The sequence below is a fragment of the Tachypleus tridentatus genome, chromosome 7 (genome assembly GCF_004210375.1).
Source record: "Tachypleus tridentatus isolate NWPU-2018 chromosome 7, ASM421037v1, whole genome shotgun sequence".
Taxonomy (NCBI): domain Eukaryota; kingdom Metazoa; phylum Arthropoda; class Merostomata; order Xiphosura; family Limulidae; genus Tachypleus; species Tachypleus tridentatus.
The window spans coordinates 157,066,010-157,192,244 of record NC_134831.1 but is presented as its reverse complement, the minus strand read 5'-3'; the positions used below and the strand labels follow the sequence as shown (position 1 = coordinate 157,192,244).

Genomic DNA, 126,235 nt, shown 5'->3' with positions numbered 1-126,235 from the left:
CTTTAAATCTTAAAACAATGGGTTGACCAACTTTTGTCCACCGATGGGACCAGTACCCCTAATTTTAGCGTTCTAAGTCAAAAACTTAACATTGACAGTAGTTCTGGAAGATTGATTTTAATGAATCTGATTAGAGTTTTGTGTATCTTGTTTGTAACTAATGTAAAATACTTTCTGAGTGAAGTGATCGATTAATATTATTTTGTTTATAATTATTTTATCACTTTTTAAAAATAATACAGGAACCAAACTGTGCTTACTATTCTACATATTCAATTTACACATTCTTACCTTGTAAGATATTTTATCCTGAATTAAGCTTACAGCCATCCGGCTGGCGGCATGAACAGCTCCAGCTACAGAACCAGTGATGGATAAAAATTTGTATAAATGTCTGTCCGTATGTCTGAAAAACAGTCAAAAATTAATTTGCAAGTATAAAAGAACTTTCTTTCACTATTCCACTTGGAGTGTGTGCCTCAATATATTCTTGGTGTTAGTACTTGGTTTGTAATTACAAGTTCTAATTTTCTATTAGGTTTTAATACCATAATCAATGTTTTCATATATAAGATTTTGGTTCTTGTTATATCTAAAAATGACTTAAAACGAGAACAGTACTCATTTATTATGTAAATCGTACTTTCGGAAATTAAAACGTTTCATGGTTATGACTTCACAATACCAAATATTTGCACTTACCTTATAAAAAACATTCACAAATATGAATGGGTAATATGAACAAATAAAAACTATTGATAAAAAGTAAAATTCTTTCATTTTCAGAACCTCTTTTGGTGACACATGAAGTTCAACATGATTATTACTGTACGGTTCTTTGTCATCAGCTTTCAAATTAACTGGACATTCTTCCAATGATGCAAATAATTTTTCTTTTTTTATTCTTCTTGCACAGTCCACGTCTTTCGTAAGTGATTTATTGAGTTCTGTAGTACAAGATTGTCTTAACGTTTCGTTCACATTAGTTAATTCACTGGATATTGTTTGTTCCTATGTTAGAATTGTGGATACAATTGTTTCCTATGTATAGAAATAGCCAATATAATACAATACAAGGAAAAATAGACGTACCAACTTTTCTGATTTTCTTCAATTACCTGACAAAGCATCATTTAAACAACGCTATTTTATTAATTGATGAGCTGCTTTAGGTGAAATGTGTATAATTTCATCAAAGTTTATAGTTATTAATATAAATATCTGTCTTCACACCTCTGGCTCACTTTCTTTCAGTGTATATCCTGCGATGTCAAGATTTCTACTGCAAATAATATAACTTTACATTTGTTACTAAAGAAAACAGTAATCTTAAAGAAAACACGAAATCAGTATTGTTTAAAACTGTATTTGGAACACACTTTTCGTACTTACCACTGTCTCACAGAATTCCTACGTTTGTTCGAAAAAGTATTCATAGGAATAGTTAGTTTTCTTTAGGTTAAAATATACTTCCATAAACAAAATCACTGAAACTATGATCTTTATTTATTCATAATATGTTAGTTATCTTGCAGTTTTCAATGTTTATGTATTTATCAAACTTCTAGGTTTGTACTTATTGTGCAACTGCCTTGTGCACCACCAGATGTTAAATGGCCAAGTTTTAGAACATGCTAGTACTAAGAAAATATATTTCTACAGGTTTAATACACGTTGTTGTAACTGACTTATTTGTTAAATGTTGTTCAGTTGTTATTCAACACATGTCCACATACACATCTATTATTATTAAGATTCAAAGAACCACAGGTCTCATTACCGAAAACTGGCACTATTAAATACATCGCACTTAGTAAAATGACATGATACGAATCTACTTTGTAGTCTAAAATATCATAGTAAACATTCTATATCCAATTTCTCTAACCTGGTTTGATCCTCTTGGTAATTTCTGGTAAATAAGGAGCCCAATCAGTAGAATTACACCAGTAACAAAGCAGGAACACGTTCTATAATTACATCGTTGTAAAAAAAACTGAAAAAATATTAGGAGTTTACTCGTTAAAGAAAAATCAAATCTGTTTGTGAATTAATTTAATACTATATTGATGGCGTGACTTAAGTTATTAAACGGCGTTTTCTAAGAATTTTAGCTAACATAATGAACAATATTATTTTATATACGTTCTAAAACATTTAGTATTGATTTCAAACAACAATGTACAGGATTTCGTGGGTTATATATGATGACAAAATCTAGACTCTTTTCTTACAAGATATTCTAAACATTTGTAAAAAATACAATGACAAAATATAATAGTTTTAAGAGAAAGATGCAAGTAATTTCATGATTTATTGAAGTAAAAGTTAATCTTAAGGTATTTGAAAGCAGTTTTACTTCAAGAAAACTGTAACTTACCCATCAGAAGCAGGTTGGAGATTACTAGAATTAACGAAGAATATTTGCACACTATTCATAAAGAGAGGGTTTAAAGCTAACCCTGATCCCAATATTCCTGTCAGAAGGCCTTTTTCGTTTGGAAACCACTGTGAAAATATTTGTTAATTTATTTTCTGGCGTTTTATTTTTAAATACATAATTTAAAAGTTATATCATATTATAACCTCAAAGTATATTATATGAGCTATGTAGTGTGTGGTCAATAGTAGAAAGATCGGTATTTATTATGAGCAGCACATCCAAATGTACATCAACTATATTAAATTTAGATGAAAATAAACCACATCTACCTACTAGTTATACAAGGGGAATAACGACTAGATCACTTTAATAAAAGTTTGTAGACGTATAGTCCAATTCAAAAACTATAAAAGTTTCCTCAGATTAAAAAAAAAAGTTATATATTAAATATCAGTTTAGATTATTAACGTTGACACACACACACATATATATATATGCTTTCAGTAGCTAAGACAGTTTTCATATTTTTTTTATATTTGTATATATATGTACAAGTGATATTTTTAATTCTTTAAATAAAATAGCTAAGTGACACATTTTACATTTTTGAAAAGTGAAATTAAACATCTTTTGTGAACTTTTATTTCTCGTAAGTATATTTCTATAATCAGATGTTTTATAAACAATTATAATTACCTCTATAGCAATGACTACAGGGTGACCAAGACAACAGACAAAGCCCAAGAAAGCAATGACTCCATACGTGATTTTGGTAACTACAAGACCATGTTGTATACTCCAGTACGTCACTGCTATGCCAAAACTACTGGATAAAAAATGCTTATTTTCTCTCGTTTTATAACATGAATAAATATTTTACGACGTTTGATCAAGAACTAAGAAACCTACAAACACATTACCCGAACATTAAAATAAAATATATTAGGTATAGAGCTGTCATTGGGAGTTCAAAAAACAAACAAAAAAAAAACAACAACTGAAAAGTCAACATTACCGTATCTATTGTTCCTTTAGGTCACAATAAAATTTGTTTTACCAACACAGCACTGTTATTTTAAACATCATTAATATAGTGTTTCCTTTGTCCTCCAATTGTAGCATCGTTATCTTTATTCAGCACCTACATCTTTGATAACACCATATTGCAAAATTATCTATGTTTTTAATGTTTATAGGTGTTGTAACTTCTTCAATTGTTGAGTAAGTTGTTTTGAACTATTTAAAAAGTATAACTCCAAGTCCATTGCACGTAACAATAAGGTTGGTTGTTTATATTATTTTGCACTTTTCTCTTTTCACAAAGTTTGCATTGTTTATTCACATAAATCATCATCATTTTCAAAATTCCATGCAGGACAATAAGCAATGTTACTTAAATAATCTGAAGGCTAATGAGCAAGTTTGGGCCCGGCATGGACAAGCGTGTTAAGGCGTGCGACTCGTAATCTGAAGGTCGCGGGTTCGCATCCCCGTCGCGCCAAACATGCTCGCCCTCCCAGCCGTGGGGACGTTATAATTTGACAGTCAATCTCACTATTTGTTGGTAAAAGAGTAGCCCAAGAGTTGGCGGTGGGTGGTGATGACTAGCTGCCTTCCCTCTAGTTTTACACTGCTAAATTAGGGACGGCTAGCACAGATAGCCCTTGAGTAGCTTTGTGCGAAATTCAAAAACAAACAAACAAACAATAATGAGCAAGTTAGCTATCGCACAAAACCAAACAAATAAACAAAAAACACGTGGCTGGTCCAAAATAGTCCAAAATTTGCAAAAAAATTCAAAGGAATTGGTTTAAGTTCCATTAGCCCTTAGAATAATGGGTGTATGATTCATAGAAAATATAGATCAAATTTTCAGAAGGTAATAACAAAGTAGTTCTTACAATTTTCTAAAACTTTGTTGCTGTTGGAAAAAAAATATCCAAACTATTACTTGAAAATCAAGTTTTGTTTTTGTGCCTAACATATGGCATATTGTTTTTGTTGTTTATTTACGTACGCACACGGACCCTGACATACATACACTATATAAATAAGGGCGTATAAGATTATGTTTAAGAACAAATACATTTACGTTGTGACTGACTAAAACAAACAACCGCTGCAATTAGTGTCGAACAAAAAAAACAAATTTATTAAAGTTTTAGAACCAGAAAAATCCATAACGAAATTGAAGACGAAACGCGAAAGACATTCGAAACGTCGTCTTCTACACTTGTGTTTCAAAAAAGAGAGTTACTGTCCTTTGAAATAAATTTCAAAACTTTCAAATATTATGAACATAAAATCTATTACATAACCAAAACATAGTTAATAAATAAGTTCCTAATTAGTACTTCTTACTAATGTTAACGTACAATATCAATAAACATCAGGAAATAAAGGAATCGGGATTTCCTTGGTAATTAAGCACAAAGCCACAGAGAGTATTTTATGTGCTCTACTTACCCTGTTTCTAACAGTATACATTCGGAGATATTCCTCCGTTAGGTTTAGTTTGTTTTGAATTTCGCGCAAAGCTACACGAGGGCTATTTGCGCTAATTTTGCAGTGTAAGGCGAGAAGAGAGACAGCTAGTCATCATCACCCACTGTTATGTCTTGGGCTACTCTTTTACCAACGAATAGTGGGATTGACCGTCACATTATAATGCCCTCACAACTGAAAGGGCGAGCATGTATGGAGTTATGAAGATTCGAACCTGCGACCCCCAGATTACGAGTCGAATGCCTTAACCACCTGGTCACCCTGGGTCTCTCTGTTAGGAATCAGGAAAAACTACCAGAAGAAGAATAAAAACACCTAATTTCCCAAAATCCACAATACCCCGAATTTACATAATTTCTAGATCAAGAACAATATCAAGCAACAATGATAATTTTTTTTTAAACTTCACCTTGTGAACTAAGTTGTTTCAGCTTATGGCATGGTTTTCGTTTAGTGAATAGATCATGAAGTTACGTCTTAGGTGACTAGCTAACTTACATAATCTTTCACAACATTAATATATATAAGTCACTGTTAGAAAGAGATCACATCAGTTTATGTTACTGAAATTTATTGTGCTTTAGCCAGGGAAGTATCACCTTAATATCACTAAAACTTGATTGTTGAATTATATGATGAAAGAATAATAAATGAACGGAAATAAAACCATAGTGAAACGGAGTAGAACGTACTATCTCAAATCATATATAAACTACATAAATAGATGTGTATAAGATTATATTTTCATCAACATACTGATACTAATATACATAAACTACAAACAAAGTGATGACTTTTTGTTTTTAATTTTTACTTGATTAACTTTAAGAGCTCTTGTACATGCTTTAAAATGTGAACTTTCCAAATAAATCTCAAATGACATCTCTCTGTGCCAATATAATTCAACTGTGACTTTGGTTATTTACAGGTATACTGTCATTGTTTATTGTATTTATTTATTTAATTAACTTAACAGCTATATTGGAATTGTTTTATTCGTTTTTATTAGCAAATCAAACATAAGTCTAAATCTTACCTAAAAACACAAGCACCGATAACCATGCTCCAGCGACGCCCAATAAGAAAATCTAGTTTGCCTCTGAAGTAAAGTAGTGAACATGTAGAGATAAATGCATAGCAAATCCAGCTAGTTTCTCCATATGTTATGTCTTTCTTAACTTTTTGTTTGAGGTAGGATGTTAAGTAAAAAGTGAGGTTTCCAAACGTTAGTAGTGTACCGATTGCCAGATAAATCAGGAAACATTTAGCAACTGATATCAGGGATCGAGCTTCCATTCTGCTACATTTCTATACAAATAATTCAAATGCTTTATAATTTTAATAAACGAGGAAAAACAGTAATACATATCATATAATAGCCTAGATTGTAGATAATTCATTTAATCGTACCATAGAATCACAATTGTAAAATGTACATTTGATGTTCACTGCACTTTCATTATTTTGCTTCTGTTCTTCTACAATATAGAACTATAGGTATGAAACGAAGAGTAAAGATGATGTCAAAATATACTTTATAACGCATAAAGCAAATAATAAAAAAACATATTTTAAAAAAAATATTAGATAACAATATTTTATCCAGCATCAGTCAATTTAAAGTGATATTTTTTCTTGTAAATAATATATGATGTCTACACTATAAACATTAGATCTGGGTTTATTACAGTTTGTAAGAACGTTCTGCTCATACTAATGATGTAAAGTATAGCCACATATGCGAATTATAATGAACAGGCATATGTTTACCATGATTGTTACAGGTTGTAGGAAAGCAGGACACTTTCAAATAATGTAACCTTTAATGTTTTCTATGGAAGTGAAAAATTTTCCATCGCATCGCATTCTGGATTTCAAGTAATCACGAAACAACACACACTACTTATCGCGTCATACTTTTAAAAGTAGAAGATGTGAGGACAGTTTTATTAAGACAAGTTGTGTAAAGGTTACATCACTTTGCTTTGCAGAAGTTTGTTACAACAAAAGTCGAGATCAGAAATGGCGTAGTTGTAATATAATATCTCATAATAGAAAGCGAGGCAATACATGATATATCTGGTTTTTTGAGCATAAGTAGATATTTAGTGAATGAAATGTTCAGCATGAACAGAAACCTGCATCAGGCATAGAAAGAAAGAACTGCTGCTACGAAGAGCTTTGGCTTAAACGAAGATCTTAAACATATTTTCCACCGTATAGTTTGTTTAAAAGCGAAATTTAGAATTTACAGGAAAACTGCAAGACAAAATGTTATAGTTCTTAGATTAAAGTATACAATATAATAGGATTAGACTCAATCATTGGCATTTTAAAAATTGATAGAATAATAGGCTCAATTTGAATAAACTACAAGATATAAAAAAATGTAGCATATAAAACTAGAAATAACTTAGAAGCTGAAATTTGACACAAGGTAGCAAAAAAAACAAGATGCCTAAACGAGAACCTGGTTATCATATAAAGAACGATTATTCAGCTGATAAACAATGAACATCAAATAATAGAGCGTTCCTAACAAAACTAAAACCTGGATGGTTAGGTTAAATTATTGTAAGCGATAGATATTTATTAACTTTTTGAAATTAGTAAATCAGAAATGATCATCGAATGAGTTGAAAGTTATAAGCTGTGAATTGTTACAGTTCTTTATTACTTTTCATCACTGCTATAAATTTGACAAAAATATCTACTTACAACGGAGTCCGGTTTAATTAATTGACTAATTATTTTCTAAAAATGAAGTAAGGTGAAAAATTAGAAATTATTTTAAAACTAAACTTTAACCATCGCACAACTTAGCACAATTAAGAAACTGTTATTTCACTAAGGTGCAAAAACATTTTTAGTCATATTACATTTTTACATTTATTCTTTCTGTACGCATGCTGACTATTTAATAAGCTTACATGTACAATTATACAAAAGTAAAACTTGTGATCAAAACATATGGCTTCAGTGATTAATTCAAGTAAAATATTGTCGTATACCTTTTGTGTAAGTTACGTAAGCTCCGTTACATATTAGAACACAAATAAAAGTCAATGGCGTAACCATTTTTGATAAAACAGAACCATGAAAAGATATTGAAAACATGCGAAAGGGTCGATTGTTTTTTTGTTTATTTTTTAATTTCGCACAAAGCTACTCGAGAGCTACCTGTGCTAGCTGTCCCTAATTTAGCAGTGTAAGACTAGAGGGAAGGCAGTTAGTCATCACCACCCACCGCCAACTCTTGGGCTACTCTTTTACCAACGAATAGTTATACATTATAACGCTTCCACAGCTGAAAGGGCCAGCATGTATGGTGCGACGGGGATTCGAACTCGCGACCCTCAGATTACAACTCGTACGCCTTAACACGCTTGCCCATGCCGGGCTACCCGAAAAGGATTATAAAAAAATAAAAATAGTTGATAATTATGATCATAATAGGGTCTTTAGTTATAGACCCTATGATTTTAAATCATATTTAACTCCCACATTACTTCTTCCCAACAACATAAAGTTGTCGAATTTCACTTTACCCAAACCCTAACATATAACTGTTATGTAATATTACACCACATAGAATTATGCAACTCTTACATAATAGACAAAGTATGCGAACATTTGGAGGTTACATGACTGATGTATTAATTCGAATGTACGGCAATTGTTGTCACCCCAATACCTTATGTTAAATAAAGCTCAAATAAGTGCCTATCTGTTTTTCTATTTGTTTTTCATTTTGATATATATACACATAATGCTTTTTAGATTTAAAGTTTATAATCTTGTAGTTGATTCCTCAGTGCAAGGCACTAAATAATTATTTGATTCGCTTGTTTTCAACGCGAGTGGTGATTATGCAGGATGATATTTCAGTGAATCTCTATTTTAATCATTACATGGTTTAAACATGAACTAATGTGTGAAATATTTATTCCTATATCAACAAAGAATGAAAAGTGTATATTTATAATTAACTACAATATGTTATATGTTTATCAAGTACATTCAGTCAAGGATCATACTACATTAATATCACTATTGCTTCTTACTTCATAGTCTATGAGATATTTCTTTCATAAACATCTCCAATCTCCTAAAGTGTCAACTAACTTAAATATTTCTGTATCTGTGTAACGATGATTTTCTTTGCAATCCAGACAAACAAGTGGTTGAGAGATAAACAGGGAATTTCTTACAAGAGGTGGTTCCTATGGAATCACTACCACCCGGCCGTTTCTTCTGTAGTATTATTTTACTTTAGGAGAGCTGGCAAATTGGAAAACAAATTATAAGACTGTTTTTCTCCTGTAAAAAAGTTCTCAAAATATCAATTAGATGTTCAAGAACTGATATATTCTTTGATTAGAGCCAAAACGAGATAGCATGAAATCTTCGGAACAATATACACTAGTCAACGCTAATTTTAGGGTTGTTAAATTACAGGGAACTGGATCTCATCGCACTGTCAGAATGTATACTTTATGGACCTCTGTTGTCTAAACGTGACATCCCTAACTCTCTTCACTGAATGGCTTAAGGTTGTTTTTGTATTGTTAATTGTGTTTGTGTATCCTAGTGGTGGATGTAGCAATGGGAGGTGCATTAGGTTATCAATTAGCAACCGAGAAAATAAGTTTCATCTCCTATCCAATGTATAAGGAACTGATTATTGATGTTTCATGTTTATTACGCAGTTGCAGCAAGAGAAAATAGAGAGTATCATTCTAAAATATGTTATCATCAAACACTGTATATAATAGTAGAACTGAACTATCTTCCATTGTCGAAGCGTGATACAGTTTTGAACTTTGTGAGTTTTTCTAACATTTATGTAACTAAACATTCTGTATGTATTATTTGTGTTTATGAACTTGATATTTACAAAATTTTGGAACACGGTAAAGCCCGAAAATGTGAACACAATAATTAAAGTTCATCCCTTGTAACGTTGTCAAAATAGGTCGTGTTCAGCCTCAAGGATATTCAGCATCATAGATATTGTAGGCCTGTCCAAGAAGTACTGGAAATGTTCTTTCCTTGCTTTTGTGTTCTCATTCTTATTTCATATACATTTTCCATATGCTGTTCACAGAGATGACTGACTTCCATTCAGCATCTTAGTGATTCAATAGAGAGCCTCTCGATGTTGGTCATAGATTGTGTTGTTTTTCTTTTTATATGTGAAGTCGTGGTAATTTAATATTCGTGAAACGTTTATTTAGCTATTTTCTGTCTGCTATTTTGTTCCAGACCTAGTATGAGATCCATTCTTTTTTCTTTTTTCCCCTAGTGACACTTATGACGCCAGAAACCGAGTTTCGATACCTGCGTAAGACAGAGTACAAATAGCCTATTGTGTAGCGTTGTGCTTAATTACAAACGATCTTTCTGTACCCAAGAGCCCTTTTCTAGTTTCTTCCACAGCTTAGACGAAATCATGGATGATGATTTATTTTTGCGAAAATTTTCCTAATTTCAGTTTGGAGACATTATAAGTAGTGTCTCTTTCTTGTCTCCCTGTCTTGCTCATTTTATTTTTAGCGTCATTTTCCAGAGTACATCCTATTAACGTAGTGTGATCACGTGAACCTCCTGTGTGCATTCTTACACTAGCTGAGGTTCGACAATGTTATCACCTGAAACGTTGGTTGCACGAAATCTTTCTGTGTAGTATTTTAGTTATAATAGCATCAGAAAGACGTGCCAGTAAAAATGAAAGTTTCCGCATTTAATTAATTAAAATAAACAAAACAATACCTTAATTTTAAATTTCTACACATCATAAATTTAATTTAAATACCTGAATCGATATCATAAACACGCGTATATTTAGGTCATGCTCGGCTACAACATATTTTAAACGGTAACAGTATCTTTCTTCTGAACATTTGTATATTTTTTCACCTGAGCAGCACTCTGTGCGTATCATAAAAATGATCCTCATTAATTTTAAGGAATGGAATGTATATTAAGGTTGATACCCAAAACCAAATATTGTAGCTGTTTTGCTCTTATAATGCAACACCAGATTAAAATGTAAAAAGTGTTCGGTGGTACCACCTCTCAGATTTGAGATCTTCACTAGAAGGTACTAAAGTCTTATTTGACCCTATTGTATTAGGTTGAGGAATAATTCGTAAGCGTTTTTAAATAATTTCATTCAAGCATTACATGCAAGACTATACAATACTTCAATGCATGAACACATGACACCCAAAACATTTATTATGATACTTTATTTCATGTAATACCTAGGTATATAGTATGCATTGTTTTAAACGAAATTGCAAGAAATTAAATGCGAAAAGCAGATAGTGTCGAAAATGCTCGATTTTGTCCACTTGACATTCCATTTAATGAGCTGAAAATGAAAGCAAAAATTAAAGACATATGAAAATCAAACACCCCATCTATTAGAGCAAAAAAATATCTACCAAATGACATGAAATATTTTGCGAAAGCGTTTCATTTATGAATATATTTTTTTAACTTGAAAAAATGCTCACGAATTATTCCTCAACCAATATTATTTTTTTCCTATTTTTCCTGCCATGTTTTTTAAATGTATTTTTAAATTATTTTCTTAAGTAAAATATGACGAAAACGTCGATCTACACTTGAAAACAATGCCAGAAGAACCATATATGAAAAATGTACTAAATCATATAATCAAAATTTTATGGCTCGGCATGGCCAGATGGTTAAGGCGCTCGACTCGTAATCTGAGTGTCGCGGGTTTGAATCTCCATCACATTAAACATACTCGCTATTTCAGCGGTGGGAGCGTTATAATGTGGCACTAAATCCCACTAATTGTTGTTAAAAGAGTAGCCCAAGAGATGGCGATGGATGGTGATGACTAGCTGCCTTCTCTCTAGTCTTACACTGCTAAATTAGGGACGGCTAACGCAGATAGTCCTCGTGTAGCTTTGAGCGAAATTCGAAAACAAACCAAACCAAGTCACTATCAAATTGAAAAATGGTTGCATAATTTCCTTTTTTGCACCATATGAACAAATCTAGTACATTGCCACTCGTCACAATTCTGTTTTATTTCAGTTGGTTTTGTTAGCAACCTAATATCTGGTATATTGCTAAATTAAATTAAATATAATTAAACTGTTTCTCAGGTTAGCTGTGTTACACTGTGAGACTTGCTGATCAAAATCAATTTTAATTTTTCGACGAAATGGTTTTTTTTTCTATAGAAACATGGAATAAGATTTAGATCGTATAAATATATATGTTTTTCATGTTTATATTAGTGCCATAGAGTAATTCAGAAGAGTAAAAATCTGAACCTTACAGATTTTGCTTTTTAAACTCATTTATTAATTCTTTCTACTTTATTAATTTCTTAAAGTTAATAAACAGGTAATCTAAACAGTAGAATAACATATACTTATTCTAAATTTCGATTGTATGGTGCTACTTTATTATATTTTGTGCCGACTGTTTATGAATCAAACAATTTTCTTTCAGATGCTAACTGACATGTTCTTTGGCATCAAAACTGTTAACATGGAGAAAGAGTTTGTAAGGTACTAAGTTGGATTATTTAACTTGGGTGATGTAACGTATGATATACTTCTTATTGACTCTTCAGGTTATGTATTTTACAAAATTAAGTTTTTGAACAGCTTGTACGTAAGGTATTATTTTGATGTGTTTAGTATCAATTTTCAAACAAAGTTTCAATTAAACAGCTATACCAATGAGTTATGTTAGTAAAAAATATGCAGTAGATGCTATATTAGGGTAAGGTTGAAAAAAACTTCCATTTTTTATTACTATAGGAATGGTGTACGTGTTGTGTATTTCTTCCAGCTATAATTTGAACTTGGTTGCAGCTTGGTATGACCTGTTCAATAACACTATGTAACACAAATTTTGTTCCTGAGTAGTATGTGTTATTTTTTAACTGCTTATGTTGTGAAAGTACAGAAAATGACTATTATTCCCTTAAAACTTTGCTTTTGTGACCTAGATAATGAAATTTAGAAATTATCCTATTTTCTCTGTAAAAACAGGCAAATTTGCACATTTTCATTTATATAAGATCTGAATAAAACAACATATGAATCAAGATTTACATGTATTTATACTAAAGGTTTACAAAAATATTTAGAAGCAAATAGTTTTTTTGAGATTTGTCGCTGTAATGTAGATCAATTTCACATATCAGCCCCCATATTTAGTCTCCCATTATGTTTTTGTTATACGCTCCTTGGTAGCGACGTTCAAAGTCCAGTATATCTTTGTGAAAATCCTCACCTTGCTCCTCTGAGTATGCTCCCATGTTCTCTTTGAACTTATCAAGATGAGTGTCAAGAATACGGACTTTCAGGAACATCCTACAGCCCATTTTATCATAGTTCTTCACCAGAGCCACAACCAGTTCCACATAATTTTTGGCCTTGTGATCGCCCAAGAAGCTCCAAATTACTGCGACAAAGCTACCGCAAGCTTTTTTCCTTCCTACTGAGCTTTTTAGGCAATTCTGTGCACTATAGGATCTACTTTATTTTTAATCCAGTGAAGACACCAGCTTTGACCTTTGCCTCAGACAGCTTAGAGAAGAAGTCTTGAAGGTATTTGAAGGCTGCAGACTCCTTATCAAGAGCTGTGACAAATTGTTTCATGAGACCCAATTTTATGTGCAATGGTGGGAACAACACCTTCTGGAGGTCCACTGGTGGCTCACACTTGACATTGTGCCTCCTCACAGAGAACTCAGTTCGTTGTGGTTAGCGCTACTTGTTGTAGTGCGTTGCGGTGTCCCTGCTGTCCCAAAGGCAATATCTACAGGGAAACTTGGTAAAGCCTCCTTGGAGACCCATCAGGAATGCTACTACTTTGCAATTTCCGATAACCTCCTAGCCATACTCATCATACTTCAAGGCTTCTAGCTAGGTCTTGACGCTGTTGTATTCCTCTTTGAGGTTTACCAAATGAGCCATTGGAAGAGACGTATACTTATTCCCGTTATGAAGCAGCACAGCTTTGGGGCTTCTGGAAGAGCTATCAATGAAGAAACGCCACTCGTTCGGGTTACAGGTAATTCCAATTGCTTAGCACAGACAGGATACATTGTGGAAGAAGCAGAGCCCATCTTGACAAATGAAATTCTACAACATTATAGAAAATTCTTGTAAGTTCGAGAAAATTCTCCATCAGCTCCTCAGCACTGAATCTACGTGTAATATTCTGGAGTATGGGTAAATTTGAAAATTTCATTACCCAGGTCACAAAAGCAAAGTTTGAAGAGAAAAATAGGTCTTTTCCATTTACTTTAGGCATAAGCAATTGGGAAATAACACTTTCTACCCAGGAACAAGTAAAAGTAAAAATGTTTGTTACATAGTGTTATTGACTCATTGCAGATCTCTATAGTGCGAACTTCGTGTATGTTCTAACACCTTGAGGCTAATCTTAGTAATAACTTGAATTGCCACTTGTTCTAATATTACCCCATTTAAAGACTCCTAGAATCTGATCTTAGTAATACTTCTATAGGATATCCCAAAAAATGTATACACAAATTTAATGATTATAAATACAATGTTTATTAAAATATATCAAGGTTTTATGAGCCAAGTTTTAGAAGACAAGTGTAAAGTCTTTTGAGTTATCGCAGGTGTTCGAACTGATGAACGTTCTGATCCGGGCACTGCTGATAACGCAGCCAAATGGAATTGCAAACTACTCAAATCATTTCATTTGATATTTGGGTACATTCTCTTTCATTTGCTGCCCTCATCTCAGTGACTGTTGCAGATTTTCTGCTATAAACCTTATCTTTGACGTATCCCCATAAAAAAAAAGTCCAGAGGTGTGAGGTCTGGTGAACGTGGGGAAAATTCAGTGCTATCTCTTCGCCCAATCAATCGGTTCGGCAATTTTTCGTCAAGATAAACACTCACATTACGATGGTAGTGGGGAGGTGCTCCATCTTGTTGGAAATAAAACTACTCATCTCCAAATTGCTCTCGAATGCGTGGCAAATTCTTGCAGCAAGTTCAAATAAATGAGACCAGTGACTATGTTTTCGAAAAAGAATGGTCTAATTACACCCAACACTGATAATCCACACGACACTGTAACCCCTGGTAACTTTACGTGGTGTTCAACCGTAACATGCAGGTTCTGAGGTGTCCAGTAGGTGCAATTGTGGAGATTAACTTAGCCATTTAACTAAATGTGGCCTCATCGTTCCAGATGATCTTGTTTGGAAACTGTGCATCCTCTATAGATTTTGCCAGATACTACTCACAAAATTCAACACTCCCGCCAGGATCATCTTTTTTTGAGGGCGTGGACTAGTGTCGAAATAAAAACTTTCCAATGAATACGTTTCAATATGAGATGGACGCTCGATTTTGGTATTCCCGTTTCATGGGCTGTTTGCCGAACAGATTTTCTTGGAGATCGGTGGAGACTTTCCAACAGCTTTGTTTCTCGCATGGGACAGGTGGACGACTCGCGGTCTTCCAGAACGCCCTTTATGCATGTCTTGAACAATTCTATTTGTTTCAAACTTATCTCTGATGCGAGTAATGGTGAGTCGCGTTGGTGGATCTGTTTGAAACTCCCTTTTAAACAGTCTTTGCAATAAAGCTACGTTCTCGCACTTGTTGGTTTGGTGTGATACTTTTCAGGAAGTACCAGTGACGCAAGAAAAAACATTTAAAAAATAAAATAGATAATGTTACACAACTAAACAACAAAGTAATTATGTTTTCTTTGAAGAGAAATGTGCTAGGTTTCAATATACAATTACTGTACCTAGAGATATGTAATTAATGTGGTAAAAAATAATTTATTTTTACAAGATCTCGTTAGGTGTTGAAAGACGTACCTGTGATGTCACAGTTGGACAATTGAGGGATCGAAAACTTATCTAGTAGTTTACAAGCAAAATAAATATAACTAGAAGTTCCAAAACTGAAATATTACAATATTGTAAAATAGTAATAAAAACAGTATTTTAAAGTTAACTAAAGATAATGTATGTTGGTGAAAGATAAGAATCATATTCAAACGCCATACTTTCGATAGACAAAGTAGAAAAGCCACTAATGCTTTAGACGGTTAGAGCGTGTGTGTGTATGTTATATGTCCACTTCTCCCCTATATTGTTTTGCTCCGTTTTACATGTTCAGTAGACAGCACTACATAACTTCTTTTTTCTTTTCTTTTTTACATTTAACAACAGTGCTACAGTCTTCCTGAATACTGTTTTTCTCTATGATATGATAAAATTATAGTTACTGCTAGAATTAATAGAGCTAGCACACTATCCGATAATGTTGGCGTAACAGAAAAAAAAGTTACATATAAGTCTTATGGCTTGTTCTCTACTAAAAAACCCACAAAATCGTACTAATTAAATACTGCTGCAAAATAGGTTATTCCATAAATCATAGCAGTGTACTTCTTTCCAAACACTTCAGCAAAGTGGCAGTAAATACAGTTTATAAACGTCACTTTTCCACCGTAAAACAGCATTATTGTCTTCAATCCGATCAAAATCAGGTTTGTTCACTATATATAGCGAGGATGTTGTTCAGCAGAGGTTGCATATCAATATTGTGGGACTAGTATGAATGGTGTACAATGTATATCATTGAAGTTAACAATGTTTGCATAATAATCACTGATGGAGCAAATATAGTGTAAATGTTATTTATCAGTGAAGTAAATATGAAATATATGGTGTAATATTAATGGAGTAGAAATGATGTGAATTGTAATATGTTTAATCTCAAGAAGAATAACACAATTCATGAACAGCTTTTGATGTGGTTGATATTCAAATACGAAAACGAACGACAATGCTTCTAATTACAACAGATCAGTTTTCTCTTTATTAGAGAATTTTTTCTAATTATGTTGTTACAGTTTTCTGATTGGCACAGATCGTTTTCTAAATATATTCAAACATGCTCGCCCTTCCAGCGGTGGGGGCGTTATAATGTGACGCTCAATCTCACTATTCTTTGGTAAAACAGTAGCCCAAGAGTTGGCAGTGGGTGGTAATGACTAGCTGCTTTCCCTCTAGTCTTACACTACTAAATTAGGGACAGCTGGCGCAGATAACCATCATGTAGCTTTGCACGAAATTCAAAAACAAACAAACCAAACAAACTAAATATATTTTACATTTTTTTATTATAAGAGACAGTTATAATATTTTTACACTAAAGTTCTCTGGTTATTGAAGTTATAGTTTCATGATTATCAAGAGGTGGCTTTTTGATCACCACATTACAATTTTCATCTTATTAAAATTACAGTTTTCTGATTAATACGTTCCACATTTCTTGTTATTAACTTATTGTCTTCTGATTGTTACACATTTTTGGCTATTAAAAACAGTGTTCAGACAATTACACTCCAGTTTACTGCTAAAACAATACAGTATTTTGTTATTACATCCGATTTTCCCGATTACTAGATTATTTTCTGATTGTTGCATAAAACTGTCTGATTGTTAGTGATGTCAAGAAACCCACTTGTTGAGAAATTTATATGCAAAAACGGCTCGTTTGGGTTGAGAAATCCGAGCGTCGCGGGTTCGCGCCCGCGTCGCGCTAAACATGCTCGCCCTCCCAGCCGTGGGGGCGTATAATGTGACGGTCAATCCCACTATTCGTTGGTAAAAGAGTAGCCCAAGAGTTGGCGGTGGGTGGTGATGACTAGCTGCCTTCCCTCTAGTCTTACACTGCTAAATTAGGGACGGCTAGCACAGATAGCCCTCGAGTAGCTTTGTGCGAAATTCCAAAACAAACAAACAAACAAACAAACAAACAAACAAAGTTTTGTGAGAAAATTCTTTGAAAAAATCGTTTAAGATGTTGTTTTTAGGTGTTTCTGGAAAATATAAATTTGTAATTTTACTTGGGAAGTTTGGAAGTTGGACTATACTTTCCTTGGGACTCAGCACATGAAACAAAACAAAAACTCAACATACTAAGAAACCAAATAAACACAGCCATAAAACTATGCTCACCAGATAAAATTAACGATGAATTAGACAAAATAAAACAATACTTCATCAACATCAATAAGTTTCCTCCACAAACCGTAGAAAACATTATACGCACACACCTAGACAAAAAGCAAAATCGACCACCAAATACAGCTCACGAATCAAAAAACCACGAAACCATATACTGCTGCATACCATATATTCCCGACATCAGCAGACAAATAACCAACATTTGGCAAAAAACTAATAGCAAAATATGACATTCCAGTTAATACCAAATTTATTCAAAAACCAGGCACAAAACTGAGGTCTATACTATGTAAAAACTACACTGACAAACACCACACCAACATTATTTATAAAATACAATGTGATAACTGCCACGACTTCTATATTGGCGAAACAAGTAGAAAAATGGAAACCAGATTCAAATAACATAAAAAGTCACCTTCACACGTTTTCGAACACTGCAAGTCAAATAAACACAACATAACCATAGAAAACACTCAAATACTAAATAAAGAAACAAACATAAACAAACGCAAAATTAAAGAAGCCTTACTTATACAACAACTTAAACCCAAATTAAACCAATATAAAGGAACGCCTTTATACCTATATTAATAAAATAAATAAAATTATATATTCAAACATCTAATACCGCCCTCTACATTTCGACACACAGTTACACAACCCCTTTCAAACATGTGGTCAGCTTCCGGTCAGTTACCTCTTTCTTTGTGAACCTGACGATGACCGAAGAAGTTCGAAACGTTGTTCGCTCTTCTATGTAAAATATTTTCTCAACCCAAACGAGCCGTTTTTGCATATAAATGTCTGATTGTTAGATTACTGTGTAGTGAATATCCAAAATGCTGTACTGATCATTTTCTTCATAGATTTTTTTTACTGTTACATATAATTTTTATATTTAATACATTTTTCTGACTATTGTATTACAGTTTTTAATTATTATAGATACAATTATCTTGTTACTAGAGGTACTTTTTTATTATTACCTGTAATGTCGGAGGTGAAATTGTACTAGAAATTGGAAAACAACTTATGCCATATATTTACTTATATATGTGTTAAGGTCAAACTTGTATAACAGGATGTTTTCTCAGCCAGAGTAGGAATTGTACATGTATATATACATGTATGGAAAATAGAGTACATTTCAGATCCATGTCTCTGCTTAATTTACATATAAAAGCAGTAATTATATAGCTATTAAAATACAAACTGGAATTTATTTGATGTCAGTGATTCGTAAATAAAACAAATGGTTACGTTTTAGTGTGTTATGTCGTCGTGACTAAATCTAAATGATGTTTAGGAATGTGTCAGTATTAATTAGGATTAAAATGTTTATGAAATAATTTTTAAAATAGCTTTTTAATGTTTGTGTGCTCCAGTCTTGTGAACTGCCGAAACTGTTACGTTAGATTAAATCTTTTTGAAAAGGGAAACATTACACATGTATTTTTTAACATGGGATAGGCATGCTCTGGTGCAACAAACTTCATACCTCACAATACTGTAATTACCAGTTCAACCTTTTCTTTGCGCTAAAAAGCGTGCAATAGCTTCGTGAATTCTAAATTTGGTTATTTTAATCATATGTTTTTTTCACTCAAGTATGTTTTTATATAAATAGAGCAAAGTTTTTCGGAATTACTTTCTATATTTTGTTTTAAAAAAAAAAAAAGAGATAATTATTAGGCAATGTTGGCAAACACGATCAGTAGCAGAAATCTTAATAGATTTTGTCTCTATCTTATTAATAGTGATTTCGATTGTTCAAATTCGCAGGAAACGTTATAAACATAAATCAATAGCACCTTACATTTTGTTACCCAAAAATAAAATAAAAACAGTCTTATACTCTGTGAAAGTCATTAACTCATTTCTCTTTATCCAATATTATTTCGTTTCCCAAACATCAAATTAAAATATATTCATAATTGGAAATATGCATCTATCGTGATTCGCTATTTCTAATTTTTAAGTTATTGAAATTATATATTTGGCGTACTCCAAAGTTTCCTGAAAACATATGGAAAAACAGTGATTTAAACAAATGACCCTTCCTCCTGTGTTTCAACGTATAAACTTATTCTTTATGAAACTCGTCAGTATTTTATCACAAAAAATGAATACAACTTATAAAAGATGAGATAAGTTATAAAATACCTCGAAGGTTTTATTTTTCTTTTATTGTTCTAGTTAAACGTAAAGTTATGTAATAGAGTATATATATCTACTCATTTCATACAGGGATTAAACTCTGAATTCTAGTGTTATGAACTCTCATCTTTACCACTTCAACAAAATATGAATGGTTATCAGATTATTTTATCTAAAATATCGCATATATCAAGTCATCCCATAAATAATGTCCGAAAATTTAATACAGAAAGTGCTTTAATGACGAAAATATGTAGTAGCACATGTATAAAAATGTTCAAACAACTAAAAAACTAACCTAACTCCACTTTTCCAGATCATTAATTAAATAAACTCTTATGAAGATGGATGTGTGTGAAAAGCACAAAAGGCATATAATGCTTTATGAGTTTAAAAAAGGTAATAGTGCAGCAGAAAATATACGAAACATTCAAAGTGTTTATGGTGAGGAGTCTGTTAATGAAACAAAATGTCAAAAGTGGTTTCAGAAGCTCAGATCATGTGATTACAGCTCAAATGATGAGCCAAATTCAGGTCGTCCTGTTGAGATTCATAATAACTTGCTACTGGCTGCACTTGATAAAGATTGTGATGTAACAGTTGAAGAACTAGCATAGAAGCTTAATTTGACCCATCCAACAGTTCACAACAGCTTGGAAAGGTGTCAACACTTAGAAAATGGGTCCCTCATGGTTTGACAGAAGCCAAACTTAGTGGACATTTGAACTTCTCTGCACTCTCCTGTACCTTTCTTGGACAGTTTAGTGACTGGAGATGAAAACTGGATCATTATAAAAATGTTAAGCGCCGCTGACGATGGATCAGTGCAGCTAAACTGGCTAAAGCACAACCCAAAATGGACCTCCACAAGGAAAGTGTTGTTAAGCGTTTGGTGGGATATTGTTGGTGTGATCCACTTTGAGTTACTGCCACTCAATGTAACGACTACACCAGACTTCTGTTGTCAACAGTTAGAACGCTTGAATGTTGCACTAAAAGAAAAGAGGCCTGCTTTGCTCAATTGTAAATATGTTGTGTTACACCAGGATAATAAGCAGCCCCACATAGCAAAGGTCACATCCGCAAAGACCTTGCACCATCTGATTATTATCTATTTTGAAGTTTGCAGAACTATCTTGATGGAAAGGAACTTGAAACACACGAAAATGTTAAAACTACCCTCTCCACATTTTTTTCTTCCAAACCCCAAGAATTTTATAGAAGTGACATTCAGAAACTTGTGAATCGTTGGCCGAAAAAGTAATTAATGATAATGAAACATACATTATTGATTAAATAACATTAAAAGCGTTTGAAATTCTTTCTCTTTTTCTGAATCTAAAATCGGACATGACTTAAGGGATGATCTGATAGATCAGGCCACCTTTCCAAACTAAGTAGCTGGGCAAGCAGAAAAGTGTGACTTGTGCTGTAACAGTTGAAAAACTAGCATAGAAGCTTAATTCGACCCATTCAACAGTTCATCGTCATCTGCAACAGCTTGAAAAGGTTTCAGCACTCGGAAAATGGATCCCCCATGATTTGACAGACGCCAACCTTAGAGCTAGAGTGGACATTTGAACTACTCTGTACTCTCGTGAACGTAACTCACTTTTTGAATAGGTTAATGACTGGAGATGCAAAATGGATATATTATAAACATGTTAAGTGCCGCAGACAATAGCTTAGTGCAGGTAAACTGGCTTAAGCACAGTCCAAAATGGACCTTCACCCAAGGAACGTCTTGTTAACGTTTGGTAAGATATTGTTGGCGTGATCCACTTTGAGTTGTTGCCACTCAATGTAAGGATTACATTAGACTTCTATTGTCAACAGTTAGAGCGCTTGAATGTTACATTGAAAGAAACGAGGCCTGCTTTGATCAATCGTAAAGGTGTAGGATGATTGAAGAGCTAGACTGGAAAAACTTCCACATTCTCCTTATTCTCCAGACTTTGCTCCATCTAATTATCATCTATTCCAATGTTTGCAGAACTATTTTGATGGAAAAGAGCTTGGAACACATGAATATGTCAAAAACCCTCTTTACATTCTTTTCCTCCAAACCTCAAGAATTTTATAGAGATGGCATTCAGAAGCTTGTGAATCGTTGGCAGGAAGTCATTAATAATAATGGAACATACATTATTGATCAAATAGCATTAAACACGTTTGAAATCCTTTTCTCTTTTTCTGAACCTAAAATCGGACAAATCTACCAAAATGAGAAAGAAAATATGGTAATAAAATTCTCGTTAAATAGCAATTGGTAACAGGATTAGTCTTTTTCAGGTGATTCAAAGATGTCACAGACAGAGATTTTAAACATATGCTGGTGGAATCGCTAAAATTATCGGATTCTGAAATATTATCAAATTTCCGACGCATCTCAGTTTAACTTTGCATAAATATGAAGGTCTAAAGTGGGAATACAAGACCATATATTTGAAGTACGAAAATAACTTGCTAGGTGGGGTAATGTGGTGGTGATTGTAGAAAGCATCTTACTGTAAATAAAATATGGTTAATGAATACTCGTAACTTTCTATATTGTTATTCTGTTATAATGCTGTGAAGAGCCTTCATTTCACAGCACATTTCACTTTTGTGTAGCACTTGATGGAAATGTAGTAAGAAGACGGACTTATACCGCTAAAATCCGAGGCTCGATGCTGTGCGGCAAGCATAGAAAATATATCAAACAGATCATTTTGATTTTAAAGACATCTAAATTTATCACAATAAACAAATTATCAAATAGACATTTTTATTACATTGACATTCGTTACTTTTTACTTTTGTTATATATTTATAATTTTATGAATATATCTGCTTTTACCGAATGAAAAAAAAAGTAAAACAGTGTGTTTAGACTTTACTTTTTTCACATTTCACTAAGTGGAATGTAAAATAAACGGAAAAAGGTATGATCAACTTAGTCAGTACAACCATAGACACATTAATAAAACCAGCTGTGGATAAACTGATTAGTCCAGCCATGAGTATACTAAAGTATACATTGGTGCTGAATCAATTAGTTTATATGCTTGGTCACAATTAGTTAAAAGAAATAATCCTTCTGCCCATTCTTTAAAAAAAAATTAACGATAATGTATAAATATAACACCTGAATAAATATTTATTGTTAAAATGAATAAATTGTATGGCAATAGTTTATTTGATTAGTTTAATTTTCCTTTATCTCTCAAATCATTTATGGATACGGATTCTTAAAAACTCAAAACAAAACTATTTTGTCATTCACTTCAAATATAACCTCAAAGACTTTAAATGCTAAAATAATTAAAACTTCCAGAGTTTTTATGATAAATTTTCATTAACAAACGATTCATATTTTAGAAATTGCATGAGGCAAGCTTATGAAAGCATTTATTAAAATCTATTAGTTGTAAGTTTATAACAACAAATATTTAGGGTTATCTGTGACAACTCAACTTATATATCACTGATGTAAATACTGTATACATATCAAAGCTTACACAAGTTATCCTTACTTTTCCATCTTTGAGCTGAAAACATATCATTCTCCAAAGTTGTAAGTTCAAAACTAGAAACTAAATTGAGAGAGTAATAATTTTTACACGCACGTCTGGTTTTATATAACCCTTATATCTTGAACTAAAAAACAAATCATAACAAGAACTATGTTTTAAAATAATTAGTTGATCTTACAAACTACCACTCAGATCTACGATTAACTAGGAAATTCCGATTGTCAAATGAAAGAATTATGTAAATATCTAAAAGACAAAAACAAAACAAAAGCTGAATATAAACTTAAAGTTTCACTCAAGTACTGTCATTCAAATTTTTGATTCTCAGAAGATATTTATTATCACAAATATTGCTAAGATTTATTTATATTTTTAAAATCCATAAGCTCTGAAATTAAAGGTCCAACAATTTTTTCGCATAATACTCTCTTCCATGAGAAAGGTTTTTATAACGTTGTACAGACTATATATACAAGTAGACATAAATCTTTTCTGTTGGTAGAACAGACAATCATACAGAATATAAACACCCTTTATTTGCATCTGGAAAAACCCTTAGCTATTTGAATGTCGATAAGCATCAAATTTATTTTATTTAACAAAAGGATCGATACAAATAATTTTCTGTCTCAACAAAAATAATACATACATTTTAATATGCACACCATAATACAATTTATGATAACAGTTAATACAAATAGTGATTTATATTCAAAAATCTTACAAATTTACAAGCAGTACTTAGTCTTTTATCATGTCTGTAATTGAATATTTTATCGACGGTTCACAACGAATGAATTAACTTTATGTTGATAGCGGTAGTGTTCACTTAACGAGAGAGTTATGTCGCGCTTCTCGCACGAGTTTGTTTGTTTTTTGTTTTGAATTTCGCGCAAAGCTACACTAGGGCTATCTGCGCTAGCCGTCCCTAATTTAGCAGTGTAAGACTAGAGGGAAGGCAGCTAGTCATCACCATCCACCACCAACTCTTCGGCTACTTTCTTACCAACAAATATTGGGATTGACCGTCATATTATAACGCCCCCACGGCTTAAATGGCGTGTATGTTTGGTGCCGGCCGGGATTCGAACCCGTGACCCTCGTATTACGAGTCGAACACCTTAACACATCCCCGTCGCGCCAAACATGCTCGCCCTCCCAGCCGTGGGGACGTTATAATGTTTCAGTCAATCCCACTATTCGTTAGTAAAAGAATAGCCCAAAGGTTGGCGGTTGGTGGTGATGACTAGCTGCCTTCCCTCTAGTCTTACACTGCTAAATTAGGGACGGCTAGCACAGATGGCCCTCGAGTAGCTTTGTGACAAATTCAATAACAAACAAACAAACCTTAACACGCTTAGCCATGCCGGACCGCGCAGGTGTTTGATAGACGAATATAAGTTATGTTCTCGTAAAAATATTATCGTCCGAAATTAAATCACTGAAGTTAATCGGTTTGTAATGTTTGACATCTATAAACGTCCCTGGTCAATGATCTGCACTTTCCTGATTAATAACAGTTAATCACAATTATAGCTTTGAGGGTTATAGTAAACCAACTTTAACAAACCAACAATATTTAAACAGTCTTTTCCCTTTGCATTGGTTAACTTTTATAAGATTTAAGGCGAGATTCTCGAAAATTCATTTAAAATAATACTGGTAATCACTAATATTTTATATACTCATATTGTTCATTATTGATTCTTACATTCGAGAATCTTCTGCAAATTTAGAGAAAAGGCGGGACTAGTTTTAAATGTGTTAACGTTATAAGTTACATGCATTTCTGAACATATATTAAACTGAAATAAACATAGATATTACAATAAATATATAATAGTAAATCCGTTACAGTATTAAGATAATTGTTCACAACCACTTGATTCTACATCATAAAGATCTCTCTTTAGTAAGACACTATTCTTAATAACTATACTATTTTGTTTGTTTATGAGCTCAGTAAAGAGTTTCTTTTCTTTTATACACAGTGTGCAGTCTCTTCCATTTTTCAAACGTGATCAAATCCATAACATTTAGCTTTATTTCATAATGCAAAACAGATAATATAAAATTAAAACAATCTATATTTAAATAATAGGCAAGCAAAATATGTATTTAGGACGTTGGTCGTCACATTTGACGGGAACTTCTAAATTAATAAATTGATTATTTCTATTAAAATATTTTCTGACAACTGTTTCACTTGATAACCTGTAAAATAGTTTGGATCTACTTTTTTTTAATTAATAGAAAGTGTTCGGTTTACCTACAGCAGAGAATATCTAACTCCTGTAAAGGTCATTCTCATTCGCTGTACGGGAAGTAGTAACTTCAAGACAAAGTAGCACTTCTATCAAAGAAGTACAACATAATACAGCGCTGCCTTCTTTCTATTTTGTAGAGGACAAACCTCAGTCCAAGTAATGGCTATTTTCAGGCATGTCTCTAATATGGAGCTCACTTTGATACTTTTAGCAGTTTTGCTAGACTTCATCATCAGCTCTCTTTTGCTTGGCTTGTTTCATGGGTCTCTAGCTGGTAGTTCTTGCATTCCTGATCTGAACGATGGTTGCTTCTTTCATCAACATGAATGTTTCTTGTTCACTATATATTCCTGGTATACTGGTTCTTGTGGTGGTTGATAATGTATTTGATTCATATCCATCACCATGGAGGAAGCAATGGTTTTGATGTCAAACAAGTTGGTCAGATCTTTGCTGCAGCTGACATTGTCAAAGAGCACATCTATCACGGTCTTCCCAAATTCTAGCAACCCTCCAGAAGAAAGAAGCTCGAGAAATTGTTTCTTACGCTTTGAAATGTGCTGCACACAATCCTGGTGAGGACACACTGATTTATGGTGATATTGTACCTTCAAACAGGACATTTCATAAGTGGGTCTCAGTATTTGGTGGGGGCTGGATCTTTCTTCAACAGTATCAGGACAGACAGGATGGACAACTTTCTGGCTGCATTAAGGATTGGTTCAGCTAAATGAATGAGATGGTTGACACGGCTGTTCCCTTCATGACTGATGTATCTAATAGAGGCTTAAATTCTGTAGAATCTAACACTGCTTATAAGAGTGCTCAGCATAGAGAAACTTCATAAAAACTTAACAAGATCTTTAAGATCAGCATGTCAAGCAGTTATGCATTTGTGTCTATCAGCTCAGCCATGATTAACGTCTAAGCAGCTCCCAGAGTCCAACGTTTTGCAACATAGTTTTCTCCTTCATTGTGAAAGATGTTCTGGACATGCTGTTCATAAGAATTTACGAAATTTATCACGTAATTCAGAAAAATAGATGTTACATACATAGGAAGCAACAAGAAATAATCACTGGATAATTGACGGCATCAAGAGTGGTCAAGAATATGAACTTAATTATCTAATGTCCAGAATAAAAATTCAGTATCAGGTAAATTATAACTCGACAAATATTCAACAAAGATCATAGATTGGAAATGTGATCTGCTTAGTTACGACAATACCCTGATCTGAAATGATTTAAAAATCGGGTCAAAACTCTATAAATACATCATCACTTATAATAATTTCTCGTGTTCATACCTTATATTATCCAAAGAAGATGAATTTCTGGAACTTGTGAACTTCCTGATAACACAGTTTGATTGAGTTTCTAATTCACAAGTATTTGTACTCGTGATTTCCTCTTGCCAGGTTAGGGTGACAGAGAGTCAGTCCTTGGTACCTGAAAGGTTGAGAAACGCAGTTTTAGAGCATGAGCATAGTAGCTAGATGTTAGTGACGTATCTATAATATGTCATGTAAACTATACAGAATATCCCGTACTGGCGGAACGATCTTCTTATGTCAAGGCGCCGAGCCAAGATCCACCTAACGGTTTGTCTCTCTACCGTTTGTCTCAGAAAGGCACAAAATAACTTAAGAACAGGGTAAGTAAAATATATTTTGGGTAATTCAAAACCGTGAAAGTAAATCATTGAGAACATAAGGTCCGTATTAAAATATTTCTCAAAATGTACCCTAATCTGTGAAGCAATCACTACTATACCAATTGCTCCCTAAACTTGGTGAGAACTCTAAACAGCTTATATTCTGATCTTTCGTTTCGATAATAGATTCTGTGCAAACTGCATCACAATCTATGATTCAGTAAACATTGTAAAATCTGCTGCCTGCCCTTTAGTTTTATTAATGCATTGCATACTGTACTCTAATATATGGTTCAGTGAATACTGTAAAAGGTGTACTTTAACCATGTTGTAATGAACACTGTACAAAATGTAATCTAGCCTTTCGTTTAATGAATGCTAAATAATCTATTCCCGAAATGCTAGTCTTGTGAATAATGTAAAAACTGTACTCTTTTTCTAGTGCAGTGTATAGCGTACAAACTAGTCAATCAAACATACCTTAAGTGTGGAAGAAAGGTGAAATCTAAAAAGATTAATGGTGCGACTTAACCCTATCTACCTGGGGATTTTCTACTGCGCATGACATAAATTAATAGTTTTACATGCAAAATTTTATTAAACTATTTTTATGTTATATCAATCAGAATAACATAAGATATTGGCTAATTATCCGCATCTTAATGGTATATAAGATTTAAAGTCCTTATTCTGCAAGGCGATATTAGAAAAAAATCCTAAACTTTCCCTAGTGTGACACACGTGGCACATTTTAAAGTGTTCCTTCTACAAGGCGATATTGGAAAAAATCCTAAACTTCCCCTAGTGTGACACACGCGATACATTTTCTCTTAGCATGTCATCATCTCTAATTTATCTACCATCTCTTGAAAAAGTGTGAAATTAAAAGTACAATACACTTCATAAAATTGTCATAAAATGACCAAATAAACAACCTTTATCATAGTCTTCAGTTTTGTTTGATTACAGAGCTATCGAGTAGAAAATCAGCCCCTCCAGCAACATCTACCTGTCACATCCTCTCTTTTATAATTCGATAATAGTTCACTCTTACGTTTAGATATATATTAACTATAATCAATAGAAACTCGAGGTTCTCATCTATCAAATGACATGTTGTATAACGTATGTTCAGAACAGTTAAATGCTAGTTTCCCTTGGAGTAGGAATAGTGTTCCCTCGAGAAAGTTAACAGCTACATTGGATGAATTTGTAACGACTGCTATTATTAATCCTATAAGTGTAGCAGCTACCAGTTTGGCCGCCAATATTTTAATTTCATTCCTTTTACTAACATACTCAATCCTTATTGTTTTGGTTGCACCTTTACTTTCGCATCTAAAATGTTTCTTGGTTAGTATCATGACTGTCTTGTCAATACACACCAACAAACCACAGTAAGTAAGAAAATCGCACTCGATAGTTTTAGGATCGAAAATCTATTATTCGTAACTGAATTTTACATTACAAAACCAAACAGATTCTTTAAAATACGTGTTGTTAGTTTTCTCCCTAAAACAGTGTTAATAGCTTCCTTTATATAATAGCCATGGAATTAAATTGAACAGTTTCTTGTCATCTCCCCCATGCAATCGGTACAACCTTATTAAGCATAATTATTTATGCTAATTCTTTAAATTGATATCACTTGACGCTAAAAACTCTTTAATCAGAAAAATTTCATAAAATTTAGTAAATTTATGATGAAAGGTTGACAATAAATAATCAGTAATAACTATAGAGTTGTAAGATTCTTTTCAATTTTGAGGTAACTACTACTAATCTAATGTAGATGGTCTAATCGATACTCACGTATTCTATATTCTTTTACTTTATAGTTTCACTGCTTCAAATTATCTGTTTTTAATCGAAATGGTAAAAAATTTAAAAAACGGTCCGATTTTACTTTTAGGCAAAGCTATATTAAAAATTTTAAACCGATAGTTTACGAGACTTTTTCCGTAGACGTGTGTGAAATGCTTAGTTAAATTTCAGCTTTTGTTTTCAATAACTTTGCATTTGTAGCTTATATGTACACTAAATGAAACACCTAACTGAAAACTGGAGAGATTCGTCAGTGTACGAAAGTTGAAGAAAAACAAATAAACAAAAATGTTTCTCTTTCAAAAAATTTCCCGTACTTTTGGTACGAAACAAAAAGTAGGAAGAAACTCAATCAAAATTGGAGATGCCATATCTCAAGTAGTTTTTGAAATTTGGAATGTGTTAGTTTTGTTTACCACAGTCCCAGCTAAAGAAGGTGGAATATCACTAAACTATTACCTTTATTAACAATACACAGTGTGTCTTGATAACCTAACATCTGGTATACTTGATATTGTTCGATCTTTAACTTTGCTTTTAAGTTAATGAATATAAAAGAAGATATTACCTGAGTCCTAAAGCTGAAAATACTGTACAAATTGTACAGTGCTATTTACTGTGTAGATTATTTTACTTGTGAGGAAGGAAATACTGTACTCTAATCTCTGGTGCAATGAATACTGTACACCAACAAACAACTTCATTTAGCTTACTCTTTGTCCTTCTACATAACTGCTTTTATATCATAATACTATGAAACAAATTTTTTACTTTTTCTTGTTTCTGGACAGAAGGTGTTACTTCCCAATTGCTTATGCCTAAAATAAATGGAAAAGACCTATTTTTCTCTTCAAACTTTACTTTTGTGACCTCCTAGCGTATGACAAAAACATGATGGGAGACTATATTTGGGGGCTTATACGTGAAAGTGATTTACATTACATTCGCAAATCTCGAAAACAAACTACTCACTTCTAAACATTTTTTCATTTTTGTATAACTTTAGTGTAAATACATGTAAATCTTGATTCATATGTTGTTTTATTCAGACCACGTGTAAATTGAAATGCGCAAATTTGCTCGTTTTGATATATAAAGTAGGTTAATTTCTAAATTTCATTATCCAGGTCACAAAAGCAAAGTTTAAAGGGAATAATGGCCATTTCTGTACTTTTAAAACATAAGCAATTAACACATACTATCCAGGAACCAAATTTGTGTTACATAATGTAATCAATATTCGATTCAAGAACATATTGTCAGTAACATATTTTAAATTGCGAATATAGCTTATTCTGCAAGAGGAAATTAATTTATTTTGATTTATTATCACAAGAGTATGTCATGAGCAATTATACAACATATGGTTTTAATATTTTCAGCACTCGTAGTCTCTTCCAAGAAATACACTGTATTAAAACAACTGGAGTAAGCAAATTATCGAATCATATATCAAGAACAAAAAGTTACATTTAGATTGCTTCTATCAGATTCTGACATGAACATTGTTTGATTGTTCGTCGGTAGTGTCGTGTTATCGAAATCTGATCACTTTTGCCCAAAATATCTAACAACGCAATACAATGGAAAATATTTATACTCTCAGATCAATCGTCCTTAATGAAACTTAAAATCGATCACCTTCGTGCAACAGTACTGTTCAGAAATAAATCTGTTACGCATTGTATCCATCCGTGGCAAGATAATAGGGATGTGTTGAAATGGGTGGAACTCCACAAACACAAAGGCCAGCAGCAACAATAAATAACATGGCCAAGAAGTGTCTATCAGATCATCAGTCTGACTGTATAAATAGGCACAGAGAAACCCTTATTGTCTTACAATCGTTAACTTCTGGTAAGTTGTAGAGAGTTATGACGTTCTTAAATATAACAACATTATAACAGATCCTTTCGCAATAGAAACTATATTACACGGCTGTTGTATCTCACGTGACATTACCAAAGTTATTCTCTTGCCCCAAATAGTAACAACTTAGAGAATCAGGAGTGGAGTAGTAATAAAATGCACTTCTAAGATAACATAATAAGTAAAAATGTTAACTTCTGGGTTTGAGCATGCTAAATGCACTTAAAATTGTGTTCTAAATTTAGTCTGAATTGATACATTTTGTAGGTGTATTCATTTGAAATAAGTTCATGACTTAACTCGTGGATTTATAGAAAACAATTTTACAGCAACTACAATTAATTTTACAACTTCCTTAGAACGGTTGCATCTCAACGTTTTATACATAAGAAAAGAATAAAGCCCAGATTTTACCCAATTTATTTGGATTTACAAAATAAACACATTTTATGTATACTAAAGTTATATTAAACAAAATAGCTTTTTGTCCCCTTACGTTAATGCTATAAAAATGTACATTTGGTTTCAACCACAACGCATTAAGACTATTTCTATTGTTAAATGTTGAAATTAAGTTTTTTCTTATTTTTCATAATTTAAAATGTATAATACCTGAAAGCTTGTACTTCACAATAAATATAAAGTTAATTTTGTCTTCCTTTAGTGGGCTTGGCATGGCCTAGCTCGTTAAGGCGTCTGAGGGTCGCGGGTTCGCGCCCGAGTTGCGCCAAACATGCTCGCCCTCCCAGCCGTGAGGGCGTTATAAGTGACGATCAACCCCACTTTTCGTTGGTAAAAGAGTAGCCCAAGAGTTGGCGGTGGGTAGTGATGACTAGCTACCTTCCCTCTAGTCTTACACTGCTAAATTAGGGACGGCTAGCACAGATAGCCCTCGAGTAGCTTTGTGCGAAATTCCAAAACAAACAAACAATCTTCCTTTAGTTGTATGTTTGTTTGTTTTCGAATTTCACGTAAAGCTACACAAGAACTATCTGCCTAGCCGTCCCTAATTAAGCAGTGTAAGACTAATATGTTTATTTCGTAATTACGAGAAACCCACTTGAAGTAAAAATGTATCTCAAATACTTAAAATAAAGTAGAGAACAACCTTTCGACCTTCTTATTTGAGTCATCTTCGGGTTAACAAAGAGAATTTGAAATTGACCGTTGTCGGGCAAATGTCTTAGTGACGAGAGTGTAAACGGGTAGGGAATTGTAGGGGTCATTGCAGTATACGTTAAGTTATTAACTAGTATAGGTACAGTTATGACAGAAAGTGTTCGTACCCTGCGTCGTGAGTAGTTTTTTTCTTCATAACTCAAAAAGTATCACGATTAGGATAATGAAAGTATAGTATATTATAGATATTATACTAACACATATCTACATAAATTTTTACGTACACTAAATAACAAATAAACTGTTTATAAACAAATAACCAAAAATAGCAGGAGCAGAAAGTGTTCGTACATTTCAGAAAGTGGGAAAAAACTGATATTCCTGTAAACATTTTGTTTAGTTTGGCGAGTAAAGTACGTTATGCCATTCCAGAACTAGACACTTGGTTCATAATTATTCGAATTTAGCCAGCAAAAAATGTACTTCCGGCAATTTAGCGCCGTCTCCGTCATTATCTGCTTGATCATCATGGCGAACAAAAAACAACTGACCAGTGATTTAAAAAACTGAATTATTGTAAAATACAAGTCTCGTATGTCTCTTTCCAGTATTGCTACACAACTTAATGTGCCGAAATCTACTGTTCAAAGCATAATTGCCAAGTTTAAGCTTACAGGATCAACTGAGAACCTTCCTCTTGGTTCTCTCTGGAATTTGGGTGGGGCGTCTCGTTTAACACATAATGATATACAGAAACTGGTAAGTAAAACTGGGGATGAAGTAAGCACCTCTACAGTTACGAACATGTTACGCTCTTCTGGGTTCAAAGCATGCCATTCTCGTAGAACTCCATATTTAAAGCCTGTTCATTTAGAAGCATGATTGAGGTATGCAAGAAAGCATGTAGATAAACCCTTTACCTATTGAAAGAGTATTCTTTGGTCAGACAAGACAAAACCCAAGCTTTTCGGCCACAATGATGGTCGCTATATTTTCCGTAAGAAGGAGGAACGAAATCTTCCAAAGAACACCGTCCCTATAGGTAAACACGGAGGTGGCTCAATCATGCTATGGGGTTCCTTCAGCTCTTCTGGTGTAGGCAGCCTTCACCGCGTCAACGGAATCATGAAAAAAAAGAAGAGTACGTTGATATGTTAAGCACTTATATCAAGAATGATGCTCGGAACTTGCGGCTTGGGCGTCGTTGGACCTTCCAGCACGACAATGACCCTAAACACACATCGAAATATGTGCAATCCTGGTTGCAGAAGAGCCATATAAGCGTTCTGGAGTGGCCATCGCAGTCACCCGATCTCAACCCAATTGAAAACGTTTGGCATGAGTTGAAGGCCAGGGTTCATTAGCGTCATCCGAAAAAACTTGCAAGAGTTGGAGGCCTTATGTAAAGAAGATTGAAAGAAAATACCAGTCGAGTACTGTCAAACGATCATGGAGGACTATGAGAAGATATTGCGCCCAGTAATTCACCTGAAAGGCTACACAACTGACCATTAAAGTAGACCCATGAACACTTTCTGCCCCTCCTATGTTTTGTTATTTGTTTATAAACAGTTTATTTGTCGTTTAATTTACATAAAAATTATGTAGATGTGTGTTAGTATAATATTTATAATATAATTTACTTTCATCATCCTAATCGTGATACTTTTTAAGTTATGAGGAAAAAACTACTCACGACGCAAGGGTACCAACACTTTCTGTCGTAACTGTATAAAGGTGTTCCTTTGTATTAATTTAATTTTGGTTTAAGTTGCTGTATAAGTAGGCTTATTTAATTTTGCGTTTGTTTATATTTCTTTGCCTACTTGGTATCTGGGTGTTTTCTATGTTCATGTGTTTTGAGTATTTATTTTGAGTTTGATTTCTAGTTTCCTGCTTGTTTCTCCAATATAGAAGTCATGGCAGCTGTTGCATTGTATTTTATAAATTATGTTGGTGTTGTGTTTGTCAGTATAGTTTTTACATAGTATGGACTTTAGTTTTGTACCTGGTTTTTGAATAAATTTGGTGTTTACTAGAACGTTTTGTTGTAAGTTTTTTTTCCAAATGTTGGTTATTTTTTCGCTGATGCAGCAGAGTAAAGTTTTGTAGTTTGTTGTATCTTGGGATGTATTACTGTTTGTTTGTTATTGACCTGTTGTCAAACTTGTTGATGGTGGTGAAGTGTTGTTTTATTTTGTTGATTTCATCGTTAATTTTATCGGATGAACATAGTTTCGTGGTTGTATTTATTTTATTTCTGAATATGTTGAGTTTTTATTTTGTTTAATGTGCTCAGTCCCAGACAATGTATAGTCCAGAATGGGTGATTTTTCTGTCGATTTCTCTTTTGAATTATATTTCAGTTCTTGTAATATTGAGGTTGAGAAATGCTATTTGATTAGTTTTTTTCATATTCACAGGTGTATTTAATGTTCGGGTCTATGAAGTTAACGTGGTTGAAAAAAACTAAGTGTGTGTTCTGTAAATGTGAATATAGCTGTTGTACCTATGTCATGAAAACGTTGGTTAAAACTGATGGCACGGGATTGCCCATACTTAAGCCATTTATTTGTAGGTAGTTTTGGTCATTGAACATGAAGTTAGTTTTGGCAGTAGTGAATTCTATAAGGGTTGCTGGCGATGTGTATCAGTGTTTGGGGTCTTGGCACTAAAGTTCTAAAGCTATTTTGCAGGCTTCTGTAGTTGGGGCTTCTATGAAGAGGGAGATTACATCAAAACTAGCCATTATGACTTTGTGGTTCAGTTGGTCAAGAATAGATTTAAAGTTAAATGAGTATTCAAAAAAGGAGTCGGCTGATGTTACATATTTAGAAAATTTCCACGCTGTGTATTTACCAGGATTGTAGTTGAATGATTCATAAATCGACATTCGTAGTGGACAATCGGGTTTGTGAGGTTTGAAGGAGGCATATAGTTGTGGTGTATGTAATTCGGTCTTGCGTAGATAAGAATAAAGGTTTCTGAGATTGTGTTGTTGTTATTTTCATTTGTAGTAGCATTTTGTTTACTTGTTTTTCATGTGTTTTGTTGTATTTGTGTGTATTGGTTTACATTTGTCTGTATCTGATAAAATGTTGTTCATTTTTTGGATGTACTCATTCGTGTTTATTGTAAAACCAGCATTGCCTTTATCTGCTTTTAGAATTTTGATGTTGTTGTCTTATTTTAGGTTCTTTATAGAATTAAAATCTTTCCGTCTGAGGTTCTTGTTTAGTTTTCTTTTTTGTGAAATAATTTTCATGGTTTTTCCATGAAAATTTTTGAAAAAGTTGTTTAAAATACTGTTTTGAGGTGTTTCGGGGAAATAGCTGTTTTTAGTTCTACCTGGAAAGTTAGATTGTTGATTATCGATGGAATTGTTGTTGAAGTTGTGTTTTTTCTGCTGGTTCTCTTCAGTTGTTTTGTTGGTGTTTAAGGCTTGTGTAAAATAGTCATCAGTCTTCTAGCTGAGTCTTCCAGACAGGCTTTCAATTCCATGAATAGAATATTTCTAAGTGTTACTGCAGAGTTGAATTCTTTGTTGAATAGATGTATTTTTTCATTGCTTAATTGTCGGTCGGATCAGTTAATTACGAGGTTGGTTGATGCTTCATCATGTTGGCGTCTTTTTTAATGTTGGCGCCTTAGTTTATCTAGTTTCTCGTTGTGGCAGATCTTCTTTCCCTTGTCGATCTTGCTGTAGATTTGATTGATGTTGCTTTTTATGAGTCCATAAATGTCTGGTTGAACGCAGCAGGCCTGTTGATGGCCTAGATTCATTTTAATTTCTGCAAATCATTTAAAACCTTATATTTCAAGTTTAACATAGCTTTTAGTAATTTTTCTGTAAAATGTGCACCGATTAAAATTCTTGAATAGTTTTATCTTCACAAAAGTAGGGATTAGTTTTTCCTTTCGGCACTGTTGGATAAAATAAATGTAATTTCTTCTATTGATCGCTTGTGCGATGCTAACGTAAATAAGAAACTTAAATCACACATTTATCAATATACAATATACAAAATAGTACTTCAAATGAAGAAATAACACAATCTCAGAAAACGTTTCCTTACCTACGCAAGACCGACTCACATACACCACAACTATACGCCACCTCCAAACCTCACAAATCCGATTGTCCACTACGAATGTCGACCTGTAAATCCTTCAACTACAACCTTGGTTAATACATAGCCTTGACATTTTCTAAACGTGTAACCACAGCCGGCTCATTTTTCAGACTCTTTTCACTTTAAATCTATTCTTGACCAACTAAACCATAAAAACTCAATGGCCAGTGTTGATGTAATCTCCCTCTTCCCAGAAGTTCCACCTATCGAAGCCTGTAAAACAGTTTTAGAATTTCATATTTGAGACTCCAATCCATTAATACACAGCCCTAATAATGAATTAGCGACTAATATAGAATTTTCTACCACCAAAACTAACCTCATGTTTAATGACCAAAACTACATACAAATAAATGGCCAAAGTATAAGGAATCCCGTGTCACCAGTTCTAGCCAACATTTTTATGACACAGATTAAATCTCAAGCCATCAGTTCAGCCTTACACCAACCATTACACTGTTACAGATATGTTGATTATATAATTGCTGGATTCACATCTACAGACACACACTTGGTGTTTTTAACAACGATAACTTCACACATGAAGTTCACCTGTGAACAACAACAAAACGAAACATTAACCAAATAACATTTCTCGACCTCAAGATCACAAAAACCGATATGCAAATCAAAACAGAATCCACACAAAAAACACCCATACTGGACTATACATTCCATGGGACTCAGCACAGGGAACAAAACAAAAAACTCAACATATTAAGAAACCAAATAAACACAGCCACAAAACTATGTTCACCTGATAAAATTAACGATGAAATCAACAAAATGAAATAACACTTCATCAACATCAACAAATTTCCTCCCAAAACTGTCAAAAAAGTAGCCCCCCGCTAGTACAGCGGTATGTCTCCGGATTTACAACGCTAAAATCAAGGGTTCAATTCCCCTCATGGCTGAGCAGATAGTCCGATGTGGCTTTGCTATAAGAAAAACACACATTCGAAAAAGTATATACACACACACCTAGATCAGAAACACAGTGAACAACAAACTACAAACTTTTCACTGCTGTGTACCATATATTCCCGACATCAGTGATAAAATAACTAACATTTGGAAAAAAAAAACTTATAACAAAACACACCATTCCAGTAAATATCAAATGTATTCCAAGTACAAAACTAAAATCCATATTATGTTAAAATTACACTGACAAACACAACACTAACATAATTTATAGAATACAATGTAACAACTGCCACGACTTCCATATTGGAGAAACAAGCAGAAAAATGGAAACCAGATTCAAAGAACACAAAAAATTCGGTGAAAATTCGACTCGAGAAGCTAGGATATTTCACACAATTGTAAATACATTACTGAATCCAAGCGTAATATAATTATGGATACATTAATAAAATCAAGAATGAAATATCAATAAAACCAATCATTACACATCAATAATGCCATCCTTGATACAGAGAAAGATATATTAGTAAAGTTAAAAATACGTACATTATTAAATACAATAATTAATGGATAAATAAATCCAAATATTGATGCATTGAACTTATCACCAATGGATACAGTATCATATATATAGCTACCCATAAATTCAGCAATAGATTAAAGACCAGAAATGGATAGTTCAGTGAATCCAACAATTTTGCATTAATAAAGCATTCATTAGGTATATCAATAAACTAAGAAAAATTGCAGTAATGAAGTTAAACATAGATGTATCGGTAAAAACAAATCAACGATTCATTAGTGAAGTTGAACATTAATACATTAAACTCATTGAAATGATACATTAATAATGTTAAGACAAGACACATTAATAAGAGTAACCATTGATTCGTGAATAAATCCAGCCACCATATACTAATAAAACCAAACATTGATACTTTAATTGATCTAACAGTGGATAAAATAATAAAACTAACCATAGTTCTGTTAATAAATCCAACTAAGGAGAGTTTATTAATCCATCAACGGGTATATTAACAAAGTCAACCGTGGTGAGACTAATGAAGTCAGCTGTGAATACGTTAGTAAACCAACGATGGGTACATTAAGAAGGTCAACTCTGATTACATTAAAAACAACATTGGAAAACGAAAATATCGACTATCTCAATATAGCCAATCATTAATACTTTAATAATGATAATCATGGATACATTGTTGACCGAACCATAAATATATTAATAAAATCAGTTATCGATACATTAATAAATACACCCATGGAAACATCAATAAAATTAACCGAATAATATTTTATTAAATCAAACTAGTATTTACTCGAATCGTGAAAACGTTAATAAAACTAACAACTTAAACATAAAGAAAGCACAGTATGGATATATTAGCAACGCCAAACATCAATACATTAATAAATAAACCTTATATACCATGTTATAATGCAATAGAATTTCTGATTTGTCTACACATATTTGATATATACGTTTTAATCATCATAGAATGACATTAATTTAGTCTCATACATATCATAACAAACTAAAAATCACATTTTTTACCAAAACAAGCATGTGTTACAAAAATGTCTAATTTCAGATCTTTTAGTGGTATTGTTTTTCTATTCTGGGGATTCTAAAAGGGGAATAGCTATTTGGCTACATGATATTCTCTCCTGCCCATTTTAGTTCTTGAAAACAAAATTTATCAATATCATTTGATTTGAAACTTTTATTATTAGTGCAAACTAGAAATTTCTGAAATATAATCGTTCCAGATGTTCTGATTTATACATAAGAAATTTTTATTTATAAGCTTACTCCAAACCATAACATTTTATGAATTTTAATTATATAGTATATTTTGTACTTGAAGTGAATGTTCTATAGAAAACGATACCTGTTGCTATATTGTACAGCTTCTATAAAAATAAAGTGATTGGTTAAACAGCAAGTCATTCATTTGTCATATTTGACTGTAGAAAAATAATTTGCTATTAAATTTATTGATCGTTTATTAACTTTGAAATATGAATGAAACCACAATTACACAGGTAGTTGGTTACTATTATAATATGTTTTAAAGTAAACGTTATAACTTGTGAAACATGTACTATATATATCAAATGGGAAGGAGCAATTTTGTAAATTAAATCATGAAATATTATTTATAGATTTGAAAAATTGTGTTAGTATGAGAAATCCATACTTTAAAAGATAATTATCTGAAAAGAGTGTGTTATACAAATTAAATATAAAAGTGGAAATTATAATACAGTAGTTTACATGTATACTGAATAATAATAAACGTTATTTACTGTAGAATAACAATATGGCTGCCTCATGCAGTATTATTTATAAAAATGAAACATTGGTTATGATAAAATTCTTTCAGAACAGATAATTGTAAAAATGATGTATAGATAACTTTTGTTGTTCTTTTGTTATTTTTGCAGGTTTTCTTGTAGTAATGTTATTCCCTGAAAAATGTAAAATACAACTAGAAAATTCAATTGTTTACAGTGAAGAAAAAGAACTGTACGAAACTATTATATGTCAGAACTGAGCTAATCATCGTGCGTATCACATAACTATTTATAATCTATTCTTACGATAGATATAGAAATTTGTGAAATGAAGATGATTCACTGTTATGTTTTCCTTTTCGACATGAAGTATATTTAACTGTCGTCACAGTAAGTCGTGTGTTTTGTTGTTGACCCTTTTTTGTTATGGTTATGAAAGTTATGCTAAGCTGTTGTTGAAAAAACTTTGTTATAAGCTCGAAGAATTGGCATCACAACAGATGGAAAAATTAAGTAACGCATTATAATAAAAATTATTTATTCCATGTAACTTCATTTTATTATTACAATCATATAAGAGTGTAACCAAAAATTACTATTGTCATATAGTTTCGTTTTCAACTTTATTTTTCCATTTGATTTTTGGAGTGGCATTATCCAAGTTGTTCGCGTGCTTGGACTGTGTCTCCAAGGGTTTCCAGATTACGTATCCTTGCTGTAAAAGAAGCTTTACATTTTAGGGTTGTTTGTGTGTTATTTTACTGACAGACAAGTTTACCATTTAGTCAAATAAAATTTTCCTAAGAGCTGGCGGTGGGATCTTCTAACTGGGTGCCTTTCCTCCTAACTGTTAATTTTGCATTAGGAACAGCTCTTTAGATGTTACTTTTATGCAGCTTTCCTTGTAAAAACTGAAACGAATTATTTCTTACATTTTCAATCGATGAGTGACCTAAAAATCATAAATTTCATCTTACCACTAGCTCATTACATGTCCCTTCCTTGTATATGAATGAGACGTGGAGTAATTAAGAACATTTATTTTAATAATGGAGTGTTGTTTCAAAGGCTTTTTTTCGTAACTCCTCGCCAGAAGCTTGTTATACGTAATATCTTCAACAAATAAACGTAAAAAAGCTCGTATAAATAGTAAATGGTAACATTATCTCTATATCTTCGTTAAGTATTTTTTTTAGTGGTTAAATAATCTTACACTAAATATTGAATGTTGAAGTCTTAGTACTAGAATTTCAAAGAATCAGTTGGAAGAGCTCAAATGATGAGTAAAACACCCACTCACAAGGGAATAGCAGGCTATATTCCCGTTTGGATGGAATATCTAAAAAGAGTAAAATGAATATGACCCACCGCTTTTGTTTTCTATTATGTCAACATAATTTGGGACTTACTTTTGAGAGAGTAACTTATTAGGTAAAACGTAAAAGTGATGCTTTATTGTCAGGTTCATTGTGGCGTCTGTTCTAGGACCTTTTATACCAGCTGAAGTGGAAATTGCCAGCCTGATCATAGTACCGTGGTGTCAGCTGACTTCCTGTTTGTGATTTCTTAAGCTCTTGGTTACTTATAGTTCATACAGACACGTTATCAAATGGTCAAGGTTTCTTTCTTGTTTACGAACTTCTACGTTTGTTAGTTAATCATTTTCTTGAAAACAATAGCCTGTACTGCAGAGTCGGCCCACTACCCAAGGTTCTCCTTGGTTTCAACGTTCAAGTTTGCTTAACCCCTTTTAACCTCGATAGCGTCAGTTCGCTTAAATTTTACTGTTTATTTGTCCTATGAACTACTTCTAACTACTATTCATGCCATTATTATTGTAAATAACTTGTGGAATATTTTAACTATATTTCTCTTATTATTTCTTTTATCTAATTTAACTTGAAGAAACCTTAATATATTCCTATTCTTAAATTTTAGTTACTTTTACACTAAGTAAAAGAAAAATATTAATAGCAACAAAATTATGTGCTTATCTGTCCTTTCTGTCAAGGACACTTAATCCTATTTCTTTATACTAATGATATAAATGCACTAAATAATATTTTTAAATATATTTGCAAAGCATCCGCTGACCTCAAGGGCTTAGATAATGTTGCATACACATTAATTAACCTCAATTAACAAAGATTATTTTGATATTAATCCCATTCATACTGCTTATTAATTAACTCCGTATTTATCAATTTCAGTACACCATTGAATTAATTTATTAATCATTTTTAATATTATCCAATGAACTAATTTATTAATCACCTGTAATTAACGCATCATTAATTTGCACACACCTAATTAATTGATTGGTTATTAGCTAAAATAATAAATTAATTTATTATTAATTTACATCTAATTAACCTTTATATAATTAGTAAGTTATATATCATTTGCGTATTAATTATGTGCGACGTCACACCCTCGTTTGCCATAGTTTTTCCCTAGCTTCTCACTAGTTTTCGGTGTTTGAACTATGCAATAGCTACATATCTATTCTTTATGAATAATGTCACGATAAGTGATCTGGCAATTTCTCGCTAACTCAGAACATTCTTCCATCGTCCATATGATTAATTCCAAGAAACTTCTCCGTTTTAGCATAACTGTTTATATTCTGGGGTGTTTATTGAACTATGCCTTTATTTATGTATCACACATATTTGTTTATATTGTAATAGACATGGTATATGTACATTGTGGGAGTATTTGTTTATATATCAGGATATAAGAATTCTGGAGCAGTTGGGAACTTGCCGCACCTCAAACAACTAGTCCAGTGAAGTCTCTCTAAATTTCATTTTCAATATTTTGCTATTGGAAGTTTATACGCCCCGTCAATATTTCTTGACAGTCAAGTATTTCCACTTTTAGACTAAGTCAATTTTTAAGTCAATTGATGGTTCTACAGTGGATCTTTGTTAATTTGTATGCTATGTAAGTTTATTTAGGTAATAAATAACGTACACGATTATGAACTTAACAGACCTACAAACTGTTTAAAGTGAAACACGTATAATACTTTTATATAAGTACATAATGAAAATCACTTGGCTGCGTTGAATGATTAGCAATAACTGTTACAATATGCTTGTAAATTTTTCATGCAATTCTGTACTTTTTCAGCGTGCCTATTTAAGCGATAATAGAAACGCAAGCTTTCAAAGTAAAACATTTGTTTTAGAAATATAACAGCAGGCTATAGCATTGGAATAGGACTACTATTTATTATAGTTCCCTACTTCATTAAGGTTAATTTTCTTCTGGTGTTCCTGTAAGCTGCATAAGTATATTTATAGAGCTATGACTAAAAAAAGCAACTGTTTAAAAATGTTCCTGTCTTAACTTAGATTTTACATGGATTAGATTCTTTGCTGACTGACTAGTTTGTTATTATATTGATCTATTGGACAAACGATCTGTGTTATTCCAACACATATAACTTCTATTATAGAACAACATGGAGACGAAGTATGTTTTAACTAAATGTTAAGGATAATCAATATATTCTAGAATTCCATTTTATATTTCCTTTCGTGGCTCAAACTGTACAAGTTCTTGTGTTTGAAAAGGCAAAATGTTTATGTAATTACAGTCTAAGCCACATCAGGTATATATGAAAGTGGTGGGAAGATTATCACAACAGAATAAGATCATGTGCCTCATGTCAAATTGTATTCTCAAGAAATTAAACCAAATCCCTTAGCATGCCATTCAAGAATTTACATACTCTACTTTAAATAATTGAAGCAGTTCCAAGACCTAATGGTTATTAAACGGCTTCCATGGTGTTAGATGTACACACCTGTGTCTGTTTAAATATAACACGAGTGCTAGATTTAGTTATTTATTTACAAGCAATTGTTTATCATAGGCCCCCCAGTGGCTCAGCGGTATATCTGCAGACATACAACGCTAAAAACCGGGTTTCGATACTCGTGGTGGGCAGAGCACAGATAGCCCATTGTGTAGCTTTGTGCTTAATTTAAAAACAAAAAAAAACAACACAAACTGTTTATCATAGGTTTGTTTACACAGCTCTGCGAATAATATGTTGTGTAGTTCAAATGCTGTGAATTGGCGCTTGTTATATTATTGTTTGATAGTACAAATGTACCGATTTCAAACTATCCCCTGTAAATGTTACACCTCGGTAGTTTGAATTCGTTTTCATATTCAAACATTATATTTTTAAGGTCAATCCTGCTATTAGTTGGCAAAATAATAGCTAAATAGTTGACGGTGAGTGGTGATGACTAGCTTCCTTCGCACTAGTCTTACTTTCCATAGTTATTTTTTTAAGGTTTAAACCAATCACGCTCTTCACGTATCATGTGGAGATCTAACTTTAAGGTTTTCTCAATTACTTTTCTTTGTTTATTAACAATGGTTGTTACATCTCAGGCCAATGTTTATTTTTTTAGAGGTTTTAATAATACATAGTTCACAGTTTATTGATTATACTTGTTATGACAGGACTCAGTATTCTATATCAGTTAACAAATCCCACTTTATATTTAATTATAACACAAGACGGTATTCTAGAAGATATAGTCAATCACACTCTATAATTATCAATAAACCTGTCACACCATGTGCTAAAGTTCTGTAAATTGTAAGCAGTCATTTTTCATTTTATTAAGAATATTTGTCAAGATTTTAAAGAAATTAATGAATCATAGCTCGTAGTTTTTTTTAAATACTCATCCTATCACGTGCAATCATTCATCTTTAGAGATTTTAATCAATTGCACATTTCAGTTTATGTACAATCCTTTTTACATCAAGTGTCATCCTTACAGAAAGGTTTTAATTTATAATATTTTTCAATCTATTAACAGCATTTGTTGACGTTCTGTATCTTTCACACAGTATTCTTCTCAGCTTATTAACTAATGATACTGTCATGTTACATGCAATAACTTTATCAACTATTATTTTCAGTTTATTAACATTATTTGTTGCATATCATGACAACATTCTTCTTACCGACATTTCTTTCATCTTCAGCTTATTAATTCTATTTGTTATTTATTATGTATTTCAACCAGTTCATCTTATAAAGGTATTATCTTTTCAGTTTATTAACCGGTTTTGTTTATTCATTTGTTGTTAAGTGCAAAGATACATAAAAGACTATTATAACTCAGCCAAATGCGGAATATCGAGTTTTAGCATTATAAAATCTGGGTTATGGCTTATCCGTCGGAGGGCATAATGGTTAGAATTTTTTCTTTAATTCAACAACAGGGTTCATATTCTGTATAAACATTTAATTTGTATTTTTGTTGCAGTTTTACAGATTTTGATTCATAGTTTTAAAACCATTAGAAATTGGACACTTATGAGCCCAAAATAGAATAATTTGATTTGTGATACTATACTTTTTTTTTTTCAGTAACACTACAAAATTACTTAAATATAATTTTTAAGTTTACTGCTATGAACTATGTAATTTATTATCTTTACTGATGAAGGTCATGTTTCTGTTTTTGTCGTCACTGTTCGTTCTCGGGGTAGAAACTCTGGAAACAGAAACATGTTGGTGCATAACGGAGCTATTTTTTACCGCCTCGGGCATAGATATAAAGTGGGGAAAAGCTGAAGTGCTACATTGATGAGGATGTGAAGACTTAGCGTGAACTATTAAGCAAGTTGTTTCCAATGCAGTGGAATGGCGTGACATATATCTAGAAGTTGCCTTGATGTTTATGGATTGAATAGTTTGTCGTCTGCAGCATGTAGCTAAGGTTTCCTTAAAAGCCTGCCGGAACTTGAATGAAATAATACTGTAAAGGATGAGGTTAATGGTAGCACTGATGTAATACAACACACCAGACATGTACATTAACATGTCAAATATGACAGTCACTGTCGGCGAGAACTCCACTACATAGATCGCCATGAGACGTTGCACATGAAACGGAGCGTAGCAAACGAAAAATGCCACTACAACAGCAAGTAAAAATAGACAAAAAATATACAACCAATTGGTATAATTCAGTCGTAAATATATATATATATATTATTTTATCACAAACTATCCGTAAAAATATTTCAGTGCAATATATTAATTAAAAATAATTAACTAAAGTACAATAATTAACAGAAACACAAGTCAGTCATTTATGACATGTTTAAAGTTTTTTTTAATTCCACAATACCTACGCTATTGCTGAGGAATATAATTTTACTTATCAAATTAGGGCAGGAAAAACAAGAAAAATATAATATTGTTTTATTTACGAATTAAGGCCGTTGGAGCGTTTAATATTCAGGTCAGGAGTTACCTGAAAGTTTTGTTTTCCAATATTCGTTTAATTTGATATTTTATGACTCAAAGAGATATAACAAAATAAATAACTTTTCTTAACTTCCAGAATCATTGCAGTGAGCACTGTTTTATGGTACGTAATGACAACGCAATTTCAAAATTTAGAATGCAGGTTGATTGGTCTGAAACCAAACTTCTGAATGCTTCACAATATATATATACATAATATGTGACTCTATTTGAGAATAAAAAAAATGTGCTCGGTTGACCAGGACTAAAAATGGTAAGTTAGTCTGTAGTTTTTGAGCTTCAAACATTGTAACTCTATTAAATTTTACGAGGAATTGAAAAATAATGCCGAACGGAATTTGAGTGTTTTTTTTTTCTTATAGCAAAGCCACATCGGTCTCTCTGCTGAGTCCACCGAGAGGGATCGAAGACCTGACCCTAGCATTGTAAATCCGAAAACTTACCGCTGTCCCAGCGGGAACCCGAAATTTTAACAAGCATCTAGTTGAATTGTTTTAATAAGCCAATATAATGAAAAGTGAAGTGCAGGTCTCTCGATTTTGACAGTTTAGTTGATTATATCACTTCATTCTTAAGAGCTACATTCGAGTGCCGTTCTGTTACAGATTTTGTTTCTTCAAAAGCCTCCCGCTAGTGCAGCGGTATGTCTCCGGATTTACAACGCTAAAATCAGGGGTTCGATTCCCCTCGGTGGGCTGAGCAGATAACCATTTGTGGCTTTGCTATAAGAAAAAACACACAGTTTCTTCAAAAAATTAATTATGATTATATAAAGTGTTTTATTTCTAACATTGCATAAGATTTCATATAACATAATAACACCATACAACTATTAACTAAACTGGTCGTTCACTTGTTTTTTTTTCTTGGAAGAAATGAATGCTAATGAAATGAATCCGAAGGAACTTATCTTTAATTTTTCAATAAGAATTTCCATGTCACGTTGTTCGTTAGAGAAAAAAAACAAAAAAAAACAATGTGATTGATATTAAACGAGTCATAACGGGTTAGTATACAATAGTTAGAAATTTAAAATATCTTTCTCAAAATTAAAACTATCAGTCTTTTACATTGTAATTTGGTAAAATTATTATTTTTCTCATTCCCTATTTTAGTCTAAGGGTCGCCTAAATGATAGATAGATGTAAAATATAAGGAAATCAACAACCATACAAGTTCCAATATACAATAATAATGAAGTTGTAGTACATGTTCATAAGGATTCAGTTCTTCCCCTCTCTCAGGAATTATTATTTTCTTTACACTCTTACCGAATCCTAGCTAATAACCCTTGTTACATTGTTGTCGTATTACTCATATCATACATTTTTTGTCTGTTGTCAGTTCTAATTAACGTACCCTTCTTGTGCCATATCCAGTTTATAAGATGATATTAACTCGTATATTTTCACTGGCTTTATTCATGCATTATCGTACTATTAGTCCTGGTTCACAATACAGTTCCGTCTAGTAGTCATATACACACACACACATAATCTTATTTTTATATATAAAACCCTTTTAAATAATTAAGCAACATATGTGTACCTAGGGTTCAGTTAGCCTAATACTGTTTAGCCTATAAGTTTCTTATTTATGATGTTTAGAGGGTAGATGTATTTAGGGCCATTTTCATAATACATATGTAATTCTCTAGTTTGCTCATCAATTAATTTTGATTGATATTTTTGTTATAATATAAAACCAAGTTATCCAAGAGTCGGTCTAATAAAGTTAACATGTGGAAATAGTTGTGCAGAAATACGGAGTTTGTTGTCGTGGAATTTTATATGCTTTCATTAAAATATAGTTTTGTATTTGCTGTAGTTTGATACATTTATGTGTGTTATACAAAGATAGTCTACCACTGGTCTTATGTTTGTTTTATAAGTTTTTAATATGTTTTTGATGAAGCTCCTTGTTTGTTGGCAGTCAGACTCAAAAGATAAGCCGATCTTTTCCAAATTTTGGTTTTTTATGCTATTAATGTGTGGTATCCAGTTTAATTTTGAATCATATGTAATCCCTAAGAACATTGCTCGTGTTACTTACTACTTATAAGAGAGTCCCACCTAGATATAACTGTGTTTGCATGTTTTGTACGATTTTGTAAATAATATGACTTGTGTTTTCTGCAATTTAATTTTAATTCTCCCCTTATTGTAGCACAATTCTATATCGTTTAGTAGCTGTTAAATATTCTTGTTGTTGTTAGGTTTTGGGCATTACTCCATACTTTAACATCATCTGAGAATAATGATATTGCACAATTTCAATAAATTTAAGAATTCTGGCTACTGAGCACGCATTCACCACTACTTGCCTAGTTTATGGTGACTCGTTTGACACATCATGGGAATTTCAAAAATAAAGTATATTGAATCTGGAAATCGAGTGTATTATTTTAAAATGTATAAAACATAGTTATTTAGTTCTATTGAAATTTATATAATTATTCAATTATTATCATTTAAATCTATTATATGATCTTCGTATAATTACATTTCAACTAAGTTTCAAGAAATCCACATGCATAAAGCTAAGTTGGTTTCATGAATTTCTTAAAAACCTCTTGACAAGGAGAATTGTACATTTACTAAACGAACAAAGTCGTTATTATTTAACGTTACCTAATAACTTGTCAGAAAAGTCATATCAAATAACGTCGCTTTCTATTTCTCAGAAGAATATCAAGCTGCCACTTCCACGAATATTTGTAATACTAATAAAAATCACACTTAATAATACTTCAAAATCATTAAATATCAACTGAGCTATGATTGAAAAAAAATGAGGATTAGAAAATATTCATTTAAAGTATTCTTCACTTCAGTGATGAAAATAATAAGTTCCATTAAAATACTTGGTTCAAAAATATGACATGTATAAACGGGCTAAACAAGTTTTTTTTGTTACAATTGGGAGTAAGCGGTGTTTGAAAAGTAAGAAGAGAGAATGGATAGTATTAACTGTCAGAATCGCTTTCCAAAACCAAAATAAACATTTTCAATCATGTTATAACGTGTAATTGATGAGTTTGAATACTACTAGTCCTTCGGAACATTGAAACAATGAAAGTGAGCAAATATGTTAGTGAAATCGACAACTTAACGTATAACTTATAGACATAAATTAATTTACGTCACTGTATGACAATTTAAAAACTCAAAAACCAGTAAATATTATTGAATGTAATTGTTTAGTATAAAAATAACTTTATTTCCATAGTATCTCCAGGTTGATCATCAGTGCTAGTATAACAGTAAAAGTGAACCAAAATCCTGAATGTACTTGTTTAGTAGAATAACTGTATTTTAATAGTGTTTATTCCCTAAGTTACTAGTATTACTCTAGTCAATCAGATGTAAGTTTACAGACTTGGTAATATCCGAGATTCCATTTCTCGTGATGGACAGAGCGGTGATAGTCTATCTTGTAGTCTCACACTGAAACAAACAAATTCAAACTATTAATTCTTAATGCTGCTTTACAGCAGGAAAATTTTTCCTTGTCAACGAAGTTGCAGACAATGAACCTTAATCCTTTAACAGTGTAACATAAACCTACACAGACTTCATGATTTCTGATACAACAAAACAACTGCTTAAAAATATAATGATCCATCACAGAACGAACTTACTTTATTCTGCAAAATCTTTCGTTGTGAGAAAAATTTATTATGTGAGAAATAGAAATATATGTTAATGGCCTAATTCGTTCCAAGACCATCGTAAGCTAACCTTTTTTACCTTAAAAACAAAACTAAAACAATAATATATATTTGACAAATAAATATCATAAAATCATGGATTAAAATTATTTGAAACATGGAATAATCCATAAATAAAGCATAAAATATTCATACAATAAAACAATTCCTGGCTTAGGCGAAGAAATTTAAATTTTTAAGGAAAATCTTCTTCTATTATAACCTCTGGATGTTCAGAGATGCTGCATAAAGATGGATTTTCCGAGTTGCTGGATGATGCTGGCTCCAATCTTGGCTTCTTTCTAAAAAAGCTGTCAAGAGTTGACTGCTGTGCTCCTCCCTCTAACAATTTTTATGAAATATGACACAAGTTTCTTATGAAACTGACAGATTTGAAGCTCTGTTTGCTCTATGGATGAATGTTTGCTGATATATTTCTTGACAGTGTCCCAGGAGCTTAAAAGTTCATTCAGCTGAGCAACTGTCAAGATGTCATCTTCTTTTTGTTCCTCTTTCTCACTCTCACATTCAATATTCTTGCAGGTTCTCTATGGTAACCTACTGATAATAAGAGTTCACAAAGTATTTTACGTCACCCTGATCCATCTTTAGTTTAATCGATTCACCAAGTAAGACAATTTCTTTTTGTATAACACCAACACCTTCAAAGTCTTGCTGAATTACTGACGAAAGAAGTCTCCATGCACTGTTCAGGCAGCAAACTGAAACTAAATTTCCTGTCAAGACAAAGGTCCTTACAGCTTCCAGAATGCTAATTGAGCCTTCCAAACCTTTTAAGAATTAACGCCTCTTCATGTGATGTAGTCTCAAAACTCTTGTGGAAAACTTTTAGAAGTCATCGTGATCACTGTAAATTCACTTTTAAATTCACTGTAAATTTACAGCACAGCAAACTAAGTAACCATAAACAGTCTGGCAACAAACGTCCATGAATGGGAATCGCTGATTTGCTCAAGTCTGCCACGCATAGTTAAGAGTCGAAATTAGCACAGTTATTAAGTGGAAAATATTTATTGAGTGAGTCAATGGGCCCTATAGAAGACGATTGGTGAAGCGGAAAAATTCGTTATCCGATCGACTTATTATGGGAGAGTTCCCTGTATAAATAACTTACCAGTAATGAGAGGACCTCAGAAAATAATTTATAAATGCGGGTACAAAATAAAAAATATATCACATATCTCTCAATTTGGTAGAAGCTATTAATATATTATTGGGTTTCAGACAAAAAAATATCATTAAGAACAAACTATCCAACAAATGGACCATATCTTATCATCTTTATAAATAAATACTTAATGAATTATACCAATGATTAATGAGTAGCTGGATGTCTGATTTAGCTTTAAGTATATAGATTACATTGATAATAAATTAGCGTTCTTATGAACGAGAGGAAAATGAGAATTAATCATATTTTTACGAGGTTCCATAATTAAACAATAGAAAGGAGGTTAAAGTAAAAAAGAAGAAATTGCCAGGACACTTGTAATACGACAATTTGCAAAGAAGTTTTGTCAATAAAGCTCCATTCCTGTCAGAAAATAACAGTTTCTGAAAGTCACAGGCGCACATAACAAACAATACGGACTCTTCTTACTGTATGAAGAAGTGAAAAGCCTTCTATTTTGCAGGTCAGGTACCACTCTGCCATATTACCATCATAAAAGTTTTTCTAATGTAGAATAATATAGTATAATATGTAGATAAATGCCAATCTGTACCTCAGGCCACATTACACAGTTGCATTATGGAACAACACAGATGTTATCATAGCCTCTTAGTTTTACAGAATTTTTTCCAACGAATTCAGTTTTACACAATTCAAGAAAATAGCCACAACTCTTTTTACTGTTATTAATTTGGTGTAACCGTTCTAAGTAATATATATGTACAAAACAGTATTTCTGTTATAGTGTGGGTGTAATTTGGGCATCCTGGTGATTTGTCAACAGCTGATCACAACTACTTGACACACCAGAGTTCTCAGACCAGGACTTCTATCTGTTTATGTTAATGAGCAGATTAGCAGATAAATCATGGCTTTCTTTCAAGATTGAGCTATTGCTTATTCAAACTGAGTTACAAAAAAGAGGCTTGAATTTCAGAGCATTAGCACTCACCATGTTCAGGCCAATTGAAAAATATGAACTTTATTGATGATGTAATGTCAATCCCTTATAGCTACATGTGAATGTGTTCCAAACAACTAGTTTCAAGGAACACTCTAACAAAGGTCTCTGTCAAAAGAGGAATGCAATCTTACAATTTCCGCTTTCAGACCTTGAAATACGATGTATATTCGTAATTATTTTCTGTCTTAAATGTTGAAAATGAGAAGATCAACTATCTGAATACTTGTGGTCATGATGCTCTGTTTGTTTCATGTTTGTTTATTTTAAAACGTCATTCTTTTTGGAGTGAATGTGTGTTTTCTTATGGTTTGGTTTGTTTTTAATTTCGCGCAAAGCCACACGACGGCTCACTAGCCGTCCTGAATCTAGCAGTGTAAAACTAGAGAAAAGGTAGATAGTCATTACTACCCACCGCCACATCTTGGGCTACTCTTTTACCAACGAATAGTGGGATTGACCGTCACATTATAACGCCCTCACGGCTGAAAGGGTGAGCATGTTTGGTGTTACGGGGATTCGAACCTGCAACCCTCAGATTATGAGTCAAACGCCTTAACCCACCTGGCCGTGCAGGGCTTTCTTGTTGGTAAGCTGAGTATATTGAGAATAGGTGAAGATTACATTGACACAAATACAATACGCATCATAATTAATTCATGCCTATTACTTAGAGCAGTGACAATGGTCAGAGTATGACTCAATAAATGATTAGAATATTGGACTGACAATCCGAGGGTCTAGGTCAAGAAGTGGTGTTACCATACACACTTGTATTGTGAGCTGTGAGAGTATTTGACAGTATAACTGTCAGCTATTCGATTAAGAATTGCCATTCTATGAGGTAACTACTGCTAACTAAGTGTCTTATTATTTATTCATGTTTCAAACTAAGGTATGGCTATGCCCAAATGATAGTATTGAAGTTGGTCTGTGTCCAAAGGATCCAACCTCGGTAACAGTTCACCAGGTGAGTGAGTAAAGATCAATGGATGCTATGTGAGGGTAACTTAACTTTTACATTATGTATACACTTGAGGAGGAAGTGACACCAGAGAGCTAATTAGTGTGATGAGCATACATACATATATAGTTTGCAATCAATCCGCTAGAGAATCATGTAGATAAAAGTGTAATCATTTTTATAGTAGCAATCAAAGTCTTAAAAATAGATATTTTATCTCATTTATATAATGTTGTTTTATAACTATTATTATTGTAAAGTTTTATCACAATTACAGTTTTGCTATATAAGCAGCACAATAAATCTGATATTTTAATATTTAGTTGTTATCAACTTTATAGTGCTCACCTATATGACTGTATTATTAAGGTTCTATAAGTGTATGGCAAATAGTGTTACTGAGGTCAGTATTGCTAGGGAAGATTGTGTTTTGTGTCTCCCTAAATAGTTTGATAGGATGATGAGCACATCATTGATTGACTCAACATGTCTCAATATTAGGTTAAGCTAACAACGCTGTACTACAATAGCTTTATCTTATAAAATACTAGATTTGTTTTTAGGTAATGTGCAATGCATTATTTTTCACTTGCACCTCATATGAAGATAATCAAATATATTTTAATCGTCAGCTATAAACCTCTGTTCTGTAACTTTCTTATACAAAAGTTACGTTTAATTTAGTCTAATATGCTATTGTTGATATATGTAATTAAAATAACAGACTTAATTTAACAAGGATCATACAATGCTGTTTAAGATTCATAATGTAGGTAAATTAATAGGTAAAATTATACACGGATTTTTCTCTATGTTAAAACACTTTTATTTGCGAGGTTTCATCCCTCTTACAGCAGCCTTCATTGGGTAACAATGTAAAAAGATTGAATGGTCGCAACTGAAAGTAAAGAGAAAGTCCGTATGCAAAATTCATATATGAGTGAAAACTGTAAGGCTTATCAAGAAAAAGGAGATTGAAATAGCTGATTTAATGTGTTATTTATAAAACAAAACTGCAATTGTGATAATACCTTTCACTAGCGATAATTGTAGAGCAACATTATACAAACTAGATAAAATATTAATTTTAAGACTTTGATGGTTTGTGATGGTTCGTTTTCAAGCTATCTGTATGTTCATCATATCAATGTATCTTGTTTAATCACTTCGTGACCATAGCAAAGCACCTCTAGTGCAACTTTGTTGTATTTAAACGCCATCGCTTCTATTTATCTATGAATAATAGTTACTTAATCCTCAGATTTGTATATTATGTTATATTTATGTATCCCTCAGGTGGCATCCTTTGACCACAGAACAGCCTGAAAACTACTACTCAAAGTAATCTTTGACATGGTTGTTCACATGAACAAACAACCTCATTTCTAATTATTTCATCAATTTTGATTATTCGACTAATGAATAAGAAAAAAAGTCACGTCGGCTAGATTTTGGTGGTTTTTTCACCGTTATTTGGTCCATATTTTGGACTAATGTTCAGTTTCGGTTTGTGTTTAATTGAACACTCTTCTGAAGAAGCAGTAAACTGAAACATTGAGTGTTTAGTTAAACCGGTGTTAAGGACGTTCTATTAAAAATTATTAGAGTTTCATCTAAATATCAAAAGTGACGTAGGACACGTATATAGTGCCTGGTGTTGTGATATCTTTTATGGAATAACCGAGGGCATCACAAGTTTGACAAGCAACGGAAGTTTGTCCTGAAGGGGTAAGAGCAACCCCTAAAGAAGCAAAATAAAACTGATTTTCAACCGTAACAAACTTTAACAAGCTGTTTTTATCAAGTACTTTTTAATTTCACTACATAAAAAGTATACAATTTGATCAAAACTTGAACGCAATGAACTTATTTAAAAATTTATACCTAGAAACGTATATAGTTGACTTAGTTTCGCTTATGAACTTTTTTTTGCTCCTTGTTCTTAAGAGCACAAATACATAACGGGTTATCTTTGCTCTACTTACAACAGGTTTCAAAGTCGATGTTAAACATTATGATCAATCAGGCTTACAACTAAGTCATTAATGGGCTATAGCTGATGAAGAAAGAAGTTGCTTCTTTTGAACATTTTTCTAGTTGTATTACGATATAGAAACAGACTCTATTAAGTAGGATTATTTAAAAAACAGTGTACCTTATCTTCGTTACCAGATTTTTGTTGTTGGTAAAACCGTAACAGTACTGCACCATGACACTTCCATTCAATAACTTTAAACCTGTGAAACACAAATTTGCAAGTCGTCATAATGTTCGATGTTTGCATACTTTCAATGCATATTTAAATTGCGAAACACCAAATCTACAAGATATGTGATCATCTGTAGTACCCAGATTCCTGTATACAAATAAAGCTTTCTGATAGCTCAGAGATAAGCTTTTGACATATAACACGAAAACTCAGGTTTCTAAAATTACTGGGGTTACATAGGAAATAGCCGATTGTGTGGTTTTGTACTTAAACACTGAAAATTAAAATATTACTAAAGTATCTATGTGGCTTTTTAAACTAAAACTACTTTTCTCTTTGTACGATAAACTATTATCAGCTAATTTTCTGATATGACTAAATATTAAAACACTATATTAATGTTTGCTACACAGAGAGAACATTAGATAAAATAATTAAATAATAATAACAATGTTCATTCGGTAAGAGAAGATGATATTTCAATTGAATTTGAGCTAAAAAACACCGCAATATCATATGTAATACATCATTACAGTATTTTTAGAATTTAGCACATCTAGAGATGGATTATAGGTTAATATACAAACATTAGAGAACTCAGCCACCGAAATGGCGGGCATCATGAATATTATTATTAAGAAAACATCGGACGATCAACTTACTCATTTAATTAATGTCATAAACCTATCATTATTAACAGATGACTTTCCAGATAGCTGAGAAAAAGCAGTTGTCACAGCTAATCCTAAAAGTCCAGCTGTCAAAGCTCAAACCTTAAGCTTGCTTATCTCTCAAAGTAAACAGGTTGAAAGAACTGCAGCGAAAGGACTTGTATTTTTGTGAGGAAAACAACTATTTTTTCACATATACAAAACTCTTGTTTTAAAAATACACAGACAATTCATCATTTAATGTGACTCACGAAATCCATTTATAAAATTATTTAATAATGATCAAGCCACTATTGGAATTTTTCTTAATGTTCAGAAAGCTTTTTACAGTGTTTGTCGTAATGCCATTTGATATAGATTAAGTTCAATGAACACTAATAGTGTGACAATTAAATGAATATAACTTTCTTAACTAACCTCACAATATCTGTTGCAGTATCGCAAGGATCAGTCTTTTTTTAACATCCCTGTAAATTATTTTTGTTTACAACACACCATTTTCTTATCTCACATATACATAGTTTTCTATTATACTGATGAACTGCTATTTGGACTGTGTCAAGAAATTTGTTAATAGCAGTAGACCAGGTAAAAACAATCCTTTACCACAAATAAAGATTGGTGGGTTGTGCTAAGCCTGCATAAAGCCTCATTAAATTTTAAGGGATAATATTTCAGAGAAACCTGAAGAAACGTTTCAAAAACACTAAAAAAGCAAAATTAAAATTAGATAACGTTTAAGTTAAATTTCGTTTTAATGCTAAATTTCTTGGTGTCACATTTTCACAAAATGCTCTTGTGAGAAAAAAATATGAAAAAAATACGTGAAGTCATCAGTAAACGCATTAACTACTTCATACATATAGCTGGTAAAAATAAAGGATGTAAAGCTAATACTATCATAAAAATAAACAAATTATACATTGGACCATTTTATTAAATACAGGTGCCAAGACACTACAAATATGTCAGGCAATACAATTAAGAAACTACAATGGCAGCAGAATTAAATATTAAGATTAACACATAAGGATTCCAACTTAATACCCGTTAGCTACTTACCCAAAGTAAGTAAATTACCATAACTTAAAAACTGAGTAAATAATTTGGCTAGAAACTATTACAAAAAAGCGGAAGTAAAGAATACACAAACCCTTGCCCTTAACAGCATTACATGCGCACAACAAAAACAGTATATTCGTGTTATATGTCTTAGCTAAATACAGAACAATACACACGCCAAAAGCACTGTGTGTGCTTATATATTTAATTTAATGATTTCGCCTCATAGCTTTAGCACAGGACATTTAGACCATTTGGCGCTAGTTTTATGAAGGTGAATTTCCTCATGCTATTCTCGTCCTCAACACCCATAACAAATGGTAAGGTTTTAGATTAACTGATCTTCATCTTCTTCGAGATTCGGTCCACGTAAGGGTCGCGTTCAGTGTAAACGTCTTCCTCTCTTACAGAAATTATTATTTTCTTTACACTCTTACCGAATAATAACCCTTGTTATGTTGTTGTTGTATTACTCATATTATGTTACATTTTTGTCCATTGTTAGCTCTAATTAACGTACCCTTTTCGTGTCATTAACATGTATATTTTTCCTAGCTCCACCTACCTATGATCGCACTACTAGTCTGTATTTACATCTCAAATGCCTTTTTTCAGTAATATGTTTGAAGTTTTTCCTAGCGCTTTGTTTTTCATGTTTGATATTTTCTTCGGCTTCTGCAAAATGATAGGTTTCACAAGTTGTTTTGTTGTGTAGTCGTGTCATGCTTCAGTTGTTGTACTATCGCCTTGAGTGTTCTTAGTGAAGTGTGATATATATATATATAGTACGATTGGTGTGATATAATTATTTACTAGTTCACAAAGTGGTTGTTTATGTTTGAGTCGTCTAGTATTTTAAATGTTTTATGGAGTTGTTCTTTAAAAACGTGTGCTTTCTGTATATTCATGTATATTAGTTTATTATGTTTAAGTTACGGTAGGTGGTGATTGTTGCTTTATACTAGTTTATTATTCTGTTTAAGCGTACAGTAGGTGATGATTGTTGCTTTATACTAGTTTATTATTCTGTTTAAGCGTACAGTAGGTGGTGATTGTTGCTTTATACTAGTTTATTATTCTGTTTAAGCGTACAGTAGGTGGTGATAGTTGCTTTATACTAGTTTATTATTATTTTTAAGTGTACAATAAGTAATGATAGTGTTTTATACTAGTTTATTATTATGTTTAAGGTATTTATCGTTGTTTTTTATCTTTGTATCTTCTTGTACATGAGACCAGAAATCTTTCGAATCTGTTTTTGAGTTTATTTGTGTACAGAAGGTGTATTGTTCTTGAAATTGTAATCTCGTAATGTCGTTTCTTACGTTGTCTCTAAGTGTATTTATTTGCATTCTTGTTTGTAGGTTACTCATTTGGTTTGAGTATTGTTTATTGATACTTTTCGTATACATCTGTCAGCTGTTTTTATGAGGATCGCTGATATTATTGTCTATATAAGGCTACTATTGACTGTTGTGATGGTTTCGTGTTGGAGAAGCTCTATTAGTATCTCCTCATATTTCTTATATTTTTGTAGTTAAATTTTTGTTTGTTTTATTTCATTTTGATGTGGTGAGAGATCGAATACTCCATTTCGGTAAAGGATCGATGTCTAAACCTTCTCCTACGTTGAATGTAAAAATTTTTTGTTGATGTCGATGAACACGTACACAGACCTAGTACATCATTGGAGAGATATTTGTCATTGGTAAGTGTTGACGTTGTATCGTTTGTTAGGTAAGTTTCTAAATTTTCACAAATGCCAGAAGATGTATTCAATTAACATTTTGGTACTGCAACGGAAAATTTGTATTTTGCTGTTAAGATGTTAGGTGTCAAGGTATTAGGATTCAAATTTCCTCTCCACTTGTGGCCCTAGCTATGGGTCATAATCTTTTGTATTTTGGAAAAATTGTCGAAATCCGGAATAACATCTTCAGATTTGCCTTCACTTCACCATCTTTGCCTGTCGCCAGTTATACTTTTATTTTCAATCACGATTAAAATACTCTTAATTCAATGATCTAAATCCACGAACTATTAATCAGGAAACCCATTGTTGGTACATTTACTAAACGTCCATTCTATATAAACGTAATCAGCACGAGAGGGACGAAATGGGGTTTTAATATTCATATATACCCAAACTGTGAAACGTTTCTCTCTTTTCATGTTAAATTAAACACCTGCAACGTTTAAAAAAACGATAAAATTAGACCAGCTTGTATTAAACTTTACAAATTCACAATGATCAAAATTTCAGGTGTTAGAAAGAATATTGTCCAGTCTGAAACTACACTTTTAAGCTGTTCTTACTACTGATTTTATGTATTAAATTTTATAAAGAATACCTATAACTCTTAGCAATAGTCACAATTAGTACCACATGTATAATTCAAAAATAAAAGCTAGTTTTAGCTTGTTCACATACAATATGTTGTTTTGTAGAGATTACTAATAAATTATCATCTAGCAGTCTCCATTAGTAAAATATTGTTCTTCAATTTTGTTTTTATTTTATTTATTTTACTTTTGTAAGCAACCCCTTTCCATTGGTGGCTGCAGACAGTGAAAGGTGGTTTACACGTATGACATTAGCTCCTTTTCTCTCTCTCTCTCTCTTTTTTCTAAGCATGTAAGAGGGGCCAAGTTGAGGCTAAACTACACAGACAGTGTACTCCAAATGCAGTATAGGTCTTACTTCCGCCAATACTTCAAAAACAAGGGCACATTACATAACTATCTATCTTGTGGTGTGTGCTTCGGTGTTGAATATTTGTTTTTGGTTATGGTTTTTCTCCCTCTCAACTTCATCTTCATAAAATTACGTTTAATCACGATATAAATATACACGTGTGTACACGTATCGTTGCTTTTTAAAGCATTTTAATTTCCTTCATTTTTCTAGTCCTTATTCAGAGAAAAGCTCAACTTTACCTCTTGGGTGAAAACAAAGAAGAAATAAATAATATAGGAACACTCCAGGCATTTTAAGTAGCTAAATATATGTTCTTCCATATATGAATAACAGATTAACCAGAATATCCAAAATGTGGTATTAGAAATGCTTTCTACTGTCGTTCTGTTCTGTTTTCCCTGATTGTTATCTCAGCGATACCAATTAAAATAACTAAAAGAAACAAGTAACAAATAAAAGGTTGAAGAGGTAGTAGTAAAGGACTGTAAGTAAAGGTCTTGTGTATATCATAATGGTTTAAAAGAAATAAAAACTATTTTGAGAAGTCAAAGAGCTACAATATAATTTCTTGTTTTCTACAAGAAACTGACTGTTATTAAAACTATCAAAACAGAAACTTTAATAATCACAATAAATACCCCAACACCCCACAGTTATAAGAGTTCTCAAGTAATTCTCTTCATTAATTTTATTCCTCACAATCAGACTAGATTACGTTTAATTTTCATTCGGTTTGTAATACTTTTTACACAACCAATCGTAAACACTTGAGGAAAGGATAATTGTTAAGAAGAACATGAGAACTCTGGACCCACACAAGTTGTCGTCGATTTTAAAAGCTAATTCTAAGTGATAACTTTATTTGTAATTTATTTTCAGCACTCCCTTTGAAATAAAACTGTCATTTTACAAGACATTGCTATGCTGATCATGATAGTAGTTTCTAGATATTACACAAAATTCTGGAAATACTAGTCAAGACACTATGTTTCACGCATTGTACAATATTTTAAGGAAGCTAAAAATGACAATAAATTGTATTTATTGTATAAAAGACTAGTCTTATATATGTTCGCCATAATAAAAGATAAATAAAAGGATCGGAATAGTAGAAAATAGTTTGGCAAGACTTGATAAGGTGGTAAAAGTCAAAACTACCATTGTGAAATATTTGGATGCTATATTTACTCGGCTGATTTATACTATGTGAGTGATGAAAAATTTTGTTGTTGTTAAGCACAAAGCTACACAAACGGCTATCTATGGTGTGTCACCAAGATTTCCGAAGTCCAGTTTTCAACGTTATAAGCCTTTAGATATACCGTTTAGTCACTGAGATCATTGGCACTAAAGAGGGAAGATGATAGAAAAATTTAGGCATTTTAAGTTGGCTTGTCTGAAATATTTCTTTGCATTTTATACACAAAAAAGTGAAGCTATAAATCAATAGTAGTGAAATTTATATCTCAGTAAAAGCTGTTGAAATTTACAGTCAGGAAGGCTGACCTATATGGCTATAATGCCAAACAAATAATGTCCTTCAATTTGAGTGTAAAGGATAGAGATAACAAAGAAGACAACATCAGAACGTATACAAAATGGGTTAGAAGGGATTTGCTTGGGATGTTACTAGTTCGTTGGACATGCAGAATGTTAAATTATGATAACAAAGCCCTGGACATTAAAGAATATTTTGCATATGTTTTGATCGAAGTAATTTTACTACTCATAACATTAAGATACCACAGAAATATAATACGCAATTAATTTTACATATACATATCGTACATTATTCATTTTTACGTTCAAAAATCTTTTACAAGTTTAGAGAACAGACGGGATTTTCGCAATACACATTTAACAATATACGTTACATGCATTTCTAAGCATATGTTAGACTGAAACAAATATAGATATTAAATATATAATATTAAACCCGTTACAGTGTATATTCTAGAAAATTGGAAACACCTAATCATTTCCACAAAACATGCACTAATTTTATGGTAAACGTTGACGCATGAATACCACTTGGGAGCTTGACTAGAAATAAATTTTAATTTTCTAAAACGTTTGTGTAATAAATAAATAGCGGATTCATAATTCTGTTAGTTGCAAAGTACCTAATAGCACAAGACTGCACAAACAAAAGTAATAAACATACCTTCAGTACCGCAGGTAATATAATTAATTACAACTCGTTCATTTTGCGCAATTGAGGCTTGGACCAATGAGGCAACTACTACTAAAAAACATACATTATTTTACAATAACATATTATAGTTTACGAAAGGTGTATCTAGGGCGCTGTGAATTACATCTGAGATATAGATCCTGTGGATGACACTCCGTGTTGATACATGAGAGGAGAGAGATACTTAACAGCACGCACTGATAAATCTTTGACTACTCTTATGAATATTGATATTTCTCTATAATTCTTATAAGACATCCATGGTCCTGAAGTGAGGGCTGTTATTTTGTAACAACGGGATGCACACCATGAACTCTGGGATTCATAATTCGGCAAGCTAACCAATAGACTGTAACCAGCCAGTACCGATAGCGAGTAGCATGTAAACAAGTCAGTAGTTTCAAAGTTAACACTCTCATGTTTACTAACTACTCAGTCGATAAAAGTCTGTTGTGTTTATAATAATTAAGTTATCCTACTTTCAATAAACTTCGCGCTCACGGAACTATTATATCAAAATAAATATGGAGAGAGATGCTTTAAAACAAACATGATGCAATTTTTTGTTGTTATCCATATTAGGAGAATTTATAACTACACTCACGTTTAAAGAATAAAAATATATCCTTATCTTAACATAATATTCTGTATATACATCTAAAGAAGCTGTGGTGTAATCTTATCACGCTTCACAATTATTTTAGTCATTCATTACGTAACATGAAGAACTTCTAAAGTGTAAAATGTATAAAATGAAAGTTTCATAAATTAAGGTAAAACGGCTTTTAGTTTACAGTTTGGCATTATTATGTAAATTCTATCGTAAAGTTATTTTGTTTCATAATATAAATGCAAAGTTACATTGAGCTCTGTTTGCACATAGTTGCTCTAATATTTATCTGAAATATTGAAGAAACAGCGCCTAGAAACTCTTCTATGATCGAATAGATAACCATGGCTAAAGGACAAAAAGTGGAGATCCATGAATCTTCAGAACTCACCTCCACCATTTTCCCAAGATCATGTTACCATCATGTATAGTAAATACTTACTGATTTCTGGCTGAACTGAATATCTGATTCACCAATATTTCATTATTTGAGCTACCGGAGCCATCTTTATTTCACGCAGCCTAGAAGGATAATTAATTCTACTGATTAAAATATGCGTGTCAAAAGAAGTATGTAATTTTTTAGGTAATTTTAAAAATCAGTTCCTATCTCGTATTTAAGTTTGATATTTGTACATATAGTTTTAAAAATGGACTTGTATCGGGAACTTAAATTAGTTTAACGTTTACAGATATTTTCCAATTATTAAAACCATGAAAGGATTAGAAAATGAGATTTTCTTTTAACATAAGAAGTTTGACCAGAAAATAGTTTTATTTTTATATAAAATGAGAACCACACTGTTTTTTCATTATGCCTTTCCGCCCTGTTATCGATATTAACCACATTGCTTCAGGAAATTCATCAATAGCTTATTACCAGTTCAGCTTTCAGAACTTAATAATAATTGAGTTCTTTGTAATTTGTAAACGCTACAGTCTTCAAGCGCATTCTATTTAGAGCTTCTTAATGGAGCCGCAGAACACAAGTCAAAACAAACAATAAAGCCTCTGTAAGCGCAAGTTAAAGCCAACTGATTGAAATTATATTGCTTTTAATGCTCGTAGTGTCTTTTTTTTAGGTTTTTACTAGTTGTTTTATTGTTTTAAGTTTTTGTATGAAACGTAACCGGACTTTCTAGCTAATTTATTATCCATCTGATATTTATTTAAGCCTGCACCTCACCTCAATGGCACAGCGGTATGTCTGCAGACTCATACCGCTATAACCCGGGTTTCGATACCCGTGGTGAGTAGAGCACAGATAGCCCATTGTGTAACTTTGTACTTAATTCCAGTCACTCGACAATTTCTTTATCGGAACCTAATATTGCTGTACCTTAGCTGGAACTTGAGGTCGTAACCAATTTACAAAGACGTTTTTGTTTGGTGCCTTATTGGTCTTAATATTCTTTGTGGAATATATAAGTTCGGATAAAAAATAATGGAGGCCCGGCATGGCCAGGTGGATTAAGGCGTTAGACTAGTAATCTGAGGGTTGCGGGTTCAAATCCCCATTGCACCAAACATGATCGTCCTTTCAGTCGTGGGGCGTTATAACAAGACGGCCAATCCCACTATTCGTTGGTAAAAGAGTACCCAAAGAGATGGCGGTGGGTGGTGATGACTAGCTTCCTTCCATGTAGTCTTACACTGCTAAAGTAGAAACGACTAGCGTAGATAGCCCTCGTGTAGCTTTACGCGAAATTCAGAAAACAAATAAACAAACACAAATGGCAACTAAACATGTGTAAATCGGTGTATAGACGTTTTCGATCAATACTTCATTCAGGAGTGTGAAATATTCGGTTAATTTGGTTTTATTTTGAATAAAGTTTCAGTCCTAATTAGCTGGTGAATATTTGAAACTTTTAAATATAATTCATTTGAATATAATAACTTTTAAACATATATACATACAGAAGTACCGTATTTTTAAGGTAAAGTTATATATATAATGAAAATCGTTTATACATAAATTATAATATAAACTAATAAAAGTGTGAAACACTTCAGTAAATAGATTATAAAAGAAAACTAGAGATCGTTCAAAACAAAAACAAAATTACAGTAGTTTATAAATTCTAGCATAACATAAGGAATATTTCAAACGATAATAACAACCACAAGATAAAGATCATAATATAAAACAAACAATAAAAAATAGCCACGGAACATAGAACATAATATAAAACAAACAATAAAAAATAGCCACGGAGCATAGATTATAATATAAAACAAACAATAAAAAATAGCCACGGAGCATAGATTATAATATAAAACAAACAATAAAACATAGCCACGGAACATAGATCATAATATCAAACAAACAATAAAAAATAGCCACGGAACATAGATCATAATATAAAACAAACAATGAAATATAGCCACGGAGCATAGATTATAATATAAAACAAACAATAAAAAATAACCACGGAACATAGATCATAATATAAAACAAACAATGAAATATAGCCACGGAGCATAGATTATAATATAAAACATTACGTTTTAATGTTTTTACCATTCAGTTTACCTTTCGTAAAAACTATGTATAACAAACTACCTTTTCGGTTTTTACCAATTTAAGATAACTATTATACTAATATAATCCTCAGTATATAGTCGCTATGCTTAAGTACAGTAAAAACAAGAAATTAGTCGACTAACATTCAATTTTGCATTACAACAAAAAATATCGTTCATCTAACATTCCAGACTGGTTTAAAACAATAAAAATAATAGTCATCTAACATGTAAGACAATAGAAAATTCGTCCCCCAAATATCCATCACTTTAAGACAAGAAGTTTACCTACTAGAAATATTTATTTACTTAACATTTTGATGACCATTCTACAAGAAGAAATTCTGACAGAAGATTTAAAGGTCTGCCTGGATGAGTTACCATAGGTACCTTGACAATTCAAGCCATCAGTCGATCCGTGAGTTGTGTCACCACAAGACAGTTCTAAGGATCATCTTAGCTGAACTGCAATGAACACGTAGAGAACAAGAATCAAGCTTATTGGAAGGATAAAAACCAGAAGAGTTGAAAGTTCGAAAGCGTGTTTCAGTGGTCTTTTTACCATGCACAAAGCATACTCGGTATTGTTTAATAAATTTATGACACCAAACGGAAAAGCTATGGCTGCGGCTGCTAGTGCTGATAGCATCTAAATGACAATAATGAGTTTAACTGACTATGATAATTTAGACATTGTGTGAGCTTGCAGAGAATGGCAGATAGCTAGATATCGCTCTACTGTGAAAGCGGCGATGGTCAATATGGAAGCGTTTGTTGAAGTCTCTGACGTAAAACCACGGACAAAACGAAATAATTCTCCAAATACATAGCTGATACATTTATTGAGGAAGTCCGAACACCAACAGTAAAAAGTATGAAACAGTCAAACTGAAGAGGTAGTAATTCGAAGCTGTGTGCATGTATTTGTTTTTAGCAATTACAACGCATGTGCATATATTACCCACCTCTCCGGTGACCGAAATAGTAATGTAGATCAGAGTCATGGAAACAACAAAGAAGACGAACTTCAGTTTTGGACCTATGTAACCTCCGTATTCCATAGATATCTCGTGAGTGTTGTCATTCCCTTGACCGAAGATTAGACCTACTGATGAGTTTACTTCCGTGGATAAAGTGAAATTTTTGTCGTCTAGTGTGTAAAGAATGTTATCTGTTTCCATCTTAGGAAATCAAATTACAAGAATGTGTTATTATATAGAGAAAATGTTCTCACCATAATACGGTATCGTTTTTCAACACGAAGCATTCTCATTCACGAGACCGTATACAGTTATGTTTTCAACTGCTGTAACGGAAAATTCAAACTCTTTCAAAATGGAAGAGACTGAAGGAACCGTTAATGTACTTTTAGTAGTCTCTTGCGCCGATGAATGATTAGGTTTAACCTTACCGTATGTTTAGACTTTAGAGCAAAGAAACGGCCCGAACATATGTAACACAAACCTTGGGACAGGCAGTCTGGTTGAACGTCGTATATCACGTGATGTCACGTAACATTAATTTGATCCGCCACTTTTAAGTTTATTCAATGACGTATTAAGGATTTGCAGGGCATTTTCTGGCTTATAAATTCTTACATGCATTGTTTTCGTATGTATAATATTAAAATCTAAAGAGAGTATAATTTCTCACATTCATTATTCACATGAACAATTTTTTAACGGAAGTATCATATTTGTTTCTTATAACTGTTAAAATATTTTTTAAAGTGAACGTTATTTACCGCCGTCATGCCGCATTTAGAACTGTAAGACTAGAGGGAAGGCAGCTAATCATCACCACCCACTGCCAATTCTTGGGCTACTCTTTTACTAACAAATATTGGGATTGACCGTACCGTTATAACGCCCCCACGGCTGAAAGGGTGAGCATGTTTGGTGTTACGGAGATTCTGACCCGCGACCGTCGGATTATAAGTCGAGCCATGCCGGGCCTCGACGAAAGTGAATTGCGGTTCAAGTTGTTAAAAAAATATATATAGTATTTTGTTTTAAAGTGCTAGTGTCCAGTTATAAATATACATGACCAATACTTACTCTTTCACGTATTGTTATTATTAAGATTAAAGTAAAAGGTCGAAAAGGTTACGACTGAAAAGAAAATGTATGGACTTAAAAACAAATTATTGAGTTTTATGCAGATGATGTTTAAGAAAAATTAATTATATAACTCACTTAAACCTAATTTATTATTCACTTCAAGAAAGAAGAAAACTGCTACATAAAGAGATTCGAATATGAATTTCTAGTTATTTTGAAGACATCTGAAAGACGTAGTACACTATTATAACATTCACATTTTAGCACTTCTTTTCTTAATATAATTCTAAATGTAGTCTAAGATATGTATATTTATTTTAAAACTATAAATTTAAGTCGTATCATTTCTAAAGTATGTTATTACACGGACCTTTATTACTTGTTATTGAACTGTTGATGAGTCAACAGAGTCACAGAATTATTTTAAAAATTCTTTAAATTTCAAATGCTAAACTACATTTCACTGATGATAAATTTTTAGTTGTTAATACCTGGTGTTCAAGAATATTTTAAATCTGCATTATGGAGGCGTGATATTCTTATTATTACACAGGAATATCTTCTTAACCAACAACGTTTACACAGAACAAAACACTATTAAAACAGCGAAATATACACACAAAGTAACGATGCAGAGATCGTTTTTGCAGCAATGAGACGTTGACAATGACATCTCAGTTTCATATACCAGAGGTTTGATAAGAAATGTTCTATCATCTTCGTGATTTAACCAATTCAACAGAGACGAGCAAACTTTGTGACGTATTTCTACCTTTTCATGACTGATGTCTATGAGCAGTGTCTCCAGTACACGATTTCCTGGCACATAATCCTAAGAAAGTGTTGGTTCTTTTATTCAACGTTTCAGCAAATAGAGCCAATACAGAGTTGCGTCTGAAGGTTACTACATTGCAGAGGTTGTAGTTCCAACATTGTTCTGAGTTATGTATAACCATTTATTTTGGAAGGAAAACATATTCGTCCTTAACAAACTTTGTATAGGAATTGATAATTTTTCCAAATTACGTAATGGAGAAATAACAACTGCTCGAGTTTATATCAATTTTATTCATAACTAATAGTAAGATGCTCAGAAATATATCCAAAACATGTCATATTTCATTCACAAAGTTAGTACAAGCAGTTATATTCAATATAGCTAATGATATGTTATCACTCCAGTAAGTAGCATAGGGTTGAAACGTTGAAACACCGAATTTGTAACCAAAGTTGTCTAGGAAAAATTCGAGAATGTAACCACATTTTATTGTTTATTACCAAAGTGTCATTAACAAAAATATAAATTGCAGAGTTGTGATACCATATCCATACACTGGTAATTGCACTTCAAACTATTAAATGTACACTGGCATTGCGAACGAGCCAAACTGTTCAGATATGACATACATAAGTTGAACACAATCAATTTGCTTTCTGCACTGAAAACAGTAGCTCCAAAGGCTGAATTGTGCTACAGCAAACAACATCTAGGATTTTATTGGCACGCGACCTAGATCAGGTTTAACATGTTGTAAGTTATATCTCTGTAAAAATTTTAACATGTGAAAATATGAAATATATACTGTAGAAGAGTTATATATGTGATATTACATACCAAATATGTAAAGAGAAGTGTAAGTAATTGTTCCAAAATAGCATGTCAAGCAAACTCGAACTAGACGTAATAATGTCATATTAATAATATTTTACTTTAATTTTTCTATTATTTTACGTTTCCAATTCCACTGGCATATTGAGGAACATTAAATATACATTTTTTTTTTTCAAACGCTTGATATATATTGCTAACTTAACAATGGTATCAATTCACGAAAAATTCTTTTTGAACAGTTGGTGAAAAAAGTTAATGATGCTTGAATTATTTTTCACTTAATACCGAGAATCATACGTTCCCTTTTAAAATAGAAATTTAGGTCTCTATTAGTTAGTTTAGTGTTTGTTATTAAATACAACGGGTTATCTGTGCTTTATCCACCACGGATATCGAAACACCGATTATAGCGTTGTAAATCCGCAGAAATACCGCAATTGCACTGGGGGCTCATGTATTAGATTTGGTTTGGTTTGTTTTGAGTTTTAAGAAAAGCTACACAAAGGTTATCTGTACTAGCCGTTCATAATTTAGCAGTGTAAGACTAGAGATAAGGCAACTGGTCAACACCACCCACTGCCAACTCTTGGGCTACTCTTTTATCAACGAATAGTAAGTGGATCGTCACATTATATTGCCCCCACAGCTGAAAGGGCGAGCATGTTTGATGCGACTGGGATTCGAACCCGCGACCCTCGGATTACGAGTCGAGGGCATTAACTACCTGGTCATGCTCGTGTATTAGAAAATACACCGTAAGAAATAAACAATACCTGATTTTTTCGTTTTATGATATATTTTGCTTTGTGATAATTTTCAATTGTCTTTATTTACAAGTTCGTTCATCGCGTAGTTCTTAGTGTTTGAAAATGATTTTAAATTAACATTTTCTGTATTACGGACTTCTAACCAGCTTGTGGTAGATGTAGTATATCCTAAAAGACTAGTACCTTGTGTGTATATACCTCTTTCTGTTTTTCTTAATATAGGTATTCAAAAACTAAACCAGAAAAGTGTTGTAATTTACATCCAGGCTTAAAGACAAAACTCTGATCAACCAGAAGTGAAACACGATGATAAAAATAAAGCAGATGATTTTTTTTACAAATAAAGGCTATTTTTTATTATAAAAAATTATTATTGTAAAAAAAACACTAAACTTTCATCTATTATCAACATTCTACTTAGGCTGTGTCACAACGCTAATATTGTTGAAATAATCATTTATTTGTTATGAATTTTGCGCAAACGTACTCGAGAGTTATCTGCACTAGCCGTCCCTAATTTAACAGTGAAAGTCTAAAGGAAAAGCAACTCGCCATCACCATCCATCGCCAACTCTTGAGCTACTGTTTTACCAACAATTAATATTATAACGCTCCCACGGCTGAAAAGCTGAGAATGTTTGGTGGGACGGGGATTCGAATACGCGTCCTGAAGATTGTAAGTTGAAAGTTCTAACCACCTGGCCATGAATTGTGATGTAGAAAAACATTTATAATAAACATTTTTGATATTGATATACAGAGACTGTATCAAAGCTAATGCAATAAAATGTAAAATAAGAATTCAAATATTGTATCTGTTAAGAGACCCTAAAATTGTTTTGACACCTTATCATTAGTTGATGGTTTTGTGACTTTAACTAAAAACCTTCAATTTCTTCATTGTTTTTATAAATCAGAGGAGCTCCGTATTAATACAAGAATGAAACCATATTGGTTTTATTTTACAATATTAATTATCTGTCAGTAAACTTTTTTTTTCTTAAATTTTAATAATTTACTTTGTAAATTACCTTCTCTAGTTCTGAATTTGTATCTAATTTCACAAATACACCTTCTGTACATAAATAATCTCAAGAAATATCCCAATGATTTCTGGTCCCATATATATAAAAAAGCTACAAAGTAAAACCAAAAACAACTAACACCACCTACCTTATAGTTAAGTATAACAGTAAACTAGCATATAATAACAAACAGAAATCACACTCATTTAAATTCTAACTCCATACATTATTCAAAACATCACACGACTCAACATCACATGAACAACCACTTCATGAACGTAGTAAATAATTATATCACAACCACTCGTAATATATACACACTCCACTCCACTTAAGACAGTCAACGCAACAGTAAGTAACAGAAATGGTACATAACTACAAAACAAAATAACTTATCAGATCTACCACAGCAACAGAAGTACAAAAAACATAAAACTTTTGAAAAATAAGCCACCAGAAGAAGAGTAAATTTTTCATTATTTACAAAATCGTATAAAACAAGCAAATTAATACCACAGTTATATCTAAACGGGACTGTATTACAGGTAGAAACATTAGAGAAAATCTTACGGATTACATTTGACTCAAAATTAAACGAATGCCACACTTCAATAGCATATATAAAAAGCAAAATTTGGAAAAGATCGACTTATCTTACGAGTCTGACTGCAATAAACAAGGATCTTCACCAAAAACATGTGAAAGACTTATAGGACAAACAAAAGGCCAGTCATAGAATATATTTGTATAACATAGATAAACGTATCAAAACCACACATGAACAAAATACAATTTTAACAAAATACTACATTTTAACGAAACCATGTAGAGTCCCACGATCGATAAACTCAGAATTTCTACTCTATTTCAATATGCTAATTCTATCAGACAGACTCTTGGATAACTCGCTTCAATATTATAACAAAACTATTAATTAAAATTAACTGATGAGCAAACTAGAGAATTACATAATGCATTATTAATCTAGCCCTAACTACCTCTGTCCTTTAAAGATCATAAATAAGAAACTTACAGGCCAAACAGTGTTAGGCAAACTGAACCCTAAATACAAACATAGCTTTATTATTTAAAAGGGTTTTATATATAAACATAAAATTATGCGTGTATGTATATGACTGCTAAAGAGAACTGTATTGTGAATACGGACTAATAGTGCAATAATATACAAGTGAAGCTAGTGAAAATACACGAGTTAATATTACTTCATGAACTGGACATGGCACCAAAACACAATACACAAAATATGTTACGTATTGTGAGAAATACAACAACAATGTAACAAGGTTTATTAGCTAGGATTCGGTAAGAGTGTAAAGAAAATAACAATTTCTGAAAAAGAGGAAGACGTCTACATCAAACCTGACCCTCACATGGACTGAATCCCGATGAAGATGAAGAATTTATATTTCATTGTATTTTCATACAACCACAAACTCATTTGTCCAAGAAGTGAATAAACTTTTATAAGATGACGTGTTCAACATATTTCCTTCATCAGGGTCTTCGCTTTCATTCAACACACATTTACATTTATTTTTACCATTTGCGATTGTTATCAGACAATCATTATAGGGAACTAACATGTACGCAACTTATGAAACTTACCAATTTTATTTCTTTAAATCAATGAGTTCTACAGCAGAATGTTCCATTTTATTACAATAAGGCAGCATCAAATTAATAGAATAAATTGAATTAGTACTTGATAACGATAAATGGACACAACAGATAGCCCAATGTGGCTTTACACTGAAAGAAACAAAAACTAATTGTCCTTTAACTGCACAGCTGATAGTACCAATTAATTTCCACCGTTTAATTATTTTTATCCTTTCCTTTTAAGAACCATTATACTTAAACGCTTACGAGTAACTCATTATCACGTAGCTTTTGTACTTTTATGTCATGATAGCAATATAAATAAGGATTAAAATGCTTGTATTTTTTACTTGAAATAAAATATTTAATAAACCAATTTATTTCATTAAAACAAATACTTTATAAACAAATTTTTGAAAATGAAAAATAACTACTTTAATATCATATAATATCTTTCATTGATTTAACCTTTATAATATGATATTATTTTAAAAATACGAAAAGTAACTATTTTAATAAAATCTAATTCTATATACGCTTTCAAAACAAGGATCTGTTTTAACAATATATAGTTTCCACCATTAGAAATCAAAATGCTAGTCAAAACATTATCAACCTTCTGTTCTACTGAGCTGGAAAAGGAAAGTGACTAGGATGGTAATCAGTTGATCCACTGGAAGGTATTCCTCGTTTCGGTTGATAAGGTGTTGTTCGATCCACCATCTTAATGCAATCAATGATGGGACACACGGACACACATAGCGTACAACCAGTACATTCATCGGTTACTCGAGGCAAGTGAGTCTCTGGGTCAAACGTTATAGCTTGGTATCCAGAGTCGTTGCACGTCATATAACATTTTCCACAGTTGATGCACATTTCCTACGCAACAAGATTGAAATAATTCTTTAAAAAAACTTTTTATCTTATTGTTTTCTTAGTATAACGAGCTAATACAATACACAGTTTAAAAAAAAAACAATAATCATTTTTACTTTCCGTGTTTTCTTAGTTTAATGGATTAATATATAATAACAGCAATCCAAGAAACCAATAATTATTTTACCTTCCACGTTTATTAATATAACAAGCTAACACAATAAGCAATTCACGAAAGCTATACCCACTTTTATTCCTCGTGTTTTCATAATATAATGAGCTAATACAGTTGAAGCAATTTAAGATATTATTAACATCCACTCTTGCTCTCCATGTTATCTTAGTATAAACAGCTAACACAGTAAAGACAATTTAAAAATCCAATAACTACTTTCTATCCTAAGTATTATTTTTAGTATCATGAGCTAATCTAGTAAAATACATTACACCAATAAGTGCTTTTATTCTACAAATGTTCTTAGAATATTTTTCTTACGACCTTAATACAATGCTGGTATAAAATATACCGCTCGTGTCTTCTATCTCTATTTCACCAGCCTCTCTCATATATCTGTACACCAGGTCATATTTTCTGTCTTCCTCTAATTTTTCCTCTCTTCACTGAAATTTAATGTCCTTCTCAATGAACATCTTTCTTCACTTTTTTATCAGATGTTCAAAAATCTTCCTCGCATCTCTTGCTTTTTCTATGATGTTTCAGATTCTTTGTGTCATCAATTATTATTATTTTTCTCAAAAACAGCGGTAAGTCTACAGATTTACAACACTAAAATAAGCAGTTCGATTCCCTTTTGTGTACATAGCAGATAGCCCAATGTTGCTTTGCTATAAGAAAAAAAAACACATTTTAAAATACCTTCGTCCTTTCTTCTTACGGACCAAAGTTTCTGGTCCATCAAGCAGAACTGGCGCTATGTAAATTTTGCTTTTAAACTTCAGCGGTATTTTGCTGACAAGAATCAATTTAAACTTACCTCCATTTATTTTATCCAGCTCTTTCTCTTTTTTTTATACTTCGTGGCTTCCCTTCTTAAAACTGATCCTTGTTGTAGACCATTAGTTTTCTTAAAACACTTCAGTTCTTCCCTTTTAAATTCTTACTGCTTTTATTTTCAACAATTTACATTCTTTTTTTTTACTATCTTCTTCAATTACAATGAGATTCCATTTTTCCTGGGACACCAATAAACATTTTCAAAACCCAAAAAGTGCCAATATAGTATTTCACTAATTTCTACTACTTCTTTATATCTGTAGTCTATTACCACAATAAAAACACTTTTAAACTACGTTCAGAAAGTTCTATATATATCTTTTATAGCTTAGTATGATACCTTTTAGTATTTTGGCCCAGCATGGCCAAGCGAGTTAAGGCGTGCGATTCGTAATCTGGGGGCGCGGGTTCGCATTCCCGTCGCGCCAAACATGCTCGCCCTTTCAGCCGTGGGGGCGTTATAAAGTCACGATCAATCCCACTGTTCGTTTGTAAAAGAGTATCCCAAGAGTTGGCGGTGGGTGGTGATGACTAGCTGCCTTTCCTCTAGTCTTACACTGCTAAACTAGGGACGGCTAGCACAGATAACCTTCGAGGAGCTTTGTGCGAAATTCAAAAACAAACAAACCTTTTCGTATTGAAATATATAGGTCAATATTCTCTTCTTCTAGGTGTTTTCTCTTCCTTCAATATTTCCTTGCACCATTTAATGCTCTCATCATTTCCAAAACCAATCCTTTGAGCTTTCCTCATGTTTAATTTTTCATTAGCTCTCTTCACTTCTAATCTGTGACTTCTTCCACTGAATCTTCCACAATTGTCAATTCTTCAAAAACCATTTTTTCCTTATATACATTTACCAATTTCTTAATGTTCTGGCCTGGCATGGCCAGGTGGTTAGGACTCTTGATTTGCAATATGAGGATCTCACCAAACATACTTGTTCTTTAAGCTGTGTGAGAGTTACAATATGATAATTTTTCCCATAATTAGTTGATAAAATAATAGTGAAAAAGCTGGCTACAGGTGGTAATGACTAGGTGTCTTCTGTCTAGTCTTTTATTGCTGAATTATGGACGGTTACCATAGATAGCCTTCGTGTAAGCTATAAATCCAATCCAAACCTAGTGTTCTTTACATCTGTCTTTAATAACCATCGAAAAACAATACACTTTGTTCTTTAGGATATTATTTTCACCAGTATATCTCTCAGCATCTGTATTTCAGTGTTTACAAATTTTAATATCACTCCTCTTGGGCTTTACTTTTGCATTGGCAAATACTTTCTTGACTTTTTTCTTGCATTCTCCATATTCGTTTTTGCATTTTCATCATCATCATTATTCGTCATATCTTTATTTTATTCATCATTCATTCTAAAATGTGTCCACCCACTGAAAGGCGTAGTACTCCGCTAGAAACGTCCAAGTCTTTCCGAGCCATATGACGTCCCCTTTCTCTATAATATCACATGCCATCTTCTGTATGATCTACCTCTTGATTTCTTCCCTCTGCGATGCTGCCATTCTGTGATTCTTTTGTTCCGCCTGTTCTATTTTAACCGAGCGATGTGTCTGGCCAATTTCTCTATTGATCCAGCAATATAATTGGAGATTTTCTTTCAGTAGTAATCTTGAGTTAAGCTATTTAATGAGTTTCCAAAGTTGACATCCATATGTCAAGGTTGGTAAAACACATTGGTCGAATACTCTTCTTTTAAAGTTTATTGGTGGTTTTTGTCTTTAAAATATCTTGGTACTTTCCAATGTAGTTCCTGTCAGCTCTTATTCTCATATGTATTTACTCTTTCGTTGTATGTTTCATGTTAGTGTTTGTCCGAAGTGTTTATAATTGTTCACTTTCTCAATAATTTCGTTTTCTAATTTTACATCGCAGTTGTTATTTAGGTTTGTCGTAAATTTTATTTTCTCCTTATGTATTTTATGGCCGATATTCGCGCTTTCTTCATTCAACGTGAGGAGCTGATGTTCCGTCTGTTGTACGTTCTCTATAAAAAACACATTAATTGAAAACTTAGATGTCTTATTTCTTTCAAATCTATATTGATGCCATGTTCCTCTAATTCTAATCATTTAAAAACTTCCTGTAATGTTTTTGTAAGTAGCTTAGGTGATACAGGATCTCCTTGTCTTATGTCTCTACCAATCAAGAAATCGTGTGATACCTAATAGTCCTAGTGGATTCTTGCTGTTGCGTCAGTCTAGATGTCTTCAAAGTGTTTGTATATGTTTCGTTTATCTCACCTTTTCGTAGAGCTTCAAAGGTGACATACTACTCGATTGAGTCAAATGCTTTTTCATAGCTAATGCATCCGATGCAAAGTGATAGACTTAATTCATTTGATTTTTCGATAATCTGATTTTGAGTGTATAGGTGGTCAACAGTAAAGAACCCTTTTTTAAAGTTGGTTTGAACTCTTGGATAATTCTCGTCTAATATCTTGTATATTTTTTGCTTAAAGTAGTCGTGTAAATATTTTATATATATGTTAAAGTAGACTGATAGATCTATAATTATTTTTATCGTTGGGGCTGCCCTCCTTGAAAATAACAATGATCTTTATTTCTTTCCAGCTGGGTGGTACTTTTACTTATAGTAGTATTTCATTATATATTCTGGTTAAATAAGTAAGTACTCCCTGGACATCTAGTATTAGTACGTCGCTCTTTATCCCATCTTTACCTGGTACTTTTCTCTTCTCCGTTTGTTTCGCAGCTTTTTCAACTTCATGCTCTATTATTGGTGGTACTTTCTCTGTGTTTGGACTTGTTATTACTATATTTGTATGATCGTTGACTGTTGACTGTTACAAATCCTTGTAGAAACAAATCTTCAACACTTCTGTTGTTTCTGGTGCGATCTTCCCTGATGACTTCTTCATTTCTGTAATTTTTCTTTCAGATACACATTTGTATACCTCCTATGATCTGCTGCCTTTCTTACAATTCTTCGATCATTTCTTTTGTATCTTGCTCTCGCCCTTTTTCTTTAACAATTTTGTTTAATTTAACATATTCTATCCTTTCTCTTACTGTTTAGTTCTATTTTCTTCATAACTTCTTTCTTTTAGTATTTAGTTTTTGGATGTCATCGTCTGCATCTGATCTGTTTTCTTTAGATTTTGCTGCTGCATCTTGTATTGTCCTTATTTTTTCTGCAGGGTTATAATAAGAGTTTCTGCTTTGGCTGTTCCTCACTAAGCTCTCAAATCTGCCTTTCAGCTGTAGTTTGAATGTGTGCCCTCGTTTCTCTCTATCATTTACTTTTTTTTTTTTAATATATTTCTCTGGATTTACTTCAGATGTATCGGAATCTCGTTCAGTTTCAATTTCGTTTTCACAGTTATGTAATCACTCCCAATATCCATTCACTTTTCTTATGATCTCGCAGTTTTCAATGGTGTTCGTTATAGATGGGCCCAGCATGGCCAGGTGGTTAAGGCACTCGACTCGTAATTCAAAGGTCGCGGGTTAGAATCTCCTTCACACCAAATATGCTCGCCCTTTTAGCAGTGGGGACGTTATAATGTGGCGGTCAAGCTCACTATTCGCTAGTAAAATAATAGCCTAAAAGTTAGCGGAAGGTGGTGATGGCTGATTGCCTTCCTTCTAATCTTACACCACTAAATTATGGACGGATAAAGCAGATAGCCCTCGTGTAGCTTTGCGCGAAATTCAAAACAAACCAAACCATTAACTGCTTCTGCTGGAATCACTTTACAGACCACATTTATTCTCCTGTCTCATTTTGCTACTAGCATATAATGAATTTGAGATTTGTATTGTTCACTTTGTAAGTAATAAGTTGTCCTCCTCTCTTCTGAAATCCTATGATGACGATATAGATATCGATATCTAAGACATTTGTCATCTCCATTAAGTTTTCGCTCCTTCTTTCTAACTTTTCCTCAGTGCTCTCCATTAGAACTTTCCTCCCTTCCCTTCACATGATATTTTAGATCTTCGATCATTATTACCTCTGATTAGAGAATTTTCCTTATTAGGTCTCTAACAGCCTCTATAAATTACTCTCTCTCTACGTCTGAACATCCTCGTTGTGATGCATATGCTGATGCTACACTCATTATTTTAGCTCCAAGTGCTATTATCATACTCATTTATTATTTTGGCCTTGTGCTTTCACTCTTACAAAATACTTTGTAACCATCATCTAGAAATCTTGAGTTTTTCACTGACATTTTCTTTCCTCTTCGTTTTCTTTGCTCCATTACATCTACTATCTCGCATCCCCTTTTTGCAAGACTTGCGACATTTTATGTGTTCATTCTGACAATTACCTCACCCTTTTATCCCCTAACTTATTTGGTTGCAACAGTGGAATCTGCGATATCTTTTGCCCATTTTTTGCAACAGTCAGAAGCTGCTACTACACATCAGTTCAATAAACAATAGCAGAAAGTAAATACTTTTAAAACATAGTGAAAATAACGACATATGTTTCTTAAATTATTGTTTTTTTCTCAGAAATCCTAAAAATGTCACACAATTTCAAATTATTTGTTACAGATATATATATATATATCACTCCTAATAACAGCTTCAAGTGATACTTAGAATAAGAGATAATGGATAGCAATAATACTCTGATCAAAGTATAATAATAATACATACCTGTTTAAAGTAGCACAGTTAGCTACTGAAATCATTTTTGAGGAAATGAACAATAGTTAAGTGCTTTGTTTTTACTTATTTAGTTAATAATGATAACATCTAAGTTATTTACTCATAAAATAAAAAATAACAATGAAAAGCTCGTTAAAAATGGAATTATGAATTAAGTTCTGCTATTAGAACTAGTTTCATCCGCCTCAAAAGATTGCTTTATTGTGTAACATTTTAATCACCGATTTCAATAAAAATAAATAAGACATTCCCTATTATAGTACATTGACCTACAACGCTTATTTTAGGCAGGTAAAATCTTTGTTAATATATTGTTTTGTTTATGAGAGAAGCAGAATGAGCTGTCTGCCGGGATTGAACTCCGAACTTTGGTATTATAAGACTTCAAGCTTGAAGCCAAGTCACTGGTGTTTGGCCTTAGTACTAATTGGAGCTGCCGTACGGCATCTAAAGGATAACATTTCTCTATTGCTCTCAGGCAATGACTCGCATCCTTTAATAGCGAGATTTCTCGTGACATGTGACGTCAAAGTTAGACAGAGCGACACCATGAGGCAGATAGTATAAAAATCCTTCTTACAGGATAGTTTCATAGAGTGCCATCATAGATCGTCATAAAAAGTTGGAATCATTCATTGTAGACATGTTCCAACTTGTAACTGTGTGATAATCAACTACTTTTAGACATCCTATTTGTTCTGAATTGTCATTATGGGCAGTTGGCTACTTCGAAATTTCACTTCCAATATATAGCAAGAAAAATGCTTGAATATGTAAAATCAATAGCTTATATTTAATTTAATACAGTTTGAATATTTGCAATACTATACTTCATGGCATACTTAACGTTATTATTGATATACTAGTTGATTTACATCTAATAATAATATTTGTTTGTTTTGGATTTTGCGAAAAGCTACATGAAGGCTATTTGCGCTAGCCATTTCTAATTTAGCAGTGAAATACTCTAGTATATTTCTAGATAAGGTAGATAGTCATTACAACCCATTCTTAGGCTAGCTACTAGGTACTAAGTACATTGACAGTTACATTATAACATCCAACTGATAAAAGTATGAACATATTTGGTGTGATGGAATCCCGCGATCCTCAAATTGTGTGTCAGGCGCCCTAATCACCTGGTCATGCCGGGCCTTTACCACCTCTCTAGTCCTGAAAATAACTACTTTCCTTTTAAGCTGTATTGTGTCTGAATTTAACCTAAAGCTATTACACCTTGGTTATTCTATGTGAAAATATTACTATATTTAGATGGAAAAAATACTCAGGTTATAAAATGAAAAATACAAATAAAAGCTTTCTGAAAATACTTTTATTAATCTATAAACTAAGCCAAATGAGTATATGACACCAATCTGAGGTACTATCACATAAGCCAACTAATATTCTATGTATATAAAACTATGAACAGTTCCAATAAAAAAATGCACCCCATTGTTATGAAGCTAGGTGTGAGGAACATTACTTGGGATTGAAAGGGCACTAGTTGTGTCTAATTTAGCAATAACAGACTAGAGGGAAGGAAGCTAATCAGCATCACTCACCGAAAACTTTCAGGCTACTATTTTACCAACGAATAGTGAAATTGACTATAGACGTCCCCATTACTGAAAGGGCGAAGATATTCCATTATGGGTATTAGAATCCGCTACCCACAAATTGCCAGTCGATTGCTTTAACTACGAGGCCCAGCATGGCCAGGTGATTGAGACACTCAACTCGTGATCCGAGGGTCGCGGGTTCAAATCCCCCTCACACTAAACATGCTCATTCTTTCAGCCGTGGTGGCGTTATAATGTGACAATAAATCCCAGTATTCGTTGGTAAAAGAGTAGCCCAAGAGTTGGCGGTGTATGGTGATAACTAGCTGCCTTCCCTCTAGTTTTACACTCCTAAATTGGGGAAGGCTAGCCCAGATAGCCCTCGTGTAGCTTTGCTCGAAAGTAAAAACTAACCATTTAACTACCAAGCCATGCCGGACCCCTGTCATGTTTGGTGTGTCATATAATATATTCTGTTATGGTGGTCTACAGCGAAAATTATGGTTTGAAGTTTGTTTCTACATATGTTACACATTCGCTTATAATTCAATTTAAACATAATAAACACTATCATTCCCGTTTTATATGAAAAAAATATAAAAGTTCGAAAAATTTGTTTCATAGCATCCAAATCATATTATTTGTACTATATAGGATAAATATGCCTTTTCATATAATTTTACAAATGTAGAATTGTTAATCATTGTATCTATATCTCATTCTCAAATAGATATTGATCAAATGCTCGCCTGTTTAGTTATCAGTCATTATATTGTTTAGACAGATTTTAATGGACTTCGCATACATTTCGCTTGCATTTCTATGCATTGGAGACATGGTAGACAGTTACGTTCTTTTGTTGTTTCACTTATCCAGAAAGTATTTAGAAATCCATGTAGCAAAATGAATTTTAAAAACCAGAGTTAGTAGTAACTTTACTAACATAATTTCGTGAAACCATTTTTTGGTTGGGCAAAATATGTGTTAAAATTATGCATTAAATGTAGAATCTATTCTAAACTTGTATTAATTAGGGTTACTACTGTGGTGACAAAAAAACATTTGTAGAGAAAATTATCTATTTAAAAACGGCTGGTATGGGTAGAGAAAATACTAATAGAGGAGAGAACAACGTTTCGACCTTCTTCGGTCATCATCAGTTTCACAAAGAAAACAAGTGAACCTGACGATGATCGAAGAATAACAATAAAATTTTAAGAATATCAGCCTCCCTATTTATATTTATCCTATCATCTTTCTTTTTATGATTCATAAAGACCTTTTCTTACCTCGTCAATAAGAGCCACTACTTGATTTTTAGTATCAAGGTCACTAAAGGTTCCAATTCCAGGAAGAGCAGTTCCAATGACGTCCTGGAAGACAAAAATTGTTATAGTTTACATCAAAAGAAACAAAAAACACCAATGCTTAATCATACACATGGCCGAAACTTTCATTAAAAATTGGTCGTTATTTTTGAATAATATTTACATGTATAAATATTTTATTTAAATTAAGACAACTTCTCTGGACTCTTTACTTTTAAATACTCTGATATGATACTACAATTCTTTTAGCAACAATGTTTGCAGCCACCAAATCTGTAAACTGATTTCTATCGATTTTACCAATGAAAAAGACCTCTTCCACTTATTTTTATCAACACCTTTAGAGGTTTCTTCAACTACAAGATAACTAGTGCTTTATGAATAGCAGTTTTTACATATACCTTTAGAGGTCAACGTAACTACAAAACTAAACAATACTTTACGAATAACAAACAAGTGTGTTTTTTTTCTCTTTTTTCTACCTTTATTTGAAGTATTGGCTTTGTAAGCTGGTTAGCTGGTCTATTAGGTGAGGGGTTATGTCTGTCATCAAGTAGGTCGCATCCTTTTTTGTATTCTGCTATAACAGTCTCTCTATGTTTCAGGTAATGTCCAAAATGAGGTAGTTGCTGTATAAATAATTGACAAAAATGAAGTTGTTGATATAGTAACAATATACTGTAAAAAAGGTGAGTTCTAAATTAAAACAATGATTTCTTTTTCCATAACAACCCAACATTTGTGTAAACTATACACAATTGATTGTTGTAGCAATATAAACCCACGACCTGTTTGTTTTCTAATAATACCGATGTTCTCCGTTTTCAGTTTAAAATTTTGTTTATATTCAAATGCATTTTGTATTATGAAGACATCATTTTATTACGTGTGTGTAGATTTCAAATGAAAAAGAAAATGTATACGTATATCAACACATTTGTTTCCTGATTGTTAGCCTACAGTGAAAGAGATAAAACAATATTATGTCGAAATATGCAGTATGTTCCATCATTAATAAAATCCTTTTTTATAAATCGTTGCTTGCCAACCGGTTACCGGTTAATTTGCTTTCTTACTCAACAAAAATATATAAAATGTCTTATACCTCTTGTAGTAAAGACAGGTTAAAAAAATAGATAAAAGGAAGTAATTTCTCCAAGAATAATAATTTATATTATGACAGAAACAGAAAGTAGAAAGTCTTGTAATAATAATAATAATAATGTATAAAAAAGCAGTTCAAAATAATGCTGCTTACTTTAGAAAATAAAATAGAATCATTTATGTTCAAGCAAACTGTTAAAAGGTACTAAATGCAAAAAGTACCGCTATGAAAACAGGAACATTAACGAAATAATTACAAAATGTACCCTGTTATAAGAAACATAAACATTTAAAAACAGTACAGCCACATACTGTACCAAATAATAAAAATGAGAAAAATATATATAACACACTGAACAGAAAAATCTACATACTGTACTTCTACTGTGAAAACAACTTAGGGAAAATGTTCTGCAACAGCAATAAAAAAAAAAGAGTCTAGAAGTACAACAACAGTGGTGTTTATCAATTTACATGTCTAGACTGTAATAGTGTATACATAGGCCAAACAAGGTGTTCCAAAGAAATGAGTATTAAAAGACATTCTAGAAGATGGAAATTAGAGAAAATGAATTCTTTCTTTGCATCCCACCTTATTGAAATGAAACACCAATTTCATCCTGAGAAAACTAGAAAATTTTACATATCTGAATAAAAAAGTAAAAACTAGACAGTCTAGAAATTTTAGAAATAAATAGATGTTTAAACCAAATCCAGAATAAATGTTCAAAACGACCAAACCAACTTAAGATCCTCAACAACTTGACTCTAGGTGAGTGTCAAGATCACTTCCGATTCTTTGTTTAGACATATATATATATACATATAAACCCTGCATTAAAACATTTTAGTCTGTTCCTGATAATGCCTTCACTGTCGAACTCATGGTCGTAATAAATTGTGAAATGTACAACTGTCGCGTTTTTCTCAATTCTGGGAAACATAAGTTTTGTTTATTGGCAGATATACAATGTATAATATCTGCGGTTATAACTTCTCACCAGGTTATCAAGGTATCATCAGGTCAACAACTACATGGAGTGAATTTGTGGTCTAGATAATAGAAAGAACTAGCGAAAGGATACATTAATATTTGATTGGTTTTGTTTAACAAGACTGCAGAACATAAAAAGACTTGAGCGGTAATTATACTAACATATAGGAAATTTTGGGGGTTTTACTGATATTTTTGTGATCTTCACCCCTTAAAAACTAAGTTAAGTCATAACCCAAATGAAAATTAATTTTCGTCCAAATCCATTCAGTAGTTTTGAGAACTCTAGGCCTGGCATGGCCAGGTGGTTAAGGCCCTTGACTCGTAATCTGAGTGTCACAAAAAACATGCTTGCTCTTTCAGTCATGGCGGCGTTATAGTGTGATGGTCAATAGTAGGTAAAAAAGATAGATGGTAAAAAAGTAGCCATAAGGTAGCAGTGGGTAGTGTTGACTCTATTCTTACACTGCTAAATTAGCGACAGCTAGCACAGATAGCCCTTGTGTGGCTGGCTTTGGGCGAAATTCATAATAAACAAACGAATCGAGAAATCTTGTTGGCTACACACACAGAGATGAAAACATAAAGTTGATGCAAAGAGTCAAACAATAAATGAAATTTTGCACTAAATTAACTGGAAAACAGCCATATTAATTTACCAAACTATAAAATATTTCAAACAAAAATTGTGGAAGATTATGGTGAAACGTTGTAACTACAATTTTATTGAGCTATGCAATTTTTAACCTTGAACCTAATGCCTGGCAGAGTGGATACAGGTTTTCCCTTCTGATGGCGTGGTGTTGGTGGTGATTGGAAGTTCCAGTCTTTTGTTGCTTCTAGACTTTTTAAGTACAGAATTGCCTTCAGACCTGTCACGTAGTCGTTAATGACAGTGAAGTCTTGATTCTGAACAGCACTACAAACCTCAAGAAGAAAAACAAAGAAAGAGAGATTAGTTGGGGTGAGTGTGAGATGAGCTCGGCCAATAAATCGAATCAAATTAAAAAGTGCAGAAATTCTTGAGTAACTCCTATCTCATGCCCCAACTCCACCCCGCAAAAAACAACAACAAATAATTAGTTAAACGTGAAATATTTATCTTTCTTACCAAATTAGGATATTTATCTAAATATTTCACACATTTCATTGAAAAAATATTAAATACTTTTTAAAAGTCTTACACAATTATAAACATAAGCTGACAATGTGACACAAATTCTCAATGACTATAAATATCAGATGTCACTTAACTTACTGTTCAACTACACAGGCCTGAGAATTTACACTTCGTTAAAGTTTATGTAAAATGAAGTCCCTGGAAAACGTTTAGCACGAAGACTGGATCCAAAAATCTATAAGAAATCATTTGGAAAGCCCAAATGTCTCTTCGAAGCATTAATTTTACCTTTTGTGAAAAGCTGTAATCATTAGACATTTCAGGTTAAAAACGTTTTCTATCGTCATTGTTATTGACATTAAATTCAGAATCAGATGAAACTTTAATACAAACTCTTAATATAAGTCTCCGGTGGAGTGAATACAAGAACATCAGGTTTCATAGCAGATTGAATGTTTTGATAACAATTTCCTTTTTATTTCGAGTGTTCCAGTCTTGAAGATTACATTAGCAAAAATATCAGTCATCTCCGTGATTCTTAGGCTCGTGGCAGACAATTAGAATTTTCAAAGGCAAGTATTTTTATTGTAATACTTCAGCCCCAATATATAGAAACTGAACCATCTATAATAATACTCTATACCTACAATACGGTAATCGAATAACTTACTGGTAAGGCATTAGCTTCAATATATAGGAATTAAATTGTCTACTTCTTATACTGTAAGCTTACTACACTGGAACAAAACAACTTGTTTATAATGCTGTAGCTACACTATGCATGAATTGAACCACATATTTGCAGTTTTGTATACCCAGTATACAGGAATTGAACCATCCATCTACTGGTAAGATTGTCGCCTCACCAAACAGAAACTGCACGACTCACTTGTAATATTGTAGTCACACTACACAGGAACAGGAATGCTCACTTGTATCACTGTATAACCATTATACTTGAACTAAACCATTTGCTTTTAATACTGTAGCCCCACAGTACAGAAACTCATTTGCATTATTATGTACGTATTACAGAAGCATTTAGCCAATTTTATGCAATAGCCTCCTAATGAGGAATTTAACAGCTTGTTATACTTTAGTCCCACTATAAAAGAACCATTCATTACAATATAGCCCCGCCATGCAAAAACCTGAGATTGTGTACGTACAATACAGAATAACTTAATCACTCACTTCTTATACCTTATATACACTTTTTATACTATAGTATCACGATACAGAAACTGAACGGTCCAGCTGTAATATTGTAAACTCAAGAAACAGGAACTGAACCAACATACTCTAATACTGTAACTCCACTATACACAAATTGAACAACTCACTTGTATTTTTTTAGCGCCAGTATATACAATCTAGATCACCATTTGTAATCCTATAGCTTCAGTATACACAAGTTGAATCACCACTTGCCTTACTGCAACCATTTATAAAGGAACTTAATCACTCACTTGTAACACTGTATATCCACTAAACAAGAACTGAACACTCATGATACTGTATCCTCATTATATAAAATCTGAATCACCTACTTGCAATACTGTAGCCCCACTATACAAGAACTGAAGGCCTGTCTCTGCAGAATCTATCCCTCCTGTCGCTAAGATTGGAAACCCTGGTAAAGCCTTGGCGATAGCTGACACAGCACGAAGTGCGATGGGGCGGATAGCGTTTCCAGAAACTCCACCATAGGTAGTCTCCTTCCTTATTCCCACTGCTGGCCAGGCGCTACTGTCACCTCTTATTCCCATAAGCCCTGACACAGTATTTGTGACCGTTACTCCATCTGCTCTTCCTGAAATTATGCTTAATTTTTCAATACGAAGTAATTAGCAGATCCCTATTCAATATGTTCTGGCGTTGTACTTAGTCAATCTTCAAGAGACATTGAAGCGAAATAAAAGAGATGCGTTACACAATGATTTAAATGTTAAACTTTAAACACCACTGAAATTCAAGGATAATAAAACTAAGATTATTTGTTACGTTTCACTCAGCATCGTGAGGCAAACGGATCACAATAAAACGTGACCAACAAAAAATATGTATATATATAATTCCGTGGTTAAATTTGACTTAATAGAATTTAAAAAATAAATGCGTGTGTTAAAAAGTGAAAGTTTCAAAGTTGAACCTTCATATTATATCTGTAAGTCCTGTTTAACAGTTAGTTTGGTAAAATATAATTGACATAGGAATTACCAGTAGCAGTGAGCTAATTACAATTTAAACAGGTAGTCGGGTAATTTTGCCTTTTTTTATGTTGTTCTTTCAGGTTTTTGTGTTAGGCTACATAAAGATTTCTGTACATAGATGTTCCTAGTTTTGAACTTACAGGTACAGGAAAAAGTGAATGTTCAACAACAAACATTGTCAACTCTTGAGTTACTCATGTCTGAGCAAATACTTTGATATGACCATCACCATTTAAGCACATCCACAACGCCGAAGTTCGGAGCGTGTTTTGTACTAATAGTGTGGTCAGACTAAATATGGGACCATAATTGTGCCCTTTACTACTTGTAGTTTACCAAAGATTGTTAATGGTAATGAACAATGTTTAATTTCTACACTTCTGGATAACTAAAAGCCATCACCTCGTCTGTCCTGTGCCCAAAGGATGCCAACTAAGTGGGGAGTCGCAAGGTAAAAGGAGACCAAAGGATGCCGTCTGGGTGTTACTTATCCGTTATGTAATATGAAAACTATGCAACACCCGGGGGTGAAATATGTAATTTATAAAAGGCAAATTATGCCAACACCTATGGAAAACATAATTATTACGTACTAACCATTGGAGGGAGAAGACGTTCATGATGCCACTGAAGTAAATGGGTGGACTGTATAAATAATGACAGTGTTTGTATAAGGAAATGGACTTACTAGGAGTATTGAATATTTCACAAATATAATATTATATAATATTAGTTATTAAGGTTCTAGAGGTGGATAGTGTTACTAAAATTCTATAGATGGGTTGTGTTACTACTGTTTTATAAACAGATGGTTATACGACGGATGGTGTTTCTATACACACACAATGACAGTAACTTTCATAAAATTGCATACACATTTTAAATTTTATCAAGTTTTATTTATTGTTTTCATTTATATATTGACTGCATAACATGTGTTTTACAAAATCAGATGGTTGAATACACAGACAGACAATATTACTATGCTTTTCATAGGGCTGCATACAGATTTTCTCAGCTTATGTTTATAATTTATATATATAAATATTTAACTGTGTGACATGTGTTTTACAAAGCCATGTGGTGTTACTAAGTAAAGTGTATTACTTAGGTTGTAGAATTATAAATATATAGCAATTTATTTTACTAAGACTACTGATAATAGAATGGATAGTGCTTGGTAAACAGTTAGTTAAATATAAATATTTATGTAGACCCCTTCAACTTCAGTGTAACAATTTGACAACAAAACATAAAATTATTGTATATTATTTAGAAAAGTAAAAGACGTCCTCCTCAGAATGGTAATTCTAGAAAGCGTGTTTTACAGATTAAATATAAAATTGGACACTATACTACAGTATCTATAAAAGTGTCTTTAGTGCAAAGTATTTCTTTACTATCCACATGCGGATGGTAAAGAAATGTTCCACTCTAAAGAAAATTTGTGGATACATAAGATGCGTCCTGAATTAAATATACTAATATGCTGATTGTGTAATAAATCATGAAATCATAAATCATTGGCTATACTAGCTGTCTCATTGAATATTTATTAAAAGGAAACATTGGATGTGATAAAAAGTCTTCAGCAGAGTGTTCATGTGTTAGTAACACTATATGCCTATAGAAACACCATCTATCTTTGTAAAACACACACACGTTATAAAACCTCAGTAACAAAATCAACCTATAGATACCTACTAGCACTGCCTGCATATAGAATCTCAGTAAAATTGTTCACCTATAGAATTTTACTAACACAATATATCAAGTAGTACCATCTACCTCTGTAAAAAATATAAGTCCAGCAAGACCATTTTCTTTTACAAACACTACCCTTAGTAACAAAGCAATCCACATTTGGAATCTCTGTATCACCATCCGCTTATAAAATCTTATTAATAGCATTTGCTTATAGTAATCGGCCTAGCTATGGCGTTTAACATTTTGTAGAGCTATAATATCATACCTAGCCATAATTTGCTTATTATATAATAGTTATGCAACCCTCAGATTACATAATAGTTGTGTAATTATTAAGCGGTAACCTTTGACTTCCTCTTATCTGGCACCCATCCCTCCCTGAGGCAACATCCTGTGGTCACAGAACAGGAAGGGTAGCTGAAACACGAAATTGTTTAATACCTTTATAAGCAGCTGTTGCAATGGAAACAATGTCAGTGACGTTAGGTGTCAATTTAGCGAAAAACGGAAGTTTTACAGCTTCTCGCACCCACAAACAAATATTGTGAACCAACTCGGGATTCTAGAAGGAAATAATAAATACAACGTTTATATAATATTTAGTATTAAAACCTACACTGTATTTAAAGTTTCAATTCAAATATCTGTTTTATTCATTTTTTCTTACATGCAGTATTGCCAGATAAACAATAATTATCATATTTGTATGATAATTTGACCTCTATACGACGTCTGATTAATAATTCAAAAAATGATCACAGTTTTCTGTAGTTCTATCATGCCATTATATTTGAAACATCTTAGCACTTTCTTATAGCTATGCGTCAGCCAAATAATACTTCTTGTAGTACAAATTTTCTCAGTTCTACAACAGCACCAAATTACTTCATTATAATATAAGCTCAGAGACACCATCACCAACAACAATTCAGTGTTGAATTACTTGGTTATTTGGTATATTTTCTCTGTTATGTTATATATATTTCAGTTCTAATTGCCTTTACACAATGTCAAAAAAGGTGCACGTGTAGACTAGTACACTTAACAAGTCGTGAAAGTAAGTACATATGAATAATTTATTATAAAATTAAGTAAATTACTACATTTGTGTTACACGAGAGAGTTGAACAGCAAAAACGAAAGAATAACCACAATAATAAACGTAGTGTTTCCTGCAGAACATAGAGTTAAACACAACATAACCTAACGTAGAATTGTAATGATACAGTACACAATACAAGTCAAATTGATGTAATAGTTCGTATTTAATAAAAAAGATTTCAACTGTCGTTTGCTTAAATAGTTGCAGTGTCCTATATTATTTTTTAAAACTTCATATTTTAGACCTGGCAATACTGCATCCACAGTGGAATTGATTTTCAAGATAAACACATTTACTAGACAATCACATTCAAAATTCCCATATAGACGAATATGCCAATGCCACCAGTCCACAAAAATTATTTTACCAGATATCAAACCTTTTATAAATTCATTACATATGTTTATTTTGAAGTAAGCACAAAGCTACACCGTGGGTATCGAAACCCGCTTTTTAGCATTGTGAGTCCGCAAACATACCGCTGAGCCACTGGGAAGCTATTACATATAATATACAAGTCAAGTGTTTCCTGATGATGAGAAACCCTCTTGAAGTAAAAATGTATCTCATAACGGCTGGTATAGGTATTAACACTTTTACTAATAAAGCAGAGAACAATGTTTTGACCATCCTGAAGATGATAGGAAGGTCGAAACGTCGTGCTCTGCTTTTTTAGTAAAAATGTTAATACCCATACCAGCCGTTCTAGGATACAAGTGAAATATTTGTTAATAAAAATTTTTAACTTTTTCTATATTTTCAAGATATTCGGTCTTTATTTTTTAATACTATACAAAAATTGTATTTAAAATTATCTTTATATTTTTATCTAAAATAGAATAGTTAGATACTATAACTAACTCACTTAATATCATTATTAAATTATGTCTTTTTAAGCTATTCAAAATTCAAAAGTATTCTTAATATAATATTTATTATGTAGAAATTCTTTCAAAAATAAGGTCAACTTTACATAAGCATACCGCTAGAAGAGACGTTGACTGGTTTAATTTGAATTTCACGCAAAGCTACACGAGGGCTGTCTGCGCTAGCCGTCCCTAATTTAGCAGTGTAAAACAAGAGGGAAAGCAGCTAGTTATCATCCCCCACCGCCAACTCTTGTGCTACTCTTTTACCTACGAATAGTGGTAAAATTGACCGTCACATTATAACGCCCCCACGGCTCAAAGGGCAAGCATGTTTGGTGCGACGAGGATTCAAACCTGTGGCCCTCGGATTACGGGTTGAGTGCCTTAACCCCCTGGCCATGCCGGGCCGAAGAGACGTTGATCTTGTGTTTAATTTACTTTGTAATCATTAAAACAGCTTTTCAAACAAAGTATTAAGACAATTTTTAGATTTACTAGTGAAATATTTGATAAGATAAAATATGTAATAATGGAGTTTAGTTAAGTACGATTTTTGGCATCATTGTTTTATGTCATTGTGACAAACAGTAGTAAAAATAATGATATAAATATTTTCATTTTTTTGCTATACGAAATATACAGATGATCCCTTTTTAATTTCCGGAAAATTTCTCTTTTGTTTTTCTTAGTTAAGCACAAACCTACACGATTTCTGTGTTGTTTTCACTATGGGTATGGAAAGCCATATACAAGTCTAGAAACTTTCGGCTGAACTACTAGGGACATATTTTTACAAAGCGTACTTTAAATAGTATTTTCATAAATTAGATAAACAAAACTCAAGAAGACATAACAATAAGACCTCAAATAGCCCCTTTTAACTGTCCTTATGAGAATGAGTTCCAATTTGAAACTTTTCATAACAAAACGTTTACTGGTTTATATTTTCGTTAGAATAGTTTTGTTTCTGGTATATATATATGTAAAGTGAGTTTAATTAAAATCTTAGTTCATAGAGTTGTTACAATTGGTAATTATAAAACATGCAAGATGGCTTTTAAGAAATAATGAATGAATTTCTTGTAAATTTAACTAGAATTACAAAAGACTGTTTCACTGAAGATTTCCAAATAAAGATACACCTATCACAGTTTAAAAAACAGTGGTTATTATTATATCTTACTCGAGAAGCATGTATTTCAATGTAAAAAGAAAAGAAAAAAAAGCACTTATGAGTGTGTTTGTGTGTGTTTTTCTTTTAGCAAAGCCACAAAGGCTATCTGCTCAGCCCACCGAGGGGAATCGAACCCCTGATTTTAGCGTTGTAAGCACTTATGAAGATGTGAATAAGGTACTGTACTAAAATTAAGCTGATGTATGTATTAAGATCAATATTTTTAAGGTTAAAAACAAGGCAGATGGCCATGTTCAACATTCAATATTCGGATGTAAGTCGAGGTACACAGAATTTACTATGTGATCCTCAGGATAAAGAATTAAAGAACCTAGGAATTTTAGATCAAACTCTATCTCTTGTATTATAATAAACTTCCTTTGAAATAGTGTAATTAACCATTGGGAAAAAAGTATTTTATGGTCATAGATACAAATATTGATGTGAACGAGTTAAAGGTAAAATAAAGTATAATAATTAACAGAAACAGACAGGAACTGATCAAGACTAGCAGTACCACTAATTCACTCTTTCGGTATGAGCTGTAATAACCAAAAATATGTTATAATAGAGAACACAACATCACCTGTCCACAAGCTAAGCCCATCCCTTTCTCTCCCATTCCGTGGGGACAGGACAGATTCAGCTCCAGAGCATCTGCTCCAGCTTCCTATAATAAGATTTTAAAAAATCCAGAAAATATTAATTTAAAAAACAATCAATTACTAAATTTATGAAACTAAGAAAACTTCAGTTACTACTAATACAAAATATTGTAATAGTTTTCCATTGTAAGTGAAACATCCTTGAAATAATACTTATATACAAAGTAGGATAAATTTTCCAATATGCCAAGCTATATGGTGGTAAACTTTCAGTCGCGACATAGCGGCTCAGCGAATGGGTCTGAATTTTTCAAGTAACCCGGTCTAAAATAATTTTAATTTGAAAATAGGCTGGTAAAATTCCTGATGAGTGATAAAATCGAATCGGGTATATGTGCGCCCTGTGCTTGGTGTTGCTGGCGCACAAATTAAAGTATAGGTAAATATTTTTTCTAAAAAGAGGTTGAGACTACAAAACTCAAAGGTAGAGACGTCAATTTACCCTTACATTCTTAAGTCATCCGTCGTAAAAATATGTCTTGTTCTCTTGAAGCAACCCATTAATACACAATATCTACCAACATCGAATAACGTAAAACACCCAATAACCATGTATAATACAATACACCCAGATGGTTGATTAGCGATTCTCTTTCTTCGATTAAAGTAACTTTTCCAGTTATTATTTAGATAGCATTGTTGCGAAATTAGTTTCCCTTGGTATTACGTGATTCACTAATTAATTTCAACTCCACACTCCAGTATGGTGTAAGTTTTTGCTGACGGGATGGAAGTAAATTCTTACTCGGTGTTATAACGTAACTGCAGAATGACTTTCTCTGCAAAGTTTTTACAATTTTTATAAACTATACATTTCAAAGTTATCCTTACCTCTGCCATTTTTGCTAGTTCTGTCCAGTCCTCCTTGTTGAAGGTACACATAATACTAGCAATCACGATCTACAAATCAAGAAATAAGGTGTGAAACAGAGAATAAATCAATGGTAAAACATCTCCCAACATCCTTTAAAATCGATTTTTAGTTATGAAAACATTTTTTTAAAACCCATTTTTAAAACAGCCTGAAACACTGATATAAATCAGAAACAATTTCAAATGTCATTAACCAAACAAAATTACTAAGTCAAATTAATCATTTTAGCTAGAACATTATATATGTTTAAGCTGTTGTACTAATAGTTTTGAACATTTGCAACATACAGAAAATATTTTACTTGCACTTTAATTCATTTACTTAACACACTATATAAAAGAAAAATACAAAACACTTACGCAATCCGGAAAATCAGCTTTCAGTTCTTTAATGCTCTGACACCAATACATCGCAGTCTTTTCACTGATAAGTTCTATGTTAAGAAAGGACCCTTGACCCGGTCCGTAGTTATTCCCTGAGGTTGTGCCTCGAACAATACGCGGTGACACATTTGTTATCATATCCTAATTATAATATACAATAACATCAACAAATTATGTTCCAGAGTTTTCCTTTCAACGTTCTATTTTACTTTTGCTATTTTAAAAATTAGTTATATCTATACTTTCTAATTCTTGTAGAGAAGTTATGCTAGAAAGAATTTCTTTTTACAACATCTTAGATCTTTTTATCCATTGATCAATCATCAAACGTTGTATCTATTAAATACCAATTATAATGAAATACTACATTTAACGAATCCTAAATTCATTATACACATCAATATCAGTGTTTAATTAGCATAGTTATATTATTTTCAGATCATTAAAAATAAAAGTTTCGAATCCGGCGGTAGGCAGAGCACTTCTAGCCAACTGTACAATTTTGTGCTCAACAGTAAAAAAAAAACAGGTTAATGCCTAAAGAAATGGTAATTTACTTCCACAGTCAGAAACCGTTAGATGTCTCGTGAAAAGTAACACTTCAACACCTGAAAATATTGATGAAATACATATTTGACGTGTCTTCCTCTTGGTACTATTTTATTCATTCTCTGTTTCGTTAAGTTGAACATAGAAACTAGTAGTCATGATACTGCAATTGTCTTATACCAACACACATCAGAAACTAACAGTCGTGATGCTCTATAGACGTGCAGCAAGGTTCAATCACAATATTAACCACAGACGAAAACTAACATATACATACAATCACAGTGTTAACCACAACCATAGACATGTATTTACATACAATTACAAGATTAACCGCAAACAGTAAGATGTGTTTACAAACAACCACCGACGAATAAACAATACAATTTTATTGAAATGTTTGTGTCTGGGTTTGGCAAATTTCTCGTTGTTATAGTTTTCTTTTTACAAAATTATTCATATATAGCTAAATAAACAGTATTTTCGTTATATTCCGCAGCCATAAAAACGTAGCATACGTAACACATGATTAGTCTGTAACAGATTCTAGTTAGTTTCGGGCACTCATTAAAGTACAATGCAATATAAGGGATTCGTTTACATATGTTTTGTTTAAATGTAAGTTTTAAAAGCTTCGAAATATCTATTTTTATAATAATTTTTATTTAATACTAGAAAATCACTTTTATAAACCAGAAAAAAAAATAAAAAACTGCGCATTTAACCATTTGTGTATTTTTTTTTTTTTTAATTTCGCGCAAAGCTACATAAAGGTTATCTGTGCTAGCTTTCTCTAATTTAACAGTGTAAGACCAGAGGGAAGACAGCTAGTCAACACCACCCACCGCCAACTCTTGGGCTACTCTTTTACCCACGAATAGAAGTATTGACCGTCACATTATAACGCCCCCACGGCTGAAAGGGCAAGCATGTTTGGTGTGATTGGGATTCGAATCCGCGACCTACAGATTACGAGTAGTGCCATAACCACCTGGCAATATTTGGATGAAAATATCTATTCACGCCGTATTTAATAGCTGTACAACATACAAAAGTAATGAGTTATAGTGCATATATGATATTGTATTTTATGTCCTCCAATAACTCAGCGATAACATCAGAGACTCATAATATGGCACATTTCGCTGAAAGAAACAGACTAACAATGTTGCTAAAACCTTGGTTTTTATACCTGCGGTGGGCACAGCATGCATAGCCCATTGATGAATCTTGTACTTAACGACAAACAAAATATATATTACACCTGTATGTTCTTAAGTGTGTGATCATACAAGGCAAGTGTGAGGCGATAAATTATAATTTTCTATAATTTGATTAAATGAAGCCTAGAAATGGTTCACTATACATGCTCTCTATACGGGAGAGTTGATAACACATTAAGTATTAGAAATTACATAATTATCGCTGACCTAAATATAGCAAAACAACTACAAAAGTTTGGGAAAAACGGATTTTACTTGTTTGTGTAAATATTCGGAAATTGAGATTTATATTGATTCGATAAGCTTTTGTGTATTGTGTTCTAGACATGCAAAGGAGCTTCTTTAAATGCTTCATACAACTGAATGACATGAAGAAAAATTACTGTAACAAAAAAGTGATTATTTGTACCTTATTAAATAACACTGTTAAGTTGATTTTGTATGACATGTTTAAAGGTACGCACAAAGTTACATAGCAGTTATGTATATGTTTGAAGGCTTATGAAACTAGAAATTGGTTCTAAATACTTGTGATAGCACAGCACAAATAGCTCATTATATAGTTTGTGTTTGTTTGAAGCTAATCATAAAGCTCCACAATGGGTTATCAGTGCTTTGCCTACCACGGGTATCAAAACCCAGTTTCTATTGTTGTAAGTCCAGACATATCACTGTGCCACAGGGGTGGAAGGGACTTTTAAGTTCTTTCTTTGTTTAACTTCGTTCAAAACAACTTATGTGCTATATGCTCTAGCATTCCCTAATTTAGAGGCGAAAAATTAAAGGAAAGGCAGTTAATCCACACTATCCATCACCAATTCTTGGGCTAATCTTTACCAACGAATAGTGGGATTGGCCATCACTTTATAGCATCTCCACGACCGAAGGAACGAGCAAGTTACGTGAAGAAATTTAAACCACAACCTATAGATCATGATTCAAGCGCTTCAACCACCAGACCATACCAAATACATTTAGAAAGTGAGTATTTTCTGTATCATCGAATAAAACCTTAAAGAAAGTGAGTATTTGTTATTGTGCTTAACAATATTTTCTATAAAATCAGCATTTTCTATATTATTAAACAACACATTTAGAAAGTGATTATTTCAAATAATACTAAATAATACCTTATCCAAAGCAAAGGTTTTAGTTAGGGCAAATGCCCATCCTTCTTCAAATGCCCTACGAATCATGGGGCTGCTGGTCGTTGGTGGAGCGCTGGCAAGACCAAAAGGATTTTTGAATTTAAGACCACACATCTCGACACTGATATCCACCATGTCAACAGGAGTGTAAAACTGGGGTAACGCTCGTTCTTTGGGCACTGGCAGTCCATAGAGACTCTGAAAGAAAGTAAGAAGGGGTGGGGAAAAAAGTTATCTCACGTGCAACCATACTTGTTTAGCTTACAAAATATTGTATCTTGACATACACATATATATATGTATGTATATACAGTCAAAAGATGAGGCTTAATTTATTCGAAAATTTACATTTTATTATTTAAAGACCTTTAAGAAAATACACTTTTTTCCATATTTTTCTCCAATAACGTCGTTTTCATCTATACATTATTTTATGTGATACATATCATCTGTGACTGTTCCGCGTTAACTTTGTTGTGCAAATATTTTTCCTTATTTTTTACCTTTGCTACTTTAAACCATTCAAGTAGTTTAAGTATACTACTACTATAATGTATGTGAAAACATAGTGCTTGCAAACAAAAAACCAGAATAGGGCCATTTTTGGTCTCATTTTGATCCTGGACAAAAAGTGCCTGCAAGAAGGAATCCAGGATAAGCATGTCAAACCTTATTTCGATTTGGTTTTATTTCACTCTTTAACTGCAAGTATTTGCAAGCAAAAACTCTGTAAACGAACATTAACTCCAGTTTCATTTCGTTACACTCCAGGACAACTATTGCTTATAGGCAGGAAGCTAGGAGAGGATCATCAAGTTCTTTCTCGGTCCTTCTGACACAGGTAAGTCCACCACGATTGGATAATATTAATAATCACATGGAGTACACGGAAAAGTTATGTATAACTTCGAAATTTGTAGATAAAGAATTAGCATGTACAGTTAAATCTATTTCCAAGTTCAGATTGTAATGTAACATGGAACATAATTAAACACTACGAATCATTACTAAACGTAATACAATGTTTAAGCTCCAATTCTCCTTTAGTACTAAAACAAATATATTTTGCTGCATGTTTTGATAACATTTCCTCTAGACATCATTATGCTATTGGTCTTTTCATTGGCCTGAATAAATGTGGCCGAAACAGGTAACTATATACATATATATATATATATATATATCAACACTAAAGAAATTTGGTTTAAGTACTGTGTTTTCTTCTATTAATTAAATGCCATAAAATATATAGTGTCTTAAAATTTATAGTACAGTATTTATAGATGTTAAATGGTGTTTTAATTTTCTTATTTACCTTAAATATTGTCATTTTATTCTTGAATACCACAAAAATTACCTGGAGAAACTCATGAATGTACCAAGCCGCAGTCTTTCCATCATTCACTGATTCCACAGTAGTTTCTGCAATGCCAGCTATGTCTCCTCCAAAAAACACCCATTTCTCACTACTCTGCATTGTCTTCTTATCAGTCTCGGGTAACCCAAAATCAGTAAACTTCACAGGCTCCAAGGCTTGAACGACTAAATAAATTAACGATAACATTGAGCTTCAGAGGCTCCAAGGACTGAAAAAATGAACAAGTTGGCCATTTTAGTGAACAACACTGCTACCAAGCTTAGATTGTTAAATAATTATATAACTGATCATACTGCTTGACTTCAAAATCTCCAAAGCAGAGATTACTAAGGAAATGTTTAAAGTTTGACGGCGGAAACTCACATTTGTAATATGTATCAATCAATGCTAATAATTTAGGATTTTATTCGTTTACTTTATTGAACCAACCAAATAAAAAGTGTAAGAAGAAAAACAACTGTAAAAAATGTATAAAACCAAAAATATTAAGTAACGCTTTTGGTTTTTCCTTGATAATTAGGAAAAACGTACTGTAATTCTGGACAGTATACTCATTACCATTGACACTATTCTACATTATCGGTAGATAACAAATTAAACTATGTCTAAAAATGGGCTTTCGTTCAGCATCGGCAAAAAACATGGAAGTAAAACTTCTAAAATTATCACCTACCTCCCAAAATGCTCATAAATTGATGGTTTGGTACATTTTAAAAGAAAACATCGAGTAAGAAATTTTTGGCCAAGGCAAAACCTTACCATAACACTTTCTCCCTCCAATTCTTGGGGCATAGTAACCAGCCAATTGTCATAGGTGTATTTTATCTGAAAAAGCTAGATGTGGCATTGTCAACTCAAATCGTTTGATAACTGACGTTAAGCCTCGCTCTGATAATGGTTTGAGATCCAAATATCAGATAGGTAAAACTGTTACATTGCCTTTGCAGGTTGAGTTTTGTAGGCTGTTCCCTGGGATTCCAGTATGACCAGGAATCCAGAAAGATATATTTAAAATTGATGGTAAAAAATCTCGGGCAATCTATTTTGAAAGCTCAAGATACTTTAGTGAGAATCAACGTTAAGCAACTCTATAATCTTCAAAGAGTTAGGAATTTCAGTATAGACCGTACAATTGTAATGTTGATGGCAATTCACAGAATCCGACATCTTCAATTCAGGGTCCCAGGATGAAGAGCAGACAAGAAAACTATAGTCCAGTTTAGGTTAAAGTCACAATATACCTTAAGCATAAAGCCCTATTCTACTATACAAAAAAAAATGGAAGAGAGGACATGATGAATGTCCAGAGTTCTTGTACACTTGCTTTCTCGCTGATTATTGTTTGTTATAAATGTCTGAAGATTTTTGTTTCATCCACCACAAATATTTGTACATCTCCCAGATGGAGTTAGGGTATAAGATAAACCATGCTTATGACAAAAACACACGTTTTAGTTTAAGAAAATATGAAACCATTTGCAGCAGTTTGTTCACACTTCAAAACTGCTACTTGAAATGCTTCGTAATAGATATGACACAGTAAGTCTGAAAATCATCAACAGAGAAGTTGTTTGCAACTGTAGAATGAATATCTTAAATAATAACATATATAATAATTATAAAAGGTGTTACATTCTCAGCATACATCTGTAGCACTCCAAATGTCAGCATGATGGATTGGAATTTAGAAAGACCTCTTTGCAGATGAATAAAATGGATGAATGCACCCGTATTAATGAAGTCACACTCCATGTGACTTCATAAGCCTTCTTAAATTAAAAAAATCAAAACAATATACTCCCTTTTGATTGAAAATTCAAGTCATATAAGGTGGTTTTTGGTGTATTGCCGTCTTTGGAAACCATATAAGATTATAGTGAAGACGTTATTTAATCCATTGCATCTAACATGAATTAACCAACCACTCCATAATTTTACAGATACAACTAGTAAAAGAAATTAGTCTATAATTAGAAGGACTCACGGGGCATGTTTAGGATTAGAAAATTGGATGACAATAATCTAATGCCACATATCTGGAAAATCTTCCTTCTGTTAAACCTTTTTAAAAATAGCTGGATATCAATAAATACCGTCAGGAGAGAGATGCCGCTTCATGTTATATTAAATGTCACCTAGTGTAGTAGATGTTTTGCCAGAACAACTTAAACAATTTTAAGTTTTACCATGTAGACGTTTAGCTCCAAAAGAAAGCATTATACTTTCAGCCCATGCCTGAGTGGCCAAGAATGCAGAATGAGAGAAAACATTTTCCAAGTGTATTAACAGTAGCTTTCTAACTCAACAACCTGTTGATCATCAAGTCGCAAGACTGAAAGAGTATAAGAGACATGCTTCCTGTTAACCTTTCAAATCTTGTCCCAAATGACCTAAGAACTAATAGCGGAAAAGATACTGGAAATGAATTTAATCCATGATTCCTTCTGGCAGAGATATCTCAGCTGTCATACATTGGTATCATTCTCTAAAATAATATGTAGTTAGTAAAAATGGATTACCTACATGAACTAGCTCAGATTCAATTCTGAGATTCAATGCCCATATGGAGTTAGATTTCAATCACAGATAAGGGGATATTGTGAAAAACGAGTCGAGAGTTTGAGGACTGTAAGGGCAACTACCTGGAAAATACAACAGTTACTGTCTTTATGCAGTAGTTATAGATGGTAGGTTAACAAAAGTAAATCCATGTGAAACTGCTTAGGTACAACCTTTCTTGGAAGGTTCTCTCACAAATATACTAACAATGAATGATACTAATAAGCTTCAAAATTTTCAAAGGTTTGACGTAATAAATTTATCAAGTTAAAGAATATAAATATTGAAGCTTTGCTGAGAAACAATTTGAGTAAGTTAGTAAATTTCACAAACGCGAAAACTTGAACTGTTATATAAACTGATAAAGTTATGAACTTCACAAGCTATAAAGCTTGAACTAAAGAAATGAATTATGTTAGTGAACTTAATAAGCTCCAAAGCTAGAGAGCTAAACAAACAGATCAAGTTAATTACTCAAACCTTAAGACTTGAACTGTTAAATGATCTAATCAATGAATTAACTAGTGCTTCAAAGCATGGACTTCTAAAAAAATTGATCAAGCTGCAAAGCTTGCTGGCTAAACAAGCTAACCAAGTTATGAACTTTCAAATTCGATTGCTAAATACATGGATGAAGCTAGAAATTTCACAATCTGAAATACCTGACTGATAAACAAAACTGATAGATTTCTAAACTTCCCAGACTTTAAGGCTGATATTAAGTATAGAACAATACTTATATTTTAGGTAACTTTATAATGTTTATTGCTTTTTGTATCTGCTTCTTTCCAGTTATATTACATTTAAATCATTTTTAACTTTCCTAAAATAATTTAGGAGCCTTAAAATTTGTTGAAATGTATTTGTCTATAACTTATGTGTTTATAATTCATGTTTTCAATTCAATATTAACTCTTATTATTCAAATGTAAATAGGTTTATCTTATTTCTTCTTCAGCAAGTCTTAAAATTTATTAATAAGTTGTTAAATAATTTGTTGATTTAAAGGGGTGTTTATGAAATTTTAAAATAATCAAACCGCAAATAAATATATTGTTTTGTTGTTTGTTGTTATTTTTTTAAGACAACATTAAAACCCGACGTTTAGCGTTATAAGCTATCAATACTTACCACTGAAGAATCTAGGTAAAAATAAAAATAATATACTACCATTAACAATGTAAGAAACGTTACTTTACAGTATTTTGAAATACAGGATATCACGCGCAATAAAAAAATAATATGGTTAAACGTATGGTTAAAGATCGTACAAAAAAATTAGGCACCTCAGTGAGACCACGATATGTGTGCGTACTTGCAATGTCAGAAACTCGGTTTTGATACCTCTAATGGGCAGAACACCGACAGCGCATAACTTCAAACAAGATGTTAGTCAAAATAAAAACAAGTTTTATATCAGTTTGATCTGAAATTGACTATATGACCAATTACCAAGAAAAAAGTGAAAATGTATTACATTACTATATTAGTATTATTAGTGTACATAGACTTATGGTTATCTTGATGTAATTATGTTATCAACCACACACACTTGCACTGAAAATGTCGTAGAAATTGTTCAACAAGCTAAAAATAAAGAAAAATACCTTAAATTTAACTCAATTCGTTATCTTTCACAATGTGATATTTGTAGATGATTAAAAAAAACTATAACAGAAACGAGCATTTACCATTTTCTAGTGAATATTTTATTACTGTTGGCTCTTAAGAAACTTCTCAAGATGAAAGCATATTCATAGGAAGAAAATAACATTTCTTACAAAGTAACCTCACTCATATAAAATTAGTAAACTAATAATTTGTGTTCTACCGTTGGAAATTCTATTACTGTTTACAGTTTTCCTTATTGTTCACATAATTACAATGTTTTGAAAAAAGAGAATATTGAAATTTTTAATGCACAGTGCAATTTGTTTGTTCGTTATTATTAAACACAAAGCCACAAAAAGTGCAAACTGTTATCTTCCCACCACAGTTATCGAAAACCAGTTTTTAGTTACATAAGCCCGCAGACATACCACTGTCACTGTGTCGCTGGGACACAGTTGTATATTTTTTGAGTTCTGATTTGGTTTGTTTTTAATTTCGCGCAAAACTACTCGAGGGCTAGCAGTATAGGACTAGAGAGAAGACAGCTAGTCATCACCACCAACCGCCAACTTTTGGGCTACTCTTTTACCAACGAATAATGGAATTGATTGTTACATTATAACGCCCCCACGGCTGAAAGGGCGAGCATGTTTGATAGGACGAAGATTCGAACCCGCAACCCTGAGATTACGAGTCGATAGCCTTAACCACCTGGCCATGCCGAGCCTTTGGGGTTCTGAGAAAGATCTTAAAATTTTTAAAGACATTAATTAGCTTGTCTTCAGATCATTCTACTTAATTGTAATATAAATAATGCTCTACACTGTTTATTATGACTGGCGTTATTTACGTTTGGGATCGTGAAGCGAAGAACCGAAAGCAGAGATGATAAAGTCTGCTTTCAACTTTACCAGCTGGTCTTCGTCTACTACCCACTTGCCGTCTTCTCTTTGTACCGTCCTGTGAAACTCCATTGCAGTTATACGACTACCTTTTTCAACTTTACTTGGAGAAAGGAAGGGTATGAACTCGCACTTTTCCTCTTTAGCCAAATCCACCTGCAAAGGTTATTCAAGTGTAAGTGTTAAATGACTACAGAAGCCTAAAGACTTTCTTTAAAAATGAACAACCATACACTTAGAAATACACAGGTATTGGGTAAAAAAGACAAATAGTTCGTGCAAACTTCGAAGTCATTTTAAAAAGTAAATGATCAATATATAGATATCTACGACTAACAAAAGACATAATACAAACAAATTAAAATAAATCAGTAAAAACTTAAATGTTGTTTAGTTAAAAGCTATTCATATTTTTACAAAACCAAATATGGATAAAGAACTTCATATTTAAAAAAAATTAACGTCGTTAACATGATATAATAATAATTATCTGATACGTTAACTAAATTTAATTAGAGCTTCTCAAACCGCCGTTGGAAGAGTTTATTTGTTGTTTTCAATTTCGCGCAAAGCTATTCAAGGGCTATCTGCATTAGGTGTCTCTAATTTAGTTTGTTTGTTTGCTTTGAATTTCGCGCAAAGCTACACGAGGGCTATTTGCGCTAGCGGTCCCTAATTTAGGAGTGTAAGACGAGAGGAAAGATAGCTAGTCATCACCACTCACCGCCAACTCTTGGGCTACTTTTTTACTAGCGAATAGTGGGATTGAATATCACATTATAACGCTCCAAGACTGAAAGGACACGCCTATTTAAGGTGACGGAGGATTCGAGCTCGCATCCTCTCATATTGCGAATGGAGTGCCCTAACCACTTGCCCAGCACCATGGTAAGAGAGGCATTATATTATTATTAGCATTCTGATGACAAATATAAAACAAAATTCTAACAGAATTCTTCACAGCTTAAAAGTTTAAGGTCGATCATAAAGAAATTGCTGATTCAGATATATAATGTTATTTTAAAAAAAAAACGTATTTCGAATTGTACAGATAAAACGATACAAAAACTCCTTTTCAAGAAAACGTTTACCATTTACGGAACTTGCCTAGTTTTTATAACTTATACTGCAGAAACTATCAAACTTATAATGGTAAGGATTAAAAACTTATGTCTTTAAAAACTATCCAGATGCAGTAGCGTACGAAAATACTGCATCACCCCAAGACACACACGTACCCACAGATAGCTCAACGTTACAAATATTACGTAACCAAAATATTACACTAAATTATAATATACATAAAAAACCACCTTCCCGATTATTTCAGGTATTGTTCCAGTAATGGTATGTGGAGATATAAGGGACAACGCAGGGATTTCAAAGATGGCTGCGGCCGTGCTGATCACAGATGAATTTTCATGAGTTGCAACAGGGTGTAAGGTGGGCCCCTAGTTCCTAAAGTATTAATTTCACAAACTTACCTCTTCAGGAACTGCCCGAATGTTGGTGAAACCTTTTCTGAAAACCACAAAAACTCGCTTTGCTCCACATCTGAGAGCTGAAGTAGCACAGTCGAAAGCAGTATCTCCCGCTCCTAAGACAATCACATAACCATAAAGTGCAGGAAGGACTGACTTACACTGACACATTCCTTTGGGTAAAGAAAAAATAGAAAGTTGAATGAATATTTAAAATAAAATACTAATCTAATTAACAATAATTTCAAACAAATTATATTTATTGTTACGTCACAATCATGTTTATGAAAATTAATTAATTACAATAAAGATAGGTATTTATAATCAAGTGTAGTCATTCTGTAATTTAATCTGTATGGAGCTTGGTTAAAATATTCCTGTTTTTCATATAAATTTTGTTTTGAAAATTATTCTATGGCATCAAATAATCATTTAGTATATAAAAAGTAACAAATACAAGTGTGAGAACGAATAATTTTAATTTTATGTTTATTTTTTATTGTTCTTAATAATACAGAATAACAAACATACCGGGTTTACTAGCTCTAGCAACGAGTGGAAGAAACTCTTTAGAGGTGTAGAAGCCATCTCTTTCAGTTAGTCCTTCGAAGACAGGAATTATTTTTGGTTGTGGTAATCCTGTACAATGTAAAAATGTAATAAAAAGAAAATGGATCGAATAAGATTTCTCAAGTGTTTCCCACGTCGTTAGATGGCGGGAGCTTCACTTAAATGTAAATTATTTGTTTGAGAACCCAAAACAACGCTCCCCAGTGGCACACATTATTTCTGTGGACATATACCGCTATAAACTGGGTTTTGATATCAATAGTGGGCAGAGCAATTTCGTAATTAACTACAAACAAACTCAAACTATATAATGAGCTATTTATGCTATATTATTACAGGTATTGAAACCTAATTTCTTATGTCATAAGCCTTCAAATTTACGCTGAGCCACTGGGGGCTAAAAGTCCATTAATTACGATATTTTGAAATATTAAATTCACGGTGTTCAACCTACATTTATTTACATTTGTCAATAAAATGAGCAAATTAAAAACTAAGTTTCTCCAATAACTTCCAATATATTGAATATGATATATTCATTATAAATATAAAAATATTTTTCACTGAACACTTTGGAAAATTAAAACCTTATGTACTCAGAAAGACTTGGTATAAAAATCGCAAAGCTTTCTTTCCATATATCAACCCGAAATGTGTCATTATATGATAAACTTTTAGATAAATATACCTGTATGAGCGTTTTTTTAATCTCTCAGGTATAGAAAAGATAACACAATAACACACTTTGAGCTTTGGCACAGTTTTCAAGACGATTAGTACAAAAAATATGTGAAAATAATCATCTTGTGACCCTTTCTGTATTTACCTCATATTACCTGATGATAAAACTTTTTAAAAGTTATTCAAATCTATACTTATTTTTACCTATTCCAATAAACACCGCTTTGTATCCTTCATTCTTCAGTTGCTTCAAAGTGAAGTCTTGTCCTATTGCTTTGCCGTATTCAATCTATGTATGAAAAAGAGAAACTATGATTACTTTGATGTTTAATTTTCCTATTCTACGTATCAAATGTTTCTCAGGTGTTTCATCAGTAATAGCATTAGTTGGCATGGCACTAATACTAATTTCCTAGAAAATAGTTAATTTAATTCATATAAAATTGCCTAATCTGGAACATTTTACATCTTAACTAGAAGGCTTTTCACTAAGCCGTCTTCATAAACTATACATTGACTCCAAAATAGATAACTTCTTAGATAAGCTTTGAAAACTAGCCTACCTTAACTCCAAGGTCTTTCATGAGGTCTACTTCAAAGTTCACTACTTCGTATGGAAGGCGATACTGAGGAATTTCTGAAGAGCTATAACAAGTAAACCAATAAAAAAATATTTGCCACCATTCAACACATTTGACATTTTTCTTAATTTAAAGAACTTTCCCTCATATCAATGTATTTGTTCGGCTAAGCATATATATCAAGCTTTACATTTTTATTTTTTTGTATAACACTGAAAATAGCTTTTTTTATTTAAATGTATTGTAGTGTCACTATGTCTTGTACTTCTCAATTTCCAACCCGAGGATGGTACATCATGAACATTACACATTTCTAAAGTTTACTTGCTACAAGCCATTATCAAGTTTACTGCATATTTTAGTGTAATTATTATCTCTTATGAATACATCTTTCATCTTGAAGTAGATGTCTAATCCACCGTTATATATTACATATAATATTAATAAAAAGGTAAAAACTGGATAAGTACAAAAACTATTAAATTAAATTTATAAATTAACAAAAAAATATTTATGCATAAAATTACAATTTCGTGTACAAAAATCTGTAAATCAACAAGCCTAAAGTTTGATAGGTTACATAAAGTAACAATCGTCCGCCTTAATATAAACATCATGTTTAAAAGATCTGATTTAAAATTATATACATATTTTTGACATACTTCCAGAAATTTTCCGTTTCAGTGTATGTTAACATTTACGTTCATGACGTCAGAAGAATACCTAAGTTCAAGAAGTCTTTGTACAAATTGTACACAATAATAAAAACCCCGTAACTTGAGCACTTTCGAAAGATGGATTTTTCGTTTACAGGGGCAAACAGTTTTCCACGTCTTGAAATCCTATTAAACGTTTGTTTAATCGAAACAATAGACTTTTATTTTCACATAAGAAAAGAATCGAACAATAATCTATTGAATTGATTTTATCTTTTATGAAGCACATTAGGAAAGATATCTCAAATTATTAGATATAATGAGCAAACGGGCTATTACATCTACATGTATCACGTACGTGTATATATATATATCTATGTACACATAATACATCCGTTTAAGATTCTTTGCAATCAGGAAATTGTAAAATGACACATTGTTACTACTCTACATAACATAGTATTATAGTGTGATATAATGAAATAAGTGAACTACTCCCTTAAAGTTGGCCTTTCAAACACATAACGATCTTTATCTTGGCTTCTATAACTTCAAAATTATATAAGATGGAATAAAGGTTAAACATCAATCAATCTTACGATGATCAAAACGTACATAAGTAAAAAAACAACATTGGCTTTCATTGCTAATGTATCAACAAGTTAGAGGGAAGGGAATCCCAGCAATAGATATAATCGATATCCCTGGAATATAGTAGCCAAGGCTTTCGACAAACTAAGATATATGTAAAAAAAAAATAATGAAAAAGATAAAAATGAACTAATAACGAAGACATTACTATAGTCACAAGTGTCTTCCTTCCCCCAAAAATTGTTACCAGAGCTACCAGTGTTTTGTCTTATATAAATGTTATCATATTTATCATGGTCTAAAGCTCAACATAAACTAGGCATTTATACAATTTATCTTTAAAAAAAATGTCTAGCTTCTAATAATTGATAACACGTCTGACTTTGAACAATGCTTATAAACTAGTAACATGTGTCGGAAAGAATTTCAGATCTTCTGACATTATTCTTGTCACTAAATGGTTGCTACCGATAGTAACACTTTTTCTGAAATATTTTGCACGTGTACGTTGAAAGGTTTCTAAAACTTTACGACCGAAACTTTTACAATACTTAATAAAGCCTTCCTCCTCAAAGAACGTTATCAATGTTTTCCTCCCTAAGAATATTACTAACCTCAGCCCACCGAAGTATTCCTCCTTCTCAAATACAGTGAGGTTAGAGTACCCTAATCGTGCAAGAAAAGTAGCACAGCTGATACTAGCCGGTCCACAGCCCACTAAAGCTACCTGAGCATGGTAACTTTCTGGAAGTTCTTCTAGAGAAGGAATTTCAGGTGGACGAATCTGAGGAATCTTCATTAATTTGAAGATCTACAAAGATGGTTTTTATGCAGTAGTAATGTTAAAAATTACATTTATTTCATTTATTACTTTCATTTCCTATGAAAAGAAATCATCCACTTAAAGCTACGGTATATTTGAGTATTGATAAGTTAGCACTGAAATTTAGGAACAAAAGCATAAAAAGCAAGTGATTAGTTTTAGTTCGAATAAATAAGTCGTAAACTAAGACACTAAATATTTGTGAATCCAAATTTTGTTCAAAAAGACATAAAATCTCGTCACTTTGTTTAGTAGGTTAGAGTGCTTAGAAGTATTAAAGTAATAAGTATATGACTTTTTAAAAGTACGTTTATTGATGAAAATTAAATTTATTTTCTTTTTGTTAATTATTAAGTTCTTTATAAACATAGAGAACTACAATAGTGCAATTTTTTAACAGTAACTGGATCTATTACGTCAAAAGCAACGTATGTGAAAAGTCCTAAGAAATTGAACATATCCTTAAATTAGAAGAAACATCAATATTACATCTGTTATTTAATTAAGCTTTTTTTATATAATTACTGAAGTTTTTGTTTTGTTTGTAGTTAAGCACAAATGCTACTCGACAGACAATTTGTGCTTTACGGATCCAGGACAAAGACTCACCTTCATGATTACTGATTCGTTTTAAAACAATATACTTTTTGATGTTGCACTCCTATTCATAAATACAGAGTTTTGCAAAAGATTGGTACTTTGTGGTAGAAATCTAGCGTTACTTTAAAAAAGCATAAGGTGCATAATTTGTGAAAAATTATAATTATAAGATTTGAATGCGGTAATCAAGTGAAGTCGACCACCAAAATGTCTCTAATTTTTATAAATATTCGAGTTGGTTTTTTTAGCGATGTTTCAATTGTGAGCAATTACTCTTAAGTTTTTTTCTTTACATGAATTGAATCGTCATATTTTTGTTTTGTGTTTAGACAATTGTTTTTCGTATAATTATGTCTTTTGTATTTTTCAATCAATTTTTGAAAAATTTTAGTCTCTTATATTCGACTGACAAATGTGTTTGACAATTGTTTTGTTGAATAGAACCATTTCTTTATAATGAGACGTCAATTTTATGCAACAAATGTTGAATTTTTTGTAACAATGCAAAATACAAGCTACAATTATCCCGATTCCCCTTGGTGGACACAGCAGATAGCCTAATGTGACTTTGCTATAAGAAAAACACATAAACATACACATAATTATCCAATTACCTACCTAATTAGATTCTCACTTGGACACAAAAACTATTTTTAAGCAATTTTTCTGATATTATTAAAATCTCAATTTGAAATAAACAAAACTAAAATTGAAAGCGAACAACCTTTCAAGATGTCTTCAAAAATAATAAATAAATAAATAAAAAGATAGAGTATATAAAAAATATTTGGGTGAGTTATTGTCCATATCCTGTGCTCTGCTCCCCATGAGTATCGAAATATAGTTTCTACGATTATAAGTCACCATTAACACCGCTGTTCCATTGAGGGAGGGGGCAACTCCTAATGTTGTATACAATTAAGACCATAGTAATGAAACATTGGAAACATGTTTGACTTCAATCAAAGTATTTGTTTAACGTAATCTTGGTAGATAAAAGGTTGGCCTACTTTATTTCTTACAGTTACACAGTGAACCTTGAGTTACTAGAGGCTATAAACCACAGAAAACAAAGTGTTAAATTTCGTCTACAGAAGATGAACTCTGCAGATAACCTGATGTGGCTTTGCTATAAGAAAACATAAACACACAAACATTCATCTACCGAAATGCCTATTTTATTAATATTAACAACTGTCTTAGTTCGTTCGTTCGTTTTTTTTTAATTTTGCGCAAAGCTACACGAGGCCTATTTGCGCTTGCCGTCCCTAATTTAGCAGTGTAAGATTAGAGGGAAAGCAATTAGTCATCACCACCCACCGCCAACTCTTGGGCTACTCTTTTACCAACAAATAGTGGGATTCACCGTCACATTATAACGCTCGCACGGCTAAAAGGGCAAGCATGTTTCGTGTGACGGGGATTCGGACCTGCGACCCTCAGATTAAGACTTGAGCTTTCTAACCACACAGCCATGCAGGGCCTCAATTGACTTAGACGTTATGAGTTTTGGTTTTTATAATTATTCACGACTACGACTCTTTCCAACTAACTGTAATAGTTACGTAAACCAAAAATACATAATTTGGAATACAATAAGACATTCTAGAAAAGTGCTTTTTTGTGTGTGTGTGTATATATACACACACATGTTTCTACGTTCGTGTATGTACATTCTATTTCTGAAACAGGAAAATTTGTACATATCAAACCTCAGTTGCGAATTGTTGTAAGCCGCTTATGTTTATCGGTCCATCCTCTGAAGCATACAAATTACAGCCACCAACGCAGAGGTCACTAGTCGGGCAGACCATCCCACAGGTTAAACCCAAAGGGTTATCAGAAAATATGGCCTTCGCTGCTCCGTAGTAGTTCTAAAGATTACAAAGAATTGGTCATTTGAAACACCATGGTAATTTCACAGCGTGATATAACATACTATAACACTATATATTAAAATTCGAACTTTCCAGTTGTATTTACTCACACTATAAACATGTGTCAAGTTACATATATATATATATATCTACTAGGTATATCCTGTCAAAAATGAAGGGAGAAGGACTATCACCCTCATCGCATAGTATACCCTCTAAATAATTGAAATAACTTTTGTAAAAACAAGCTTGACCAACAATGAGGCAGAAAAGTCCAGTTGAGGCAGTAAAACGTCGTTTAATTCCTGTGTGAGCCAATCAAAATTAAGATCTCTCATTAACTGAACAAGTGGCTTATTCAGATAATAATCATTGGTAAAAATAAATTAACAACTTATAACAAGTAGAAAAGACAGTGTATTTTGATATGTTCCAACAATGGCTTTTACCTCATGTCGCCTAGCAACAAAAGTACAACCTAACGTTGTTAATCTATACTCAGTGGCCACTTTATTAGGTACACTTGCTTTTTAATTCAAATAGCCAAACAGCAAATCATGTGACTGCAACTCAGTATATAAAGCATGCAGACATGGTCAAGAAGTTCAGTTGTTGTTCGACTAAATATTATAATGGGAAAGATACATATTTTAAACGACATTGACCGTTTAATGATTGTTGATACCAAACGTGATGGTTCTAGGATCTCGGAAACTGCTTATCTCCTACGATTTTCACGCACTACAGTCTCTAGAGCTCATAGAGGATGGTGCAAAAAAAACATTCAGTTAGCGTGAGTTATGTGGACGAAATTGTCTTGCTAATGAGAGAGGTCAGAGGAGAATTGAAATCCAAAAATACTTAAATAACCACTCTTTACAACAGTGGTGTGCAAAAGGCCATTTTTGAATGCAGATCGCTACGAACTTAGAAGCGGATGGGCTATAGCAGGAGAATGCAACGCTGGGTTTCAGGCAAGGCTACTGTGAACACGGGATCACCAATCACCAAAACTGGACAACTGAAAATTAGAATAACGTCACTTGGTCTGACGAATATCTATTTCTACAACAACATACAGATGGTAAAGTCAGAATTTGGCGTCAACAGTATCAATCTATCCTGCATTGTGTCAACGGAACACGCTGCTGACGGTGATGTAGTTGTGTGGGGAATGTTTTCTTGGCACACTTAGGCCTCTTAATGCCAACAGAGCATCATTTCAATACTACAGTCTACCTGAGCATTGTTGCTGACCATGTGCATCCCTTTATGACCACAGTCTACCAGTTTTACAATGGCTACTTCCAGCAGAATAATGCACCATGTCACAAAGCACGCATCATCTCAAGCTGGTTCCACGAACATGACAGTGGCTCCAGTGTACTCCAATGGCTTACAGAATTCCCAGATCTCAATCTAATAGAGCACCTTTGGGATGAGGTGGAACGAGAGGTTCGCAGCATAAATGTGTGGCCGACAAATCTGCAGGAATGCTATCGAATCAGAAGAAATGTTTCCAGCATACTGTTGAATCTATGCCACTAAGAATTCATGCTGTTCTGGAGGCAAAAGGGGATTCTACTTGGTACTAGATGGATATACCTAATAAAATGGCCACTGAGTGTATATACTGAAATTATTAATTGAAATATATAGATAACAAAGCTGGAAAATATTTGTTTATTTCTTAATTTAATCTTTGTTGATTAACAAAATGTTGTTCCTTGATAAAAACTTTAGTGATATGGCATAAAATAGCTTAATTCAGCTTAATTACGTTTAAAATTAAATAGATATTTTTAAATTCATGATACATTTCATGTAATTTGCTCTAGTCTATATGATTTCAACACTCGCTGTGCTTACAAGGTTTTACTGAAACCCCATTATCACAATTCTGTTACGCCCCTGTCACTAAAATCATAATGGAAGATAGCAATTGAACTATTCCATCTGGATAAATGTATTTTGGCTTTTGTGACTCTTCCTATTTTGAGGAATCAAGCGTCACGTGACGGGTCACACATTGACTTTTATATACGTTGGATATATGATTCAACACCAAATTTCAGCTTTGAAAGTATTTATTTTTTCTAAGAAAAAACACAAGTTATGCTGTCATATGGCGTCAGTTTTATCCTTGATTTTTATCAATATATTTTCAATAAAACTAATACATTTGATTTATGTTAAATGGATCTCTTTGTAATAAGCCCATTTCTACAAATTTACCTCTCTCTAAAATATTTATTCGGGTCTTAGTGTCACATCTCTTTTATCACAGAACCGATCCAAGATTCAATACTTTACTTATTATATGACAGTAAGTTTCAAATTCGTATATCACACAGAGAGAGAAACTCAACCAGGCTTACCTTTGTGGAAATGCTACCGATAAAGCTTTTAACGTCGAGTTGAGTCGGACAACTCTTCTGACAGGGGGCGTCTGCACATTTCAAGCACCTGCAGTGTATTGTTTATAAAGCATTTCAAAATATTAATATCATGGAAATCGTTATTATCAAAAAGACAAAGATATAAATAGTAAGATGCTATGAATAATTAAATTACATGAAATAAAAATTAATTATTATATCCAGATGTCTGTTTATGTGTAAATGGTAAATTACAACGTGATTTAAAAACATAACGAATTAAAATATTAGAAAACGCATTGAAAGTAAAATGTGCTTTGTTTGTTTCCTTTGAATTTCGCGCAAAGCTGCCTACTCTAGTCACTCCAGTGTAGCAGTAAAATACTGAACGTAAGACACGTTGTCGTCACCATCCAGCACCAACGCCTGGGCTACTCTTTTACACACAAATAGGGGAACTGAACATCACATTACAAAATCCACACACCTGAAAGAGAAAGTATTTTAGTGGCAGGGGGATTCTAACTCTCTACCTTTAAATTGCAAGTCAAGTGCCCTATCAGTCTGGCCAAGCAACGTTATTATGTTTGTTTGTTTGTTTTTGAATTTTGCGCAAAGCTACTCGAGGGCTATCTGCGGTAGCCGTCCCTAATTTAGGAGTGTAAGACTAGAGGGAAGGCAACTAGTCATCACCGCCCACCGCTCACTCTTGAGATACTCTTTTACCAACGAATAGTGGGATTGACCATTACATTCTAACGCCCCATGGCTGAAAAGGCAAGCATGTTTGGTGCGACAGGGATTTGAACCAGCGACCCTCAGATTACGAGTCGCACGCCTTAACCCACCTGGCCATGCCGGGCCCGCAGGGTTGCTAAATATTATTACTGCTTATGACATCAGAATGTATTCAATAAAGATCCAAGTAACCCCTTCAACGATTACTACAAACGCCTTCTAACGTAGTTATTTTTACACCTTCACACACACACGGTATCTTTCATAATTACGACAAGTTATTGTTTAGAAAACTTTTTCCAAAATTGTTTATTTAAGATGCGTCATTTTTTACTTATACTTGGAAATTAAATCATAAAAATATTGTGGTTCCTTTTAAAATAAATTACTTTAGAAGATAAAGAAATATTTTTGCGAAACGTACCTAGCTGCTTCCTTCAGTGCAGCTCGTTCACTCAGTGTGGTGTGTTTAATGTCATCGAAGTTCTTTTCAAAAGGTTTGCAGGACTAATTCAACACAGAGAAGGAATATATTTGCAGAAAACCAAAAGTAATTATAATAAAAACACTTTAATTATGCCTTGGATAAATCTGAAAAATAATTTCATTAATTAAGATTTCTTGCATATACATTTATTGCAAAAGATAAGTTAACTGTCTTATAAGTCCCCGAAGTTACTATTGAACATTACCGAAGCATTTGTAAAAGGATATTTTAAATTGGCTATTTGAGTCATAGGCTTTAATAAAGAGCTTCATACTCTATATTAAAATAAATTTGAATATAAAATTCATCAAGAAGTGGGATAACTACAATAGATATAAATTCCCATTGATGGCACGTATTAGAAATTCATTTTGACATTGTTTTGGTTTTGATAGACAGTGTGATTACAACGAAAATTTATCATTTTGGGGAAGGATATGTAACGGTTATTTGGATACAAAATATTCTTCTTCTTAGGTCATATATATGCGTTTCCTGAACCACCGGATAATGAAAGAATATGGATCAAAGTGGGAACTTAAAGTGTGTGTGTGTGTGTTTTTTTTCTTATAGTAAAGCCACATCGAGAATCGAAGCCCTGATTTTTGTGTTATAAGTCCGAAGACTTATCGCTGTTCCAGTGGAGGACAAGAGACTTATAACCAAAGTGATATTCCAGCTGTGGTAGGCAAAGTGTAGTGTTTTATAAGGTGTGAGAATCCAAAACATAAATATCACTAGTAAAAGTGATGAAGAGAGGAATCACAAGACAAGACTGTGAGTTTTTTAAATGCAATGCAGTAGTGACTTGACTCTGGAGAAACAACTCATATACTACTTGCAATCTACCTGAGCAATAAAGGAGCAAATAAATGATCAAAATTAGCAGCTGTACTATGGTTGTTTACTTTCATAGAATAAAGAAATTGAACAATTTTTACGAGTTCTGTTTATATTCCCATAAGTTCGCAGCTTCGCAGGTGTAATTGGCGTATAGTTTTGCCAATGTAAGTGGCATTACAGCCATTACATTTGTACGACCCCGGAACACATTTTTAATTTTAGTAATGTTGTGCTCAATGAATACTGTAATAATTCACTAGCTAAGAGCCTAAAACTTTGCTTACCTCACCCCAAGCTTAAATTCTTTGATTACCTGTTCCCTTTAACTCTTGCTGAAATATTTCTTTATCGCTAAGAACATTCTTGGTTAAACACCTGTCCCGTTGTATATAAACAGGTATTATATAGAAAATATGTTGATACGTTTTTACTCTTTAGAAGCTATAAATACATCAAAAATTTTTAGATTATTTAAATTCGAAACACTCTAACATAATTTGTACTTGTGAAAGTGAAAAACAAACATGGTAAATTGGCTTTTCTTCATATCCAAATCAACAAATTAGATAACCACTTCATAACATCGGTTTATCGTAAAAAACAACAACATATACAGGCTTACATATTCGATTCGACAGGTTATTCCAAACATCTGTCCAAACTACCTCATTCTTCATACAGAAATTATCATCTTACAAACGACTATTCAATTCATTTTATTCAAGATGTAACACGTAACTTCCTTCCTCACATATTTCATACCCCTCTAAAAAGTATACACCGTTGATAAATAAGATTTATTGATCCATTTTTTAGGTAAGCAAAGCTTCAAACTGAGATCACAAATTTTAAGAATAATTAAAATGTTTTATCCACAAGGTCAGCTACAAATGATATTTAAAATGTCTTTCAAAGTGCAAAATATATTTCGGTCTAAAGACATATTGCCTACACTCATGCGTTTCAGGATCATATGTAAATACACATGTGGTAGCTGTAACGCCACTTGCATTAGCAAAACTATTTGCAAATTACACCTGCGAGCCTGAGAACATATGGTAGCATAAAGAAATTAAGTGTAAAGGTATATAACTACAGTATATCACAGAGCAGAAACAGTACAATAATATAAGACACAAAATACTCTTTCTAAGATTCAATGACCCAAAAGTATTCCGTAACAAATAACGAAACTATTTTTATTATCGTTATGAACTTATTTTTTCTTATTTACATACTTTTCTAGATGGTTAACAGTGTGGGCTGTTTGCTAGTTTAGGTAGTTTGTAAGAGTTGTTATGGTTAATGTGTTTGTGGTATGTAGAAAATAAGTAAGATATGTAAAACACAATTTTTTAATAATATTTTCATTTGTATTAAGCTAAGGCTATGCTTGTTTTGAAAAGTATTAAATGTTTTTTTTAATAATAAAGTACTTTTTATCATTTCGTGTGTTGTTAGTGACCTCTGTACACAACGATCATATACAAGTACATTGATTCAGTAAAAATGCCACTCAAAACCACACACATATATTATATCTTTTAAAATTAGCTTGAATGTCATTAAAGAGCTGGAATACTGATCATACTGTTATATTTTTAACACCCACAATACATATTAACCCTCGCAATTACTCTGTTAACTTCTCTCCTTCTAAGAAAGAAACCTGAATCAGTCGTTTTATTGTTATTATTATGTTCCAAATATCACTTTATTAGTAAATTGAAGTCATTGATGGAACAAAAAAGTTATATTTTAAAATAAAAAGTGTAAATGACCAAAAACACATTTTCGAGAAGTCTAATTGTCAGTTATACAGTGTGCGAAAGTTCCAGAGAAAAATAAGCATCAAAGGTGTGAAAAAAGATTGTTAAAAATTTCGTTTTTTCTTACGTCGCAGTTTTTCTCCCGGTTTCGTTTCCAAAGTTTCTTGTTTTCTTTTGTTTCACTACTGGGAACAAGGCTGGCATGACGGCGAGTCTTCGGATTGAGAGTTAAAATATTCTAGCAAGTAGAATAAATATCATATTATCAATTATATTTAGGTGAAAATTACTAATTCCTTATAAATAACATACCTGAAAAAAAAACTTCCATCTTTTCATACTTTTACTGTTTTTTTGTGTTTTGTTGTTTTCGTGGTCCTTGGGGTCCTTGTTATTGTTTGTTTTTTTGATTATATATAAAGGAAATAATTTTTCATGACCTAAGATAGCCTTTCATTAATCATGAATTTACATAACTTCTGTTCGGAGTACAGGTACCCCAACTAGTATACATAAACTGTGTCATGTTAATCGCTTTCTTTGTGAGGAATTACTTAGTCTTGGAACGAACTTGTGAGATCTTTCATTCAATTGTCGATGGTTGTACGGCAATTGCTGTTACTCAACCGTATTGAAATTTTAATCAATGAGCTAAGAAATATTCTAAAAAGTTAAACAAAATGAGAAACTAGCAAAATATTTAAAAAATCCATTCAAATGACACCGAATTTTCTAAAATTCAGATTAACTTTTTGAATTGTAGCTTATCTGTAGTTTTGATGAACGAGTTCTGCTTTTAGTCTATGATATATTTAATATATGCATCAAATGTAAAACATATGTCAATAGGTTACATATTCAAGCACTAGTTGATTATATATAGAATATTCTTTTGCTTGTTCAGGAAATGAAGCTTTGGATATTTATTCATTAAACTAATTATCTACGACAATATTTAGTAAAGACGTGTATATTTAGTTTTATCTTTTCTATAATCGTTTAGAGTCAGCGTAATATTCTTTTCAGACTAGCCTTTCTTTTTTATAAGTTGTATATGTGATTACAATAACCTAAAAGAAACTTTAAAACTTTCTTCCTTTACTGCTGGCCCGGCATGGCCAGGTGGGTTAATCCGAGGGGCGCAGGTTCGAATCACCGTCACACCAAACATGCTCGTCCTTTCAGCCGTGTTGGCGTTATAATGTGGCAGTCAATCCCACTAATCGTTGGTAAAAGAGTAGCTCAAGAGTTGGCGGTGGGTGGTGATGACTAGATGCCTTCCTTCTAGTCTTACACTGCCAAATTAGGGACGCCTAAGGCAGGTAGCCCTCGACTAGCTTTGCGCGAAATTAAAAAAAAACCGAAAACCTTTAGTGCTACTAAAACTTCAGTAGAATTTTTTGTTAAATTCGTATACATACATATAAATATGTGTTCGTAAAATCACGTTGTTACTGCATCGTTGTACGTTTTGTTTAACCCAACTCTTCTCCTTTTCTGGTACACACACACACACACATCTATATATATATATATATATATTATGTTGTTTATATATAACCGAATGTACTTTAATATCAGACGGAAAAAACTAACAAAACTTTGTTTTAAAATGTCCTGTTAAATATGTTAAATACTATAATTTTCGAGTTGTTTAGTCTAAAATACAAGTTTTAGCGCATATATTATTCTAAACAAATTAAGCTTTCAGTTAAATTATTCTGCTTACATAAAATTATTACATCTTTATGTAAGTTTACAGTTATCTTCAGTTGATTAACTATTCTATTCTCATGGCGTTAGTCATAATTTGATGTTACATTTTCTGCGGCTTTTACCACCTAACTGGTTTTCAAGATATATTCATTATTTATAGTAAATGGGACAAAACGTAACAATAATAGCACGTTGGTGCTCTCGTTAGAATTCCGACGATATTAGTCATTCACAAGAAACGTTGAGTGAGCTACGAGCGAATTAAGACTTTTTGTTTCTAGATATTATTTTTAACTATAGACAAGACTAATAAACAAAGATTTATGGTACTAAAACCCAGTGGTGTCCATAAAATAATACTTCTTACTTCTGCTGTAACAGGTGGACAATGATTAAACATCATTTGTTTGACAGAAAAAAATAAATTATTTAATTTCCTTTATCCTTTTTCATACCCCAGTCCTTCGCTAATTACGATTTATCACTAGGCTAGAAACATCTAACTGTAGCTTAAGGTTGATGTGAGCAATCTGCTAGAATTAAGATGGTTTCTTGTAAGGCCTAGGAAAAATGGGCGCCTGTGGTATTTTCTGGTTGAAACTGATTTCCCATCATGTATCAGATATACAGACTCAATAATAAGAGCAGTGATATTCCTATGTTTCGCCAACCATTAAGCAAATCTAAGGAAGGGTGCGGAGACAAGCGACTATTCGTTTTTGTTGGGTTTTTTTCCTGAGAAATTAAGATATATAATTTCGTACTTTTTTAAAGCTATTTAAAAATATGCTACTCATAAAAAGAATGTATTGCAGAGTCAGAAATTTCTAGAGCTAAAATTAGAGGATTCTCTCATACATTTTTACATAGTTTTTTCATATTTTTTTACATGTAATTCATGTGAACGTTTTGCTTTGGTGCAGAATATCTGCAAAAATAGGGTGATAAAATTTGCTTTAATATGTAATATCAGAGGACGTCACTTTTTTCACCTCTTACTGATAATGGTGGTGGCGCTGCATATTCATAGTTAGATAACAGAGTTTAAGAAACAACAGGTCTTTCAAAACAAATTCTCAAATATCACGAATAAAACAGAACTGTACTTATAATAATTGAATATTCTTTTTATAAACATTAAATAAAATAAACTATTTTTGTTATTATTCCCAAAGTATTGCCTTAATATTACAAACACACACACGCTCTAAATCAATGTTAACATACCAGTATTAATTCACATGACCTGTGTGTTTAATCTTAAGAGATTTATTAGGAAGTCATGAGAGAGGTTTGTTAACTTTTTAATGTTGTGCTGTGATGTTGCGTTTTCTTATAGCAAAGTCACGTCAGGCTATCTGAGTCCACCGAGGGGAATCAAACCATTGATTTTAACGTTGTAAATCTGTAGATTTACCGCTGACCTAGTTAATGCACGTGTTACATTTTCGGTAAAGATTGATTCTGCTTATCTGCTAATCAACAGAAAACGAGCCGTGACATGGTATCTCAATGTCAGTGGACACGATTTAATACTTAGGGGAAATGTAATTAGTTTATTTTCTTCACTAGTTTGTTTGCTATTAAAGTAAGAGCTTCACAACGAGCTATGTTCACAATAATTGTCTAATTGTAAAATCCGATTTTTAGCGTTATGAGCCCAACGACTTACAGTTGAGCCACCGATAGATATTTCTTTTCACTGGTCTAAAATGAGTGTGAAAATAAAATTTAGCTTCCAGACAATATTAAAGCAGACTCTCAAAGCGCAGTTTACTTCAGATTGATATGACAGGGCTACTTCGTTTTCTTTTGTACAAAATAATTATTAAGTAACTGTGTCATATACTTTCGGTTTCTTTTCAAATGCTGTTAACTCAAACGAGTTCATATGATGAGTGCACTACTTGAATTTTTTTTGGAAAACAAATGATTAATTTAAAGTTGGCATTACATATTGTAGTCGCTTTAATTTAGAATGAAGCAAGGGGAAAAAGTTTTGTTTTTTACTTACCTCAATGTCTGGGGTGTCTTTACTAATCGAAAAATATCTTTTCGACATATCTGTGATGTAAATCCCTGTTGGAATTGTTTTGATCAGCTAAAACTTGAAAAGCGTAAATTTCATCAACTAGGTGGAAAATGATGATGAAGATCACACACACACACTAATTAACTATTCTTATTTCTGTTTGTTGACTTCTGTGTGGACTCAGCAGATAGCCCGATGTGGTTATGCTATAAGAAAACACACACACACATACACACTTCTATTGTGAGCAGAAGCTTGTAGTTGCGGCTGCGTACAAATAGTCGTGATAAATCCCTGAAAGGACAAATGCTAACGAATACGTCATAAGTAATGAAAGTTCAAACGTAAGAAAAGTTCCTATGTATTTTTTCAATGCATGACACCTAGCGTCAAAATATCCATGTACAAAATATCATAAAATATTGTGCAACAATATAAGCTATATACGTGAGAAAATTTTTAGTCATGCATTTTGTTTTTCTAATTGTAACTTCAATTAATTATTTATATTTCACAACAATTATAACATGAAATTATATCTTGTTAATCTTGTAATTACATGTTATATATCTTGAATAAATGAAAATGTTTTGTTTTAACACGAAGTGAAAAGCTATTACAAATTGTTGGTTCTTTATGATCAATTCCAAATATTGAGATACTTTCTTTAAAGTTTTATGCAGGATGAGCAAAGTTATTTGTTTCCAAGCCGTAAAAAATAAAAACTATAACGAAACAATTCTGTACTACCATTTCAAAAATTATGACTTATGTAAACATTACATCGAATTAATTTTAATTCATAGCATAATACCTACAAATGAATTAACCTTCCAGCTATCAAATTAATTAGTTTAACAACTGGAGATGATTTTTAATAATGCTAAATTTTGTACTAACTGAGAAGTGATGCTAAATAAAACTGAATGATAATACAAAGTGAAATTTCTTATTACAATACCAAACACACAGTTTGTATACATATAAATAACATATTTTTCTTATTTTATGATATAACTGGATTTCAATTTTACTGGCTTCTGTGTTTTCACTGCCTCCTTCAAGACATTTTACGGATTATCTGAGTCCATTGTTTCATGATTCCCAAAAAACGCCGCATTTATATTGAGTGACTAGAGCTCATCATGTAACTGGTCATTTTCAATGATATCACTTGTACAACTATTGAGGACATTGTTGTCACAATCCTTGCACAATGTACATGCAATGCAGCAACACCTTTCCTGGACAGAAAAGTTATTTAGTACTTGATAAGAAAAACTAAAACCGATAGAATGAAAATGATCTAATAGTTTTCTCGATCACATATTTTGCGAAATATGAATATATACAGAACAGAAAAATATTAATAAATATAATAATATTACAAGAATATATAAATGCATGGTATGTTCAAATACTACAACAACATGTGTTAAAGTTAGTTTTTAAGTAGACAATTTAATTTAAAACATTAAAGTTTCATACGTTCACAGTCTATACAGTCCATAATTAGTTGGCGTCTTTGTAAATCGGATGTAAAAAACATAAAGTTTTTTAATTCCTATATTTCAGACAAATGCTGTAAAAAACAGTAAACACTCACATTCGCTTGACCCTTTTTTATGTCATCTTATAAAGTACTGATCGTATTCGAATTTAGGGTGGTGGAAATACTTGTAGAAGTTGGTTTAAACTACAAAGGTTTATTTCACTTGAAGTCTATAATTAGATTGAATATTGATGTGAGTAAACTAGAATTATGTATTATCACACTACGAAAAGTGCTTATGACTTAAACTCTATTATTCTCACTTTATTCTTCTCTGAACGAAAACAAAGCTAAAAGAACAACCTTACGCATAAACATATTAATTCTAAAAAACAAATTAAAACAGATCAATAACATAAACATTCTGAAAGCAGACAAAGGATTTGGTTTCCCTTGAATTTCGCGAAAGCTACATGAGAGTTATCTGCGCTAGCCGTCCCTAATTTAGCAGTGTAAGACTAGAGGTAAGGCAGCTAGTCATCACCGCCCACCACCAACTCTTGGGTTACGCTTTTACCAACTGATAGTTGGATTAACTGTCACATTATAACGCCTCCATAGCTTAAAGAAAGAGCACATTTGGTATGATGGGGATTCGAAACCGCGACCCTCAAATCAGGAGTCGAGCGCCCTAACCACCTGAACATGCCGGACCTGCATTTATGTATAAATATACATTTTTTTCAAGCTACGTCTTAGTTCATGGGCTATGTTCGAAATAGGCTAAAAAAAATCAAGCCAGTTACACTTAATCAATTGTACAAATGTTGTGTAAAGTAAACAGGCACTAAACATATTTCGCAGACTAAACCAATAGCTAGTACAAGGAGTTCATGTATTCTTGTTTGACAAGAAACTAACTAATTTCACATAAAGAAACAATTTAAATATATTAAAAGGTTATAAATGAAACAGCCTTACGAAAGTAATGATAATTTATCAGTTAATAATATTGATTGTCGAGGTCTACGTTTGGCTGCATAAAATCGAAACTAAATCGGATTTTTATTGAAATTGGACTTAAATATATTGTTTAAAACGCTAAGAGTATAAACATTTTGGTCAAAGGTTCATATTTAAGATAAACAAACTTTGATTATAATAATGAAGTCTGCACTGTTTTCTTAAAATATCGAAAATTGGAAGTCTCGTTGTACATTTTGACGTATTTTTTGTTACGTAATTTGTTCATTTAATGAGCTCTTATCCAGTTTCATATGCTAATATATGTAGTGTAGCTGCCGTGTTCATGTCGTTATAAAGATTGGCCTAATTCCTTTTTCTACTAATTTCATAGTGTAAAATGTTGATAATCTTTATTGCAGAATATGTTCATCTCAATACTACTGTCTTTATTTTTATTTTTTCATGGTCCAATCCCAAAGAGTTCTTCGAATTGTTAGTAAAAGAAAGGAAAAATCAAAATTGTGAAAACTAACCACAGTCTCCGTATTACGTTCACTTCCTCAGTTAGCATTTCATAATAATTCAACATAGTGTCCAAATATTACCAGGTATATCACACATAGCCTTCGTCGAAGATAAGAGATTGAGACAACTGATACGCTGTGATTATTTCTTCCTGATCTGGGTCGACCTAAAGTGTGAAAGAAACTATTTAATTCGGTATAATTTAACACAAGTAATAAAAAAAACGAAAAACTATGAAGTTGGATCTAACGATGGAAATTTGAATACATTATAGAAACGTTTAGAATGATTAGGTGGGATTGACGTCTTCACGGCCGGAAGGGTGAGCATGTTTGGTGTGACGGGGACTCAAACCCGCGACCCTTAGATTACAAGTCGCGTGCCTTAACCACCTGACTATGCCGGTCCCAGATAAAGGCACTGCTTAGGTAATAATGCATACTAACAAGTACATTCAAAATTAAATCCAATATAAACACATAAAAACCAATTAAACAAAATGCTATTAAAATGGAAAACTAACACGATATCAGAAAATTTTTATGCTGGCCTATGCAAGACTGACTCACGCGCACCACAATTATACGGCCCTCCTAAACCTCACAAACCAGATTGGCCGCTACGACTCATAACGTCGACGTAAGAGTCATTTCGCTACAGCTTGGCAAATACATAACATGTTCATTTTCTAAATATGTAACATGAATTTACAAGGCTCTTCTAATTCTAGCTTTTAAATCTATTTTTGATTATCTAAACCGGAAAGCTTTAATGGCCAGCTTTGATGTAATATCTATCTTCGCAGAATTCCCAACTACCGAAGCATATAAGGTAGCTTTAGAACTTCATATCCAAGACCTCAACCCATTAATACACACCTCCAACAACTAGTTAAAAACTCTTATAAAATTCACCACCACTAAAACTAACTTTGTGTGACCAAAACTATATACAAATAAATGGTTTAAGTATGGATAATCCCGTGTCACCAGTTCTAGCCAACATTTTCATTATACAGACTGAATCTCAAGCGATAAATCCAGCCTCACACCCACCACTATACTAATAGAAATATGTCTACGATACGATTACTGGATTTAGATTTATAGGACACTCATTAATTTTTCAACCACATCAACTCCATATATCCCAACATTAAGTTCACCTGTAAACACGAGAAACATAACCATCTAACATTTCTCAATCTCAAGATCATAAGAACCGATACACAATTCGAAACAGAAATCCACAGAAAAATAATTCATACTTGTCTATACAATCCTTGGGACTCAGAACATGAAACAAAACAAAAACTCAACATATGCCCACAACGGGTATCGAAATCCTAGTTCTAGCCTTGTAGTTTGCAAATATACCACTGTGCCACTGTGAGGTGAAAACATCAACATATTAAGTAGGAAACAAATATAAACAAACGTAAAATCAAAGAAGCCATACTTATACAATAACTGAGACCAATGTTTAACCAGCATAAAGAAATACCTTTATATCAATATTGATTAATAACATCTTACTGCAACGCCCCTTACAATCTCGTACCCGTTCATACTCTCTTCCCCAAGACCAATGCCCAGTGACGATTAGTTTCAAACTGTTTTTGTCAACCTGGAAATAACCTAAGAAGTTCGAAACGTTGTTCTGTACTCTATTTTAATTAAAGTTTTTAATACTGTTACGTATTATAATTTATCTCGGATGAGTCTCTAATTTATTATGTCACATACGTTACGTATTGCGATTACAAAATAACCGGAAATTTTAATTTCAAAGTTAATTGGATATAAATTTGTATCAAATTTATGACTTTTGTCAACATGATTGGCACACATAATTTTTTTCTTAACACGTATATATATTTCAATATACAAACAACAATACAATTCATAATAAGGGTTATGACAAATAGTTTTCGAAAATATTCATTTATATACAAGAGTTTTTCAAAGGTTTAAACTATATTGAGTCTTCTATCGTGTGTAGAACTCTTTAGAGTTTTCGTAAAACTTATATTGTTGATTCTTCCTCTCGAGAATCTTTTACAAAGTTAGGAAACAGGCAGAACCATCTCAATACACATTCAACAATATACACCACATGCATCAAACTGAAAAAAAAAAAACGTAGATATTAAAATAAATGTATAACAGTAAATTCGTAACAATGCCTATACCAGCCGTCTTTAGAATACATTTTTATTTCAAGTGTTTTTTCTCGTAATAATAAATTATTCTTATCTTCTAAACACTTTTATTTGTGGCTACGTCATAAAAGCTCTCAAACCAAATTTGAACTGGCTACTTTAATAAAAATGCATTTCTTTTTTTGCTTTTCAGAATAACGATTTTCATAATTCTTTGTTTTAAACATGTACATGCATGTTTTCTTTTTGCCAGCTTTCGAAACATTATGCGTGTTTATGTGTTTCTGATAACAAAGCCATATCGGACAATCTGCTGAGCCAACTGAGGGAAATCGAATCCTT

General features: G+C 32.5%; 1 protein-coding gene and 1 long non-coding RNA gene across 3 annotated transcripts; both read right to left on the bottom strand.

Moving 5' to 3' along the window:
• Positions 1–291: 291 nt before the first annotated feature.
• LOC143258175 (uncharacterized) lies at positions 292–3,486 on the bottom strand. The gene is made up of 5 exons (XR_013032174.1): positions 3,399–3,486; positions 3,080–3,206; positions 2,381–2,508; positions 1,889–1,996; positions 292–406 (listed from the first exon to the last, which is right to left on the bottom strand). It is a non-coding gene; the product is annotated as an uncharacterized LOC143258175 (long non-coding RNA).
• A 61,664-nt stretch (positions 3,487–65,150) lies between these two features.
• Positions 65,151–121,073, bottom strand: su(r) (dihydropyrimidine dehydrogenase su(r)). 2 transcript variants are annotated; one of them, XM_076515009.1, is made up of 23 exons: positions 120,732–121,073; positions 117,129–117,239; positions 114,327–114,409; positions 113,165–113,252; positions 110,622–110,783; positions 108,101–108,297; positions 106,222–106,303; positions 105,863–105,947; positions 104,939–105,046; positions 104,411–104,580; positions 102,875–103,082; positions 97,834–98,018; positions 96,459–96,674; positions 93,533–93,697; positions 93,131–93,199; positions 92,221–92,304; positions 88,931–89,051; positions 86,120–86,382; positions 84,197–84,376; positions 81,834–81,980; positions 81,313–81,396; positions 72,520–72,785; positions 65,151–65,284 (listed from the first exon to the last, which is right to left on the bottom strand). In XM_076515009.1, the coding sequence occupies exons 1-22, from the start codon at positions 120,777–120,779 to the stop codon at positions 72,528–72,530; spliced, it is 3,114 nt and encodes a 1,037-aa protein (XP_076371124.1). In that variant the 5' UTR covers positions 120,780–121,073; the 3' UTR covers positions 65,151–65,284; positions 72,520–72,527. The 2 variants fall into 2 exon arrangements, with proteins under 2 accessions (XP_076371124.1, XP_076371123.1); XM_076515008.1 differs by lacking the exon at positions 65,151–65,284 and having other exon boundaries at positions 71,897–72,785.
• Positions 121,074–126,235: the final 5,162 nt, after the last annotated feature.